This window comes from Callionymus lyra, chromosome 2 (assembly GCF_982586985.1).
Source record: "Callionymus lyra chromosome 2, fCalLyr1.hap1.1, whole genome shotgun sequence".
NCBI classification, from domain to species: Eukaryota; Metazoa; Chordata; class Actinopteri; order Syngnathiformes; family Callionymidae; genus Callionymus; species Callionymus lyra.
In genome coordinates, this window is record NC_141819.1 from 31,459,299 (window position 1) to 31,575,980 (window position 116,682).

Genomic DNA, 116,682 nt, shown 5'->3' on the forward strand with positions numbered 1-116,682 from the left:
TCAGAATGGAGCTGCACTCCTGCTGCTATTTGTCATGGAGTTTTTTTTTATTATTAGTCAAGTATTTGTTTCAGCCCTATAATCAACAATTATATCAGTAGAAACCGAGACCAAGTGTTTGTTTTATCCACCAAGTTTTGTATTTTCCCAGAGGAGGGTTCTCAGGTGTTCGCTTCGTATTAATTTTTTTTAATTTCATTCACCTCAAGTGATTTTCTGTGTTATTGGAAACCTCCTCTCATTACTTTAATATTTAGATGGTTTTATATATTTATTTACTTTCAGGAGCTTGGGTTTATATGTATGTAAACAATTGAATGTTCTTATGAGTCTATGTTGAATGACTGCATTTTAAAATCAAAATGTGTTCATGAGTCTTTTGTCTCATTTTAATGAATTGATCCTTGTTAAAAATCATTAAATATTACAGCAAACAGCAGAGCAAGAACATGTTTTGTCATACATATATTGTAATAGATTTGTTTTTAAATCTATAATCTATAAAGATTCATGTACTGTATATTGGGACTTCATTTTCTGAAAACTGTACAGTGTGACCTCGGGGTGCACTTGAATATCCCGCTATTAAAATGATCTACAGAGCGAACACCCCAGTCCATGGAGCCAAAGAGACTCAAACAGCGAAACCCATATTTCAGATCCCATGACCCACAGTTTCTAACCTTCCACTCCCCACCAGTTCCACATGGCCTAGCTTCCGCCATACCTCCTCGAGAAATGGCGGCAACTCTGGAAGGAGAGGACCGATTAGAAGCAGTAAACGGAACTTGGAGAGGGAACTTATGACCAGCTGGAACTTTGGCAGACATCTTTCAATTCAGTTGGGTTCGCAATGGTGACGTTAATGATGGTTATGTCACTCGAGCCGATGACAAGGACTGCCCCTGAGCTGTGCCAAATCAGGAGATTTAAGACCCTCTGTGTCGATGAGAAGAATCAAGGTAACATTGGATGTCCTCTCCAACCTTCAGAAAGATCATGCAGGCTCCTCTGTGCAGCGCCCACTGCTGTCAGGACACCAAATATGGTTTTCAGAAGTGCGGACTTCCCAGTACTTTGAACTCCAAACACAGTTAGCACCAACAGTCAGCTGTTCCCACCAACCTTCTGGTGGAGTTCCATCAACACATGTGTGATCCATTTCTCTGGGAGGTTGGAGGCTTCTCCATCCAGGAGCTCTAATGGATAACCATCCAGCAGCATTTTTGCAGCCACACCTGGAAGACTCTCATGGTTTCCTTAAGGCCTATTTCACTCATTTAATGTTCTAGTCCCTGTGAAATTTTGTGAATACGTATTAAAACAAGAACTTCCTCCATTTCAAAAAAATATTTCTTTCTTGTTTATCACTTGACAGTAATGTTTCAATGAACATCTTGACTACACTGCAGATTTCTTATCTTGCTTGTTCTTTCCGAAACATCTATTTTTCTTATCTTATCTCAGATTTATGATATTCGATTGCTTGATTCACCTTGACTTTAATACAAAGTACCTGTCTTTTTTTTAAATTTCTTAAATCTTCAAACAAAAAGATAACCGTCATACACATGTTAAAAGCTTTATGACATACGGACTGTTTATGGCTGTTTTGATCGCTGTTATGGGCATGATAAAATAAAGGGTCATCATCCGGTCAGGACAATGTGGGAGTGCAAAGCACAAAGAGTTTATCAGCAAATCTTAAATAGAAAGAGACATCGGAATAACTTAAGGCTGAGAGATCTACACATTATAGGGCAAAAAAGACAAGCTATATCTGCAGTTAAAATGTTCTAATGATATTTGCTCCTTTCTCTAGAGTACACACTTCTTGCAGAAAACAACTCTACATACAGATCATAAATAATATGATCTTTTACGACACTTAAGGAAGAACCGTGTCCCTTTTAATGTAGTAAAATGTTCATCGACCTGCTGATATCTTTGTTATCGTTATCAACTTCCTCAATTGTCCATTTTATTCGTCTGATCGAGTGTGTGGCCTTTATTTTCCCTTTTTTCAAAATGTACGTCTCATTTTAAAACATTTTTTATCACTGGCACTAGAGGGCAGCATCTGATGTCGCTGGGATGAATGTGGCCACTTGACAGACTTTTGAGGTGTATTTCTTTTTTCCTTGTTAACGAATGATTCCATTGCTTTTACACGGCATGTACCTCCTTCAAAATGTGGTAGATTTGAAGCCCATCAATGGTTCCAATCATGCCGAGTTCTATTTATTAATGTAGGAAACTACATTATCTCAAGTGGAGTGCCACGTTGTTCTTTCCTGAGACACCCACTGTTTTCCCATGCATTTCCTTTCTTCTGGTCCTCTTTTCCTGGAATATGAAATTTCATCAGATGCATATTATAATGGTAAGTAACTGTCTGTCTCTTTTGGCAATATCATAAAATATATGTCTCCTAATTTAAACAGTTTTAATAGTAATTAAATGTAAATTATTCTGTTTGTGTCTGATCTGATTTGTTCCTTCAGTTCTCTTCTGGTAGGTTTCAGTAACACATTCCTTTGTTCCTATGTTTTTTTTGTACATTTCTTTTGTGTTGCGATTTGGGCCTACATCGCTGCGAGGCAAATTCCTCTCATCTATATTCACGTCTCCTTTAACAAACACTGCCTCGCTGGATATTTGTCTTTATTCCGGACGTGTTTGATCTCGCTGTCCGCAGCTTTGTGGATGACCTCCACACTTGTCAGCGGCGCTCTGTTTAGTGATGAGCTCTTTCATGTTCCGGGACGTAGCAGCATCCAGACTTAATATACGATCCAGCAACTCATCCAAGTTTAACAGGCTCAGCGGTTTCTCGTCAGCTGTTTATTATGCAGGAGCAGTGCAGGAGTCTGCAGGTCAACTATGGAAGGGGGTTAAGGAAAGTCGGTCTTCAGGCTTCCTAGTACGGGTGAACATTTTACAGTCAGTTACCAGAACAACCTCCAGCACAACATTGAATGGACAATGGTGATGACCTTTGACATTTGAAGAACACCATCGATCCATCCATCCATCCATCATGCATCCATCTGTCCGTCCGCCCGTCCGTGTATCTATCTGTCTGTTCAAATGCGGTATGTTTTATAAGAGAATAAATTGATAATATAAACATTTTTTCTCTCCAGAAGAGCATTGTTCTGTTAAAAATGACAGAGATATGGACTCAAACTTAAAAATTACCCTTAAGGATTCTTTCCCAAATATTCACATCTGCTCATTTGCTTCCTGTATTTTCTCCTGACTAGATTACTGTCCTGACACTCCATAACCCGAACCCCTGTCAGCGACTTATCAGCATTAGCGCTCATTAAAGTGTTAGTGCTGTTGTCCTTTCATGGGGTTTTGAAGGCTTACGCCTCGAGAGTCTGGCTCTTATTGTGGCTCCTCATATGACAGGCTTTATATATGCCAGTGGTTCTTCAGGGATCACCCTGATGTTATTGACTATCAGGAGCTGAATTCTCCCTTGTGGGATTGAACAAGGAAAAATCTGAATAATTCGAAAGCACAAAGGTTACATCTGGCTGGAACATATTTCTAAATACATCATCTTCTGTTCTATCTTCAAACCAGCTGTTGAATAACATCATCAGTATCTGAGCTTGATGAAGAATATTAATAAAGTGCATTGCTCTGAGAGAGGACGCCTGAAGGGACCAACTCTGACTCACTTCAAACAAAAAAGAAGCACAATGGCTTTAGCCATTACAGGACCATTAAACTCAGCTTTTAGTGAGAAGCCACGGATCGATCCCCCTGAGGCTGAAGATGCTTGTGGCATCCGTTGAGCGCTCGAGTCACTTCAGCTCAGAAGTTATTGATCGGAAACTTTCATTTCATTGGTACTTTGACTGGAAGCAGCATTAGCTGCTGGTGAAAGCTGTAAACAGAGACTTGATTTGAAGGCAGATTAACTTTGAGATTAAACACACTGAAAGGTCACTGTGAGAATAAATATTGAAGCCAGACAAAATGAAACCTTTTCCCATTGTGTGCTTCCCATTCACAGTCCATGTACGTGCTAACACTCGCTTATTAAAAGTGAAAAGCACAAACATAAATAGTTTTAATGGAATTTAATTTAAAAGACTAGTACAAAGAAATAATACATGATTTAAAGTTGAATAAAAAACAGTTGTAATATTAATTCCATTTTGCCTCTGAAGTTGTTTGATAAATGTCGATCTAACGCCTAAAAAGAATCTTACATGGGAGTAATCTCATCTCAGTTCCATTGCAGCTGCTCTGTGAGGGCCTCAGGTGTGCATTAAGAACATATTGAGGACAAAACTGCATCATGAAGTCCAAGGAACACACCAGACATGTCAGGGATAAAGTTGTAGAGATCCTCTAAGCTGTTAAAGATTTTCTAAGATTTAAACGTCTCTTTAAAGAACACACTGGTGGCATGCAAGTCGTACAGCATGACTACAAACCTACCATGACACTTAAACTTTCAGTCCAAACAGAAACCATATGTAGACATAATGTTTTATAGTCACCTGAATGATCATCAAAAGTATCAACATTTCTTGTATATAGAGCCATGGTTTGATTGAAAACATGTGTTTTGAATGGTCAAGTGCAAATATGTGCCACTTTGTGTTGATCTTTCAAATAAAATTCCATAAAAAAAAAATGTAATGTTTGTACTTGATCAGAATCAGAAACTTGTATTGCCAGTGTTGTTAACACAACATGGATTTATTTGTGGTGTCAGTTTAGAATAAAAGAATGAAATAAGATAACACACAAAATAAGCATGTGGAAAACCTGTTTATTTAGGACAACTCGTATATTACATCCAAAGTTCACGACTAACTTGTTCACTTTGCTGTTCTTTTTCACAAGGAGCACAGGAGGTTTGAAACAGCTTGATGGCACATTGTCAAGTGTTCATGAGAGCTATTGACGGATGGATTGTTTTTATCTATTTGTTGTCAGTCAATCATAGTGATTTAAGACCGGAGACCAAAGCTTTCGATCCGAGATATGTAACAGCACGCTCCTCCAGAGATAGTTATGACCTCAGTCATCTGTACGAGACTCTGGTTAGACTTTTGTTGATCTTCAACATCAAAGGCCATTTGAAGACTAAGCATCTTGATACAGTGTTGAGGTACCATGACAGGGAGGAACCCAAACTCAGACTCAGGATGGGTAATGATATCATGATATCACTGTTCGATACTATAATGGAACTGTTTTTGACACAACCGCTTGTAACCAGACTTTCTTTCGGTTTAGTTAAAAAAGTTGAACTCTTTTATAAAAGATACTAATCCCTCATGAAACAAAATAAAAGATCAAAAATGATACTGGCAGAACAGAACTTAGCTTGTATCCTATAAAAGGAAGTTCAAAGATATTTTATTATTTCAAATATCAGTTTTGAGACAAATGTTACATACATTTTCTAAGCACCGGTTCGGCCAAAGATTAAGGAAGTGTTACCCATTGTTAAGATGGGACACGGACAAACTTTGTCCACTTCTGGGACTCAACAGATCCTTCTTTGGAGATGCTTTCAGAGCTGGTGACGTCTTAAAACCTCTCGGCACAGTTGTGGAGATGTTTTATCAAAATGTGTGTGAGCTGACAGATTACAAAGGTAAATTACAGAAGCAAGGTGAAGACTGCGGCTCTTTGGACAATCATGGAGATGAATGCAAAGCTCTAACCATTCAATTATGGGATGTGGTCAGAGAGAGAGCTAATTGGTTGATGTGATTAAGAAAACTGAGTAATGAGTGGGGACAACTTGATTTTTCCCAGAATTAGCAAACATGTTTTGTGGATTCTTGGAAAAGAACAGGGAGTTCCAACCAGCAAAATATATGCAGAAAGAAAAGACATGATTTAAATCCAATTTTATATAAAGTAACCATATATAATACGTTTCTCATTCATTTATATTTCCCACTTAGTCCCTCATGGGGGCTGGAGCCTAATCCAGATTTTTCAGGCGAGAGGCAGGGAACACCCTGAACAGGACACCAATCTGTCGCAGGGCACACAAAGACAGACTACCATTCACACACACACTCATTGCATGGAAACTTTCCCCAAGTTCCCAATCAACCTCTGTATGTTTTTGAATTGTGGGAGGAAACCAGAGTGCCCGGAGTAAACCCACGCAAAACGGAAGGGGATGAGAAAGAGATGTTGCACACGGGCTCACCAAAAACTATTTTCAGATCATATATACATGTCAAGTACAAAAGGTCCCAAATGCACATTTCTTTTTGTTAAAAAAAGTGAATGTGTGTTTAAATAAACTGTTGATTTTTTACCTCTTATATGTTCAAATAACTTTGGTGACTAACCGCTGCAAAGGTGTCAGGACTCTGGGCAGGAAACCCAAATGCAGAGGCAGGAAACCGGAATGATAAGCAAACTAATGAATTAACAAAAAGGCTAACAATAAGAGCAGGTAAAAGGCACAAAACATGGACCAGAACTGAATATACACTAGACTTGAACAAAAAATACCACAGAAGTTTAAGGTCACGACAGGAGACTGACAGACTAAGGAAGGTTTTAAACATACAACAATCAAGGTAAACAGGGATCAGGTGAGACGAAGACACAGGTAACAGAAATCGGGGCAATCAGGTCAAGAGCACAAGATGTATAGAAGTAAACAAGACAGGGATCAGGACTTAAAACCAGGAAGGGAGACGAAAAGGGAACATAAATGACAGGACATGACAAAAGATTCGTCATCACCGACTCGATCTTCACTCTTGCTGAAATATATTCCTTACATTTTTTTGTTTTAATGCTCTGTTTCGTTAAGGAATCTATCACTGAGAAGGCAGACAACAACACTACACAATCAAACGAGGTCGCGAGGATGAGCCAAAGAATGTGGATGTTTTTTTTGGTCTTATTCCTAAACCTTGTTGACTTGATTTTGCGAATTTGCACAGTTGGACTGGATTTTTAAAGTTATTTCCAAATCAATTTGGCACTTTACCTCATCTGAGAGTTGATTTACTTTATTTATAACTAAAATACTTCAGTATAATTGCAATAATTAGGTTTCTAGGTTTTTAATAAAACTTTTTGACGACGTTTTGTCTCATGTATTCTCGGTAGGGGAGAAAATGAAGAAGGTTGTGGGTTCACTTCTGTGTGGAGTTTGCAGGTTCTCCCCATATTGTGTAGGTTTACCCTGGAAACACAGTTTCCTTCCACAGTCCACAACCAACAGGTTAATTGGGAACTCTTAATGGTTCTTAAATGTGAGTGCATGCGTGAATGGTTGTTGTCTCTAAGATGAGAAATGAAAGCCTTCACACAGTTCCTCGTCCAGTTCATTTGGGTTGTTGTCAGACTCCAGGATGCTTTGGGACTCACAGCTGCAGACAGCGGGCGGCACAAACACACACACTGGAGAACTGATGGAATGACAACAAAAATCCATTTCCATGTAAAAAGACAAGAGGTGATCAGGCGTTGACACGGCAACAGAGTCGGAGGTCAGAGGTCACAGTTGTTTGTCTCATCATCTCGCTCGAGTATGATGCAAATGTTTTATTCATTTGTTCAGAAGCACATTTAAATTCTGGAATGGCATGAGTAGGAATATCAAACATTACTTAATGTGTGTTTAAGTCATGTTTTAATTGTCAAACTATTTTATAACCTTGAATAAATCTGTAAATTTTGTTGTGATTTCTTTTTCTTTCTCTTTATTTTTTACAATATTGTTGCTTGTTTATTGCATTTTGGGGACGTTCTTTTCGTTTTTTAATCAGCCCAACTTCAGTAATAATGTATGTGTAGATTCAATGTTTTTATGTTAAGTTTCCTTTATTATAGTCACGTTTTTTTCATTTTGATACCATTTTCAACTAAAGACAGGTTTTTAAAAACCTTTTTAACCCGTGTTGTCTCTGGCTCAATGTGAACGACCACCACCATTGAATCCATGAAAGCATGTCACCAGCATCTAAAATATTACTTGACAACAATTCCAATTATCTTGTCACAGATTCGCCTTTTTTGGTTGATAACCGTTGAATTTGTTAATGTTGGCATAAATAGCAGCATCTACCTCATAATGCTTTTTTTTCATAATAAAATCTTCACAGAAAACTACTTCTTAAGTGTACTGTTCAGTTCTTAGTATAAATCAGATCGACCTGTTGCAATGTTAAGTGACAAACACTTAAATAATAATCTTTTTTAATTATAAATATCAATAACTTACTAACTTAATTTTGCCTGATGTTTTGTTATTGCTGGAGCCCACTGGAGCAGACCTGACCCAGAAGACTCGTGTTCCCTTTAAAAACAGACTTTCTCCAAGCGAGATTCAAACCCAAGACCTTCTTGCTGTGATGCTGCAGCACTAACAGAGATACCTGGACAATATTAATGAAGAGAAAATGTTGAGTCTAGTCTCATGAATTATGAAAATATGAATCAAATTGATGCTGGTCTGTGATCCAGACATGAGTTAAATCACTGTAATCCATTCAGCTGCATGTTTCTGATTACACTGCTTAGATGAGTAAATCAAAAAACATGAGTCGCTGCTTCAGGAAGAAACTGCTGAACAGAACATACTTCTTACAGACTTTTGAGATAAGTAATGGAAAGCATCAAACATATCTTGAAGGGATCTTAAATCTAACCTTTTCTAAAGCTAAGACTAAGGAATAGAATGGATGGATGAATAAATAAAAACATAAACATGCAGATAAAATCAGGTTTTTATTATTTTTCAATAAAAAAAACCGTGTAAGTTGAGTGATCTTACATTACATCCTAGTTTTATCTTGTGCAAAGACGTTTAAATTCGATTCAACTAATGTTTCAGTTTCGTGCTGTGATGCGTATGATCGCATCCTTCTGTCCCCTTTAAAGGAGGCGCACCATGTCGTGGATCCTTCTCTTCCGTAGCGGACTGTAAAGAAGCCAAATTCTCTCACACACACTTCTGCGCTCCTCGCTCCTCGCTAAAAAAAAAACAACAACTCATTTTCTAGCGGAAACAAGGATTCAGAGAGTTCAACCATGTGTGACATTTCAAGTCTGATGATATTTCTGACGGTGATATTGAAGGTGAGTTTACCTCCAACTTTATTTCAAATATTGAACCCGATGTTTTAGAATAATAATAACCCTTTTTTATCAGGCTGAAAATATATTTTTGAGAGATGCTGTATCTTTATTTGTGTATATTATATAAATTATCTACGTTTTGTAAAATAATGTTTGTTGAAAAAACCTTCCTCTGTTCATAAAAAGAAATATGATCGAATAAAATGTTTTAAATTAATTTTAAGTCGCGGTAAATAGGATGAGGAAAATGTATTTAGATAAGAAAAAATAAGCTGTCTGGTATTAGCAGAGACACATTTCGTCTTGTTGCATTAATAAAACAAATAATTAGGAAAATATTATCAAATTGTGACATTACCAGGTAAAAATAACCAAAAAGTGTTTTGTGAACAGAACCTTCACAAATACATGATAAAACACAATCTCACTTTGTATCATTGTTGACTCCACATCCATTTTGTTGCTTCATCACATAACTATACAGCCCTTTGAACGCAACACCACTTGTGTTTCTTGATCAAACAAAAACGGTTTGCCTTTCTATATCACATTCTTAAGCTGTTGACTGTTCATAACTCTGACTGACAGTGAGTACCAGGCAGTGACGTCAGTAAAAAGCTCTCGTTGAAAAATCACCTGTAGATAGGGTTGCAACGTCCATTATAAACTATACAGTGATCCTGAGATAGAAGACAATTTCTCCATAATATATCTTGATGTATGTGTAAGAGAGGAAGATCAAATTTCCAGAGGAGGAAAAAAAAATCTTTTTTTCACAGGATCTGTTTTTATTTAATACATCTGTCAGTCAAAGTGCCTCTCTATGTCTTACATGTTAAAACGTCTCTGTAAAAATGTTCTTAAATTATATAAATAACTGCAAAATACACATACACAAGCATATACTTAATGTAAGCAACACAAGGCATTTCGACCGGTTAATATTAAGCTGAGAAGTCGGTGTACTCTGTCTTCAGTATCCTGTTCTTCAATATGGCCTCGACTCTCTGCATAATCCACCTCTACCTGCTGCAGCATCTCAGGAGATACGGAAATCCATGGTTATCATGGATAAGCTCAGGTGTGTACAGCTCCTGCAGAGGGTAGTCCACCTAAAACATAGCCAAAATACTGTTATCAATCTTAAAACATCTGTATTGTTACAAACCCAGTACATATTATTTTCATAAAGACCCTGTAAAAAAAATCTAAATGTCATTATCAATTTTCAAGTGTATATAATTTAACTATAAACTCCTCACATCCCGCTTTCTTTATACATTAAGTCCCTTGTAGACTTCCGGGATTGATGACGCACAAACAGACACATACTGATGAGAACAATAGAGTCCAACGTCTATTTAAGAGACACTTAAATCAACACATCAGTTGTCCTTTAACAATTGGTTACAAGATGAGTGACACAGCTTTTACGTTGTTTACTTGTTTAACCAATGAGAAAACATAGATACGCTTATGGCAATTATTTGTAACCTGTATTTTTTTTTCTTTACCAAAAGCACAACTGAACAGAATTATTTAAACAGGTTGTAGTGTCCAAAGATGTGCTGTAAGTGAGGCAGAAATCCACAAATGTCCTTGTAACAAAGAGTCAAAAGGCAAAAAAAACAAAAACATCTAAGAGTTGTAATACGGTGAGGGATACACCACGATCTGGCATCTTTCCTCAAGCTTAGTTGCATTAAAAGGACTTTAACCAAGTGATCAGAGGGATTTCGCCAGCTGTGGAGATCACAGTTACTTTAATCCTCTGTAGATCTTCAGAAAGCTGAATGGGTAGTTGGTGCACAAAATTAAAGCAGAAAAATGAAGAACACTAGGGTTGTATACACAAACAACTAACCTCAATCGAAGGGATGACACAATGGTTAACCAATGTCATCTTTTTAAGGGTGGAGGGAGGGAATCAGAGTGCAAAAACTGACAATTTACACCAAGAAATACCCCATGGTTGCTCTTAAAATAAAGTTTAACTTGTGCTGGATTCTAACCATTGAATGTGAGGCAGTTGCACCAACTGAATTTAGAAACATTTCCTCAGAGTAACAGTAATATACTGTGTGTATTAAGGGCCATCATGAGAAATAAAAGAAGGGATGGGGAAAAAACAGCCTCAATTTGATGCTAAAAGTTAAGTTAAAAGAAGAAAACACTTAAGAAAAGAAAAGAAAAAACATTAAAAGCTGAAAGTAGTTATCTACGATGCCATTAAATGTATTTATTTATTTCAACTTACATTTTATTGATATACAGCATGTTTTTTTTTTATTTTTGACGCGCTGAAAATATAAAAGGAAAAACCAAATCAAACCCTTCAAAAAGTTATATTTAAAAATGAACTAGTAACGAATCATCTGTCAGAATTGTTGCTGCCTCGCCGACTTAACGTCAGAAGACTTCATCATAATACTAGTATCATCCAGTACTGATGAGCAAGTTTGCGTGTTACTGTCTGCACATTGAATCTCTGTCCGGCAGAGTCTGCCTCACACACAAGCAGAAGCAGCAGCTCGACCTTAAAATCGATGTGAAAGGTTACAGGAATCCGACTGAATGAAGGAAATGAGCTTCAATTATACTGCAAGTCGATTGATTTTCCCACTGGTGAAGAGGAACACCTGATCCTGATAGAACTGGAGGACCTAAGTTTGATCAAGAAAATTATTTTATGACCCAGAAAACAGGCCAATTGGTATGATATTTGTTATTTATTTATTGTTTTTTTTATATACTTTGACATCACATCCTTTGGCAGAGTTTTTTTTGACAGAATTTATTTTTTTATTTTTAGAGCATATATATAATTCAACAGCTTCACAGAATCAAATATGTGGTTACTAGGCTTGGGCTTGAAAATGTTGAATACTGATACTGAAACCTTCACTTCCACATCAGTTCCTAAACAATGCTTTATTTTATGAGATCAATTCTGACAAAAAAATTACATTACTCCAGAAAACATTGAGAGCAAACACTTTTCAGTGCATAATAATACTTGCAAACAAATGACAAACTAATCTAACGTTTACTGCCTTTGACATTTTTCAGTTTGTTTAAGAAGATCTGGATTCAAGTACAAATCCCTATCATACAACACACCAGGATCCAAGGATAACAAATAAATGTTGAGTTTACTTAAATGCACAGATGGATCAAGTCAGAGTGGGTGGTCTTTATCACAAAGATAACACCTGTGGCGTCAGAGAGAGAATCGAAAAAAGAATGTTGTGCGTCTTTGAGCGTAAACGGCGGAGCTTCGCTAAAGGTCAGCTCCGAGCGACAGGCAAGATAACGACCTCGACAAGAACACTGATTGAATTTAAATGGCATTGCTTCCACATTAATCGTTCGCATTCGGAGGCTTGAGTGGGTTTAGAGCTACACACACGGTCTGGCCTTGATGTCTTTGTGAGGACCTCAAGTCGATGTTCTGATTCAGCAGGATATGGGTGGAGATTCTCCAAAATTTAAAGAAACATTTGAATAAAACAAATTATTAATGCATATTGAAAAATATTGTTGTGTCTGATAGCAAATCAAAAGTATTCATATATTTTATATAAAGAAATATACCGGTATACACATTGTGAGAGGCATCAGGCTTCAAATCAGTAAATACACCCCAAATATGAAACCTAATGCAAATAAAGAATAAAAAGAACAAATAACAATTTAATACAGAACTGATGGGTAAATCCTATAACAACATTGATACAGTATATAAAATAAAGGTATCAACTTGTGTGGTCCCATTCTGCAGTCTGATCCTTCAGAATGTTCTAAAGCTTCTTCAAGAATAGAATTCTCCAGATTGTATTTTGATAATATTTTCCATAAACGTGGAACATTTTGAAGCAGATATAACACAGCTCTGTTCATTTAAGGCTGTCAGAGATAACAAGCTTCAATAAACTGTTGAGGCAGAGACGAGCTCTGGACCTCCTGCCTCGAATAAACACCTGAACCGTCAGATGATCACAAAAGAGAAGGAGAGGTCTGATATGGAACTTGTTCAAGTTGATAACAAGGGCAAGAGACATACTTTTACAAAAACAATATGACTTAAAAGCATCGTTCCAAAATTAAAAAAAACAAACAAGGCATTTAGACTTTTAAAAATGTTGAGTGTTGTATAGCTCAAGCAAATAGAAACATTATTCTAGTGAAACAAACCTTTAGAGAGTAAATTATGTGTCACAACTCTTTTTTTTCTCTTAGAAAATGCTGAAGCTCTAGTAACACTCCAGGCTTGACTATATCAGTTTGTTTGTTGTGGAAGCTCATCGAAGAGCCACAAGAGTTTGTTTTTCAATTCAGTTCAAATCAATATGAGTTATAGTGTCATATCACAACAGAGTATATAGTTAAATAACACTGGCCTTAGCGAATAACGATGCTCAAGCTTTTGGTGACGGTTGCGAGGAAAAACAGCCCATAGGCAGAAACCTAGCAGAACCAGACTCGGTGTGGACTGTATTCTGCTGTGATCAGTTGAAGGGAGAAGCAGGGAAACATGATTGTGGAAAAGGAAAGACAATTAGAGAGGACAGTGTAGAGCAAGGCAGCCAAGGCCAGACATGGCTATGGAGAAGATCCTGGATCAGTTGGCACTAGCAGGTAAGCTAAAAGAGATACTAGATACAGCAACATGCCCTGGAAGTGCTGAGAAAAAAAGTTGGAGCACATATATTCACATTTAGTACTAAGTTGATGCACCTTTAGCAGAAATAAAAGCCTGAAGCTTGTTTGGGAATGATGCCACAAGCTTCGCACACTTTGGGTATTTTTCCCATTCTTCTCTGCAGATATTCTCCTGATCTCTAAGGTTGGATGGGGATGCACAGCGATTTTAGGGTCATTCCAGATGCTCAGTAGTTCAGTAGGAGTTCAAGTCAGGACCTTCAGTCAAGGACTCAAGGACTTTTACACACTTGTCCTCAAGTTATTGCTTTGTTATTTTTGCCATGTGCTCGGGGTTGTTGTCATGTTGAAAGGTTCATCGTCGGTCAAGTCGGAGGTTGTGTGCAGTATGAAACTGGTTTTCATCCAGTATGTTTCTGAACACTTCTCCATTCATCGTTCCCTATATCCTGACAAGTCATCCAGCTCCTGCCGCTGAAAAAGACTCCCACAGCAAGATGCTGCCAACACCATGCTTCATCGTAGGGATGGTATTAGACATGTGATGAGTTTTCCCTGGTTGTCTCAGGACGTGACGCTTGTGTTTCATATCAAGAGTTGTATTTTGGATTAATCAGTCCAGAGAATCTTGTTCGTCACAGAGTGAGTCTTAAGGTGTCTTATGTCAAACTCTAAGTAGGCGTTTATCTCTAATCTGCCTTTCATTCAAGTACTGCAGAGATAGTTGTCATTCTGGATGATTCTTCCGGTTCCTCAAAGTGATGCTGGAGCTCTACGAGAGTGCTCCTTGGTTTCTTGGTAACCTCCGTGACCAAGGCCCATATGGCTCATTTTGGAGGGCAGCCAGGCGGCCAGCTCGAGGAAGAAGTCATGGTGGTTTTGAACTTGATGGATGCTACTGTTCTATTCAGAACCTACAATGAATCCGACATTTTCCAGTCTCTGAGCTCTTCAGACAAGTCCTTGGACTTGGAGTTGCTTCTATAGACAGGTGTGTGCTCCTACCAATCATGTCCAATCAAGTGAATTAGCCACAGGTGAACTCAAGTTAAGTTGTAGGAACATATCAACGTCTAGCACACAGGTGTCAAACTGGTCCAGAAAAGACGAGACGTTGCAGGTTTTTGTTCCAACCAGTCAAGCACACATGAGTTAACCAATCAGGTGTCGGCTTAAACAAGCAACACCTGATTGGTTCAACCATGTGTGCTTGACTGGTTGGATCCAAAACCTGCAACGTCTCGTCTTTTCTGGACCAGTTTGACACCTGTGTGCAGTTTGACACCCCAGGAGCAGTTTTAGGGCCAAGGCAAAGAGTGTGAATACTTTAACAAAATATTGGTAATATTCTGCATCACAAACATAATGAGCATCATAATCTTATATATATCATCATCACAGTCTCACCTTAGCAGCAGGTGTTGTTGCTTGTTTCACTTCTGGCATGAATCAGCAGTAGATCTATAGGACAGAGTTCAAAGGTCAGGCCGGCCTGCAGGCCGTCCATCTGTCAGCAATTTCACTCTTACACCACAAACACACTTCCATCTGCCGCAGTATTCCTTTTTGTCATTTAGATCTGGTTGTTTGCAGAAAAGAACCATTCTCCAGAGAAACTACACTCTATGTTGGAATCATGGGTATGCAGACACATGTCAAACCCTAAGGCCTCAGTTCTCCCCGCTCTTCTGCGAGGCGGCGTGAAAATACACCCGAGCATTGACAGGTGATGTCAGCGAGTCGTTCGACTCCCACGTTTGGTTGTCGAGGAGAACAGCCACAGTAAAGAAAAGAGTCACTGTGAGATGGATCCAGCAATGTTTTTATACTTACCGTACATAAGCAGATATTAATAGATACTGAAGAAAGAACTCATTAAACCTTTGGAATGCGAGAGAAGGACAACAAACATTATCTTTTGTCACATCTGTTAACACTTCCTGTTCATGTTTTTATATATAGAATCTCTGTAAACCGTGTTCATGATCTTGTTCCCTTGACAAGACTTGCAATACCATGAAGGTTCATTCTATCCAGCAGAGAATAACATCAGAGAACTGGAGCTCTGTTATAATTGTCACAGTTTAATGTTCACATCTCAATCCCTTTTCACTCTGCAGACGAACGCCATCCACTCAGACTGTGCTCTAGTGCTCCAGCACATGAAGGACCAGGAGGATTGTACCCGGGTCCTCCATGAGGAAGAGAACAGCCTCTCCAACCAGACAGGTGTGTGGCCACTTTGTTTTGTTGTCATGTGCCAAGACATTTTGGAGCATTGATCTAAATCTGATACTGGTATTCTTTTATTCACATTTCCATATAAACTTATTAAATTTAAAGCAGACCATCTTCGTACATACTTCGTAATTGTATATGTAGTACGTTTTTCTTTTTATTAAGAGCATTACTAGTGTTACATCATAATAGAAAAGAAAGATAATATTGTAATCCTGGTATTGGATCAGTATCTGTGCATCCTTAATCCAAGCATCATTAAGTGAGGCTTGACCAGATACATTTGGTGAGCAAGCAGATGAACACACTTCCATGATAGTTACCAAACTATATAGATATTGTAAATTGAGGTCTTACGACCAAAGCTACACAAATGGTGGTTTTAAGAAAGATTTCAGGCAGGGCATACCTCTAGCTGCCTCATACTTTTTAATTCACTATCTTTTTGACAGTTAAAGTAACCAGTGCATATAGTTCACTTACAAGCAGTTCACTCAAAATTAAAATTTCACTCATTTTTTCGATCCTGTTTAAATTTCAGGCATGATGAGTGTTGAAATCAGAGAAATCTAAATAATTTATTACATAGATATATCTGGCTCCTGACCTGGACAGTGTTCAGAGTCTAGCTGAAGAGCATACTTCAGAACATCTTCAGAACATCAAATTGAGGGTCGTGCAAGACTTGAGAGAGAAATCACTCAAGTCAAACGTTTGAAAAAAAAAAAGTGAAGAAGACACACTTATTTTGAGATCATTTAATAACCTGCCTATTTTTAAGCTTAATTTATGCTACTTATTTTACTTGTAAATCAATGAAAAAGTAGGTTAAGTGAAACAACTCTGATCCTCAATCTCATGTAATGCATGTATAATATCAACACCATTCTTGTCTATGCACTTGATCATTAGGCCTCAGCATCTTATGACCTCCTGCTCCCGTAATAACAGGTTAGATGTCTGGAATTATTTTAGATGTCTGGAATTATTTTATTGAGGCTAAGGTAATGCTTGATTTTATCATTGTTGAGTAGAATATAAAAATATGTTTCAGGAATGAACTTGTTGTACTGTACAGAGAAATGAAAGGTTGAGCGCTTCCAGGCAATCTCATCAATCACAAAAGACTCATGTTTGTTCCTTTTGACGGTTCCTTCCTCCGAGTTTGAAAGTCCTTCAATGCTCTCTTATAGTCGAACTGAAAGCCTGTCCCCCAAAAAAAAAAACCCAAAAAAACGCTCTCTCTGTGACGTAGTCTGGAGGAATATTCCCATCGTGATTAAAAAAAACTCATTCACCTTGAGTCTGGGCTTGTCGGAGCTGCTGTGGCTCAACACTCATGACATTATGTGTCACATTTCCTCATCATGGCCTCGAGCAAACCCTATTACCATGAGAGGTGGCGGGTTTGAGCGGCGTGCTCATGACATGGCGACTGACCAGAGGAAGGAAACCACATCAAAGGCATCAAAACATGTGTTTTAGTGTGCTTTCATCAGTCACATGGTTAACTGCCGTGTTAATATTCCACAGATTAAAGTCATCCGTCATAATGAATCTGTCGAGAGGGTTTCATTCACAAGTGGAAACTACTTCCTTTTAGGTTCACAAATGCTTTCTAATGAGCAGGAGTGAGTCAAATTATTCAATTCAATTCAATTTTATTTTATTTAAATTGTCTTATCATAACAAAGTTATCTCAAGACACTTTACAGTTTAAGTAATACTATAGTGAAGAAAGGAAAAACCGATCCAGCAACTCAACAATGAGTAAAGAACAGTGTGGCGTTGGCGAGGAAAAACCTTAAGAAGGCAGAAACCTTGAGCAGAACCAGACTCATTGATGACGGCCTCCTGCTGGGACCGGCTCGAAAGAAGGATTGGGGAGGGTAGATAGATGGAAGAAGAGAAGAGTGAGGGAGTATACCGTGAAAGAAAAGAGGAGAGTATAGGAGAGTCCATGGAGGTGCTGGAGAGAGCTCTGGATCCTATGACGTGGTGCAGATCCTGGATCAGCACCAGCTCTGGAGGTGGAGCCCTGGGGCTCCGGGAGAGAAATAAAAGTGTGGGTTTAAACTGCACAGATGAATGTATTGCAGAAAAGAAGGATATACAGAGCTCAGTGTCTAAAACTCTTCCAGCATTCTCAGCCTATAGCACCTTAATAAAAGCAAAAAGGGCTGATTCAGGCAGAGTCCGAGTCAGTCCTAATTATAGGCTTTATAGAGAAGTAAGGTTTTAATATTGTTTTTTTAAACATAGAGAGGGTGTCTGCCCTCAAGACTGAAGCCTGTAGTTGGTTCCACAGCACAGCGGCTTGAAAACTGAGGGCCCTGGCTTCAAATCTACATTTAGAGATTTGTGGTATAACTAATAGATCAGAGTTTAAGGATCATAAGTTCCTAGAGGGTTGATAAGTTTGGATTATATCTTTAATGTATGTTGGTGCTAGACCATGTAAGGCTTTATAGGTTAGGAGAAGGATTTTAAATTGTATTCTAAATTCTACTGGAAGCCGATGTAAGGAAGACAGCACAGGGGAAATGTGTTCGCGCCTCTTTGTCAGCCATGAATGGTTGACATCTTGCCTGTGAAGTAAAGGAAGTCTAACCCGGTCAACAGAATGAGTGACTCGTGTCTGCTTTGTATCACTTGCACTATGCATCGCTTCTGTGACTCTTTTCAGTACCTACTGGTTAATACTGAACTAGTCGGTTAAGTCTGGGAAGTTCTGGAGAAGTATTTTCTCCACTTCCCAGCAAGATAAACTGACCTCCAAATTGTGTGAATTGACAAATCAACTTTTTAGGCTCACATTTTGTTCAGTTTAGTGAGTCTTATACTTCCTGACCCATGAATAGGTTTAGGCCTCTATGTAGCCAACCAAATTGCTCTTCAGTTTGAGTATTTGCTTTGGCTGATCAGACTTGGAGCACTTTTGGTTTTCAATAAAGTACTATACAATACCTTAAGAGGGCGATACAAGAAGACCCTCAAAGATTTTAGTGTAAACACAACTTGTTGTTAACACAACACAGGATTTGTTTTGTTATAGTAGAAACAGTATAGAATAACCAGAATTAATGATTAATGATTAATGAATATAGACCAAATAAAACAAGATACATTTCATTAAAGTGGTATATAAAATAAATAATTAATCTCGAATCTAATTTCGAATCATTTAAGAATGGTGGGGAATCAGAACTTAAAAACCATGAACTACACAATGCAAACGTATGGTCACTGAACTAAAAAAAAAGATTAATGTAATTTCTGCCTCCTTCCTACTTCAGTTGGCAGAGCCACCTGTTCTAGAAAGTTCAGTGGTCCTCAACCAGTTGACCACAGCCGAGTACTGGTCAATGAGCCTTTTGATACTGGACTGAAGAGAAAGGAGTTTTATTTTGAAAAGAAAGATGATTTTCTCAAAATTAACATTAGGCTTTTACTCTGGACAAGTCAAGACAATTGTTTTATATGATGTTTCCTCAAGTAATATCATGTAAAGTAGTAAAAATAAGTATCCAAAAATATAAAAATGCCTTGTTGCTCTCATGTTTCAAGTGTTATATGTGTGATTTATCAGCAACAACTTCACTTCTGGTGGACACTAATATCGGCACATATATAAAATTGCATATCCAACACAAGGCCTTTTTTAGTCTCACATTTATTGTTGAGTCATGAATGGTCCTTTAAAAGAACCACATCAGTGAAAAGCTCTTTGTACAAAGACATGAATTGTCAAAAAGGAACAAATGGTCTCAGTGGACAAGGTCAACTGCTGGGGATAAAGAAAGAGGAACAGATGGTTTAGGATGAGGTCAGAAAGAGTGATGAGACTCATTAAAACCGGAGGATGATTAGACTCCTGAGTGGAAATGTCAAAAAGGTCACACGGGGAGGCTGTAAAAAAACAACTCATTTCTTCTCACAACAGATAAAGAACTGCTAGGTTAATTACCTTCACGCCTCCACACAAAATGAAATCACCTTTAGAGAATTGACACCAGAAGAAGGATTGAGAAGTTGAAATAACACAGCAGTGAAAAGGAAGAGGAGGTCTGGCGGCTCGTCTTCAGAAAGGTCAGCTGTAATTAGACAGTAGTCGGCTTCATTAGTCAGAGCTTCAGGTTGCAGCGTTTCTCTGCTGTGAAGCCATGGATGCCATTCTGAGCTCCTGTGAAGCCCCGTTTCTATGGAAGTCAGATATATTTCACATCTGAAGGTGCGGTTTTGACTTGTTTTTGGAGGTCCTTTGTAATGATAAATTATTTTTCTGACATACAAATGTTATTTCATAATGTCGACCTGAAGTTAATTGAATGAGAAGAAGAAATTTAAAATTAATTAATTAAAAATTTTGAATGAAACAAATAACTATTTTCAATCCTTTTTTTTTTAAATTATGCAGTATATCAAATGTTTTCTGAAATAAATAGTTATATTCAAGATCCTTCTTCTGCACTAACACTTCATATTTTGAGTACACAAGTGCAGTGTGCGAAAATGTAGAGCGCAATGCGCACTTAATTGGTGCACTCAAATGGCCTGATAATTGAGTGTGGATCGATAGACACTTTCCATCATGACGTCCGCCATCTTAGTGACGTAGATGCCCCAAAACTCAAGCTACGTCACTAATGACACGTTTTTAGAGCAGATATTGGTGCAAATGTCTCGAGAAAACACTCATTTTACCACAAAACAACACAACAACAATAATAACAAAATGAAACATAACAATAATTTGTTTCAATTGACTTAAAATGCTTTCAAGTGTCAACAATAGGGTTGTAATGGATGGTTGCAATCAGCTTTAAAAAGTACTAGAAGAAGAAGCTGCTGAGTCATTTCTGGTAAGTGTGTAGTGGCAGTTTTTGATTTTAGAAAGTACTACGCTCTTGAAATCTCAAACGGAGCAAGTAAGTCTTACAGTGTATTGTAAAGCAGTACATTAGAGAAGAGCGCGATTTGAGACATAGCATTTTGTTTTTCTCTTGTTTTTTTTACTTTAACCAAACCCACTCTGCTGTGATTGGTCAAGCGTAATAAATCCCAGAAGTCTCCACCACCAAGGGACTCGTTGTATAAACAAATTGGGGAGCGATTACGGCTGGCTGGAGGAGGAGTGAAGACCATTATTATGTCTTAATGGACTCCGCTCTTGTAACCTCTCATTCACAGAGATTTCAGACGGGGGAGAACTTTATAAAGTAATAACTTCTAAACATGGTCATGATGAGGGACTGCATCTTGGAGAGGAAGATTTGAAACATGAATAAGCCAGGAGAGTTGGGTTTTCACGTTAGTGGCCCTTAATTTAAGGTGTTCAGGTTCAGCTGATCATTGAGAGTCATTGAAAAACCCTTAAAATATATAGTATTATGTCATTCATCAGCTTAGTGCCGGCTGTATGACTACAAAAAGAGATATTTTCTGAGGTCAAACAACTCAAGTCTATTTGGAGTTAATACTCTTATCCTTGTCTGCTCTTTCTTATCAGTCTCTGTTTATTAAAGGGAGGGTATTATTGCTCTGGCGCCCCATCGGAGCTGCTCATAATTCACTGGCATCAATGTACATGAGAACTGCAGTCCTGAACACAACCAGGGGAGAAGTAAAAGTATGAAATACATCCAAGCTGCAGAAGAATATTACCTTCATATGAAATTATATTGAGTTTCTGTTGCTGTAATTTTGGTTGACACACTTTAACTTGACAAATTTTTCTCATAAGTGGAAATGGGTGTTTATAGGGAAGAGCTTTAATAGTCTTCTGAAGGGAGTACAAATACATCTTCACCTTCATAATCTTACCATATGCAAAGAAACACATGTTGTTTTCCAGGATAAATGCCATGTGCCTTGTTTTTTAAATTTGTATCGCTTACATCAATCCTCGTAATCTGCTGGCAGGAAATGTGCAAAGGTTACGTTTCCGCCCAAATGGCACCCTCTGTAAATGTGGCCCTATAATTGTCAGATAAACAGACGTGCTGGGAATCTGCAGAGCTGCTACGTGTTAGAAGAAAGATGAAGTCTTTATTTTCTTCCTGCTCTTCGCCCCTCTGATCACACGGGTGCAGTACATTCACTAAGAGCCGCTCCAGGAGGCAGAACGAACAATGGGCGCTTCTTGCCGACAACCCCATCAAATTTAAATCAGTTTATATAATGCAGTGCTTCGTGTGACTTGGATCATTTTCATTACGTTGAGTGATTGTGAGAATTGTATAATTTGAAACTGAGTTGAACTTGGCAGAATTCATTTTGGTGCCGTTTTTTGGGACCAACCAGGAACTCTACTTACCAGTAGCAATAACTGATAAAATGCAAAGATGGCTTTATTTTTAAAGATAAAAAGTAATATGAAAATCCAACTCTCCTGACTTACTCACATGTTTCAAATGTTGAAGTCTTCCTCTCCAAGATGCAGTAAGTCCCTCATCATGACCATGTATTGAAGTTATTACTTTATAAAGTTCTTCACATGTCTGAAATCTCGGTCGAACAAGAGGTTACGAAAGCGGAGCCCATTATGATGTAATAATGGTCTTCAATCCTCCTCCAGCCAACTGTAATCAGACCCCATTTTGTTTATACAACGAGGCCCTTGGAGGTGGACACTTTCTGGCTTGATGACTCGTGTCTAATCACAGCAGAGTGGGTGTAGTTATGGTAAATGAGATTGTATCTCCAGAAAAACACTTTTTTCTTTAATCGGGGGGGCCTTAAACACATTTTGTAATGTAAATATTTCAATGAAAAGAGAGTTTTTTACAAACAGACACATACTGATGAGTCCAAGATCAATTTAAGGCACACTTTAATCAACACATTAGCTGGGTCCTGGGGGCAGCACCCAAAGCCAAGAGGCCCACATTTCTGTATCCCAGAATTACCCCCAGGTGTGACTATTTGACGCAAAGACAAAGCTTTTCTTATGACAAGGTAGAGTAATGAGTTTAATGACTAGTGTGAAGTTCATAGAAGCATACTAGAGAGATGAAAATAAACTATTACCGTAACAATTTTTCTCCATTTCAAAAAAAGAAAGCTTAGGAAAAGAATGGAGGATAACCTGACATACATCAATGAGACCATGTGATATCTTTAGCTGCTCATTATTTCAAAGAGAGTTATGAAAGGAGACAGAAGAAAAGGCTCATAGAAAGATGGCGCTATTGATAGCCAGTGATAATGAGTAAGAGCTCGTCACTCATTCACCGTCAGTATGGAGGCAACATCAGTCAGTTCTGGTCGGGATCTTAGCGTGGATGTCTTTTAGACTTAGACATCCTTTATTGTCATTCTAGACATACAAAGTGTACACAGAACGAGATCTGCATTCCCAGGAACTTGGTGTTTCTGACCACCACTAACGCTGTGCCGTCGATGAGAAGAGGGGCGTGGCTAGGCTGGATCTTCCTGAAGTCAACAATGCCCAGAGGTTCCAGCTTACGTACCAGGCGTTGTGGGATGATAGTGTTAAAAGCAAAACTAAAATAAAGGAACACCAATCCTCATATGGGAGTTCTTAGTCTCAGGGTGTTCAAGGCTCAGGTGTAGAGTGGAGGAGATGGAGGTGATATGGTCTTTCACCAACCTCTCAAAGCACTTCATCATGATGGGAGTCAATGCCATTTTATTTATCACAGACACGACTCCCATTAGCCTGAGAGCCATTACAGTATGAACGATCCCCAGTCGCTAATGTGACACTTCATCAATGCGCCGTGCAGAAATGTCAGTGGAAGTGGACTGTCCACGGTTGTCAATAAAACCAGAAGATCATTACATGTTGTGTTGGATGTCATTATAATCAGGAGGTGAGCCATTTCTATGCAACTTAAACAAGCCACTGAAACTCTCTGGTTAATTTAAGTTGATGTTAGAATGTATAGGTTATAATTTTGCACACGTGTAAATCACATGGTAAGGAACATGAAGGATTAAAGATGAAGAGCAGGTGTGAGCATCTGAATGGTTTTTCCAATACCGGTAGTACCCTTGGCCCCTATTTAGAGCACATCTAAAGTCAGGCCCTGGGGCCACATTGTGATTATTTAGCCCACAAACAAAAATTATATCTGGGAAAGGAAATAAATAAAGCCTTTTTAAAAACGGAAGTTTAATTAAAAAAATAGTTTTAAAAGTCTTTTTGACAAGATTGTCAAAAATGTTGAAAATATGACAAAAAAGCTTTTTCCGGATAGATTATTTTTTCTACAAATATGCATCAATGAACACAGATAATACCATACAAAAATACCAGACACATAACAACAAAAATGTTTTCATGTCACCACTCTTTCACAAGGTGATGTCTCTGGTGTCGTGTCTCAACCGCCATTTTTTTTTTCTTTTTCAACCCAATTAAGATTGAATTTGTCAGGGATTTTAAGGAGCGGATCCTAAAAGTGAATGTGAAAATCCCATGCAGACAAAGAAACAATAGAATGTATACAATTTAATATATACCAGTCAAAAAAAAATCATGGTGATGTATTAAACAACAAGTCCAATATCTCACAAAGTGTCAAGAAGCCAAAACGTCCACCGAACCGTGGAATAAAACAGAAAAGAACAGGGAACCTGGTAAACAAAAACGAAAAAAAAAAAATTCAAAACACAACAGAACAATCAATAACTAACACTCAGGAAGTGAAAATACTAAATCCTAAGAAAACAAGGAGCAACCAGAAGAAACACAGCCAATTAATGAGTAACGTGACTTTTTTCAGGCTGTCCAACAGTTTGGGATGAGGTGCGCTGCTGGTCCCGTGCTGAGGTGGGCGACGTGATCAGAGTCTCGTGTGCAAACGTCTCCCAGCTTTTCAACAACCAAGGTAACATCACATGACCTGTTCCTTAACTAAACTGAATCATATTGAGATGATTCGGATCATTGTGTTGATGAGTTATCAGAGAAGGAGCACGCATTTTGTGCTGATCCCAAGGGCATCCATCCAACACCTCCATCACTCTCGCCTTTAGCAATAAAAAAGGCGAAGCTGAAATGTTTCCATTTTTTTTCACCATAAAAAGCCAAACGAATGACACTCGATCCGAGAGGTTCCATCATTCTCTCAGTTTATATTTGGACTCAAGACGGGAAACCTAAAGGGTCACATCCCTCGAGTCCGAGCTTTGGGAGTAACTTTTCTTTCTGTTTACTCTACTCCAAATTTCTCTCCGCTGCTGATGTCTCTGCTCCTACACAGTAATATTATTTTTAAAGACATTTTTAGTTACTGATTTATTAATTCAATTCAATTCAATTCAATTCAATTTTATTTAAAGTGTCTTATCCTAACAAAGTTATCTCAAGACATCTATCTTTATCCCCTGTTTATTTGTAAAATTGCACTGGAATCCACAGAAAAAAACAGAAGAGCACACATAACTTTTCTTGTACACTTAATAGTTTTTAGTCAATGTTTTGTCTTTCTTTTATATTGCTTCATTTATTTTATTCAAAATGTTCTGGAAGGATTGAAAAACTGATATGGATCGACAAAAGCACTGAAACAGGTGGAGATGCAGAACTTTCGTTCTTAGTCACTCGTTGTAAAGTCACTTATGTGTGGTAAACGATTGCATGGATTTTTCAAACACAGAGGGAGAGGAAGATCGTTCCAAAGCTTAGGAGCAACAGTCTGGAAGGATTTCTCTCCTCTGGTCCTGAACCGTGTGCGAGGAACCATCAGTAGATTCTGATCCACAGACCTCAGAGCCCGAGCTGGGGTGTAAGGCTGGATCAGATCAGTGATGTAAGGAGGAGCCTGACCATGAATAGATCTGAAAGTAAGAAACAGAATTTTAAAGTTGATCCTGAAATAAACTGGAAGCCAGTGAAGAGTTTTAAGGATCAGAGAAATGTGAGTTCTTCTACTAGAGCGGGTCAGAATTCTCGCTGCAGAGTTTTGTATCAACTGCAGGCGAGACAGAACCTTCTTGTTAAGACATGAAAATAAACTGTTGCAATAGTCCAGACGAGAAGAAACAAACGCATAGATTACAAGCTCCAGATCATGTTGTGACAACATCTTCCTAAATTTAGAGATTTTTCTCAGTTGAAGGAAAACTGTCAGTTTCTGGTCAGTTTTCTGTAGTGTTGAACTAGAGACTGTCAAATACAAAACCCAGGTTTCTCAGGGATCCCAAGGGATAGTGCTATAGCTCTGACCTTCTTATTTATTTTTATTATTATTATTTATTTATTTTATGTCTCAAGCTTCATTAAATAATACTGTCTATGTGACTGTTGCATTTGCCACGTGGCCTCAGTGACAGTGGATATATACAATTGTTCAAATTTCAGGTTTTCCAAAACAAGACAAATATTTTTACAAATCTTCCCACTTTTAATTTGACCTACTGTAAAACAATATACAAATTGTCATTTTTGTCATCACAAAAAAATGGCCTTTTACTGCAAACATGGAAACGTCTAAACATGTCTCCAACACCAACAAAAAGAATATAAAGATTCAGTCACAGATGCTGTTTAAGAAGATTCTAGGTTTATCTTTCTTAATCTCATGAATCAATCTTAGAGCAGGACTGGTGAGCCGTGACACCGACTCGATTGTCTTTCTCTGAATGTCCCACCTGAGCCGAGTTTCTGATCACATTTAATCTCGCCCTCCACGGTCTGGGCTGACAGTCATTCCTGAAACAAGAGCCGCGGTGGAGCTTCGCTGCTCTTACATGATAGATAGAAAAAAAAGAAGAAAAAAAAAGAGCTGGATGGGAAATAAAAGAGTAAAAGTGGAGTTAGTGACGGAGAGCAAGAGGCTGCTGTTGACCTTCCTCCTCCTCGCTACACTTCCTCCTCACAGATACCTCTTTGAAAAGGTTGGATAAGAATCCAACTTTAAAGAAAAACACCCACATTAAAAAGTAATCGAATAAAACGGAAAAGAAAAGCGGTTGAATGCAACATTCTGATTGACCAATTGTAAAGAGAAATGTGTCATAAATTAATAATGAAATTGAAGTCAAAAGAAAATTATATAAGTACTAAGTAACATAGTAACGTGTTTAAAATGAATCTAGATTAAATGCTACGAAACCAAACATGAGTATATTTTAACATTTTAGGTTTAATTGTTAATAAATACTAAAATTAGGTAAGTGAAAAAAGGACGATGTCTGAAATAATAACAAACATTTTTTTATTATACAAAAGTCGCTGAAAAAAAGAAAGTAGAAAAGCTCAAGCTCACATCCTGGAACAAACGAATCACAAGCGCGTTGTTTTTCAAACAAAAACACCAATTAAGTTTACATATAAAACTTTATTTTGTAATTTAATGAAAAAAAGCAGAGGTAATTGGTGTAACAAAATATACTTTTATGACATTTAAGAAAATGGGTAGAAAACTCCACAGAAGTGAAACTATAGCTGGTGAGCAGGAGGCTGCAGTTGCCGTTGATGACCTGAGAAGTACCTCTGTTCTTGACCTCCACCCCCTTGCCGAGGTTTCTGGTAGAGATCCAGTCCGTCCTGTGGGACCGGCCGCTCCAGAATCAGTAATGAATTGGAAAATCAAAGAATCACAGTCGGCGCTGCGAGCGTGAGGAGCGATGGTTGCTGCTCGTTAGAGTCCGGGGTCCCCGGGGCCTCGAACCTTGGACGCTCGTTCACCCACCGTCTCCTGCAGGCGGTGCAGGCAGAAATCCGCCCACCACTCCAACTCCTCGTTGTTAAGACGAGTCATGAAAGTCAGATTTTGGCTTCTCTGACTCAAAAGTTGACGTGTTGTCGTCAGCTGCTGCAGAAGCTTCAGATTCTACATCTAGATGTTTCTCCTGCAGCCTCGTGACTCACCAGATCCTCCACCGTCGTCTCACCACAGCCACCAACATGTAGCCTGTGATGGTAAATAGACGTCAAGCTCAGGGAGACGATGCAGGAGTTAGTATGACATCATTTAAGTTATGAATTAGTTCTAGCAGCTGTCGAAGTAGTTAGTTTAACAAAAGAAGATTAGGGTGAGTGAATAATTTTCTTTTTTAAGAATGTATTTATTTTCCAGCTAGCCTAATGTCTTCAATACAGTTGGATGTGTTAAAGTTTTTGTCTTTTTAGTGCTTTTTTTTTACTGTCCCAGATGTATTAAGAGACAAACAAATGTATAACAAAAGTCAATGTCTTTAAGGAGATTTAAGGAAACTAACTGGTGGATTTAAGTGTCTTTTAAAATAGAACTTTGACCTCTATTGTACTCACCAGTGTGTATTTTTTTGTACAAAACTCTCTTTTCATTGAAATATTTACATTTACAAATGTGATTAAGCCCCGTCCACTGAAAAATACTATGTTTTTATGGAACTGAAATCTTGTTTATCATAACAACACCCACTCGGCTGTGATTGGTCAACCATCAAGTGTTTTATTAACTATGTTCAAAATATAACTTTGCAAGAGATTAGTTGTGGAAAATAAAGTTACTTTACATAAGACTTTCTGCATCGTAGAGAGAAAGACTTCAATAGTCTTCAATTCAATTCAATTTTATTTAAAGTGTCTTATCATAACAAAGTTATCTCAAGACACTTTACAGTTGAAGTAAGACTATAGTGGAGAAAGGAAAGGAAACTCTTGCGATTTGGGTTTTCACTTTAGTTGCCCTTAAATAAATAATATCCACAAACAAAATAAAAAATAGTAAGAGCCAAACCTTGTCGTGAGACACGATCAACTGGCGATCTCTTCCTGCCTTTGGACCATCTTAGCTGGACACCTGCTGAAAGAAATGTAACAGGAAGGGATCCGAACAAAATACGACACAAAGTAAAAGAATGAAGACATTTAGTTTTCAGCTGGAAAGTAGATTTCTGTAAGGAATTGTTATTTTTCAACTCTTCATTGTATTACAATTTAGACAGACACATAAAAAACATGATTATGTTAAGATAGGAATTACCAAACATATATTTATATCGTGTGATGATGATGATGATGAAGAGGAGGATGTGAACAATAGAGCAGCAGGTCTCTCTTTTATCTGTGGAATAAACCAGAGAGATCAGAGTTTCCACCAAAATATCTGTTCTAATGCATATACAGGAAGACTGGTGTCCTCAGAGCTCTGCTCTTCTTTCTCCGATCTACTCCAGTCCTAGACATAAGCCAGGAGTGACGTCTGGTTCCTTTCATCATCATGTGAGCAGTTGTAGTTTCCCTCAGACACGTAGAGGGTTGCAGGGAGTTCTAGGTCATTCTAGGTCCTCCACTGGTGGATGATTATCAACCGATGGATATATGAAGTACGACCTTCAAACTGATACGACCATAACAACCGTTTGCGGACAACATTTGAAAGAATGATCTTACGTCTTCTTCTTTTTTAAATTCATGCATTCAATGAACGTAGACAAATTGTGGGTACATTGCACTTTGCTCGATACTTATTAATGTACTGTATGTGTACATACATTTTAGTTACCAATATATACATCTACATATACCTATATTACATTCTTGTATATTACATATACACATGCAAACATAAAGTTTAAATCTCATTTTTAATGTTAAGTCAAGTTGCTCAATTTAATACTTTTCGCTTGAAGAACCAAATGACAAAAAAATGAGTCAGTAAAATGATCCCATTGGTCCATGATGAGTGTACTTCTAAATCTGATATATTGTAAGTGTAAAATGTTGTAATCCCCCTCCGTGCTGACTTATAACTTAAGTCCACGGATTCTGTTTTTCATCACTTTTTATTACTTCCCACAGAGTTTCCCCCTGACAATTATTCCGACACGACTTTCTTCCTGCTCTGTGATAGTTTAACTGTCACGGGTCTTCTCTCCTCACCATCTCAACTACGTGTTTCAGGTTTCATCTACAGGAACTGCAGCACTTCAGGCTGGTCCAACATTTACCCGTCGTACACGGAAGCTTGTGAGTTCGTGGACGATGAGGAGATAGAACCTGAGGTGTGTTGAAGAGTCACGTGACGGCAGAATAGTCGAGTTTGTTTCAACTTGTGTTTAATCCGATAAAACCTTTATGAATAATTTGGTCAACTCTTGAAGTTATTGTTAAAGTATACTTTTTTATTCATGTGACGGCTGAGAAATCCTGGAATTTAGTTTATGACAAAATGATTGTTTTTTTATTTCTTTCCATGTTCATTTTCTTCACTCTTCTGTCCATCAGACTACCTACTTCTCCAACGTTAGGCAGATCTACACGGCCGGATATGCCACCTCCCTCATCTCTCTTATCTCCGCCATCTTTGTTTTCACCGTCTTCAGGTAGAAGTTCCCTCCAACACCAACCAGGCTATGAACCGTACTCTACTCACATCACACATTTGAACATTTCTCTTAGCTAACATATTTTGTACCAACTAGTTTTAACTCCTAAATCGTCTCCTCGACAGGAAGTTCCACTGCACCAGGAACTACATCCACATTAACCTCTTCTTCTCCTTCATCCTGAGAGCAAGTGCCGTCTTCATCAAAGATGGAATCCTTTTCTCGGACGAAAACCTGGACCACTGCTTCATGTCCACGGTAGACTCTTTGGTTTTAGAAGGATTTGATTGAAAATATATACATGACAAAATTTGCCCTAAAAAAAAAATGATGTAAAACTATGCAATAATATGTTTTAATAAATAATTGTGTTAAGAAATGATCAAAGAACCAGACAGTAAAACAGTGGAAGGTTTCACACAACAGCAAAACTGCATTTAGAGCTTAAAGAGCTGTGATATGAAGATTAATAAATGAGGAGGTACAGAGGCGTGATATACTGGGCAGGAGACACAGGAAGCTGCAGAACTTAAAAGGATGCTCATTAAGTGGCGAGAAGTTGAACATTGGTTGTTACTGTCATCGGTGAAATGCCTAATGAGAGGAAGGACTACAAAGCTGCTCTTACTTAAAGGTCAACTAATGTGTTGATCTAAGTGTGTCTTAAATGGTTCTTGGACTCTATTGTACTCATCAGTATGTGTCCGTTTGTACAAAACGCTCTTTTCATTTACATTTACATTAGAAAATGTGCTTAAGTCCCACCCACTGAACTTGTATTGATGAAAATGAATATAAAAAAAATGTTTTCTCACGTTCACAGCCATATAAAGATTTAGTTGTGTCTGGCTCTTTTTTTTCTAGCCAGCCAAGTCATTTTATGTGGCCGCTGTATGGTTTTCTCCATATCGAAGGAGATTTTTGTACATGTTGATATGATGATCTAAAAAAATGCCGGTGTTTAAGATAAGAATATAGGTTACGGATGTTTGGTGAAGGAGGGCAAACACAGACATAATTAAGATAAATTGAGGCTCAGACAATGAAAATCATGCCTCCTACTAGGTAAATATACTTGGACTTAGACTGTCAAAGGTTGTTGGCCTTTTGTGTGATTAAGTTTAACACCTCTGGTGTAGATAAACAAGGAAGTAAAAAGTAAGAAATAGGAACAAACAAGAAAAAAATAGTACTGAAAGTAACCCAAGAGGCACCATTCTGTGGATCACTAGAAGGGTATTCTGCACATATTACCCCTCAGTGTTTTGCCCGAATGAGTTCCTTGAACGATAGTTCATGAACTAATTCATATTTTGGAAGAACATGAACTGAACGTAATTTATTTTGCCTGATGAAAGAGCAACATGCATCTGCACTGAATAAAGACTCATTTTTGCCCCTATTTGAACACTCATGTCCAGATCATGAACACTTAAGTTATTTAATATCTATATTTCATATACATTTCTCTTCATTCTTTAATGTAAGAATCTCTTATTTTATTACATTTTATTCTCATCAATTTTGATTTACATGTATTTATTTACAGTAAATGTTTTCTGATTATGATATGACACTTATATTTTTCAAAAGGTTTAATGATTGCCGTCTATGGTTATATATGGTCTGTGGTTTGAAACTGAAAGTGAACTCTCCCAACACCTGATGCCTTTAGCTTGGCCCAGGAAAGGCTGACCCTACTCTACCCCGCAGACCTCCTGTAAGACAGCGGTGGTCTTCTTCCAGTTCAGCATCCTGGCCAACTACTTTTGGCTGCTGGTGGAGGGCATGTACCTGCAGACCCTGCTGGCTCTCACCTTCGTTTTCCAGAAGAAGTTCTTCTGGTGGTACATCCTCATCGGCTGGGGTTAGTGCTTGTCGTGTGTTCCTCTCTTGCTGCACATGATATGGTCAACATGCGTGCGTGTCTTCTCCTCCACGGTGATCCCAGGTTTGCCCACGACGATCATCACAGCCTGGATCCTCACCAGGACCTTCTACGATGACAGGGGGTGAGGCAAACTTTGGGTTTGACTATTTGTTATGTAAAGATCCTCTGTTTTTTTGTGTATGTTAGTATCAGTATTTTAAACCTATTTGCTGTAATAATCAATCGACATGATCTCTAAATCGTCTTTTCTTCCTGAAATGTTATGGATTTCTTCCATCATCTCCACTGACGATTAACAATTATGGTTTGATGAACCAGACGACTTTACACTGGCGGCTTTCACACAACGGAAGAACTTATTTGGCTTAGGGAGCTGTGAAGTGAACATAAAAATGCGTGGAGATCCATTTGGGTGATATTATGGGCATGAGTCACAGGAAACAGCATAACCTATGACTCAAAATGATGTTTATAAGGTGGCGAGAGGTTTTACGTGGGTTGTTACCGTCTTTGTTGCACTGCTTAATGAGAGGAGAGACTACAAAGCTGCTCTTACTTAAGTTTATAAAGATAACTATATTGTTAATTCAAGCTTTTGTCTTTGTTTTTACTGATTAACATCTATTTGTATTCTGTTTCGCCGTCCCTTTGATCACAAATAATGGCCGCCCGATTTGTTTTTCTTGATATTCTTGCTGTTAGAACCATGACCCCTTCAATTTTGCTCAAAATCCAAACTTGAAAATGATCTCCTCTGCTTGGTTCCTCTGCCCAGATGCTGGGACGACACTGACGTCTCCTTCATCTGGTGGATCATCAAAGGTCCGATAACTGCATCACTGCTGGTGAGTTCACGTCCACTTGAGTGAGGAATCAGATCAGCAGGTCGGAAAATTAGATCAACGTCTGAACAATCAGATCAGAAGAGAAAGTATAAGCTTGAGCTCCCTGTGAAGATTGTTATGAATATATATGTTGACAGTGTGGTCGGCCACAAAGGAAAGTTGAGTGAATGAAATAAGGTGCGGCTGATCTGCTCCACTTCGCTCTGGTTTAGGTGAACTTCATCATCTTCATCAACATGATCAGAATTCTGGTGCAGAAGCTGCGATCTCCTGGCGTGGGCGGCAACGACACCAGCCACTTCAAGTCAGAATCATTTCTATAAGTAACAATTATTAAATGTGTCTGAAGACTTCCTGGTCCACCAGGGTCCAGGACTCCTTTTTAGATGATGGATTTCCTAAAACCTCTGCAGGAGACTGGCCAAGTCTACTCTTCTTCTCATCCCTCTGTTCGGGATGCACTACATGGTCTTTGCCTTTCTGCCTGAGAACACCGGAGCAGAAGCCAGAATATTCATCGAGCTGGGTTTGGGATCCTTTCAGGTAAAGTAATGACCCAGAGTTAAGCTGAGATCAACCACAAAACTCTCAGTAAAAACTTGTCTCCCTAAAGGGCTTCGTGGTCGCCCTGCTCTACTGCTTCCTCAACGGAGAGGTGAGTGAACACGTCGAAAAAAGTTATGGATAGAAAATATTGGTTTTCTTTCGAAGAAATGCTACCACCTTAAACCCAATTTTCGTGCATATACATTATATATACGACAAAGGTGTCAGATTCTCACGTGACATGGATGATAACTATTGTATTTGTATGAATACACACATGTATATACTTAAAAACAAAGTCAAATAACTTACTATAAATAATATTTTTTGAATGACGCTAAATACATTGTATAACATTACAAAGACAGTACCTAATCTCAGTAATTATAATTTTAACATGATATACATATTTTATTGATTTATTCAGTCATTTTTATCCAGATGTTTTGAAAAAAAATCGTTAACATGTATTTTCATGTTATATAATACATTTTTCGAAAGCAAGTCCCTTCTAAGGTGTTTTTCTTTTTTTCTATTTTCTTCTTATATACCATTGTCTTTGTTTTGTTTTTTTATCACTGTGTTTATTTTGTATTTATCTTGTTAAGGTTGAAGACTCGTTCTGTGCTTTAAATTCATACATATTTTTTAAACATTTTAAAATTAAGAGGTATAAAAACCAGAATTTACATTTGCATTTGTACTGCATTTATCATGTATCATTATTTATTATTATTATTATTATATATTATTATTATTTCTAATAAATCGAATTATATCAGCTTGTTATGTTCCACGTGTGTTCAGGTGCAGGCAGAGTTCAAGAAAAGGTTCTGGAAGTGGCAGACTCAGAGTTACCTGAACTACAGTTTACGCCGGAGAACCTTGTTCACTGAGAGCAGCACCATCACTCAAATCTCCGTCCTGGACAAGTCTAGTCCCAAAGACCCGGCGGGGGCCGAGGCCCAGACGCCCCTCACACCCGGCACCAACGTCTCACACGTCTGATGATCCTCTGGAGGTGTTGTCACCCAAAACAAAGATGCTTTCAAATCAGCCCGACTCATCGTCAATGTTCAAAATTCCTTAAAATCCCTCAAAATGGGGAAAAAGGATGATTTAAAATGTTATCTTCAGAGGAATAATTATCTAATTTATGAGATTTAATTTATTTGATTTGGTACTAAAATGTGCTAGAAAAACAGTTTTGCACCCACACATGTTAAAACTGCATTCTACAAGCTTTAATTTAAAATATAAATGCTAATAAACCTCTTCATTGTAACAGATGCAGTTCGATTGCACTGGAAGATTAATATTATTAGCCTGATGTTATACGTTTAAACTTAATGTTGAGAAAATTAGGTAGATAACATTTTTTAAAAAGCGCAGTGGTGACCCCCAGTGGCAGGATTCGAACACTGCATTATAACACCAGAATCATTTATTGCCAGTGTTGTAAACACAAGGTAGAAATTTTTAAGAGGGGCGTTTTAGTTTAATTCAATACTCTGAGCGACTGAAATATGAAATTTCCGTATGAAGAGAACATTACGAAAAAAAAAAAAAAATAGGGAACTCAACGGCGACCTCAGCGGGTCATATTTAATCACTGCCATTTAAACACAATTTAAAATACATCTGATTTACAATTATTAACAACACTTTTCTAATAACATGAGAATGTTTTTGGCTTTAAAACAGAAATAACGCATCACACAAAAGATGAATATATCTATAGAATACATCCTCTGTTACATAAAAGTATTTGAAAAATCAAGAAGACAACAGCGACTCTCAGTCGGGTTTATGCAGCTGCTCTATGAGATGTATGAGGTTTGATGTTTCCAGTGTGACACAGTAGTTGTTAACGTGACACATGACCTCTTGTGTCTAAACTAGCTGCTCTCATGGGATCCCAATACGACGCCTGCTGGCATCTCTGACTAGTTTGCTTGATGCTACCAGCTTCACCAAGAGCACGAGTCAGCGCCTTTCTTCTCTGGGATCTCTAGTCGATCTCCTCAGATCCACATGCGACATGTTGCACAGTGCACGAGCACCAAACTGGAGCACTCGACTGTAAACCCCCCTTGTTTTCTCCCCCAAAAGTGTGTAAATGTGACAAAGGTGTCAGAATATCATGTGACATGGATGATAACTATTGCATTTGTATGAATACACACATGTATATACTTAAAAACAACTTATAACATATTGAATTAAATCAAATGATTTACTATAAATAATATTTTTGAATGACGCTAAATACATTGTATTACATTACAAAGACTTAATCTCGATCTGTATGATATACATATTTTATTGTTTTAAAACAAATTAGTTAATACAATGTTTTTGTTCAGTGAATTTTATCCAGATGTTTTGTACGAAAATTGTATTGTATATGTATTTTCATGTTATATAACAGTTTTCAATTTTTTCTTCTTCTTCTATATATATATATATATATTATATGCAGTGTGATCACTTTGTTGTATATTTTACTTTTTTTGTTCAGGATGCGGAACTTTCTGATCACATCCTTATTGTAAAAAGTAGATAAATGTCGAGGGATATTTTTAAAATGTTCAAGACATCGATTCCAATTTCAAAAAGAAACGTCAATTACAAATTCAGCTGAAAATCAACTTAAAACTATTTAAGAAATAATGAAAATAAAACATATTCTCTTGTTACTTAATTGTCTCTACTTAAATCATGTTGTGTATTTCAGTAGATGTGATTTATATCGCATCCTTAAATGTTCTATTACCATTATGGACTAACAATTTTGTATGAATATTTTATTAGTGACCTCATTTATCCCAATTGGTAACAGTTGTGTTGTAATACTGTCTTTAGAATCTTCTAAACAAATACAGTTTTAACATTCAAATGAAAAATTCATATCAAATTGTTTTGTTTGTATTGTTGTTTTCTCATGTTTATATTTCTCATGTTCATTCTGTGCAAATGTAAATATCTGTACAAACGTGTGTTGGAAGAGTGACGCAGTGCCTTTAAACACTTTCACTTTGTGCATTGCTTTTGCAGCAACAGTTTTGCTTGGTCGTCTTTATACACATTGACTCGTGTTTGCAGAAAACCGTGTTTTGAAAGCAGCGTGTGGTTAGTTTGGTGTTTTCATAGATTTTTCATTCATTTTCTCAGTAAAGTATTTTTTACAGAAAGAGAACTTCAAGTCTGGTGTCACTTTTATGCGCTTGGATGACTGTAGTTCGTTCATCTCCCTGGTTCTGTACGTCACCAATAGTATGGCTTCTTTTCTTTTTAAATAGCATAATTTATGCATCAAATTAAGTAAGTAAGTAAGTAAGGATCAATTTTTATGGAATGATTTCATTTTCATATTAACTGAATGTATAATACATTCCCATAATTGTGTATTTAATAATTTCATCAAAGATCCTTTAAGTGTGGATGATTGATTCAAAAAAACAAAAAGGCCATTTAATATAACAAAAACAATGACAACAACAGCAATGCGGATCAAACAAGTTAAAAACATTTATTTAGATAGTTTCAACAATTACAAAAACCTTTTCATAGATAAACCATTGCAGACAAAAGCAGAAATGATTTACATTCAGCCTGAAGAGAGTGTCCAAATCTACCAAATTCTGATATTTAAAAAAAAAAATCAATAAAAAAAAATCTTACTCTGAATTCTGAATTTACCTTTTAAATAACTTTAAATCAGAATATCCGTCCTGAAAGCTCTAAACATAGAAGTTTTATATATATTTTATATATCTTATCTTGGTAATGTTCAAATGACTGAATGACGCCTTTTTTTTTCAAGAGTGAAAAATGCCATTTTGATTTGAGTTGTTTTAGCTCGGTCATAAAAAAACAAAAAACAAAACTTTTTTTCTGGGTTTTGTGTGTTATAGTCGATTTGTTTTCAAAAATGTTCTCACCCAAATAACGTAAGTTTGAACAGGATTAAAAATTGTTGCTCATATTATACATTGCTTTAATAGTTCATGTATTTTAGCAGCGATAAAGATATGGGTTTTAATCATGCTAAAGTACATTATACACAACTGTTTTCTATTGATGCGCATCAATTCAAATGCAATGGAAAGATGCAATAAATACTATGGTTCTTTCCATCTCGGAATTCGAACACAAGTCAAAAATGCTCATCAAAGTAATACAAATATTCGTAAAGCAAAGAGGATAAATACAAAAATCTGGTTGTTTGTTACATCTCTGGCTTCATATCTTCACAAACATGCATCAGAACACAGAAGCTTCAGATTATACAGCCACCAAATTCCAAAGCAACCACAGCGCAGTTTAGATCGTTTAGATATCCAACACAGAAACTTTTATTTACACCTGCAGTTAGATGTATTTACATTTGGACCGCAGTTTTCTTTTTTTTTCCACACGTCAGCGGACATATTGATTGATCTTGGAGTGGAGTGACATCTACCATGTACATAGAGGCTGGAGGAGGAGCACTGAGGTTATTAGCAGATGGAATATTGGGACGAAGGATTTAAGAAAAAATCAGATCATAATATACAAAATCATCCATTGTTTTATTTCCCATTTTCAAAGTCCACTTTTGTTTTATTTTATTATTGTAATCCTGATATTGCTGACTTCTAATCTCAGACTTTCTTAGATTAAAACATAAATACATATATTTGTGTAAAGTAATATATGAAATACATTACATCAGCTTATATAAAACGTTGAGATGATTCATAATCACTACGGTAAAAATGAGACAAAAATTGAATTTTGAGAAATACAATGTAATTTATAACTTTTAAATTATCCTTTTTTTAAGTTATTAGCCCAGATCTGACGACGTTATACTTTCTCAAGAGTGGACTCTTACATTTCCAACTGTAAAACATTTTAAAGCTCTAAATCACGCAAAAATTTCCTTCCCACTTCTGGATCAAGGCACATGTCACACTTCCAAAGAAAACAAATGTAAGTCCCGACCTCTTGAGTATGAAACACAAAATATTTGACTAAGAAACTCAGAAATCCGAACATTGTATTCCGACCTCGCAAGACATAAAATGTTTGTATCAAAAGATTCAACTTTTGGTCATTCAATTTCAAATATTCCAAAGACATTTCCGCGTATGTCCAACAGGAAAACTGAAACTTCCTTTTCCTCACTGAGACTCTCTGAAGGCCATCTGGTTAGTTTTGTCGTGAGCATCATAATCGCACTTGAGTCCAACCCTTTTGTGTTTACTTTTGCAGTGTTTGGTTGTTGGTTTCTTTTCAAGACAAACTAAAGACATCGTCTGTACTTTGTGCTTAAAGGCACTTCAGCAGTCACAGAAGAGTCAGACTGAGGAAATCAATGGGTTTTTGTTTTAAATTAGAAATGTTTTGCAGAACCATTTTGAATTTAAAAAAAAATCTTCACCATCAACATCAATGCTGAGAAGGTGAAGTCACATTTTCCAGTTAAATTGTAACAAGGTTAAAATTTTCCTTTAACCTTTAATGACATTCCCTGTACTCGCGGCTGACAAACAATTGTACAATCTCCCTTTTCCGTAACAGGTTCACACCCGTGATCTCCTTGTTTTTTGTCAGAGCTTCAACAATCATGGAGGAATGTCTCTCTCCTAACAACAACAAAAAAATCCTTTGGGGGTTCCAGGAGTTCCTGTCGTTAAGTTGGAGTTACTGAGGAATGTATCAGATCCGACACGAAAGGATCCAGAGCATTCGGAGCAGCAGGAGTCTGAATCTTCCAAGTATTCTGTCACTCACATCCATCAAGCCAGAAGGGTGTCATGAAAAAAAACATCCAGGTATTACCAAGAGCTGCTTCGGAACTGGATCAAGACGAAAAAAGCACATTCTTAATTATATTATATACTTTTATAGCTCAGATGCGTTATCAAATACAGATTATCTCTTGAGACTTAAAATATTTAAAGCAGCACTATGCAACATTTTCACATTTTCTGTAACGACTCATGTAGTAGAACTTTTATTTCAATGATGCTACTCATTACATAACTTCTTCGGAAAGAACCATGCAGAGTGCCATGTGACCCCAAAAACTGCTTTAGAGAAGTGGGTCACAATCTGTGTACTGAGATATTTTTTTAAATTGACCAGAAAGATAAATACATGTACATGCTCTATATGGAGTTTTGCTACTGCAGTTCCACTGTTCTAACTCTGGGGGGAGCCGGAAATGATATTTTTAAAGTTACATATTGCTGCTTCAACAGGCAGTTATCTCGAGCTTTATTTTATTTCTCAGAGTCATTTGTTATTCTCACATCTATTTCAAACATAATCTTGTTGAGATGAAAATCAAATCTAACATCATTGTGCCAACATTTAAAAGAGACTGAGATGAAAAGTCTGCCCACCTGAATTTCCCTAAAAAAGAAAGAGATGCCTTAACTTTTGATAGTAAACCACTTTTGTTAGTTGTGCTATTATAACCGTGATGACATCACTTTGGTCGTATGTGGGATCGATTTAGTGTGCAGGACCTCTAAGCCTGGTACTGTCGAAGGTCAGAGGTCGACTGAAACATGGACAGCGGATGATCTTTGATCGGAACCGGCTTCAGAAAACTTGTTGTTTCTTATCTTCAGAGTTATGAAGATTTCTGGATAAACATCTGACCTAACCTGTGAAGCTTTAAGAGTCAATCATTTAGTTTTTTACTGATTCTAACGCATCAGTTTGGAGAGTAGCATCACATTTTTATTTAAGGCTTAAAGACTTTCGCTGTCTTGTTTGTTTCCTCTCTAACAGGGCAACTGTAGAATATATCAGTACTGACCATGTTTGGGCTCTAAAACTGGAGATCCATGGAGACCATATGTCCATAGAAACATCCTAACTGGTCTTGTGTGGAAAGCTGATGAGGAAACATGACATGTGGCTGCTGAACGAAGTTTACTACAAGAATACGACGAGCAGCTCGTGAGTTTGTCGCTTGGATGAATCTGACCGGGAAACCGTAGATGATCCTGTTCATTGTCACGGACGACATCTTCAGCACTGGTCTGACCAAACTCAAGGTCGCGTGACAAGCTCAGACTTTCGGCAACAAGTAAAACGCAGCGTAACACACCAACGTCAACACTGAGAGAACCTTTTTTTTTTTTTTTCAGTTTTACGAAGCTCTTACGCCATTTTGATTGTATTTTTTAAATGACACGTCGAATCCCACTTTCACAAGATAAAACACTTTTTCAAGGACACGGCCGGTCCCTTCACTGAAACACCGCGGAGGAGCTGTGGCGCCGCCCCACCCTCGACTCCAGGGGCCGGTTCCTCTGAATAACACCGCGGACACTGAAGCACCAGACTGATTTTCACAAACACGATATTTACACTCGCGGTGCCGTGTGCACATGCCCTGCTGTCACCTGACGCCCAGGTGAGTTCAGGGTGAAGCGGCTCAGACTAGAGGCTGCTCCGGATCGCTGGAGTTGAGTTGGGTCTCTACGATGGTGTCGTCCGGGTATGGATTGGGGTACGGGTTGAGGTACGGGTTGCTGAGGTCGGTCATGGGGAGGATGGCGGGTTTGAGGTCATTGGACGCAGGCTGGTCGCCGGTGCGGCTCAGGTGGCTGGACTCTCGGCCTGTAGGCTGGACATGCGGATCTGCGAGCTGCTCTTGCTGAGGATGGAGAGCTGCGTCCCCCCGTTGACCCCACTGCTCGCCAGCGAAGGATGTCGGTGCTTCAGGTCCACAGCAAAGTACCTGTTCACCGTCCAGCTGCGCCATTTCCTCTTGATCTCCGACTGCACCTTGAGGGAGATACTTCACAAGGTCATTATTAATGGACCTCGCTGGAAGGAGAAGATCGTCCTCTGTCTCTCCCTGACCTCTGACCCTCATTTATGACAGCTTCTGATTAAAGGGCAACTAACGTTAAACCCAACTCTCCTGACTTACCCACATGATTCAAATGTTGAAGTCTTCCTCTCCGAGATATAGTAAGTCCTTCAAGATGACGATATTTTGAAATTATTACTTTATAAAGTTCTCCCTCGTCTGAAATCTCGGCAAAGGAGAGGTTACGAGAGTCCATTATGACGTAATAATGGTCTTCACTTCTCCTGCTGTAATCACGTCCGACTTTGTTTATACAACGAGTCCCTTGTAGGTGGAGACTTCCTGGATTAATGACGCGTGGTGACAAACCCCTGTGCTTCACCAATCACAGCAGAGTGGGCGTGGTTATGGTAAACAAGTTTAAGAATAACTTTTTCAGTGGGCGGGGCTTAAGCACATTTTCTAATGTAAATATTTAAATGAAAAGAGAGTTTTGTACAAACAGACACATACTGATGATACAATAGAGTCCAACATCTATTTAATACACACTTAAATAAACACATTAGTTGCCCTTTTAAGAAATTCTACATCTTTTCCTCATTCTGAGCAACTTGTCCAATGTCTGACCTTGTCAACGTCAAACTTGCTACTAGACAGTCACAAGTGTTTCTCGCTGCAAATATAATGTAAGAATCTGGAAAAGAAAGTTACCTCTCCGTTCAGGAAGCAGTAGAGGACAGCGACCACAAAGCCCTATAAAACAAGAATCAACAAATCATGAGAGGTAAACATTTAACTCTGATCTTATTTATCTATTTATATCCTTCAACACTAACTGAAAAACTGAAAAATGCTTGTAGGCAATCATAGATTAGCAAATATTTAGCTGGATATAAACAGTGAGCTAAAGGCTACATTTAAAATGTGTAGACTTTCATATTATCTGTTTTTCACTTGATAGAAATGTACGTATGAATTATTTTGTTCATTATTAAAGTGACATCATTGTTTGAGTTTCATCATTTTAGGAGAAAAGTTATAAAAGCTAATTTCAAAAAAATATAAGAAACTTTGTGAACTGAAATTGTACATTAATGAAGCTTTGCGAATGTGTGAAAAACAGACGAAGTTTTAAAATTGCGACAAAGACAAAAGTGGATACACACAATCAGATAGGAGTTGGTTTAGACAATGTCAAGCATCACCACCACTATTACAGTTCTAAACTGTTAAAAGAGAACCAAGAAAGCATGGTTTCTAGACGGATCTTGGTCTCAAGACTACAACACTACAACTATCTCCTCAAATGTGAATCTCAATTTGTCAATATTTTTCCAAAACCTTTTATTATTTTTAACAAACTGCATCTTAAATCACAAGCAGATTCATTTGTTGCCGTGTTCAAGATCGTTGGATTTTGCAGTGACACAATCCTGCCAGCAGATGGCGGAATTAAAAAGTTCAATTTAACTTACGACGCATTTTCAGATAATTTTCTACTCTTAGAAATACAAAAGCTGATAACATAACAATGCTAAAGTGACGCTTCAACCTCACCTGGAATGACCCGAGTCCGAGTTCAAACACGAGACGTTCTCTCTTGCTGATGTGCTCCGGAGAGAAGGCGAACACAGTGTAGTGGATCCCGAAGAGAGGGATCAGCAGCAGCGTGGATCGAGCCAGCCTCCTGTTCAACACACACACACCAGGGGTCGCTCATCTCAAAATAAACAACGTGTATGTCTTTATGACCAAGTTTGAGCCTGTTTAAAGCTGCTCACAAGTAGATGCTCGACTCGTTCCCACCGATATCCGGGGACTGGAGCTTCTGAACCAGGATGACGATGATCCCGATAAAGAGCACAAAGTTGACCTGCAAAAATGAATGAAATAAAACAAAATAAATCATTTGCTTCTTTTAAAATTGTTCCCTGCGCGGTGGATGTTTACTGACCATGATGGAAGCCAGAACCGGTCCCTTGATCACCCACCAGATGGCAGCATTGTCGTTCAAATCCCAGCATCTGCGGCCGACAATGAGTCATTCGCTCTTTAAATACATGTTGACGAGTCAAGAACACAAGGTGCTCCAGAGACTGAGGAACAGCTTATTGAAGTGTCGTTTGCTTTATGGTTTCATAAATCAAAGTACGCCTAATAAATTGCATTAGAAGAAAGGAGGAAAAAAATATATACATATTTAAATTCTTAAATTTTAGATTACGGCCTGCATTCATTGTTCTTAAATTAAGAGCAAAAGTTGAAAATGATGTTGGGAAGTCAGCAATTAATAACACTGAAGTTTACGAAATAGAAATAATAATAATAAATTTTATTTGTGAGATGCCTTTTCACAAAACCACACAGAAAAATCAGAATTAAAAAAAAAAAAAAAAATAGTTCAAAAGCTAAGAAAGACCTAAAAAAGTGAGTATGTTCATTTAATTAACTGTCATTTTAAACTAATAATACATTTCATTTGTATTTTGTCCTTGCTTTTATAATTTATTGTTATGTTTTGAACCAGTCTGAGATATTTGGTTAAGGAACTATGTTTGCATTTTTCTCATTATGTTTGTCTATCTTCTTTCACTTTCTTTTTTTCCTTTTGACCGTTCAGCCCCCACGACAGTCACAACGTATGACTCGCCCCCCTGAGGAAATCTAATTGCCTTCCTCCTGGTTTCGAAGGACACAGGAGACTTCAAGTGGCCTTCAGGTCACTAAGTAAAGAAGTGACAAATGTTTGGCTGACTGAACACTCAACCATCTCTGAGGGGTTTCAATCATCCTCTGTTGCACCGCAGTATCGTGGGCGAGAGAGAAGTTCACAAGTGTCATCCGTCACGGCCGGTCATTTATACACACTGACACGACTACGATGGAAAAGTCCTCAGTGAGGACTGTGTAGCTACAGCCATGATGAATGTAAGATACATTTTAAAAAATGAGGCCTCAATAAACACTGTGAAACAGTGTCTTCATTTAAAAAGGCCACTAGATGGCACTCTCTGCTTTATAATATTTGGCTCTAATCTATTAATTTAAGGAAACCTGTTATTGTTTTCAAAAGAACGCGCCATCTAGTGGCCTTTCAAAATGAACACACTGTATCATGATACTTGATGATAATTCCAACACCTCTGATAATTGGATTTGCTGGAAAGCACAGATGAGCTCATTCCAACTTACCCGATGTCATCATAGTGCAGCCTCAGCACCGACCACACGGTCACACACAGCGTCGGCGCTCCTGGTGGTAAGAATCAAACCGTTAAAGTTCAATCCAAACACTTGAACGCTGCAGCCTCACCCCAGCCGATGATGATGTACCAGTAGAAGTAACGTTTCTCGGGGAAGAAAGTCTCCACCAGCAGCGTGAAGAGATAAAGGCCCTCGATGAAAAGCCAGAAGTAGTTGGAAAGGACGCAGTAGTGGAAGAAAACCATCACGGCTCGACACTCCACCTGCGGAGGAGGAAAGGGGTTGAGAGCGTGGCGGGGGGTGAGGCGGGTCAGCGGGGGGGTCCTGCCACTCACAGTGTGGAGGAAGCAGTGATCACTGTCCTCCTGAGCGTACAGCACGCCGTCCTTGATGAACACGGAGATGGCTCGCAGCATGAAGGACACAAACAGGTTCATGTGGATGAAGTTCCTCGTGCAGTGAAGCTTCCTGTGTGGAGGCACAAGACGAGAGGGATTGATCACTTCAGCAGAATCAGGATCGATCAGCACGGCTTTAAATAGTTTTGGACAGAATTGATCACACAATGGCTTTTTTCATTTTCTTTGCAATGTTTTCACTTTTTGTTCGCGAACCTTATTTTTAAAGTTATTCAGAAAGAATAAAAAGCCCTGCATGCAAATAATGATGCAACTTTTTGGGGGGACTTCTACGTTTCAAAACCTTTTTTTTGCAGTTGAAATTTTTAAGAATTAAAAGGGGGGGAAATGATTTTACTCTGGTGGGAAGGAAAGCTTAAATTAAATTTATTTTAATATTTCAATGACATGTTCATTTGTTTTCGTCAGTTTTATTTAGCAATGTTAAAATAAAAACATATAAATTGCAATATACAAGAGAGCCCCTCCAGTATTGTTGCCTCTTTTCACTCTAAAAGAATGAAGAGACACAGATATAGCTCTTAATTTGTCAAACTACACAGTAGCTTAGGGTGGTCTATGTGACCAGTTCATTTTTAACTTATGTTAATCTTTACGTATCACAAAATCGAGCAACAATAATCACACTATATAAAGTAAAGAGTATTAAAGAATAAGTAGCATTTTGATATTATTATTATTTTTACATATTCTTTGTTATTATGGTTAATTTTTGCACTTTTATTTCAACAATGTTCTTCACTACGCATTATTTTAACCGTGTCATTGATCGTCCATGTGACCACCATACTGCTTTACACAGAAAAAATGTTCTTTTGGCAGATCAATCGGGGTTGCTTTATATACAAGTCAAATCTAACAGGATTATTTCATATGATATACTTGGTGATTTCATATATGTTTTAGGCTGATAAACGTACTTATCCTTCAGTGCAATTGCACTTGAGTAGAATCTGTGACTGCAGAAGTGAAGGTTCTAACGTTGAGCGACTTAATTTATTGATACCAATATGACTAAAGTAAGACACATCGGCTCACACCTGAACCTGCAGAGGATGACCATGGCAGTGGTCAGGGAGATCAGCGACGTGCTGTAGCCGACCGTGTACAGCGCTTTCACCGACACGAAGAACATGTCCTGAGCAGAGGCAAGAACTTCGATGATCAGTCCAGAAGTGAGATGGAGAGAGGGAAACAGAGGAGGACAAACCGGGTGATTTCCTTCTTCGTCAAACAGACACGCGTCCACGTAGTGAGGATATGTCTCGGACCAGCCGTACTCGGTACAATTCCGATTGACTTTGGCAAGCTCTGGAGACATATAGGCAGACAACACCGTCAACACTGGCTCGTGACATCACAGAGGATCTCAAAGTTAGTCTCTATGATAAATATAATGAAGAACGACTTTACTCACCAAAGTCTTCTTCACTCATGAACTGCGAAAAGAGTTCTGGACAGTTGACCTCCACGACCTGCCCGAACCTGGCTGGTTGCCAACATGTCAGGTTGTCCCACATCCATGTACAGCCTACAACGTAAGGTTACATTATTTCGTGTGTCTACTGTAGACAACTTTGTAGCAATAAGCACAGATTTGAAAGACAGAACATACTAAGTACCTTGATATTATACAATGTCGTCGTCTTTATAAAGTAAAGGAGACCGATTTAAGCTTTAGCAAGAAAAAGTAAAGGTTTGGTTTAACTACAATTATAATGTTCTTGTGTCATGCAAAGGATCATGGGATAGATGACACCCTTATTAAGTTCACTGCTGTAGTTCTAACTATTTTCCTTGCATTTTACAGTGGACAGCTCCTTGAACATGCTCCTTGAAAATGCCCTGGTATGTAACATATATCATAAGTACTAAGAGTTTAAAAGAAGAAAGAAAAAGGTTTTATTATTTTGTTGTTTTTTTATCATCAGATAGTGTGAATAGAAAGCTGAGCCTTGTAGAATGTAGGTACTGACTCTATATACTTTTATCTTTTTTTAATTAGCAAAAAATGAAACTTGAATAGGTTTTGCCTTTGCAATTTCTTGTCGTGTTTCATCATGATTCAACTCTCTTTCGCTGGTAATTACAAATCTTTACAAAATGTAGCTAGATGAATACAAACATGAATTTGTATTTATTAATAATTTTTAAAGACATGGTAGCTAAACATAAACTTTTCCAGATTCAGCACTATTCTTCACACTTCATAATGGTTTATTAAAAAGTTTATTATCATGTCAGCAGCAGGGCGTTAGTTTGAGTTACACTTCTTTGCTGCCCAAACTGTTTATAGAAACACTCTGCAATGGATTAGCTAAGAGTTGCGTTTATAAATAAGCGTTGGGGAAGAGATTTGACCCAAAGCTTAGGGATCTGATTTTAGTCGGCTGTCAATCAATGCCAAATTGATTAGCTTTCATTTCAAGGTTTTCAATCATAACCGGTTTCTAATTAAAGTAACGAACTGGATTCATGGGATGGGACCGCCTGTCAGAAGGCATTTACTGCCCGGACGCAGACAAATCTGCTTGCGCCGTGAATTGCGGCAACTCACACCAAAGTGAAGTGATGTTTATTTTTTCAGTGTAAAAAAGCAATTAAACATGTGCAAGTAGTGTTTCATTTGACTGCATATACTTAATTTTGATTGTTTTCAATTGACTGATTCCCTGCATGTCCGACCAGCTCGATCTTGGAACAGTTATGAGGGTAAGTATCTACTGATTTCCAGCAGTATTCTATGGTTAAATATTAGCGGTACTTCCTAGTTTTCTTTTCAAATTTTTTTTTTTGAACAACATCAATAAAAACTTAAACACAAATTAGCTGTGAAGTAAATGTGTATTTTGGTGAATAAAACGGTCTGAAAAAGGGGCAGACATAATCACTTGTTCTGCTCAATCTATAAAATCTTGAATGATTGCAGTAGAATTGTGTACAGTTATATGAAAACATCATCACGTAAAGATTAGATAGAAATATACAAATAAACAACAATAATAAAATGACATTTAGGGACAGGATGAGCAACTGATGTTGCTGGACTGTTGATGTTACACCTGGTCAAAAGTGGGAGCAAGCCATGCCCTCATCGAGGCCACATCATTTAATTAATTTATTAATTCTACTAACATGAGATCAAATGTACATGAGCTGTCATATGAAATCTGGGTAACACTTTAGAATGACGAACATATCTATATACTTATTTATATATGTATAACAGAAAATGGGTCACGAAATTACGATCATGAAGTTATAACTCACACTTTCTTTATTGGGACTATATTCTACCCTAAATATCATGATTTTAGAATATCATCATTTTGAACAACACCATAATTACTGGTTATTAATGGGGAAAAAAAGTAATGTAAGATTAACTTGGGTGAACTCCTCACCATAAAGTTTAGGTTAGAAAAGTAATAAAATAAATAAAAACATTAATAAAAGTGTCTCTTTACAAGGATAAAAAACAACTATAAAAGTATTAATAGCATCCTGATTAATCAAAAATAAATATTTGTAATTGTGTTTATATTCCATTTTCTAAAGTGGCAGCGTATTCTTACTTATATGTAAGTATTATTATAATTATTTGACAGTTATACATGTGTCAAACACATGACACATGACACTTTAATACTGGTTTTCTACAAGTATTTACAGCAACATCATTTTTGTTAATAACCAGCCCTGAGGTTTCATTCAGCTTTAACTCCTTATCGTCATCTCTCCTCAAGATATTAAGGGCAGATTATAATCCAGATGAACAAGGTGTGATTTGGTACTTTATAATGGTTAATAAGTGCTATTAATACACGTGTGAATAAATTAGTAATTAATAGTTAATATGTGTTTTTATTCTAAAGAGTTACCAAAAAAGGGCTAAAGTTAAACATGTTAAATGCTAACCCTCAGAATACCTGCTACATTAGATAGAGGATAGTCCATCGGTGCAGTGAAAACAGAAATACTAATTTCTAATCCCAAAAATACAGGCGAAAGGAACACACCTGGAAAGTCTGGATCATTGGCGGGGTGCTTGGAGGTCGCCATCTCTAGACATTTCTCCTCCTCTCTCTTGATCACGCAGTTGGCGGGAACCTGCTGAGCAGAACTCTGCAAGAGCCAAACAAGGACAGAGTCAGCACAGATGAAGGTCTTCAAAAAATGTTGTTTCTCTTTTGTGTACACTTGTTGTTGCGCACAGAAGAGGACCGGATCCAAATGAATTCAGATATATTCCGCAGTCTTACTCGTTCAGCCCATTAAAATGCTTGACCCGTCAGCGATAATGGCGTGTTTAGCACACGTGAATCTATTTCATTGAGAGAAAATCATGCTGATGTTGTGAGCTGCAGGAGGTCAAACCCGCCAGGACTCTCTCTGATTATCTCCATGATATCATCTGTGCCGTGTAATCTCCTGTGACTAATTACATCATGCCTGTCTGCTCCGGATTCTGGTTCCAATCGTAACGAGGATGAACTTTGTGCGTACATCAACACCTGCTGCAGATCGTAGGTGCACAGCTCACACAGATGTCCCTCACATTGCCAAACCAACAGTGTATAAGCCTGGCGTATAATTTGTATTATTATATCTATTCTTTTTTATGTACTATTTCTTTCTTTAGCAAAGTGCAAATGCTCAGTTTTGGGTAGAACTCTTTGTCATAGAAAGAGGCTCTCTCGCGACAAGCAAAAGATCAAGAAAATTAGCTTACATGCTAAGAAAGAAGATAGTTTTGTTCTATTTGAACGGTTGATTTGTGCATCATGGAAACAGACCCATTATGAAGGACACACGGGGAAATAGTTTAAAATGATCCGTCTTGCTGTTGAAGAAGGAAATAAAATTGTTGAACATAAGCTTAACATTGATAAGTCAATGGTGAGACGTTGGAGACGGCAGCGTAATGGGCTGACTTGACGCAAAAAGGCTTTCAAAAGAAAAAAGTACATGGCCTGAACTTGACAGTATGTTGTTTTTGGGCGTGTGTGCAGTGTTACTGTCCTTTTACAGGCTTTTATTTGTTTTTAGACAAATTGTTTATTTTGGCTCATATGAAGGAGGGAGTCTGTAATCTATATATATATAAATATATATATAAATGTGAAAGTCTTTTTTTAATTCGGGTGGTAAAACTTATTTTGGTTCTAAAAATAATTAGGGGTCTTATTTACAAAGAGTCTATAGATTGATAGAAGCCGAATAATAATTTTTGAATGGGGGCCTCAACCAGAGATTACTGCTACAACTGCACTACTATAACCGATTAAAATGAATGTAAAGTTGGGATTTTGTTTTTTCCTCTATGGAGAAATGCAAGTATATTAATCAAACTTAATAAACCTTTATTGAGGAGCTCCGACACAAATTGTGAAAATTGATTTTTGTGCCGAGCTTGACAGTAAAATCCATGTGGATCAAGGTCAATATAAGTCTGGTCGATGTTTCCTAAATTGGAAATTCATATCAGCAACTGAGACACACCCAGTTTTTCACCTTTGAAATAATCACTTTAACCATCAAATAAACATTTTTCATAATATGATTAACGTCATTTGTATACAATTGAAAATACATTCATATTAATCTTTAATTTCGGCTACATTTGACTGATAGGAGCCGATGTGTGGATTTTCTCATTCATTCTGAATGATGTTTTGCCTCCGCTGAATGAATCAGTCTCTGTTTTTGCTGCAACACACTGTTGGATGAATAATAGATGCAGACTAGGTCTCTTTAACACCTGCAGCTGAACCAAGACAACAATGGATCGTGTTCAAAGGGGACATTAGACCCTGGGATTAGTCCCTCTGCTTTCACAACCTCATTGTTTCAAACGCCTTCTTGGACCTCAGACAAATCGCTAAATAAAGGACGATAAATAAATAAATAACATGGAATATATGATTATTATCTTATAAAAACAATGTTATCTATAATAACTGTAAAGTTTAATGCAATGAAACCTCTTTTTTTTGTTTTCTGGGGTGAATATGTTTGAACCATCTTTCACCATGTTATCTCTCTCCTATCTTTTTATTGAGGTAGAAGGTGCAGGAGCCTATCCCAGCTATTCTAGGTGACAGGCAGAGGATACCCTGAACAGATCACCAGCCTTTCCCGAGTGATAGTGAATGAAAACCAAAGGGGTGATGTAATGTTTTAAAAAGTGAAGTACAAATTTCATCAGGTGTCTGCTTTATCCTGGCTCAGGGGTGAACCTGTAACCCGGCCTAAATATTTTCACGGCATTGAAAAACAAAATAACAGCCTGGTTTAAAAAACATCTTGAATCTTAAATGGTTATTGAGCTTTAAACACACTGTTGAGGGAGATTGTATTCTTCACTGGAAAGCAAGCTTTAGCTGCCATATAAATATAAATCACATAAATGGGCGTGGTTTTGTGGCCCAATCGTAAATTAACCAGCAAATCCATTCCTTGTCAGGATGCATTACCAAGATTGCTGCTCGCAACCGACAGTGACATCCTCTTATCTTGTACAATCTATGATGGTGGCGAACATGGTATGGATCTTATATAAGGTAAAGAAGATATAAAACAATTAAAAGGCTCTGTTTCGAGAGTCAGAATATTTTTGTTCTCAAAATAACGCTTCTTCTTATAGTCATTCAATTCTCCTTAGTACTGTATATTTCTACTTATGTCATCTTCAAACTGATCTGCATTCTAGACGGTGGATAGCTCAAACAATTGTGGTGCTGCTGCAGTGCAACAGAAAAATGAAAGTCTCACAGAAACCTGTTGTACTTTATCAAAAACATTTATAAACACTAAAAAATCTACCTCTTTGCTCCATTTAAGCAGTTAGAGAAATAGAAAATAATACTTTACCAGAGGCAGGACGAGGAAGGCGATGAGGAAGATGAGGTAAGATGCCATTTTGTTATTGTTAGTCAAGTGGAAGTTTCTTCTCAGCGGATGTTTTCAGAAGAAGATCACCTCAGGATCTGGAGAAGACAAGGAGCAACATTGACTGAGGAAGAAAGATTCATTTACATTTAGGCTGCAAATGTGAAGAGTGGTTGTTTTTGTTTGTTATATAATGTGTTGGCATTCAGGGATATTGTTGTTATTCAATATAATTAACTTACATTGTTAATTGGAAACTAGAAACAAGATCATTCTTCACAAAATATCCCTCAGCTTTCTGGTGTGACGAGTGGGAAACCTTATCATCTAGCTATTCCTGCATTAAACCCTGGGCCTCCTCCCAGTACACATATCCAAGAGGCTAACAGTCGCAATGGCAGTTCAAACCACTTTATTGATACTCATTTCTCCTCAGTTACATAATTGGCCGGGTGGCCGGTCCCGGGTCGGAGTGTGTCTGTGCGTGTCCACATGACTCGGCAGGCCCGCAGGCTTTTCTCGAGTGAAGCCAAGTGGCAGGACTCTGTCCCATGAGGAGAGCTCGGCGGCTTGGCATCCAAGCCCGGGTAGAACCAAGCCAAACTCCGCCTCCGGGTTGTCATGGGCAACAGCCGAGAGGGCTGCTGAGTTTTGGATCAGCACCATTTGGACCTCAGAGCCCCTTCTGTTTTCTTTGACGTAAATAAACTCTGAAGTTATTTCTGTTTAGCCGTTTCATTCTAAACTACATAAAAATCAAACGTCTGTGATCTGAATGTCTTTTTATGTGGAATGGAAAGAATCACATACGTTACGGATCAATGTTGCCACTGATCGATCACATGGTCTTTAGGCCTCATCCGTGTCAATCTTTATCTTAAGTGAAGCCTATTGTCATTGATCTTTGTAGATGATTCTAATGAAGGACAGGATGTCAACCGATCATCATCATCTGTCTCGAAAGACGAAAAGAACTTCATGAATCTGTGGTAAATTCAAAGCTACGTATTTTAGTTTTGCGAGGTAAGGTCAAATTGTGCAGTTCTATGAAGACAAAATCCATTTAAACACAAAAAGTGGGAAGGCATTTCAAGGCAGAAACATATTGAATATCTGTGGATTACAGACTGTAAGGCAACTAAAACAGTATATCAATGGTCAGCTCTGGATTTGTTTAACCAAGGTTTTTTTTTGGCAGCTGTAGCTGAGGTGAAGCCTCATCTATGAAGGTCACTGTTTGCCGCTGGTCTTCACTAAAATCATGTTTGACCCACCAGTAGCTCTTATGTCTCTACCAGTTTCTCGGCAATTCATTTAACATGACCGTCCCATTTCTGTTCAGCTTCTACCTTCTAAGTTAATGTTCCAGGACTTAAAGGGTTCATATCATGCTCATTTTACACACTATTAAAATGATATTGTACACCAGTAGATTGATTTTGAATCCTTCTTTTCACCAATTATCAGTGTATTATTAGATAAATTGTGTCTTAATGGATTAAAATAAATAACCTGATGACATATAAAGAGATAAATGTATATTTTTTGTTTTTGTAGTGTCATTAAGCTTTAGCAGACACACAATAAAACTTTCTCCAAATCATCGATCTTGTCTGGATATCACTATTTTTAGGTTGTCTATTCAATCATTTACACATCCGTGTTTTAAAAACCACACCTCACTTTTCATTTATCGTGACTTGAGGCCTGGACTTTGTGTTTTGAGCAGATAAGTGGGAGCACGCCTTCACCCCTTGAGCCTCAGCAGCTGTCAGAGCCGGACCCTGCCTGGGGGCACCCCAACTGTAAAGGGACTTTGACTGTGGGTAGAAGATCATTAAGATCTTCAATTCCTCCCTCCACTCCCGGCAGACTCAGGGAGCACTCTTCCAAAAATCATTTCTGACGATTCATAATTTCTCTCTTCGCTGCTCCTTTGTTCATTTTCCCTTTAACTGTGCGTGACCAGGCGATTGTGCGGGAACGCGCAAGTGTGTTTGCCTTTTTAATGATTGTGTGCATTTGAAAGAGTGCGCATGAAAAGTACACACATAGGAACACACACCCAGACTGACAGTGTTGAACATGAAAACCTCTGAGACTCATTACGCCACTGATTACAGCTCGGGGACGGAACAGACACACATTCATACTCTCAAGACGCACATCCTCGCACACCATTTCCTACAGTCAAACACATGTCCACAGACACACTGACACATCCACACACCGTTACCTTCCCTCACACAAATGCAGGAGTAGAAAACTGCTTTATGAAATCGCATTTATAAGGAAAACAACTTGACTAAATATCCATATTCTATCACGGAGTTGGGACTAGAAAAGGCTCCGAGCTGAAACAAAGCCCAGGTCTGATCTAACAACTTAATCTCTCGGTGGATCATCAGATTCCTATAGTAAGTCCCTCAAGTCTCAGGATCTATATTTAGCATCAGGAATGATGGGAGGAATTAACACTCACAGAGACATTGTCTTCCTTTTCATAGAGCGAGGGAGAAAAGTGTCCCGGTTTCTGTCTCGTATTATCTGACACTTTCCCGAAATCCTCCAAGGAAACAGACGAAAATATCCAAACTTAAAAAGACGTCTTTCATACGTGATGATAATAGTTTCATGTTTTTCAAAAGTCAGTAAACTTAAGGTTGGAATTCATCAATATCATTATTATAATTATATTAATAATGAGCTAAGCCTGGGAAATAAAGCCATCGCCAGCATGTGTCTGTTTGCATTTAAGTAAAAACCCCTTTCATAGTTGACTCTTTTGCGGCATGATGTTGTTTCACAAACGCAACTGTTTTTAATATTTATATAATATATTTATATTTTAAAAAATGTGTTAACATTTTTAAATGTTGTTGCTGACCTCATGACTTTCTGTCAAAATCCCTTAATTCATTTTCAATGATTTTTCCCTCATTTGGGGGATGAAGCCTGTCCCAGCTGCCCAGGGAAAGAGGCAGGGGACACCCTGAAAAGAAACCCAGCCTGTCGCAGGGTCCACAGACACTAAACAAATATTAAAACCTACTGACAATATGGAGTACTCCATCGACTTCTGTGTGTTTGGGTTTTGGGATTCAGGAGAGAAAATCCATGTTACCACTGACAATACATGTGAAAAAATGAAAAAAACGACACATTTAAAAAATGCCAGTTGCTTTAAGCTGAAGCTCAAACATCAAACTTGCAATGATAGAGATTATCCAAGTGTTTTGAATCAGAAATACAGTGAGTAAGTCTCCTGGGGAACAGACAGAACTGACAAAGGGCCATGAAGTCATTTGAATCAACTTGTTGACGCTATATCTGCGTTTCATAATACTTTGAGGATTCCTTTCATAACTCACTTAGTAGAACGTTCTAAACATTTCTTCATGATGCCCTTGACTTTTCATATCCTAGTAACAATACGACCACCAAGCGGCTGAATTTGTTTGTTACTTTCCATCGAGAGAGGACAGCTTTGCAATGTAAACAGATTCACAAGCTGGGCTGAAAAACCTTCTGTTTTATAACAATGTAATTACACTTTTCTATCAATGGAAGGATCCAAAAAGGAAATATATTCAACCTTCTGTGGTCCTGCTTTTTTATTTTGATAGATGATGTAATGTAGACCAACTTGTTCAAGTTTTATGCTCCAGCAGTATTGTCAGTGACCAAAAGAGATATGAGGGGCTGAAATAACTTTGTCCTAAGGGTGTCTGGATTCTTCCTATGTGATTCACAAGCTAAGTCCTCCAGCTTATTGACAGGAAATGCCAATTTAGATGTCCCATGTCCCACTCACGGGAGGTCTCAGTTGAAATCGTGCTACAGAAATGTGCTACAACCAAAATGTACTACAACCAAGTCCCTTGCAGTTGAGACTCTTGGTCACCGACAATACCAATTCACAGGTTAGTGTTGATAATGAGTCAGTTATTACCTCCTTAACTCCCTTCATCCGACATCTTACTTCTCACCCACTGTGACTGTCAGAATAAAAACCTCCTTTAATGTTGATTCACGTCGTCATGGTAACAACAGCTTTAAGGAATGACTCAGAATTTTGCATCAATCGCGACCTGCTTGATCCTGCCTCAGTCTTTGAGAGATTTCACTCGACCTTTCAGACGCCAAAATCTGCAGAGACAATCAAGAGCCTCAGCTCTCTGAAGACGTCCTAATAGACAAATATTTATCTGCCGACCGTCCTGTGAATCTAAACTAAAGATCGCATCGCAGGGCTCCCTTCATGGTCCAGATGGCGCTAAGAGTGTTTTCCTTCTGGATCAACTCCACATCTGAACGTGGCCCAGATGTTGAGCAGGTCCGTTTACATCCCATGACATTAACAGCAACTAAGAGTGGTGCTGACGTTCGACTCATTCATTACCTTCTATGAATGATGCTGAACAGTGCTGGGCTGGTTTAAAAAGAAAAGTTACATGTTGTAGACAACCACACATAGACATATCCATCTCTCTTCTGCTCCTGTGTTCATTATTTGAAACCACTTTCTTCCTATATTTTCCGCGTTATCCACATTATGTCATTTTATCTTAAAGTAAGTAAGTAAGTAATATTTAAAGTTTGTGAATTTAATTAACATTTTTAACACCCTGTTAAACAACTAATTTTAATTTATTTTCCTTTCTTTCTGAAGGATCATTTAATTTCGGAGAGAATTTCACCAATGACTTGGAAGTAGTTTTGACGTGTAAATCAGTTCCTAAAGAATTACCCATCAGAAATAATGTTCAGGTTTCATGTCCAATAAAGAATAACGCAAGTAGTTTACAAAAATGTGGGCGGGGTGCGGACAGCTGGCTCATGTAACGGATCTGATTCAAGCGCTGGAAGGCGTCGCCACTGTTCAGCGTCTCCGATTGGTTTGATGAGAGGATCGGTGTAAACGGTTGAATCGGAGACGATTGAGAGTTTACAAATGATGCACACTAGACGGCCGGTTGCTTTGAGACTTTAGGAAAACGATCAAGAATGGAGTTCTCTGGCAAAAGTGAGCTGGTGATCAGCCCTAATAAATCCAGGCTTCATTTCTCACAGAAACAATTTAAAAATACAACAATCATTCTGCTCATTGCATCAATCATGGGTTAAAAGAAATCAATTTCTGCAGAAAACAAGACTTTACATCCAGTCCTTTTTTCCTAACAAGAAAGCGGGACGCCTGGGCATCTTCGCTGCCCCTGCGACCCAGGCAAGCCATTGAATCCTTGAATCCATTATAACAATGTTAGTCATGTCACATATTTGGGAGGCTCAACACACAATGATTGTTGCGCATGTTGATTCTGTATTCTGACTAGAATGCATCTATAATTGCACTGACGGCATGTAGGAGTGTGTGTACATATGTTTGTGTGTCTTGACCAAAGCTCTGGGGAAGATTAAGTCTTAATTAGAGCTTAATGAGTGTTTGACACGTTTCATGGTCACCTGAACTATCTCTCAATCGGAGCATCCAAACATGTTCCTCTGCAGTGTCTTGACAATTCTGCAGAAGATGCATCAAGATTGTCTCCCCGATCCCGCCTGTCTATTTCTCACATCAGGATTTCTCTTACCATGGTATGGATTCTTCTCAGATGCAAAGTCCTGCTTTTACTCCTCCTCTGGGTGTTCCGTGTGGAGCTCTCACAAGACACTGAAGCTTGAGCACCTCGAAGGAAAACGATACAAAATTGTCAAACAAAGAAATGTCCTCCAAACGAAGCTCCTCGTCTGTGTGGGTGGAATTATCAGCGCTGAGCTGCGGAGGTCCGATCGTGTCGCGCTCCACACAAGAATGCAGTGAGCATCTCAACTACCTCCTCCCCCATTCTGTCTCTTTCTCGCACACTCTCTCTTACACACTAATGAACTCTCACACACACACAATCCAATTTCTCTTGATGGATGTGTAAACAAATGTGTTAAATGATGCAGATTCAACGCAGAAAACCATTCAGATATGTGAGTGATTTCAGCACCTCGGAGAGCAATATCGATGGATTAATCTGAATTGATGAAACATTTAATTGAATTATCCCTCATTATCTAAAGACAACACAGTGACTATATTTATGTTAATCTGATCAGTTTTGATGTAGCACAACATGAATAGTTTATTTAATAGAAAATCATCTTTTTTAGGACGAGTTAATATTGTTTCTTTTTTCCCATTTATTCTGCCTGGGACATTTTTATGATTTAAATATACCAGAGATGAACCAGAACACAAAAATCGGTATGAATAAAAAAAGAATGCCACAATCTCTCTGTTTTGTCACTACAACCACTCCTTTCGCACTGGTAAAACTTTGCAATACTTAGAACCATAGACTTCAAAGAAACAATCCAACTAATAAAAAACGTATTCCGAGAATATTTTTATTGAGGGGTGGAGAAGAAAATGTTATATTTTGGAGTTTAATCACACCTCAGTTCCTGCCGTTAATAAATAAATGCAGTCGAAAACAAAGTTGTAAAAACCTCTACAATCGTTTTGAGTGACCAGTTCCAAATGTCAGTCAAAATTCAACAGCATCCCCCCTTCATCTTTTTTACATTTTTTTATTCAAATATTCTCGTACACCCCAAATGTATTTCATCTCATTTAGTCACCTCTTTACTTGACATTCATGTGTAGCATTAGCAAGAAGGAAATGTAAGAAGGAAAATTATAAGTAAAATATAGTAAAAAAGTAACATTTTTGGAGTTCAGAGAGAAATGATACAATAATAATAATAATACAATCAGACTCAAACTTACGGTTACAGACAGTTTGGTGTATATATATATATATATATATTGTTCCGCCTGCAACCTACATTGTCTACATTGGTTGAGTTTGACACCCCTGCATTAAAGATGTTCTAGTAAGTAATGTACTTACTTTATAGATTCTGCAGACTGAACACACATTAAAACAATGTAGCTACTCTAAAGACTTGCAACCAAAATTATTCCTCAGCATAAAACTGCTATTTCCCACCTCCCAATGATCCCAATGATGATATGCCATGTAAAAAATAATTTATTTTTCGACTTTGTTGTAAAAAAAAAAAGAATTATGATCTCAAGGCTGAGACGATCTTTCTTTCCCTGTTGATGGGCGTGAATCCTCTCGAGCGCAAATACATCAATTACAGGTCTTGTTCTACCCTTAGGCTGCAACTATGTTCCTGGCAAGACCTCAATAACTTGTCAACAGCAACATCATTTTAATCACATCCTCTGATTGATTGCCTCCTGAACAGGTTTTCCTTTTTCATGCTCCACCCCCGCTTGTGTTTCCATTCATGTGTGCGTGACGATCATTTAATTGTTGGTTCTACATGCTCCATGAAGCTCGGACCCCCGTCTCTTGCTCCCTGCTCACACTTTACACAATTCCCCCCCCCCCCCTTTACATCCCCAATTACTCCCCAGATTCCAGCAGCAATCCACATGATGGAGCAGTTGCTATGGTAACCCCATACAGCAGCGTATCATCCCCCCTTCAGAATTGAAAAGAGGATCAATTAGTGATGATGTCGGGGCATCAAGCACGACTTGAGTTCTCTTCTCTACCCTTCTTTGTCTGCGTATCCTGTATGTGCCTGTGTGTGTTACGTGTGCGGCGTATAGGTTTCTCCTCTTTTGTCTGCAGCGTTATATGAAGGAAGACCGAAGACTCGAGACAACAGATCCAGAAAAACAACTCGTTGGGAGTGCAGATGACGGCGAGGAACTCTTGAGTTGCAATATCTCTTAAGTGCAAATGAAAGATGAAAATAGGTTAATATACCGTTAAAAAAAAAGACTACACAGGCCAGCCATAAAAATGATATCACAAGGTCAAAACACTGCACAAAGCCTTCTCAAGCCCAAATCCTCAAAGAGCCAATTCATACGTACAAACAATGCTTTGTTCTTCCTGAACCACATCTAACAATGTTCCGATGCCACAGGGAAGAAAATAATGTTATTAGGATAATCGTATAATTCAACATGGTAAATGAACAGCAGAATAACTGTTGCATTTACGAATGAAAACCATCCAACACGATGGAAAAGATTAAGTCCAGGGACTAGATATGGTCTTTGACTTAAAATGTGGTAACTTTCTTGATTGAGTGTTGAAATTAGACCTCTAGTGTATCATCAGTATGTGTCTGTATGTCCAAAACTATTTTTAAAATGTAATATTTACATTAGAAAATGTGTTTAAGTCCCGCTACTGAAGATTAATTCTCGTTTACAATAACCACACCCACTCTGCTGTGATTGGCCAAACCTCAAGGTTTGATATCAATCCTGGAAGTCTCTACCTCTAAGAGACTGGAGGAGGAGTAACGCCATAACGGGCTTGTTTCTTGTTTGCTGAAATTTCAGACGGGGAGAAATTTATAAAGTAATACGTTTAAAACATTGTCATGATGAGGGACTTACTGCATCTTGGAAACTTGAGATTAAATCAGGACATTTAGGATTTCACATTAGTCGCCTTAACTGATGAGACTGGCGTACTGTTTGAACTCCTTGCCTTTTCGAACACTCTTTTTTTTTTTTTTAGCCCGCTGAATGCGAATAAATTTATAGCACAGTGAAAGAATTAAACGTTTTATAGATTTATGAAAAATATAAACATGATGTGATTGGTGTAAATAGTCTCCTTTGGTGTAGTAAGTGTAGTGTAGTTTTCTGCACAAGGACTCTCAGTTGATAAAACGGGTACAATAGAAACTGCTACTCTCTTGGCCAGACGACTTATTTTTCCCAACAGACCACCCACTTTTACATGAGTGGTTTCCCTCATAAATTTCACAAAATTTGAAACCCCCTCATTCCTCATGTAAAAAATAATACAGCTTTTAACCAGAGTCCTTTCTTCCCTAAGTTGTATTTCATCTGTTAAAAGCTGACATGGTGCATCATGTGGATGCTTGTGAAGGACAATTGAAGCATAAGGAGCAGGAAACAGTCTTGAGGGGCTGACTGCAAAAATGTAAGAAATAAAAAAGTTCCAGGGATAAACTTATTGTGAAAGGCTAGAAAGGACATAATCAGAAATGACTCACCATAGGGACAACGCAGACGCAGAACGAAGTTATGGTCACATCCATGACGCATTGTTGGTCCAATAATGTTTGGCATGAAAGAGGATGAAGACAGCCAAGGATGTTCGTGGATGTGGTGAAAAGAATAGAAGACGGTGCACTCATTGCTATCAGTCACTGTTTTGTTATGTGGAAATGACCCAGTGATGTTATTGCTTCACCCCATGTTTCAGTTGACTTCATCGGATCCTCCTGCTGTCAGGATTTGTGGCTACAACAGTTTCCCTGGTCCTATAGGTAGAGCTAGATACAAGGTAGGATAGTAAGACTGTAACTTGTATACTATTTCCATTCTAGCACCTCACTATTCACATCCTCAATCACAAGCTGATGGCAGTATGCCGGCGTCATCAAAACCATCAGGAGCAATCAGTGGTTAAGTGTCTTGCTCAAGGACACAATGATACAATCACGTCATCAGATAGGTCGCCTGCAGGTGCCCCGGTGACCCGGCCACTCGCCGCATGAATCTGTGTGAGGCTACTGACCCCGTTAAAAGGGAATTCATGGTCCTCCAGGTACAAGACTGGCTTTCACGCATAACTTTCTGGGGATGTAAATACGACACGTCTCTCTCTGTCGCCCCGAAGCTTTGCTTCATCGTGCCTGAGCGGTGTCAGCGATAGGAATCACCATGGCAACAGAGTTCCTACCTGAAGCGAGGCTGCTTGCAGACGCAGGGAGAGAACAGAGGGATGAAGGCCGAGACCGCTCATGAGAGTGTGATTCATGGATTCCAGTGAACATTTATACATCCGCGTCATACTGTCGTGGAGTGTGCCAGGAAACGTTTTCCATACATTTGATACCAGATAGGGGATCTTGCTGTAGTAAAGACAAGTATGTTTGAGTCCCGTGTGGCACAGAACTGCAGTAGTAAGGCAGGTATGTTGTCGGGCTGCGCAGTAGGAAATACCAGAGTGTAAGAATTGTGACAGTGTAGATGACAGGGAGCTAAAGCTAAAGAGGAGCTGTCAAAAAAAGAAAAATTAAGTCGAGGGGTGAAGCCAAGTTTTAAAGCACAACATGGGCAGAATAAGACAGGGAGGATTAAGGTTGATCGGAAAAGCTATAGAATGGACAACAATGGGAGCAAAGATGGTGGTGAAGTTAAGGTGGCGTAGAAGGGAAGTAGACACATCCTGAGCTCAGATCGATAAACATTGTTAGGCAGGTGTAGAGCTGTAGGGTTGAGATGGGCTAATAAAGAAATGTACTATAGTCAAAATGTCGCATATGCATATGCTGTATTGTATGAATTGAAATGAGTCACTTGAGTTTCATCCGACCCTCAGCACTTGTTGCCATGTGTTTCTTTTGTTGAGTGAGTGAATCACGGTTCTTGATCAATGAAAATCTCCACATGTTCTCCTCCAACTTCCGCCGCTCTCCACCGTCACCATGGAGACTCCTGCCGGTGTCTTGTATAGATAGCAGGACTCAAGTGAGCCCCCGCAGATGTACGTGAACACATGCTCTGACGGCTCCTCAATTAAAGAGGAAGAAAAAATAGATCCCTAACAGGGTCAGTGACTCTTTTTGCGGAGTAAAGATGGAGTGTTGACGAGGCAGGCAACTATGTCAAGGCGGTAAATCCTTTTACGCATTGAGAGATAAACCTTTGCTGCAATGTTAGTTCAACTTCTACTGTAGTGATGACTTATAAAGGCTCCTGTTATTTTGTATCGTGTTGAAACTCTGATTGATTTGTCTCGGTCTGTTTAAGAGGTATCTAGAATATTGCTGGTAGATATCTTCCAATCTCTTTTGCAATGTCCTCGGGGTAGCAGATACTGTCTTGGTGATATTTTAGCCTTAAAACATTCTAAAACCTTGGTTTAGGTGTTGCCAACTTTCTGCATAAATAAGAGATAAAAACTTTAGTTTGGTCAATTTCTTGTTTTATCTACCAGGTTACTTACTTACTGTCCCTGACCCACTCCTGGATAGCAGTTTGGTGGTCACATGACAGTCATAGACTAACTGGACAGGTCGTCCAGTCTAAGTTATGTATATTTAAGATCCATTATTTATATAATGTACCAATCATAACCAAAAATATCCAAAAATAATAATATTTGTGAAGTTTTTTAGATGTTGTCTTAGATCTTTTTATAGTCTTGTAATCAGACGTGGATGGGAGGTGCACCAAAGCTCCACTGATGAAGGATGACGCCGCTACACAGACAATCATGATGTCTTGAAACAGCGAAGGAGTCTAAAAACAGCTGCTGGTCATACAAACAGCTTCAGAAAGTATGCTCTGCAATGAATGTTCTTGGCACCATTGTGAAATCAAAACTAACTAATGCGTCATCCTGTTCTGCCAAATTGTCCCTTGGCATGAGTTTTCTTTTGGACCTGCTGGACTGTTGTCAGCAGAACATTTGCAATCACAGAACAACAGAACAAATAGAGAGCGCATCCATCTGCTGTGAAATCTGTTGAAAGATGAGCAAGCCATGACTTCAGTGTGTGATAAAGAGAATTATTTTACTGCAGGACCAAGACTTCTTCTACGCGCTTCTGCTCCTCCTGCTGGTGGTTGGTTGGTGTGTACCCAACACTTGATGTCCACCACGACTCACCACAGTACCAGGAACAAGGAAATAAATGGTGTCACGTCTATCTTCCAATCATACGTCCATCTTTCATCTCACCTCCATCTTCCATCTCACCTCCATCTTCCATCTCACCTCCATCTTCCAATCTCATGTCGAATCTTCCAATCATCCATCAATCTTCCATCTCACCTCCATCTTCCATCTCACCTCCATTCTTCAATCTCATGTCGAATCTTCCAATCATCCATCCATCTTTCATCTCACCTCCATCTTCCATCTCACCTCCATCTTCCAATCTCATGTCGAATCTTCCAATCATCCATCCATTTTCCATCTCACCTCCATCTTCCATCTCACCTCCATCTTCCATCTCACCTCCATTCTTCAATCTCATGTCGAATCTTCCAATCATCTGTCCTTCTTTCATGTCACATCCATCTTCCATTCATATGTCCATCTTAAAATCATCCATCCATTTTCCATCTCACCTCCATCTTCCATCTCACCTCCTTCTTGCATCTTACGTCCATCTTCCAATCACAAGTCCTTTTTCCAATCATACGTCAATCATTCAATCATATGTACATCTTCCAATCTCACGTCCATCTGCCAATCATGCATCCATCTTCTGATAATATTTCCATCAACGTACAATCATCGTACAATCATACCTCCATCTTTTAGTGATATATCCATCTTTCTCTGTCATAAGGTCCATCTGAAAATCTTACTCTGGTTACATCCAGTCATATGTCCACAAACACAAACCATCCTATTTATGCCGTCACAACTTGATATCACATCCAGTATTTGATTTACTCATCCATCCATACAGCAGCAAGTCAGCCTAATTTTCTGTCATAACTAAAAAAAACAAACCTACGGATGTGCGGCAATAAAAAATAAAAAAACTTTAGTGTTTAAAGTTTGTTGTTTATTAAGGGAATGTGAATGTGCAGCCAATCATGTTCACTGAAACAAACCTGTCAATGTCACTCAGATCATTGTCTTCCTTCATCACTCTTCTGCTGGTTGGAACTTGGTTTGCTTCCTCATTTTCTTGCTTTGAACATCCATTATGGTTAATGGACTTTTCTTAGTCACTTTGGATAAAAGCGAAATGACCTGGAATGTTTCAGAACATACTGTAATACCTTTAGGTCATCATGCCCTGCAACAGATCAGAGAATAATTGCTTTCAGAGACGTTGTTACGACTTCACAGGGTCTTACAGCTCAGCTGTCCGGAATAATCTGTGATTTCTATTTCAGAACTGCTGGGAGACATTTATCATCAGACGGCAGCGGGAACGCGCCGCGGCACATTTGTGACACTGATATTATTCACTAGTGAAGATCCACTGCTCTGATTCCCAGTAGCAGATCAGGCCAGTGGAGGTGAACGCAATGCACAGAGTTTAAATGTAAGGGAATATGAGTTGTGACTATCAGACAAAATGAGTTCCCTGAGAATAGAGTGAGCACTTTATTGACAATAAATACTGAAGAAATAACAAATCCGATTTCGTCTGAAACAGTCCAGTGACCAACAAAGATAAATCAGAATTTCTAGCTCCGTGAGATACATCAATGATTCCTTCACGTCTTCAGACAACCCGCTCGAGCTGTCACCACAGATTCAAGCTCTGATGTCTTCGCTGCGGCTCCTCAGCGTCTCCAGCAGACGATGACGACAGACAATTGCACAGCGAGACAAAGGCCGCGGGAGGAGGACGTGTAGAACAATTACCAAGTCAAAACGCTCATGTAGTCTTCAGGGGCGTCACTTTGGATCAGCGCGGGTGTCAAAACCAAAAGACGAGCCGAACTTCACGCAATCATAAACAAGATTGTCAATCTTTGAGTACCTGTTAACAACATCAGCCCACAATGCATTGCGGTTTAGGTCATGACGATGGTGAAGTAATGCACCGAAAAAAGGGAACAGCATCTGTTTTCTGCAGAGTCACTCCGTGCTAAAGTTTCCTAAAGGTCTTCGCTTCCGGCGCTGAAGGATGAGTTCACTCCGCGAGAAGGCGAAGGGTCTTTAGGGGCGGGACGTGGGCTGCAGTTTATTTGAAATGCAGATTCCGGGCTGTGTCTTTCATCGTGTCCATGAAAAATGCATGCTGTGATCTCATTATTCTGCTCTCCTCTTGGAAGGCTACAGAAAATCAATTCTGGGCAGGAGAGAGTGGAGAGCTACAGATTCTTCTTCTTTTCAATAATGTGTGAAAGGAGGAAGCGAGTGGGAGGACGCGTGTTGATTTGAGTGTGTGTGTGGAGACCAGTGTGTGTTTGGCAGTGTGTGTATGTGTGTGTGATGAGACACTAGTGTGTGTGCATGTTCACCAAATGATAGTGATATTGTCACTAAACTGGTCAGAGGTCAACATGTCTTTTTTCAGCTCTAATACAGTTGATTTTGATACACAATGTTTTTGAGGTGTTTCCATAACTTTTGGATGGTTTGTTTTAAACCTCATAATAGAATGCATTTTTCTGTTCTGTACCTTTATGGTCTGCCTTTTTAAAATTTGTTCTCATGATTTTTTTTAAACTTATTTACAAAGTATTATTGGGCTATTTTTTTTTATGTTACATTTATTAGATATATTTCAGATAAAACACATTTTCGGAACCTCTGCAAAGATCGGAAATGAGCAAACCATCATAAATGTGTTTCTAAATTGTTTAATGTATTTCCGTTATACCAGACCTGGGCAAAGTACTGTAAGGCCCACCGCACGTGGCCCTCTGACTCCATGTATGAAGCCTTCAAAAAGTTAAAACTAATGTGTTAAAACATTTTCCTATGGCTATCTTACTAATTTTTTCTTAACCCTTGTGTTATCTCAGGGTCAATGTTCTGACATACAGTCAAATGAAGACTAAGGCTTATTTTAAAATGTCCTTTTATTTATTTAAGTTTTCCCATTGTACAAAATTCTTCATTTGTCCCTTCCTTCTTTTGGCTTGACGGCCACGTATAAGAGTCACCATATATATAAATGATATTAAAAAAAAAACTGCTTTATAAATGATATAGAACCATCTTTTATTGAACATTATTCCAAAGTTACTATTGTTAACGGTTTTATTATATAGATCTGAGTGAGTCTTCTATCAAGTCACTTCATCCAGGACCCGCGGAGGAAAATATTCGATTGCCTATGTTGCATTAAAGTCACTCAGGGATGTTAGTTGGTTCTGGATCTCCCTCTGAGTGGATCTAAATTGGCAGCAGGTGAAAAACACGCAGCTGCTATTCCACCAATTCAGGTAATGATGGGTGAGAGCTCCACCTCGTCCCCCACTGTAATGAGTTTAAGTGAACCTCCTCATCAAACGATCCCAGATCAGGATGGCAACGCAATTTTAGATGTGGTTGCCGTGGAGACGAGGAGCTGAAGGCTAAATCGAGAGATGCCCTTGGACCCTTCGACAGATTGATTGTCCGCGCAGAACTCTGTCGACATTTTTGAATACCATTACTGTAGTGGAGTCTTCAGGGTCAAGGGGCAGATTAAACGAGTTAATCATCAACAAATAGATGAATAACCTTCCGTCATATAAAAGGCCCAACTTGATGTCTTAGATGATCAGTCGCAATTTTATTTAAGACAAGGATAACACAATGGAGGGTTAAGATGGACATTCGATTAAAATAAGATGATGCCGGAAATTATTTATTTTATTTAGGGTGAATTCATTGAAAAATTGAGTCGAAAAACGTTCAAGACAATAATTATGAAATAAGAACAAGAACACAAGTTAAATCAAACACAGTCAAAATACTAATAAAAACATGTGTTTATGTGTTTATTAGTTTAGCTGTGTTCATTTTGGTAAATTCAAAATATTCATTTTAGTTTCAACTGTTTTGATATTACTCCGGTGTATTGTTTTTCAGTTTCATCTACGCTCATTTGTGTTTCTATGATATTAAAAACACCATTTAAGGCAATCAAACCTAAAATAAAAAAAATACTGCTTCATGGATATTCTTTTTTCTTTGATGAAAATGTTGTTGCTTTCATCGCCGCACAGAATAATAATTCTGCTGTAGAATCTCAGCAGAGCAGAGTGGGAGCTGGAAAATGAAGGAAAGTGCTTTGGTCAAGGTCTTGTTACTATGGCAACAATATTATCCTTCATTTTCTGCTACATTATTGACGACCAACAGCCATTTACGTTTGCGTTTGCGTCAACACAGAGCCAAAGGGGGCTCGTTATGTTCTATAAAATAAGAAAGTGACGTCATTTGGCTTCAACAATTGATGAAACTGGAGTACAGACCAGCTTTTGTTCCTCAATGACTCATCCTCATCGGGAGAGCAGTGAAAAGGTTTTTTTTTTTCAGTTTAAAATTAAGAAATTTTTAATATATTTGATAGTATCTAGCTGCAGACTCTTTTAACAGGCAAAAAGCGTTGAATTTGCTCCGTGAGTATATAGAGAAAGACAAGTATAGAAAGACGAATAAAAACACCAAATTAAGAGAATTACTGTATCTGACATTTTTCAATAATTTTAGTCAATTTCAATGAGATTCAAGAGTCACAAGTAGATTTATATTTCAAGTGAAATATTTCCTTGACCTGATCTAAATGCCATTCCCTCTAAAACCTTCACTAAGAAGTCAGAAGACCCTCCATCGTCAAAAGTAACCCTTGAATTCACTAAGCAAAATTAACAAATCCAGAGTTTACACCTTTTTTTTCAAGCAGTCTTTTAGGGAGCTTATAGTGAATGGTGAGTCTAGCTTTGGAAACGAGTTTCTCTCGTAAGTGTAGCAATTCCAGTTCCAGTATTGTGGTCATTTTCGTGAGTGAAGTGGAAATCAGTCCCTCAGTGTCTCGCCGTGAGAGAGCCGAGCCCGGATTAGATTTGAAGTGTGAAAACTGTTCAAAATTGACGACAGCTGAAAATGTTTGTATGTGTCTGATGTATACCAAACAACTTGTAGATTTACTGAAACCAATGTCAAGGACAAGCTGAGACAAGTTGAAATTAATAAATTACAGTACTTCTACAATTGCCACAGAGATTTTCATCTGGAGATACCAGTTTACCTATGCTGCTCCTCAGAACCAGAACTAGTCAGCTATATCTATGAAGGGCACTCGAGGCACCTTGGTTTCCTTCTCACAGGTGCTGAGTGAGACCTACAGAGATCTTCTTGAACTGCTCTGTGTCTGGACTAAGCATGTTTTTTTGGCATAATTTCTCCCAAAATGCCAAAAAGGCAGTTGTGTGGTAACAACTCCTTTATTATAAGTGCTACAATAGCGTTATAGACGTTTCTTTTTCCCACACGTTAAGTGATAGTAAATATTAAACCATAATAACATGGTCTTTGTATTTAAAAACGTTTTTCGTGTTCTTTTTGTAATGGGTTGATGAAGCCTCATGATGCAGCATCAGTTGTTGGAGCTGTATCATGATTCAGTTTAATCATTTTGAAAGACCACTAGATGTCACTCTCTGCCATATAATATTTACCTCTGATTCACAAACTCAATGAATCGGGCATCATTTTTAAACTGAGAGTGCCATCTAGTGGTGTTCCAAAATGATGACAGTGAATCATGATACAGCTCCAACAACTGATGCAGCATCATGAGGCCTCATCAACCCATCACTACTGTTTTGTATCTTTTAAAAATCCCTGTGCAACGCCATGTACTTCAACTGGTTGCTTATTTAAAGCTTCAGTTCCACAGCTGGATGACTGATGTTTGGATGCTGGGAGAGCAGAAGGTGATCAGAACCCGTTGTATCGAATGAGGGAGATTATCCTCATGCATCTCTGGAAACCACACTGATCTTTCTAAATATAAAGGTTGTTCTGAGAGATGAGGTGAACCATTAGCTCTGGACAGCATTCAGAATGTCTTCTGTACCAATACAAATATTTCAGCCGTCCATTCAAAACTATCATCACACCTCACACACGTGTCGGTTGAGCAGAACTTTTTTTTGTTTTTCCTAAACAGTGTTGAAAGTGGAACAGTGACTGCCTTGTGTGGAATATGAGCCTTTGTCACTGCTGACTATTCATGCATGCAGGGAAAATGTCAGGTGATGAATAAGGAGCCAAACTACCTTCTGCAGAGCCTCACGATATGTTCAAGAGAAGTGGATGAGCTTCTGCTGAGTGTATAATAATGTAATCAGTGTAATTACAGAGCAGATGATGCTTATTTTTTGTATATTATTATTAATATTCTTGTTGTTGCTGCTGTTATGATCGTTATCAACCGCATAATATACATAGTATAAATCATTGGTGAAAACCAGATGAAAACCTGGAATTAGAAAGAAATGTAAAAACAAGAAAATAATGTGACAGACTGGAAGAGTGCTGCAGCCATTAAAGAATGTTTAAAACATCTAGCGAATCAAGTTATTATTCAGTAAGGAAAGATCAAGTTAAAAAGAAGGAAAAACAACACATTCACTTTGTGGACAGTACCAGACAAACATTCTTCTGACAGCATTAGAGTCAATTTGCTTTCAGGCCGTTGACGTGCAGGTGTCTTCGCCTCCACCAGCAGCTACTCTTCATCCTCCATCACTTCCTCATGACTTCCTACTCAGGCTCTCTCATCTGGTGAACTCGGCGGTCTCACCTGACAATGCGCAGAAGAAGGTAACAGAGCTCGCTCCAACATCGTTCGGTGCAGTTGTCTTATCACTTTCAATCATAACCTGGGGCAACTAGGTTTTGGATTTAGTGGTCTCTGAACCTGAAGACTTGTTCCGTTCACGAACATCATGGTCCTGCAAATGCACTCTTCACTTGTGGTTCCTTATTAGTTTATCCTGTGCCCCTTATCGTACCATTCTTTTGACTGCCTAGCTGTAGCCTCCAATTGTCCCTTTGAACAGTCAAACGCAATATGCATCTGCCAACAATGCTCAGCCACCTAGTCGCAGGAAGATAACCAAGTAAGAAGTCAACAGATAAGTGTCGCCCGACATGAGGAATGTTTTACCAGTCGATTTACGCACTATGGTGTTGTACTTAAACAAGAACTGGGGGAGATACTCTGGCCAGTGTCTCCTCTGATCTGATCCGAACATTTGAACTTTAAAATTGACCATTTATCTGGGGATGGTAGGGTGCTGTATGAGTCTTGTGAATACTGCACAAAACACATAGGTGGGCTTTAAAACTTTACCCCTGATTAGAGTGGATGCGATCTGCCATCCCCTAATGAAAGAAGCCGTCTTTGACTTACACTTCTGCTATCGTGATTTCTCTCTGAACCAGGGAAGTATAGGTTGGGTGAATTTTGAGAAGACAACTCTCATCACCAAACCTGTTTCTTTTCCACACTGTGATGGCTCTAGCATAGTCCAGTCAATGGCATTGATTCGGTTTGACGACAACATTTAGGACAACAGCTTTAGGAACTTTATGGCAAATACTAAACGACTCAACAAAGTCCGACAGAGAAAAGACATGCGGTACCTGTGGCATGTGGACTGACCTCCTCCCTCCAAGATAAAGATATGTTGATGAGAATATTGAAAATTAATATTACAATTTTAAAAAGTAAGCAGAATTATAAGGGTATTGTATCCAGGGACTAAGACCAACATCAGGACTACCAATATATGTCTCATTGCCCCTTCAGGACTGCAACTGTATATTCTTTGTATATTGTTTATTTGTTAGAGCATCTTAATTCCACATACAGTCCTGGCATGTGTAATGCATTGTTTTATGCTTTCCTAAGAGGCTCAAAATGTTGACACAAATATTCTCGAATTGGAACTATACTGTTTAGAGTAACCAAAAATGTCTAATCGTTATTAATTGATAATTAAATCTGGACCGCAATCATTTTAATCAAGTTTAACAAGGAAACCGGGTGGATTAACCTTCCTAACTAGTGTCACTGTTACGATCTCTGTTCCAGGCACAGTCAGTTTTCTGTCCTCAACAGATTCCCCAGCTCCTCTTGACGAATTATGCTCATGGCTGTTACCGTGACGGCGGGATCATGTCCTGATCCTGTGTGATGATGCGTTCACAAGCCGAGCAGATCCTCGTGAGGAGAAGGGGAGGGAGCGTCGGCGTCCCGGGAGTGTGTTTGGGAAATGTTAAAATTCACATCACACACACTCGCCTGCTAACCAAGAAGTGAGAGAGCATAAGAGGAGGTAAATGGAGAGATAAACAAGGATTAGCCAGGAATACCTTATTTCTCCACCTTAGACGGAAATTAAAAATATTGAGTAGTTGTTTAAAATACAATAGACACTGAATGTGATCCGTTTTATGTTGTTGTCGTTTGGCTTCAGCTGTAGGTTTGAAAACCGTGAATCAGAATAGTGAGTCAGGTTTTTATGTGTAGGTTAGTACTTGCACACAGTATTCACTTTCACCGCCTCATTTAATTGACGAGGGATTCCATCCCTGTTTGGAATGAGGCCCAAACTCTTTTATCTCCTTTTGTTCTCCTTGCCCCTGTTTGTTTACTGTCATGCAACATGTGACTCTTCGTGTCCAGCCCTGAACAAGAGTCAGGGGCCCAGAATTAAGGCTGCAGCTTCAAACAGAGACTGATAAATGAGTGAACTTGAATTGTCACCGAGTCTCCCTTTTCAAGATAAATATGTCATTCCTTCAATGAGAGCTATCCTGAAATAAAAGCACATGTGAAATAGATGTAAACATACATAACACCAGTGTTGTCATGTTGACCATGTGATGCCTTTTTTTTCAGTGACAGGTGCAGGCAGATATGCGGGGTTGAGGCTGATTGATTTTCCTATTCTTAAGGAGTGTCTCGTCTCGTCTCGGAGTAATAATAGGTTTGGCTCTCGTTATTCCTTGGATCGCTCTAAGATTATTGATGGACTATTTACTGCTGACATTGTCAGCTTCCCGAGTTCTAAGGTGAGTCTTCTTTGATCTTTTTTGTTGCTGGTCAGCCGCGCCCCTGCCTCATGTCTGAGTTCCTGCTTTCCCTTTCGAGTGGTGAATATGTTTTGTTTTTTACCCCTTTTCCTGGGCACATTTTGGATTTTGGATTTTGTGATTACGATTTCTTTTTTTCCGGACTGAATCATCTGTGATTAAAACTGTTTTGATCTAACCGGAATTCTGGCTCCTTCCGCATCTGGGTCTCTCGATTCCGATCCCCTGACAAGTTTAACATTAAGCAAGATTTTTAATACAGAAAAATAACATATCTATAGAAGTAATAAGTCTTAGTAATCAGGTATTTTTTCCCCATTTATTTGCGCCCGCTAACTTTCTTTGAATTGTGTGTGACAGAAAATTGTTGCAGCTAGTTTACACAGCGCTTTCGGACGGTGTCTGACAGGACCTTTTAATGATGGTAATCTGCAATCATCCAGCCTTTCATAAACTCCAGACTTTCTATAGACCTGCGTCAGCTTGTCATACAGGTTTGCCTTCGGATCGTTTATCTTTCCTTGTCTAAACCTCCTAGTTTGTTGGTTTATTTTTGATTATTTGGTAATTGAATCAGACATCTTGCAGATATTTTTAAGATTGCTTGGTGTATCTGTCTTAGGATTGTTGTTAAGATAAGATATAACTTTTCTTTTACAACAATGGGAAAATTTGAAAAAGGAATTTCTATTTCCTGTGCCTAAAACTGCATTCTGTATCTTCCTAAGTTAAGGTGACAGTTACTCTCATTTATCATGTTCTCCCAGTTGACGAGGAGTAAATGTTTCAGAGACCACTTTTGTGTTTAATAAAAGAAGGTAAGGCAGTCCCTGAAGAGAAAAACTAGGCTATCAACAGACGGAAGGGATGACATCAGATCGCAGAGAGACTTCAGAGGTGGTAAGAAACTGTACTTGTACCTCCGCATTGCTTCATCTGTTACAAAGATTAATTCCTTCAATGTTTACACGTTCATTTCGCTTAATTTGAAAACCTCTTTTGAGTAGGAGGAGATTGTCAAAATTACTGAGGTAGAAACTGCCTCAACAGCTCATCTAGATGAGATTTCCCTGAAATACCTGGATGATGCCAAGCTGTGTCTACATGATTGAAGATCATTTTCTGATAGGTAGATCTCAGATTCAGAAGATTGATGTGGTTTTCTTTTTAAACAGTGGACCAGCAATACATCATTAACAGAATCTTTGAAGGCAATCTTTGGTTTCTCTTGTGACCGGTTAGTTCAGAAATTTAAGGACGGATCTTCTCGCAGCCAGTGTTTAGAAGGTTGTTGACTTAATCTTCCTATTGTATGCTGAAATGCTTTCTCTATCTGACCGAGATCAAAGATGAGGATCAGCTTAATCACTGTAGGTTGATAGTTTGAATCACAGGTTGAAGTGTCTTGTTTTCAAGTACTGTAATGGTATACTCCATCAAGACTCAAACTCTCTTGCTAACTGGATGCTAAAGGTTTCCAGGGACAAGGATCAACTTCTCTGAGTCGAACACAATGGTTCACAGTTAGACAGTGGTAATATTTCCTGTCCAGGTTGGAGATGAGATCTGTCCATGGATGAGGAACAAATGTTGAATCTATAGATGATCAGTATTTTGTGGAACAACATCTCTGCAGACAATTACATTTGACCATAGAACCAAGACCCCTGACAGTCCTAAAAATAGGGATAGGTAGTGATGCGTTCATGAGACTTCATGAGGCAGCATCAGCTGTTGGCTCTGATCTGCAAACATAATTCAACCGGGCATCTTTTATAAACTAAAAGTATGACACTGAATCATAATTCAGCTCCATCAGGCGATGCTGCTAGTGATGTGACTTACTGTGCTGAGGCTTTGAAGTGTCTGTCAAGTAATCCAGGACGATTTTCCTGAAGCATGTATCGAGGCAGGGGTTGGTTATGTGGTGACATCCGAGGCCTCGAGAACCTGCATACCACGTGACTGGTTTAAGAGGCACTCGTGGCTTCCTGCATACTGTGACAGGAAACACAATGATCTTCCCTCACATCTCTAGGATTTGGCGGATTATTTGCTTCTTAGCATCCGACAATATTTAGTCATGGAGCTTGGAAGAAAGAGGGGATTTTTTCTTCTGTGCAGCATTCTGAGCTGATGGCGCAGAAGAATAAATGAAGCGTCATAAAGCTTTGGTCCAGGGATGAACTATAGAATGGAAAGCTTGTGCGGTTCATGAGGCTTCATCTCCCCTTCACTAGATTCTGCACCATGAAGTTGCATTAACCCATCAATGTGGATCGGTGAACAATGTATTAATCGGTTTTCATTAAAAAAAATTACAATATTGATTATAAAGCATGAAATTTATTAATGCACGCCATTGTCACTTACAAGGCCTGCATCCATACACACCATGATGCAAACTCAGAGTCAGAATTACATACTTGCCAAAGTATGACACTGCACTAACGTTAGCTTCCAACAAATAGCCACCTTTGCGGACCGTAAGGATAACAGACGTTAAAATGACACCCGTACTTGGTATCTACAACAAAATCTTAAAACTCGTTCAGAAAGAGTTATGCAAATACAGACAGTACCGAAAGTTGCTACACTCTGACTCATTGACATCACTTCCACTTTTTGTAAACAGGATTCTCTGAACAAAGTCACAGGGCTTAACCACAGTTTTATGTTATAGTTATGGTTTGATTAATAGAAACACAAATAAAAATGTTGAGACTTGACTGTGTTTTTTCTTTGCACGTAAAAAAACGGAGTTCCACTCATAACCCTGGTTCTACTCCTGGTTCTCATCATTATGGGTCACCTCCCAAGGAAACCCATGGCGATAGCCTGTAGAGGTAAGAGCATGCATGAAGTGGAAATTGAAAAACAGATCGTAATACTGATAAGCAATATTCATAATTCAAAACCATCTGAATTGAAATCGATACAGAACTTAATCTTTCAATGATACCCCGCCCTAGTCCCAAACATTTGACATCTCACCTGGATTGATCTCTGAGATCCCTGCCCAGGGAGCTTTAACCCGTCAATTTCATTTTACCACCCTTATGTCGTCCTCCTGCCTCTTGTCTGGATCTCTGCTGACAACAAGATGGTGAAGGGAGACTATTGTGTGTTCTCAGTTTCTCAGTTTCCAGGAATGTGTGTGTTTGCATGTGTGTGTGTGTGACCGAGTGTGTGCAAACGTGTGTTTGCGCGTGTGTGCAACACGCCTTCACAGCGATAACAAGATGCAGTGCAGCCTCAGAAGAGGTTTCCATGGCAACAGTCTGACTAAAGCGATATAGCAGGACGCCCGCGCAGGAGCATTCACACCTTTATTATTTTATTAATAACTTTTTTTTTCCTTCCGTTTCACGACAACATGAGGATACATATTTGACTTTGAGAAACACATTATACGGTAGAAAATGTTTATTAAAGATTGGGAAAAAATGCTTTATATTTAACTTAACTTGTCAGGTGTGTGAATGCATGCGTATCTGTGGGTGTAAGCGGGTGTATGTAGTGTGTGTGTATGTGTGTGTGTGTGTGTGTGGGGGGGGTGTGTGTGTGTGGGGGTGTGTGTGTGTGTGTGTCAAATGGCAGATGGCCAAACCAAACAGAACTCAGATTGGATTAACACGGACATCTAATCATATTTGCAGATGAAAGCAGACAAAGAAAAATGGAACATGGCGTTCAGATAAACGACTCCCTGGTGTAGCTGCAACAGCGACATCTAAAGAATTTTGGAGGCCGTTGCAGGTGCTATGGGAACGCTCAACAGTTGGTGCTTTGAATTTTGGCACAAGAGTTATTTAATTTACACCTTTAAACAACATTAAAAATACAATCAAAACATGAAAGAAAATCGCATACATTTCGTGGGGGTGCTGGGTTGGTGCCATGGTTGTCATAGAAGGAGCTACAGCAACACTTATCTCCTTTCCTGTGCGACCCCTGATGAGGATTTCTGCAATAACACACAACCTTTGAAAAATATAATTAACAACAGAGTGAGCCATGAGTCACACTGCAGGGTCTAACAAACAACTTGTATTCATGACGCTGGTGGGTTTTTGATACACATGATGACTATTTTAAGGACTCCCAGTATCCAAATTAATTTGCTGAATGATTCATTGAAATCTACTGTTTGTACAAATCACACAATGAAATCATGAGTCAATAAAGTTCTCAGTCATTTCATGGAACACAAGTCATCTCAAACTAAAAAAAAACTAAGAAAGAGATAAACCTCCTTCTGGTTGGTTATCCACTTAAAACTTGCAGCAAAAATGTTTCCACAACATTTACCTTTTTTGTCTGATATATTCTCATTTATGTCTCTTGTTAAATTGTATGAAAAGCGGCGTGGTCCGCAATCACTTCGCGCATATTGGCTGAGCTAAATGGACGTGGTTTCATAGTCAATAACAATTCAGTTCATCATCTCTTGTGCCTTGATCTGAGCTTTTCTAAGATGGCCGCCAATTGGCTTTAAAACTGTGGTTTAGTAACAAATCTGTGACGTCACAGATACTGCTGTCCATATCTTATACCATTAATGGGAAGCTGAGACATCCGCCAGACACTTGGAGTCGCTTTTTGGGAAACTAGTCCGTTTGCGTTTTAACCTCTTAGATAACCATGACCTGGAAGAATTAGAACCTTCACGGATAAAAGCAGAATCCATTATTCTAATGTATACGTCATGTTTTATCCCCGAGCTGCTCGTCAATCATTCCTTCATCATACAGACCTAAAGCTGTGTCTCTTCCTACATGGATCTGAGAACTGATACATCTGAAACATGGCCGGCTGCATGATGCGTTGAAGCAAATTGTTACGATTGTATATACAGGTCTCTAGAAAATGCTGAGTCTGCGATTGTGCAAATCCCTGCTGCTGTTTTTTCCTTCAGTGGTGAGACATTCAAGATGAGGGGACAGAGGAGGAGTGGTCTGTAACTATCCCTCCTCGACTCTTTGGAGAGACAGGGTGGGAAAAACGACACACACGGAAGTGGTGAACAGTGACACCGTGTGGCCGTCTAGGTATAAACTCTGCACCACTAATCTGAGTGAATATTGTATTGCTGCAACAGAATCAAAGTTCTTTTGGATTTACAGGTCCCGCTAGTGTTGGTGTAGCCACAGGAAACACAAGTTATTTCACTTGGTGTGATGACACTTTAAAAAGTTGTAATAAAAATGTACTTTAGGGTTTATATATTAGAACTGGAGAGGTTTGTTAACATTTCTGACTAGTTAAAAAAAAAAGTTTGTTTGATGGTGTTTGGTTTAATACTGGTGTCGTTTTATTGTGTGTGTGGTTTTGTTTTCACTATTCTGGTTTGTATTGATTTTCAGTTGACTTATTTTGACAGCTGACAGTTTTTTTTACTGAATGTATGCATTTTGTGTATTTAAAAAAAAAAAAAGGTTTGGGGTTGTGTAGTTATTATTTAATTTACACCTGATTATTTTGTAGGTAATCATGTATATTATGTGTATTGTTATTTTTTTATTTTTCAATTTTCTACTTCCTTGTGAATATATGTATTTTTGTTTTACCAATAACTTTTTATTAAAACGCAAGTTTCTTTATTGTAATGTCAATATTTTTTATTAAAATGACTTTACTCCGTAAACTATTTTTTCAACATAAAAAAAAACAACAGGAGTTTTAACAATGTGACAAAAAAAGATAATTTGAGGCAAAGACATTTCTGTTCTTCATCTGCTGTAGGATCCTAGGGTTAACGTCCTCTCAGAGAATGTCGTTGGTAATCCTGAGGTGGAAGGATTGAAGACGGAGCAGAACTTCATGCAGCACAGCCGGTGGAACCAGAATGCAAATCCTAACAATGTGACAAACAGAGAAGCATCAACTATTTGTGGCATGTTATATTTTATATCAAAGTATACATCTAGCAGCATTTAAAGTAAATAAGTAAGTAAAGGTTATTTATAAAGAGCCTTTCTAGACCAGGGTCACAAAGCACTTGAACAATGAAAAACAATACACAGTTAAAATATATACTTTAAAAGGCCAAGACAAATAAGACAAACACAGTAGTCCCAGAAAATCAGGGATTGTGGGAGTTTACTGTTGTTTTCCTTGGCTCTAATATTGGTGTCTTCACCACTGATTGACTTTGCAAAGAATAATAATTAAGGGTTAAATAATACAGTTCCATAAAGTATTCAATAATATATTATATATTGAATAAAAACACCAACATTCAAAAATATCTTCAGACAATTCTGGTTATTCATTTGAGACTACAAACACCTATCTCACCTCAAGTGGGAACTTTTGTTGTTCTCACTTCCTGCTCCCAGACAAACTCCTTCCTCCTCCAGCAATCGTTGGCAGTAAAGTTCATCAGGTTGAGATCCACACATCTGAAATAAAGATTAAAGCAGAGCAGATTTATCAATGAAGCAAGAAAAACAACATTTTAAACAAATCTAGGAATGCAATGATGAAAATAGGGAAAGAAGGAGAGAGAGCGAGAGAGAGAGAGAGAGAGAGAGAGAGAGACAGACTTGGGCCTCATTGACGATGGATAACGGAAGGTCCACATGAGGAAACAGGAAGACTCCACTGTCCACTGACTGACAACTGAATCCTGGAATGTTGTTTAACTGCTTAAAGGCTGTTTGTGAGTTCTTCACCAGAGTTGTCAGAGTTTGCTCAACCTCCTGAAAGAAAAAAAATCGATTTATTGAAATGTTTGAGGGGTCAGTTAAAGGGGAGCTAGTGAGTTGATTTTATTGTGTATTAAAAAGATATTGTACACATCAGTATGTATCTGTTTGGACAAAACTCTCTTTTGATTGAAATATTTACATTAGAAAATGTGCCTAATACCAATTAAACGCTTGAAACCCACTCTGCTAAGCCTAGCATCAAGGTTTGTCACCGCACGTCATCAATCCCGGAAGTCTCCACCTCAAAGGGACTCGATGTATAAACAAAGCAGGGCGTGATTACAGCTGGCTTGGAGAGCAGTGAAGACCATTATTCCGTCATAATGGACTCCGCACTCATAACCTCTCGTTCGCTGAGATTTCCAACAGGGAAGAACTTTATTAAGTAATAACTTAACATTAAAATGATGAGGGACTTACTGCATCTGTTGTATTTTCACGTTAGTTGCCCTTAAGGGTGGCTTGGGCATATGTTTAGATTGCCTCCTGCGCACCTTGCTGTTGAGGTATTTAATGCATGTTCCACTGGTAGGACCCAGGACACGCTGGAGTGACTATGTCATTCAGCTGGCTTCAGAATTCTGAGAAAAAGCTGAAGTGACCCGACCCCAGATTAGAAGAAAAGATGAAAGTTTAATTGTTTTCCTGATTAAAAATAAGATTTTGCTCTCCCTTTTGTGTGTTGATTGTTGGCTATGTTGTTGAATTGGTCCATTCTATAATGATTGATGTGATTAGTTGGTTGTCACTTCGCTTGCTTGCTTTATTTTCAGACCGCTCGACCACTTCTTTATAAATATAAAGTTTTGTTTTGTATGTCTGTGTGTCTGTCTGATCAGTCGTTCATGTTACCTGTCTGTAGGTCTCATAAGAAGGTTCTCCTGGAGTGGGCGGCGTCACCATGATCTCCATTGCCAGCTGAGGTAAAATCGGCGGCGATGCTGTCGCCTGCATGGCCATTAAACATTGTTTCACTGCCGGATCCATGTTTATAACTTCCATGTAAGCTCCTCTTAGACCACACCTGAATGGATGAGAGAAACTCAGGTTATAAGAAAGCATTCTCTTCCACGTTGGTCCCCAACTACCAGTGAGGCATTTGCTACCAGGCCTCACAGAAAGAAAAATCTATTGATTTTGATTTTGAATTTATTTTGGATTTAAATAGGTCTTATTTAAAAAAGAGAATTGATTTTGTCTTTAGCAACATTAACATGTGATTAGTGACGAGAAGGTTCGGTCAAGTTTACTAAAAAATAAGTCTGTACTGTGGTGAGTGTAGAAAATGAGTAAATGAAGAATTCTATATTGGATCCATTATGTTGCAGAGAAACCAGCCTGGAGCTCACACTGGTTCAGCAATTTAGTCAGTTGTATTTTTCATGGACATTTTTGTTGCTGGTCATTATGTTTTATTTCTGTTGTTCTTGAAAATATGCAGACTTTAGACTGGTGGATTGTCTGGAAAACATGCAGAAAAGGAAAAAAAATATTTCTGAATCATAACCCATCGGTGCGTAGTGACCTCCACCACTGCAGGGAAGTTTCATCGTGGAGAGGTTTGGACAGCCTGGTACCCCCGGCCACATTGACTATAAGTTTCTTTTTCGGCTACTGTAAGCATAATTGTGTAAAGGTTTTCAACACATGGGCTATAGATACAATATACATAAATCTATAATATTTCACACAATTCTGTCAGAGTTATGCCTTCAATAAAACAGAGAAGCAACAGAATTGTCCATTGGCCAAAGAACATCACATGTTTGGGCTTCAAAACTAGATAATATGTTTTTTAATTATTTAATTCACATTTATAAGAAATTTGTATTTGTAAGAAAAATACTATTTAAAAATGACATTAAAATATAAATTTGAAAAAAATTAAGTAAATCGATCACAGACATTTCTTGGGGGTACTATGGATATTATTATAAGGAAACACCAGAAAAAAAGGTTATTCAACGAGGTGAACAAAGCTTGGAGATATGACAAATGAAAAGCTGTTATTTTATGATCGATAATTCACTACACACTAGTATGTTGCTTCATTTTTAATAAGGTGACGCCTCCCCACAAAGTAAAAATGGCAAGAATCCAACTTAGCGAAGGTCTTTGCTTGGAAAAACAAACAATATTCGACTCACTCCATTGTACAGGCGTTGGAGAGTGAGTTCAAAGAGACAATCTCCACTGAGTCTGCGTATCCATCGCCCATTTGGAACAACACCTTTCTGTAGGACAGAAACTCTTGGTCTTCTCCATATACGCTGTCCTGGTAGACCTGGATGATGTAGGAGATTGTTAAGATAAACCTCCAAGCCGGCAGAAACTTGCTGTCACCTCTTCCACCACGATGACGAGTCGCTCGGCTGCAGCAAACCTGATCACATTTTCTATTGTCTCTCTGTCCTGGACGTTGCCTGGATAAAGTGAAAGAAAAGCTAGTGTCTCTCTATGCTGAGTAAATTCTTAGCAAAAACATTGCTTAACCTGTGGGATTTCCTGGGTTACTAATGTAGATTGCTCTCGGCTCACAGCGCCCCCTAGCATCCACCAAAGCGCGGTTAAGCTCCTCCAGGTCAATGGCCCAGTTCTTGTCCTCCTTCAAGTGATACGTCTCCATGGACAAGTCACACTTTTCCAGCATCATTGGCAGAGTGTCAGGACAGGGCGAAGGCGTCATCATCCCTGTCCGTGGATTTTCCTGACCACTCGCCATCAAGTGCCCGAACAACTGAACCAGAGATATCACTTACAATTCACTCATGAACAAGCTGAGTGTTGAGTGTACCTGTAAAGCATGCTGGGCACCACAGCAGAACATGACATCATCCGGGTTGCAACTGGCCACGCCATCTCGTCGTGTGATAAACTCAGCAATACTTTTGAGAACATGTGGTGAACCTCTTGGTGTTTGAGAGTACGAACCTGAGAGACAATCAGAGGGTTCACTAAACCAGGGGTCCCTAAAGTGGGGGTCGCAACCCCCAGGGGGTTATTTCCTGCATTATAAGGGGCAAGTATTGCTGGCTTACTTAGCTAAATTTATACCCGGTACACTAGGGCGGTGACCTCGCTGCGACAGCACTGCCGCCTAAGAATTGACTAATTAAAGCGCTCAACAAAGTTTATAGATAAAAATATCAGGAAACATATCTTTCTACATTATATGTCTCTGGTAATTTCTGACTTTTCCGAGAGCTTCTGAAAGACTCTGACGTGCGGCGACAGATATTTTGTTGTCCTACTTCCGCCACTGTATTATAAATGAGCCGCATCATAGTATTAGGTGGTCAAAGCGTGGGAAAAAAGTAACGGCTTATAGTCTGGAATTTACGTTTAAATAAAATGATAGATTTTCCTCCGTAGGTGATTACGACTTTAAAATCAGATTTGAATTCCAAAACGCTGGCTGAGTTCTGGCTTTCAGTCGAGAGGGAATATCCACAGCTATAAGCTGGTCACCTCCACGTACTGATGCCGTTTGGCTCCACAAAGCTGTGCGAAAAGACTTTTTCTGAACTGACATATATTGAAAATAAATACAGATCGTATCTGAATGTGGAGAATGATCTCCACAATGAAACCACAAATGATCTTGCTGTGTTCCGAGCATAGTACGCATCCATCTCATTAGATGAGATTAACACAGAAAAAAAAAGTTGCCAAAATGTAAATTTGCGCAGCAACAATGTAAATATGTTTATGTTCGTGGATATTACACTGACTGAGATGTTCTTATTATTATATTTCTGTTCAAAGTTTGGTTTGACTCATGTTGGATATTATTTTGACTGAGGCACACATTTTATTTTATTTTTGGGGTTCGCCTGTCTCTGGCACCATTGTTTTGGGGTCGCGGGTTGAAAATTTAGGGAACCCTTGAGCTAGACATTATGTCCTTTGAACCCCTCTCTGCCTCCTAAGACATCAAAGACTTCGTTGAAGGTAGCCATGTGACACTCAACATAATCAATGATAAATAAAATGTTTGCTCGGGTGAGAATAACCTGCCAAATAGAGTTCTAGGGACTGATGCAGCCAACATTTCCCCATAAAAAAGATTACTTAAACTTACTTACTAAATGGTCTTTTTTTCTGTACTTTTTCATGATTTTGCCCACTAAGTCATATTTAAGTACTGGTTGAAATATCAAACTAACCCATGAGTGCAATTCTGTTTTACTACAGCAGTTTTCTTTCTGTAATTTAAATGAATATCCATCAGCTATTCAGACTGGTCAAATAAACAAACTCTTCAAATCAAGAAACAAATCACTGTCTTGCACTCTTTTACAGTTGTGCACATTCAACTGAAACTAGTATTCAGTAGTAGTATACTAATTCGAGCCATAAAAAAGAAACCAGACTTTCAGGATTGGCATGTAGAAAGTTGTCCTACCAATGCTGCCTCCGCTACAGACTGACAGTAGTTTCCGGGCTCTCTGGGAAATATCCTGAGGGAGAGTTTGATCCTGGAGCAGCTCAGGGTACACGCAAGCTGCCAAAACCTGACAGGGACGTGGGACGATTTCAAGCAATAAGCGTGAGCTTGCAAAGAGTAGTCAGAAACACGTACCTGGCGAAGAAGCTTGGTTGGTGACATCCCTGCTCTGTGGGAGTCTCTGCCGCTGATGTCTATGACACGGTCGAATGGCTTCTTGAGCCCCTGAAGAATAAACCATCTTTTCTTAAACAGGCACAAGTCAGACTGAGCAGATTTATAAATATTGACCTTGACATGACCAAAAAAAAAACAAACGATGTTTAGAATTTCTCTGCAAAAATTCAGAATACATTTCAACATTCTGTCCAAAAAGGTCAGTAAGCACTATTGTAATACAGAGGTGGGAAGAACTTCAACTTTTTAGTAAGAACAAGTACCAATAAGTACTTCAATAGTACACTAAAATAAAAATAAATGCCCAATAAGTTTTTATCATCCGTTTGGTGAACATGTTGAAGTCCTATTCAGCACCTAAGAAATATGTGTTTCAGGACATCCTCCTGCCAAGTTTAAAGTAACCCGGAAGTCTCACCTGCTCTGTTAGCTGCTGTGCCAACTGTGCCGCCCGATCCCTCAGACTGCTCCGCGATCGGATCCTGCGGACCACAGGGTTAATCTCCAGAGTAGAGCTCATGACGCTGCTGCCTCGAGTAGATGGTGTGGATCTTAAACATGCTGCTAAAGGACTTAAGTCTTGCGTCACTTTGCCCCAGGGCTGCAAACCTACGTTTCTTGCTTTTCAAGTTAACAAAACCGTAACCCTTTGATTCCCTATTTTGCCCTTGCAAAGAGTAAGGATAAAGTGATTATCTAATGATCTAGATTAAGACATTGCGGTCTGTTATAGACTGGGTACCGGTCCAGGGTGACTCCTTCAGCTGGTACTCTGACGACCGTTTCAGCCCTCTTTGACCTCCATTCCAAATTTGACTTAACTAAAAAAAAAAATCCAATCAGGTTAACTTGAAGCTTGAGTTTATTCACAGATTATATTTTCACAGACAGAATATCTCTTCTCCATGTTGACCAAAGTGTCGAAGGTGAAAAGATGTGAGGCGGGTCAGAACCTCCTTCAGGGTATCATTGGGCACAAGAATACAAAGTCTAGAAACAGATGGATGACAATAATGATGAAGGTTAGGTTTTGATCACATTAAATCGATCAATCCATCCACGTTATCACCTCAGATGGAAGCTGCCAGACGAGTCCTCGAGTCCACATCCAGCGCCGACCATCACACCCTCTTCTTCCTGTAGTCTTCGGCAGTACCAAACTGAGGCGAAGTTCTGTGAAACTTTTGTTTTAAGTTCTTTTGAACATATGCCAACACATAGATTCAAACATGCCTGCACATTTTTATTGATTTAAAATGTTCTTCGAGGCTTACAGTGTATATTCCTTTTTTTCCATAGTACAAGATGCAATTTTGTTTAGTTTATCACATCATCAGCATAGAGTTGCATAATCTTCCCTGGTGGGAGGATTGAGTTATAAATTTTTCGATTTGTGGGTAAAAAATCACAAACCTTGTCCAGCTCTGGAATCTCTCGTGGCAAACGCAGACAAGGGTAGAGGAAGACTCCAGCACTCGCTGGCTGACAGCTCACCCCTGGTAGTTTGTTAAGCATGTTTAGAGCTTGTTGGGCGTTATTGGAAAGAGTCGTCCGGATGTGAAGAATCTCCTTTGAGGTGAAGACAAGTTGAGTCAGTTTGAGGTACTCAGTCATATTGTTGATTTGTCCAACCTTTGTGTATCTGGGCCAAGATAGTTCTCCAGGTCTAGGCGGGTTGACCATCATATCCAGAGCCAGCTGTCCACTGACTGGTGCGCTGATGTCAGCGGTGAGCAATGTGTCAACAAACACTTTAACCCCAGGATGCATGTTGATGATCTCCATGTATCCGGCCATCAAACCGCATCTACAGTATAATATATATATATACAGAATAAACGTCTTGTTATGAACTGACAAAGTGAAGGCCTCTGAATAATTGGTAATAACCAAGAGGCCAGATCTGGATTTTTAAAATGAACCCAATGCTGAAGTGAAGAAACCCGCAGTTCATCGTGTGTCCACTTGAGGCTGGCTACAGAAAGATTGGAAGTAACATACACACCCAGCAAACTAATTACTTTTATGGAATTAAACAAACATATTTACAGCGTAGTTAAAAAAGAGTTTGGGTCTTAAACACTATACATTCACTAAAGGCCGTTTAGCCTTATCCAAATCTGCCAATTGTTTTTCAGCCTTCCCAAGCAAAATGTTGCTTCTCTGGATCAAGAATCGGCGTGTTGAAGATACTTTTAGGGAAAAGTCCTCTTTGTCACCCAAAGATCTTTCTCTGTGATAACTTATGCATCAGCATCTTTGAGAGGCAGTAAGATATAATACCAATTGAATAATAAGCTCGGCCAAAGTAACTAACGGTAGACGATCGTCATCAAACAGAGAAGCAAAAAGACACCTTATTTGATATTACTAGATGCTGCTATAGGTGTCATTATTCTGCGATGCTCTCATAAGATCCAAGTCAATTTTGTACTGGAGGCCTTAAGGGGAACACACTGATCAATTGGAACTTCTAATGATTCTTGGTTGGTTCAAGAGTCCATAAGGTTCTTGTGTGCGTGGCTGTATACAGTATGTAAGGTTCAGATCTTACTCTGTCACGCAGGGACCAGACAGGCAGTGGAAGGAGACCATCTCCACGGCGTTGAAGTACTCTTCACCCATTTCAAATAAGACTTTCTTAAAGGACAAAAATTCACGCTCCAAGCCGTACACACTGTCCTGATAGACCTGAAGTAGAGGGGGATCATTTTAAAATGGTAAAGAATTAAAGTCCAGCTGTTGTGTCACCTCGTCCACCAGCAGGACGAGTCTGTTCTGAGCCGCAAACTCAATCACATCCCGGATGGACCTCTTATCCTGCACATGACCTGCAACAGCACGGCATTATGACCACAGCTGAGTTTTGAACGGGAGAACGTGACCCTACTGACCGGTTGGGTTTCCTGGATTGCTTATGAAAATGGCTCTGAGGTTACAGTGGCCTTGGGCTGTCTTTGTAGACTTGTGTAGCTCACTCAGGTCCACGGACCAACCCTGGTCCTCCTCCAGCTGGTAGGGCACCAGTATCGCCCCAGCATTGTCCAGCAGTGTTGGAAGCGTGTGAGGACAGGGAGAGGGAACCAACACACCAGTCGGAGTCTGATCTTCAGCACCGACCAGCAGTTTGACCATCACCTTTTTTAACACGTAGAAAGTCACACAATTTGGAATCGTGAATACAAAGATCTGGTCAATTAAACAAATGATAAATCCCAAGTATAATTTAAGATAACGGTTAGAGAAATAAGAACTATGTTATACTAATAAAAAAAACAATTTAAATTGAAAACCCAAATTAAATAATTAAAAAGTAATATTTTACTTTTAAGAAAAAACAAACTACATCGAAGAGCAAAATAAATTCATAATTAAAAAAAAGTAGAACGGAATAAAAACGGAAAATAAATTAGTTTCAACATTTGTTGTGCACATTTATTCGAATGAAATTCAGGTTAATGTTATTTGTATGACAGAAATAGTATTCCAATCAAAATATATATTTTTAATTATTTAATAATAAAATGGAAAAATGCTGACATTTAAATATACCCTGTTCAATTTTTTTTTTCTTCTATTTTATTGTTAAATGGATAGATAGATATTCAAACATGAATAATTCCAAACGAAAAAACATTTGATTTGACTTATTGTCCAGTGACATATTTTTTCCAAATCAGCACAAAAGGAATGACCTGTCTTTGAGAGCAAGCTGAATACAATAGGCTACATGAAAATGTGATCTTCATTTTCCCTTCAAAGCAAACTCAGATCCATTTTATACTAAACGTTGCTGTCTTTTTTTTTTAAATATATGTTTAATGTGCTTCAGGGAGAGCCATGTGACCCTTGAAACAGACCTTTATGACAAAGCAGCATCAATGATCTTATCTTGTAGCTCCAGAGCAACAGACAGTTGAAAATCTGGTTTTGAGACACTCTGAAACACCAGTTGGGCTAAACACAAACCAGGACAAATGTGCGTTAATACCGTCATTGATCTATGAAAACCAAGCGTGATAAAGATGTCTTCGGCACGCGAAGTCACTCCTCCATCCCGTCTGGTGATGAACTCGGCGATGCTCCTCCTGACGTGGCTCAGACCAGAAGAGGGCGTGTAGGAACCTGCACATGTGGTAGCGTGAGAACAATTCCTCGGATTTCATCATACCTCATAAACCATATCAGCAGCAACTGCAACTCTATTCACAGTTTATAGAGGGATCAATAACCTACCTACCTACCTACCTACCTATCTATCCATCCATCCATCCATCCATCCATCCATCCATCCATCCATCCATCCATCCATCCATCCATCCATCCATCCATCCATCCATCCATCCATCCATCCATCCATCCATCCATCCATCCATCCATCCATCCATCCATCCATCCATCCATCCATCCATCCATCCATCCATCCATCCATCCATCCATCCATCCATCCACCTATCTATATTAAATACCTGATAAAGGACTCATAGTATTGTAGCGACTGGTGCATTATGGGTCCTCAAGTTCGGCACCATGAGTGAGAGGTGTGGGAGAATTAGTGTGACTCACCATGGTTTACATGTTTTAACAAGTCTGTACGGGCTCTGTTAAGTAAAAGGCACCTGTCTGTGGCAGTGTGGAAAAGACACCCTTGTTCTTCTTGCCTGACGCTCACTGGAGCTCGCTACATTGGTGTCAGAAGTGGGATTTCTCTTGAGCAAGCGAGCAATTGAGCTAAATCTTGGGCTCCAGCATCAACACTGCTCTCAACTGATTGAGAAGAGAGCAACACTAAAGATGAATACCAATCGCCCCCTGGTGGCTGGAGGAGCCCGGCTTCTGATGAAAGACAGACCTCCACACAAGCCAACAGTTAAGCTGCCCAAGTACAATGGACTGGTACCACTTGCGCCATACTTGGCACAGGTGCAACTAACAATGCGGCATAATGGGTGGAGCAATGCTGAAGCTGTGACCCATTTGGCTCTGGCTTTGGAAGGAAAGGCGACACAAGTGCTTCTAGACCTAGCCCCAGTGGAAACCATCGACTTCCATAACCTGACCACCGCACTTCAAAGGTTTTGGCCAGCCGTGTCATGCCGACCAGAGCAGAGAGCAGCTGACTAGTCACCATCTACGAGAAGGGGAGAATTTGGGCACCTTCGCTGCTGACGTGCAGCAGTATGCCCGGCAAGGCTATCCGCATTTCAATGCTACATCCCAAGGAGAACTAGCACTCCACGCTTTTCTACGAGGGCTGGCACCAGAAAAACTACGACAGCATGTTTGTCTCTCCATGCCGGTGTCCCTAACCGAGGCACTGAGGGTAACTGAACGAGCACAAGGGATCTTCGCTGCCTTCGGTGTGACCAGCTCGGCCACTTCGCAAGAGATTGCCCTGCTCCGACCCCTATTACCAGGGTGGTGGGAAACTGCAGTGGAGTGGCGCAATGAGGGACCGCCCACTCCAAAATCCACTTTCCCTCCAAGGCAGATGGACATTGGTTGGACGTTGTGGACATACACAAGGATTGTACCTGTACTGCCAACTGGATGGTCAGCCATGTCAAGCCTTGGTGGACACTGGGTCCACCATCTCTTTGGTCCGTCCAGGCACCCTCCTTGAGGCCAATAGCCGAGTTTCCGAAATGTGGGCCCCAACCAACACCAAATTGATGTCAGTAACTGGAGAAAAGTTTAAAATTTTAGGGAAAAAGATGGTGACAGTTCGAGCGGGAGACCAAGTGTTGGAGCATGAGTTTTGGCTTGCCAACATCCATGATCCGTGTATCATTGGGCTGGACCTTTTGAGTCGTTGGGAAGCTCAAGTCGACGTAGTAGGAAAGACCATAATCCTGGGCAAGGAAAAAGTGGAGCTCAAGTCTAGTAGGGAGGAGAAGGCACAGCCTGATCATCGGAGGATGACAGCAGCAGTTCAAAAGATGCCAAGATCTTGTGCTCCACAAACGGCATTAGCACCAACCCTTCCAGCTTCTTCCTCTGCAGAGACTGCGGAAGCCATCCACCAACTTTGGCAGCGCAGTAGTGACGGCATGGAACCTCAGCAAGGCCAGCAGTTGTAATGTCTGCTTGACGAGTATAAAGACATTTTTGCTGCCAGGGATGAGGACTGTGGGCAGACTGGACTTGTCCAGCACGCTATTGAGACTGGTAACGCTCAACCCATACGTCTACGCCCCCATCGGTTAGCCCTCTCCAAGCGGAAGGTCGCAGTTGAAAAGATCCAGGAGATGTACAATGCTGGAGTAATTGAACCATCAGATAGCCCCTGGGAAGCCCCCGTTGTCTTGGTCAAGAAGAAGAACGGTACTTGGAGGTTCTGCGTGGACTATCGGCGCCTGAATGCAGTCACCAAGAAAGACTCGTATCCTCTTCCTCGCATTGATGATGCGCTTGACAACATTGCTGGGTCCAGTTGGTTCAGCTCCCTTGACCTCCGCAGTGGATACTGGCAGGTGGAATTGGCCCCGGAGGCAAGACCAAAGACAGCCTTCACCATTGGATAAGGACTGTGGCAATTCAGGGTTATGCCTTTTGGACTCTGCAATGCACCTGCTACGTTCGAGCGACTGATGGAGAGAGTTCTGGCTAACGTGCCCCGTGACCGCTGTGTGGTGTACCTGGATGATCTGCTGGTGCATGCCGCTGACTTCGACAGAGCCCTGGCTAACCTAGGTGAGGTTTTCACGGCTATACGTCAGGCTGGGTTACGGTTGAACCCTGCAAAGTGTCATCTGCTGACCAGAGAGACTGAGTTCCTTGGCCACATTGTCAGTACTCGTGGGGTCGCCACCAACCCAGAAAAGATAGCTGCAGTTCGTGATTGGCCTTCCCCTGCAAATGTCGGCCAGTTGCGAAGCTTCTTGGGTCTGGCTTCGTACTACCGACGGTTCATCCAGGGTTTTGCCACCATTGCCAGCCCACTCCATCGTCTCACAGATTAGGGCAAAACATTCAACTGGGATGCTGACTGTTCCGCTGCCTTTACTCAGCTCAAGACTTCCCTCACTGAAGCTCCCGTCTTGGCATATTCTGATGGGCAGCAGCCCTTCATTGTGGACACGGATGCCAGTAATGTTGGCGTTGGGGCTGTCCTTTCACAGCAAGGGGAAGATGGAGAACGAGCTGTGGCCTATTTCAGCCGGGCACTTAGCAAGGTGGAGAAGAATTACTGCGTCACCCGTCGTGAGCTGCTGGCCGTGGTCCTGGCCCTGCGTCAATTCCGGCCATACTTGCAAGGTAATCACTTCCTTATTCGAACTGACCATGCTTCGCTCACCTGGCTCTTGAGTTTCAAGAACCCTGAAGGTCAAGTGGCTCGATGGCTGGAAACGCTCCAAGGTTTTGACTTTGAGATCAAGCACCGTGCAGGAAAGCTCCATGGAAATGCTGATGCCCTCTCACGTCGCCCCTGTGCTGAAGCTGAGTGTCGGTACTGTTGCCGACAGGAAGAACGGGACCATGTGGCACAAAGGGTGATATCGGTGCGCGCCAGCAGCAGGGAAGAGGATGGGTTGGAACTTACACCTCCAGAGCTGAAGCAACAACAGGCCGCTGACGCAACCTTGGCGTCGGTGAAGGGTTGGTTGGAGGCCGGACAACGTCCAAGCTGGTCGGAGGTGTCGGCTTTAGGACCCGAGGTGAAGGCATACCACTCCCAATGGGGCAACTTCGAGGTCCACACTGGTGTGATGTACCGGCGGTGGCAAGCACCAGGGGGAGGAAGAGACCTCCTGCAGCTCATGGTGCCCAAGGCTCTCCGGCCCAAAGTTATTCTGCATGTCCACGGCTCGGTGGGGGCAGGACACTATGGAAATACAAAGACCCTACATCGCCTTCGGAGCCGGTTCTACTGGCCAGGATGCAGACGAGATGTGGAGCTGTATGTCCACTGCTGTGATGCCTGCACTGCCCAGAAGGGGCCAACACAGCGGTCCCATGCCCCACTCCAACAGTACTTGGTGGGGGCTCCGATGGAGAGAGTTGGAGTGGACATTCTTGGTCCCTTTCCGGTGTCAGACTCTGGCAATCGCTATGTCTTGGTGGCCATGGATTATTTCACCAAGTGGCCAGAGGCCTACGCAGTACCAGATCAAAGTGCCATCACAACAGCAGAGAAGTTGGTTGACGAGATGTTCTCTCGGTTTGGAGTTCCTGACGAGCTCCACAGTGACCAAGGGCGAAACTTTGAGTCCCGGGTGTTCCAGGAGGTCTGCAGACGGCTGGGGGTGAGGAAGACAAGGACCACGCCGCTCCACCCACAGAGCGACGGTTTGGTGGAGCGATTTAATCGCACTCTTGCCACTCAGCTTGCCATCTTGACGAGTGAACATCAAAAGGACTGGGATCGTCACTTGCCCCTGGTTCTGTGGTCATACCGATCTGCTGTGCAGGAATCCAGCCAATGCACTCCTGCTGCTCTGATGTTCGGGAGAGAGCTGCGGACACCAGTGGATTTGGTATTTGGTGCCCCGCCAGAACCTGAGATTCCTGGAGGAAAGGAGATGGATTACCTCCGCAGACTGAAGGACCGACTACAGGTGGTACACGACTACAGTCGGCAGTCTCAAGACAGTGCTGGCGCCCGGCAAAAGAGGACCTATGATACACGCTGTCGAGGGCGTGCCTTTGAGCCGGGAGACAAGGTGTGGGTTTACTGTCCGGTCCGCAAAAAGGGAGTTTCCCCTAAGCTCCGCAGTCACTGGCAAGGACCTGGTGAAATAATTGACCGCTTGTCTGAAGTGGTGTATCGGGTGCGGCTGCCAAACAGAAGACGCATGGTGTTACTGCACCAGGACAGACTTTCACCATACCGTCCCCTGAGTCCTTCCCCAGCCGGTTGTGATGTTCCTGAAGACGGCACCTTGAGCCCCATGGACCCTTACTCTCCATCTACACCTGTCGCACCTAGACGGCCTACCCGACAGCATCGGCGACCTGGGAGGTTTAGAGACTTTGTGCTAGATGTTGGGGTTGTCTGGGACGACTGACCCCTCAGGTGGGGGCTATGTAGCGACTGGTGCATTATGGGTCCTCAAGTTCGGCACCATGAGTGAGAGGTGTGGGAGAATTAGTCTCACTCACCATGGTTTCCATGTTTAGACAAGTCTGTACGGGCTCTGTTAATTAAAAGGCACCTGTCTGTGGCAGTGTGGAAAAGACACTCTTGTACTTCTTGTTGTAAATAAAATAAGAACTAAACTGATTGAAATTGATTTACAATTTTTTAAAGAAACATTAGAAAAATATAAATATATACATTTTATATCAGATTTGTTATTTTGAAATGATTTCTTCACTGCAGTTCGTTTTTGTTTTTTATTTCTGCTGACATTATCCGTTTTTGATTCACTTGCAGTCATCTGCAGTGATTCTGTCTCCAGCGCTCACCAACACTCTGACCGTCACACGCTCCAAGAAGCGTTTGGGCTCTTATAGCGACATCTGCTGGCAGAAGGTGGGAGCGCAGCAACTCCGGGTGGATACACGCCGCCAACACCTGATAGGAACAACGACACTATGAGGACTGTGACACTATGGACTGTGACCCCACGACGAGCCCCCCGAAACGACAGACCTGCCGGATGAAGGTCAGGGGCTTCATTCCTGCTCGTTGAGAATCTCCTGACGTCACATCCAAAACATTTCCGCAGGACGGTGACGTCACCTGCAGCCGAAATTGGATCAAACACCAACATTTTCTTAATAGTTTGTCAATAACGATTTGTCATCATGACGTTTATGTGTGTTGTGACTTCAAGACCAAATAACTATTTTTAAAAGTCTCAAATAATTTAGATTCATTTTAGAAATCTGAATTCATTTCATACATACTCATTTTTTTTTCAAGTTTGCTTTGCTATGTTTTAACTAGTTCAACTCTTTCTGGTTAATGTTTTGCTGTTAATTTAATGACTGACTGATTGTGTGACTAATTGTTGAAGTGTTGACAGAATAACAACACACTCTTGACAAGGAAAACTCCCCGAGGAGAAATTTCACTTTTACTTGCATAAAGATCTAATTTATTTAAAAAACGTATTTTTGAGTTGACACTTTTTGAGTTAAACACACATGCAACACACAGCTTTTATTCGAATGAGACTATCATTTCTATGAAGGTGTATAATGCAACATAATTATATAAACAATTAAAATGCATTTTTATGGATCAAAGAAAGATGTGAAACTTTATAATCGTGATGGCAAATTACAAGTTATGTTGAATTAATGAACTGTAAATCCAGAAATCAAAACTGTTACTCAGAATTAAATGTAAAAATAAAGACAAATGTTATTTGTAGATTTGGCAGCACTGTGTTTCAAAGATTCCTCTTATATTTATAAAATATGATACAATAAATCAAAAATCATACACTGGGTGTTAAGTATATATTTAAATGTTAATATAACGATAATAATACATCGAAATATTTCCCCACTAATATTACTACTTAACCCTTGTGTTGTCTTTAGGTCAAGGTGTCCCTTGTGTATCTCACTTTTGTTTTTGGGCCTCCTGCTCACCTTAACCCAGAGACAACACAAGGGTTACTAACTTACTTACTTATTTCTTGCCATAATGTGAATAAAAATCGTTAAGTGTTCTATGAATCCTTATAAATGCTTGTAATGTCTTATAAACATGTTCAAACATAGAAACGGTTACCAAGATATTTTTGTGACACATTTCTTTTGAAAATGTATGTGCTGTTAAGTTTTTTTTTATAGATTTACGTATCATCTGAAGAAAAAACAGCAGAGAATCTAACATCTAGCAATAAACATTTGTATCAAAAGAGTAATTATTTAACACTTTACGAACTCACCGACATCATGTGATGTTTTATCTGTGACGCCAAAGAGAAGGAGATGAAAATCCTTTTTCTTCTAGAGTCTGCCGACAACTCTTATAATTCATTTGCCTCAAAGATACAAGAGAAGATACAAAGAGTTTGAGGAGGGATTCTTGGTTAACGCCTCAGTGTTTTGTTTAATAAGTAACATGTTCAACTGGTTACTTTTCAACTCGTGTTGATAACAAACTTTGGAAAAAAATAAAAATTACCATGTAACCTTTTAATGGGGTTAATTTTTATTTTTATTTTTGTTAGGACTTAAACAAACATGCTTTCACTTTATTTGTGTATGCATGTCTGTGTGTGTGTATTTTGAGGACATTCAGAACACACTTCATGCATTTATGTGAGTTTAGTGTGTGTGTGTGTGTTTGTGTGTGACCCCCTTCTCCATCTGTGTATAATGTTGAACTCTGCCTCTAGCGAAAGCGTGAAGTACTACACCCTGCAATTTCAACAATGTGATAGAAGTAATTTCTGAGAGTGTGCGATAGTAAGCTATGACTAAGATGTTTTTTTAAGATGATCAGACAGGATGCATCAATCATATATAATCATTTTTACTATAAGTGTATCATTCCCGCCATCCTGCTTTTTTCAAGATACAAAATTTGATTATAATTCAGTGGTTTTAATATCAATGTGTTTGAATAGAATACACATTATATGTGTTTGTGTGTGAGTGTGTGTGTGTGTGTGTGTGTGACAATGGCTCTCCTTTATATCCTTTGTGCAGTCATGCCTCCACTTCAGAGTGTTGCTTTGTTACAATACAGATTTATTAAGGCCAATGACAACTGCTGTCACCATGGTAACGTCAGTCATTAACAAGATCCACCAGGCCTATGAATTGTTTTATTGATGTCATACAGCATTTACATTTTGATAAGAATCTATGTTTGTAGGTCCTTGAATAGCCAATACAAACTTGCTTGTTATCTGTATTGTTCTGCTTGATCCGCCTAGAGATCGTCTAGACTCCACGGGAGGATGTTGGCGAGCCAGCCAAGCGCAGGTTACTCTCTTCACCTCCTTCACTTTACTGTCATCATGCTCACCGGCAGTGTTTCTGTCCAGACCTGTCAGCTTTCAGGCAGATCTTCTCAGAGGCAAAGAACATCGTCATCATCACGGGACCTGGTCTGAGCGCCGAAAGTGAAATCCCTTCTTTTGCTGGTTACTGGAGGAAGTGGCAGGCTCAGGTATTTGTAAAAAAAAAAAATGGGCACCACTTTGTGTAATAGGAGATTATAACCCCTTGATTTTCTCTCACAGGACCTTGCCAACCCACACGCCTTCACCAAGAACCCCTCTCGCATTTGGGAGTTCTATCACCATCGCCGACAGGCGGTTCTCTCGGCAGACCCAAACCCATGCTACCAGGCCATCGCCCAGTGTGAGGAGGTTCTACTTCAGGAGGAGCGGAAGGTCACTGTTATCACGGAGAATGTGGACGATCTGCACCGCAGGGCTGGATCCCAGAACCTTCTGGAGATGCACGGTGAGATGTGGGAAAAGTGAAGGATGATCCGGTGGTGGGAAGACCAGTTTAAAAAATGACGTTTACTAAAATAAACTCCCTGCAGTTGTTTAAGGACGGAGGATTCATAGAGTAGTTTGAATAAAAGGGTACGTGTGGACAGCAGCAAATGAAATAACAGATAGAACTTAACATAAATAATAAATACAACAAAAACCTTATGATAAGGTAAGAATAGTTTAACAAAGTTATATGGAATCTACTCTGATGCTCTAATGAGAAACAATGATTTAAATTTGGTTATGATAAAAGGTCCATCATAAAATATAAGGTGGAAACTGGAAAATGTTTTGTCTTCACAGTAGCTTTAAATGGAAGAAAAATGTCGCACAAAAAGAGTTGTTGCAAAAATAATATAAGTATAATGAATACCATTTTTGATGGTGTGAATCATCAAAATCCACAAGACCAAAGAACTCTTGTAGCATGTTACATTATCCTTCCACGACTACACATCAAAAACAGATTCAAGCATACAAAATAAACCACTTCAAAGGGACATAAAAGACATAAAATATGTTTACACATATGTCAATGAGTTCATCCAAGAAGACTCACTTTAAAAAAAATGTTTTTCTCTTTGCTTCATCAGGAAGTATGTTCAGGACGCGGTGTTCAGAGTGCTACAACGAAGAAGACAACTACGACAACCCCATCTGTCCAGCTCTGGAGGGGAAGGGGTGAGTACCAAATATTTTCAGATTTCTTAGGATAAGTCTAAAGGCACATGAACACATCATCCCTGAACTGATGCTTTCCTGAACAATTGATTCAGGATTTTTTTTGTCACACGTGGTGCATAATTGAACTCTTAACATCTTAAAGTAAACTTCTTATCTATCATGATGACATCATTTTATTTAAATGCAATTGAATGATTTAATTTTTGCAATCATTGTTTTTTATTGGCAGGCTTCCAGATCGAAACACAGAAGATGCTTTAATCCTGGAGGAAGACCTGCCCAGGTAAACCATCCTACACAAACACACACACAAATGCACCACACATACACACATAGACACAAACACTTACACACACTCTTCATTGTTGTCTGTGAACACATGATACAATCCTCCTGACTCCGGGTCTTTCAGGTGTGATCACCTGGGCTGCAGCGGACTGCTCAGGCCGGCCGTCATTTGGACGGGAGAAGCTCTGGACTATGACTTACTGAAATGTGCGGACGAAGTTCTGAACAGCTGCGACCTCTGTTTGGTGGTGAGTGAGGAGTAGTGCTGTAGTAAATCCACTGAGCATCTGTTTTCATTGCACACATCACTCATTCATATTGGCCAGTAGACTGTACCTCACCAATGACAGGAGAACATTTCTTCTTACTGTGAGAGAAGCAGTGAGGAAGGATACAGTTGTGTTCAAAATGTTTTTAGAAAACTTTATATGTATAATGATTATCACAAAGACTACATTTCCAACCATGTTTTATACAGAAATGAATGTCCTTATTGTGATATTCAACACCTAAAGTTCACTAATCTTAAGAACAGAGGCCCATTAGATGTGTTCAAAGTTTTCAAACCTGTTGATGTGAACACAACCATAAAGAGCAACAATCAAGCAGATTTAAGTGGATTATGCGATACTTAGTTCCTTCTTGGCACTTGATGGGGTCATGGCGCGGTCCAGGGAATGGTCAAAGAAGCAACAGGAAGAGGTCGTTTTTCTTAATAATTGAGGATAGGGAATAAAAAATATGGTAGACATTCCATATTTCAAAAGAGAAAGATAGATGTCTGCGACTGCTGTCTGATGCTCAAAGTGAAATAGAAGAGAAAGTGAAAAATCGCCAGGTGACTGCTGAGGAACTGCGACAGGACTTGTCAGGGGGGTGGTACTCTGGTTGTGGCCCAGAATATTAGGCAGACACTGCGATATCAGTCGCCCCCCTGCTGACTCCAAAGTTCGAGAAGAGTCGACTCATGTCCACCATGTAGACAAACCACCAAGGTTTTGGGATACTGTTCAAAATTAAAGATACAATTGGTTGGTTGGATTTCTGGGCCTATGTATCAAAGATCAAGGACAGGAAAAGGGGCCGTTTGACTTATTTCGGGCAGAGGGAATCTCGAGCGTGTGCTAGGTATCACAAATGTAATTCACTACCAGGAGGTCTTGGGTGCAAATGTCATGCAGTCACTGTCAAAGCTGGGGGAATCTTTAACAAATCTATAACAAGTAAGTGAGGCCATTGCAATTGCCAGACTTAAATTGCAAATGTTTCCACTTGAAGAAGGCGAAATTTAAACTGGAGAATTTAGGTACCTGTTAATCGCTGCAAGAAACCTAAGTCAAGCATCTGAACGATGGTATTATTGTCATAGGGAATTGTACTTAGTTGTGAGGATGTTCGTAACCAAACAATTGATTGGTATATTTCAAAGAATGCAATATCCGTTTATCTGATGTAATTATAAACAAGATCCACTGTCCACAGGCGGGAACTTCCTCCACCATGTTTCCGGTGGCCATGTTTGCACATCAGGTAGTGGACAGGGGGGTTCCTGTCGCTGAGTTTAATCCCAAACCCACGCCAGTGACCATGTCCTGCAGGTACGCCTCACTCTCTTATATATTTCTATCATTTACTTTCTCTCTACTGGGATATTTAAGGATTCCTGTCTTCATGTATGAGGAGTTGAATTGAAAGCGTGGTTAAATAACGAGTAGTGAAATAGAATGTAGATCTTCGATTTTACGTGAATAAGTTTACCACAACATTTCGTTTTTTCTTCAAAATGGTTGACTAACTTTAGGTAAAAGTCCTTGTCAAATGACCTGTAATATATTATGAACCACTGGGGGGCGCTTGAGTCTTTGGAGAAAGTCAGAGTCCATGACCTGAACTCAGTCATAAGGAAGAGACAGTCCAGATGTAAAAGGCCCTTCAGTGTTTTTCTGTCTGTATCTCCATGTTGAGTCATAGTTGTAGTTTTAAAATAGCAACATTTGTTCTATTTCAGGTTCCACTTCAAGGGCCCTTGTGCTGACATCCTGCCTTTCGCCCTCTGCTGCCACAAAAGTTAAGGACCTTCCTGAACAGATAGCTCACGTATGCCCACTCGGGCCCGTGGAAACGTCTCCTCACACTCCACGCTGATCGTAATCCGAGCCAACAGTCGTGTGTGCAAGAGGTTTCCGGCGGCTGGAACGCGTCGCCGACACCGTTGGTGTAACCAGGCCCCTGTGACTCACTTGTCGGAGTTTATCTGGGTGTTGGTGACTTGTGGTCCTTCCTCATCTGGAACAAGTGTTGAGGTTTGTGCGCTGGAGCGGCTCTACAGCGACTGGAAGGCCCTGTGAGGTTAGTTCAGGGATTTTAAATGTTAATACCTGATACAACTCTTCTTTAATATGAAATAACCTCTTAATTAAGTATATTGGTTCATACTTCTTATGTGGATAGAATACATTTTAAACTTTCTTTTTCTTCCAGATGTGACCAGCACTGGCGTCTCCCAAGAAAACAGCAACATGATTTCTACAGTAACCAAAGTGTTCAGTACTATAACGTTAATAAACACAATCCTGGTAGTGGCAAGAAAAACGCATATATTGATCGCATCATCTTTGTTCATGAGCTCTTCCGGAGCTCCGCCCACAAGATACCACAAGGATCTCAGAGGGAAAACTACATATGTAATATTGTCCTCAATCTAGACTTTTTTGTGAAAAGGTCCCATTAGGAAATTAAGGTAAACAGACTTTCAAATTGAAACTTTATCGACAATCAGGATCATGACAGTGCATAAAAACAACTGTCATTAAAAAGGGAGAAAACCTTCCAGTGATGTATGCATGAGAGCATAAGGGCAGTAGCTATATGTCTTTTAAATGCACACAGCTGAGTTCTCTGAGAGGGGTTGGTCCTCCGGAAGAACTACATCGTTTAGAGACTGTTGGTATCCTTCTACAGGTTCTGCAAAGAGTCCGTTCTGACCAAGTATATAACTCTCTGGTTCAGTAGCTGAATATCAGCCCAGAAAAATGCTCTCCAACTGGTCGTTAACACGGCCCACAGGATAGTCGGCGGCCCACTCCCCTCACTGGAGGACTTTTACAGTGCTCACTTTACTAAGAGAGCACTGTAAAAGACACTTTCCATCCCGATCACTCCTGGTTTGAATTGTTGCCATCAGGCAAACGATACAGATCAATGAAGTCCAGATCCAACAGACTTAAAAGCTGTTTTTATCCGAAAGCAATAACCATCCTCAATGCCATAAATATCTTACCACAATATTATACAGTGGGACAGTGCAATATAATATAATAATAGATATAAAGGGTGATACCCGCAGGTTTTACTGTAGTATCATGACTTTTTTTTATCTAGTTATATATTATGTAGTTTTTATCACTGATATGTGCAGTTTAATAATAATCGTTGTAGCAACATTTGTATTTCTATTTAATTCTGCACCAACTTTTTTTATATCGTTGTACTTGTTGCAATGAGAATAAAGGACTGAACTGAACAAAGAGAAAGTTGTGTGTGAGTGGAATTGTGAATTAGAAGGTGAGTTAAGAAGTTGTTTTAGGTTAGTTGGTAAGTTTCAGTTTACAGATTCAAGTCTAAACATGGAAGCTAAAAAAAAAGGATTGGACAGTGACTTGTCGACCAGGAAATAGTTAAAAGAATTAAGTTAAAACTCATCATTTTAGTTTGATCATTCGTTTCACTTGTTACAGTGCTATGAAAATAAATAAAAGTCAGAAAACCACAGTGATGTAAAGAAATATATATAACAATATCATCCCCTTTCCCTTTATCTTTAGGTCTCTCGTTTATGTAGTCAGTCAATAACAAACCAGCAGAGGGCGATGTCGTGTCGCTTGTTGTGCACTGACGCTCACGGCTGAACTTCCTCAGTCACTTCCAGTGACACACTTACAGTGCGAGTTGATAACATGAACCAACACACTTCACGTCACATCACACTCGTGGGAACCGAAGTCAGATTCATACTCAAATGTTGACGTTAACACTTCTGCGAGAGTCAGGGAGGAGATTCCACTCGACAGGCTCGACCCACAAACAACCATCTGAACCACCTCTCTTTAAAAGTAGCTACTTGAAGGCCATTTAACGTTTATTTTACATTATTGTTCTGGAACATCACATTTTTATTACTGAAAACTTTTATTATTATATATTTAATTGTTGATTTATGCTTCATTATTATTTATGTTCATTGTAAGAATAACCTCAATGTAAATGTGTTTTCTTTTAACAAATTATTTTAACTGTTTCATAGTTTTCTTCAACCACAACCCTTTTTCACATCAATCTAATCATTTTCTAGTCCGATAATTAAGTACACTATTAAAAAAAACACATTTTATTTTTAAATAATGTTTAATAAATGTTTTTACAATCTATACATTATTGCTTTTCGCCTCCTTTATGATATCTTTTCTGAGGCGTTATTGTGAATCATTTTGTTAATTTTAAACATTCAGGCATATTTTTTATTCATTTATCTTGAATTTTTTATGTCATGTCTTGTTTTCATAGTCTTTTCTCTTCCTGTTTTTTCCAGGTACAACCACTCGGGTGACTCAGGTGTCCGGCCGGTGTCAAGTTTCTACTTCCCTCAGTCTCCCCTGCTCATTACAGAGGGGATGATGGTTCTACTGTCCCTCGTGCCTCTGCTCCCAAAATAACAGAACCAATTTCCCGCCTGTTAGCCGGCGATTTCACACCAATCTCTGCGGTTCGGTCCAGATTGCCTGCTAAAAACAGAGACGATGAGCAAATGTAGGTTAGAGAGTGAATGTGTCTGTGATGGTGTGCAGTGAGGATCGTGGTTAGGGAGGGAATATGCAATTCTTAAGAGTTCAAATATATAAACAAAAAGCTTATTCAATCTGCCACTGGTTACAAACACATGAGGTATTTATAGTTTTTAAAGATAACTGGCATACTTTTCAATACATATTTTTCAAAATCAGTCGTAAATGACAATCAGTGGACAAATATTAATAATCATTTCATGTTATTATTTTAGTTTTAATGCCATGATGACTGCTAAGTTACTGTGGACTGGAGAATTGTTTCAGTAAGGCTCGAAATTTCTTGTCTTGGGTTTGAGATTTTCACAACATAAACATAAAAAAAGGAAAAAGGCCATGATGAGTGGAAGATGTTTAAATTCAGTGAGAGAGCACCGTTGTTCTAATGGCTACATTCAAAAATACTTAATTTCCAACTTATCCTGGAACACCCCGGCCAAAAGGAAAACATTTTACCATGTACCTAAAAGAGTACTGTTATTTTAAATGTACTCATTGTATTGCTGACGCATGAATACCAACGAGGGAATCAAACATACTGTAGCTTAGGTTCTTTCACTTTACGTTCACAGGTTTTTGGATAAGTCAGGTTTTTTCTGCGTAACAAAAAAATACCTAAGGTTTTTGATGACATTAATGTTTATAGAATGGTTACTACTAATTTGTCTTTGACAAATAAAACAAAATTATCCTGAAACAATGTTTTCTCCTTCCTTGGTAACATTCAAAAAGTTTCAGTACTTCATACGAAAATACTGTCTCTGAGCCACTGTTGTTAAGCAGTTTGATGGTCATGTGACACTCACAGACTCTCCTGGTTGGTCGTCCAGAAAAAAGCAACTTAGTGAAGAACATTGTTAAAATAAATTCTAGAGAGTTAAAATAAAACCCGGATAATATGGATAGTGTGAAAATATATATATATATATATATATTTCCAAGACAGTTTTGAGATTGATTTGTGAATATTTCTCTTTGTTTTCTTTTATTTAAACTTCTTTTAGCTCAACATATCTTGAAAGAGGATAAAAAAAATGTATGAAATTAAGTTTATATTACATTTAAATATTTATTTTTCCTTTAGCCATTTATGATTTACACATTTTAATAAAGTCTATTTGAAATTAACATGTGATTACATTTATTTTTGGGTAATTTGAATGTCAAATGGTAAAATCAAACTATGAACATCCTCAAGGCAGTAAAGTTCTCATAATATTAAAGCTCTTCTTCTTCATCCACGTTTTCTTCTGGCTTACCAGCCTCTGCCCATAATGCCCCTCGGGAGATTCTAATGCCAACCCCTGCTCAAGAGCGTTGCGCCTGATCTTGAAAATTGCACCAGCAGTTGCTGTGGTTGTGCACTTGTTGTGCGGCAAACATCTATCACTACACCTTCAAAGCTTCACTCTAGCATTTTCACGGAGACAGATTTCTTGGGAACAACACACACACACACACACACACCTTCACACACATGCAGATTGTGTTTACTGGCAGAGCTCATGTGTTGCTGTGGGAACAGCAAAGTGTGTATCAGCTCAGCAAAATGAGGATCGCAGCAGTAAACACACACACACGGACTCATCACATCATCACTCTCACATCGTTGAGCTCCAAGTGTGTCTGATGCACACTCTTAAGGTTTGTGCTCACAAACATCTGTACAGCTGTTGTCTAATCTTTTATAGTTTACTCAACCAAAGCTTATTGATTATAAAGCCCCTCCACTGTTTGTGTAAGCTTAAGTCCTAAGACCTGTATTGTGCTGATGATTCATTAAATATATTTTGCGGCAAATAAAATGACTTATAAATGAACCAAGGTCACTAATGGGTAAAATAACTGTGTGTTTTTCCAGTTGGAAAAAGTGCCATTAGTAAAAAAAAAAAACATAGAGATCTCTTTACCAGTCCTCAAGTATGTCGATTAAACAACAACAACACAATCTAGTAGCCAGAGCTGCTTTATTCAAGTGAGTGTGTTTCTAATTTAGTTATTTACCTCAATTTTTAATGTAAGTGCAGTGATAAAATGAAGAAGGCAATCCTTCAAAACCTTCCTGGATCCAGATTAAACCCCTGAGATGAAAAGTCTTCTGTTCCTTGAACCAAGACATTACACTGAACAAGTTAAAGTTTTAAAAAATATAATTACATTTAGAACAACAGGCCTAAAGCAATCAAAACAAAATGGTAGCAGAGTACGTTCTTAAAGTCTGAGTCCAATCCTCAAAAAAAACAAAATAATGAAAAAATTGTCAAAACAAAGGACGCGTGATCATCAAAAATAAAAAAGAGAAAGTCGATACATTTTTTTTTAACCCAAAAGCACTTACAAAAAGGGAAAATGAGAACATGCAGGAAAAATATTCAATATTGGAATGAGGAAGGGTCAGAGTTTACCAGGCAGAACAATAAGATGTACTGATGCCAGTCTATGGGAAGTCTAGCGTATAAGATAAGCTGGATGATGATAAATCTTATGACCTTAATATTGGTAACATGAAAAGGATGAAAAAGATCACATGACACACACAATATCACACGCATTACTGAACAATTGTTTGATACCAGTTGATAATTGATCGATTTTAGTTAATAAATGATTGGTTACAGTAAGAAAATTATATTATTGTAGTAAACAAAAGTATGCATGATATGAACTGAAAAATTAATTAAAAGTTTCCTTTTATACTGTAGACCGATCAGATGTTTTAGTATCTTCGTACAGAAACATGTGTGTTTGCAGTCTGTATCACACAGTTGTGTTTAACAGGCTTAGATGGATCCGGTGTTTAGTAATCTTCTGCTAATGCGGATTGTAGAGTTTTCGTTTTCTGACTTTGTGGAGGGGAAAAGCGACTCGGTGCAAATCACACATAACCAAAAGGATGTGTGGCGATATTGTTTTTAAAAAAAATGGGCCACTTTTTGGTGTGTTTGACTCTTTTTTTTTTTTTTTCGTTTTGTTTTCATTCTATTGAGGTTAATTCTGGGGTAAAAGTCTGCAAGCCTGTTGATCATCGTTGCAACAAACAGTCCTTTTGTTACACACAAGAATCTTTTTTCTATGTTCACCCCCAAAGATGTTGGGGTAGGATCCAGCCCCCAAAACACTGTTGTAACAATATAAATGTGTCATTATAATTGGAGAATAACTGTTTTCTTTGAAGCATAAAAAAATCCTTGATGGAAATCAATGCAACTGCCATCTCGCACCTACTGCTGTTAAGCAATTTGGTGGTCATTTATAAGAGGAGGAGGCTTTAAGATGTTTGTAAAGAAACTTTCTACTTTGTTCCACTGTGGTGAGCCTTTTTATTGTAGTTCAAAAACGGTTTGTTATATGAGCTACAATTTGGACAGCAGTCATTGTGTCACTCACTTGCTGACTTTGCAGCTGCTCTTGTTGACAAATTGTTGTTGTTCTTGGACGGGATCCGGGAATCCTTTATGGATTTCCATGAGAGGCTTTTTTGGAACGCTCTCTGTTAGGATGAGAATGATTGAGGCCCTCGGCATCACACAAAGAAGGAACCGTGCTCCTCTTTCTACACTTTCCAGCCTAATCTAAAGAGCTGACACGTTTTTTTTTTTCTCGACAGCTCTCATCAAAGTCAGCTGCGACTTGAGATCCTCAAATCCTGCTTTTATTTTGCCGTATGTGATTATCTGGAAATCTTGAGGTCAGGGTTAAACTGAATTAAGATGACGCAGGCTGATGCTCTTCACAATCACCCCAGATTGAGCTTTCGAACTGAAAATCCTCTGGGGAAGCACTAATCCCAGAGCGTCGGTGCAATTTTTTTTTTCCCGTCAGCAAAGCTTCCTCATTCTATCTCTCCGGTGCTCGCGCTCGATCATTCTATTTTTAGCTCCCCTAAGCTGTTCTGCGTGCCACTGTTTACATTTAGAGCCCCGTCTTTAGATTTAGAGCCCCCCTCCTCCTCCTTAGCCTTCCCTTGTTCCATCCCCCTGTTCTCCTGCAGGAGAATTAAATGGAGGAAATCTCTGTTGACCAAGGAGCTCATGAGAAGGAGGGGGTGAGATGAAGGGATGAGGAGGCAGTGGAGAACGGCGACAAAGACAAAGGAGATGTGAAGTGACAAGCACGTCCGATTGTGAACGCCAGACGGTTGGAAAATGTTGTGAGAGTCGACAGCTCGTGTTGAAGGGATGGATGGGAGGAGAAGACTGTTGGGTCGTCTGTTTAGAGGGATGAAAGGAGAAACTCTATTTCTGTGTTTACAGCATAAATTAACATCAATCCTTTCCGATGTGGCACAGCTGTGTGATCAGTCAGTCTGGAGCAGGAGGGAAGCAGCTTTGATTCCCAATAGGTTGCGTCCTAACTTGTGCAGGAGCTCCTGTTTCCTAAAAAGAGATTAACACAGGGAAAGACGCACCTTCTTAATTCCTTCTTTCTCAGGGAATTACACATTGAGGAATCCTATGTAGGATTGCAACGGAACCTCGCAAACACCCACCTTTGTGCTGACGAGCATGTTTAAGAGGAGATATTGATATTTCTATGGACAAATCTGGAAAAGTCATTGATTTAATTTCTTAGCTTGACATTAAATGTGAAAGAACATCAAAGTAAATTAAATGTAAAATTCCACAGAGAGAGTTCCACAGCAAATAAAAAATATATTCAGAATTAAAAAGGAATGACAAGTAAGAAAACCTAAATCAAATTTCTTCTCTGGCTTTTGGAGGTCGTTGTGATCAGTCTAATGGTTTCTCTCTGACTTGGTGAGGAGCAAATAAATAAAGCAAAACAAAGTGTCTCTTTCAAGACACACCTGTTTCTATTTCAGGCGGCTACTAAATGTGTGTCTCTCTCACTAGTCTGAGGCTCACTGCAGTCTCTTTCTCCGGACTTCTGCTCGTCTTTCTCTCTCTCCCTTCACACTGCCATGTAAAGTTCCTGTCTTGCCCTCCCTAGACCGCTGCTCAACTGTGCACTTCTGTCTGCATCTATGCTCGTGAGATCTTTTGGCTTCCATTAGTGTATTTCCAGTGAAACTGTCCATAAGTGTGTGTGTGTTTTGTGACACTTTTCTTGACCGTTTGTGGCCCTCCTTTGTTTTGTTGTTCAGGACAAACCACAACTGGACCCTTTTCTGACAACAAGCAGGGTCACATGCAGGCTTCACCTTGAGCTCATCTCCATGACGATTATCAGATGTCAAACGGGAAGTGAGAGACCGCAGGTCCTTCACACGATCTGCCGAGAATCATTCCATATATGCAGTGGGTGTGAGGTGATTATTGTTTTTTACTTCGGTGTGTCCTGGTGCTGAATATTTTATGAGTCCCCTAATGGATCTTCAACATGAGTTGAGTTTAAATATTAAGTAAAGAAATAAACTTGAGTAACAAATTCAATTATTTATCGAGGCTCGAACAACAATACTCCTGTCTTCATGATTAGACGCAAGAAATTTACTTTTGTCATGAATGTCATTAATAATAAATGTTTTTTTCCAGCAACACTATTGTGTACACCAACATTGTGTAATCTATGCTGGAAGTCAGTCTTGCATTCTCGTGAACAAGAACAGTGTAATTGAACGCAAGCACACACATCTTGAAGCAGAAACATGAATTTTAAATGTGTTGTAATGCAAAGCCAAAAGTGTGAAGCAGACAACAATACACACACACACACACATACACAAACTTAAACAAACCAAAGCTCGGAGAAAAGAATAGAAAAGCAGGCAAAGCTGCATCACATAAACACACACGACTTTGCAAAACACACACACTTACACAGCTTTGCAAGTTGAAATGAAACAAGCAGAGAAAATACATACATGCAAAACAAACATCAGCCAGACAGGAAAAGCAAACACATTTTCAAGCTTTAACACAAATCTGGATGCACACAATAATGAAGATGTTTATATACAAACAATGCAGCACAGATGCTAAAACACATACAAACACATACACTGAACACACACGTCCACTGCTGCCAGCGAGAAATACAACAAAGAGTCTCATGGACTTATGAATATTCACACACACACACAATGACTACGTACAGACTTTGCAAGCAAGTACACAACGTCTGGAAACACTTCATGGCAAGTCACTAAATCACACACACACACGAAGATCAAAGTCAAAATATTCCCCAAACCCTTCATCATATCAATGCAACCCTGAAGCGGACCTCATTGACTCCCCCATGCTCCTCCTCTGTTCGTGCCTTCAGAGGTCAGATGCCCCCCCGCTCGCCCCCCCCCTCTGATACACACTAGTTTCAGGCTGCAGCTAACATTTAGCTCATTATGCAGATGCTAATCAGTGGTTAGAGCAGCACAACCCCTGGGGTTCGCTGCTCAGCCACGGGCATGTGTGGCAGCTCCGGTCACGGTGGTGGTCCTGCTGCTTGGAAGGATAGCGAGGCTCTGCCGGAGGTTTTTTTTTCGATTGCGGCTCCTACTCACTCAAGGTGCGGAAGCATCTGGGAAGTCCATGGTGTGTCTTCACACTCGGACATGTTTCCACTCGTGCCCGTTGTCAAGTAATCAGAGGAGGACTCGCAGCTGATACCTCGAAGTGTGTGCGTGAAGAAGGCTGTTTGTTGAGTCTTTCTCTGTAGATCTTGTACTTCCTCGTGTTCAGAGTGCTTCAAGGTCAACTAGGATTGTTGTCTTCGGGGGCGTCCTCACCAAACACAGCGTCTGGTTTACAAGTCAATGTGAGGATGCAACACTTCTAGTATCAAACTCAAGTGAGAAGGACAATAAGAGTCAATATTTAACGGTGACTACGTTTTTTCAATTCTGCCTTTGCGATCAATTTTGACTTTCCCGTAACTTTAGACACCCCAGCAGATTGACCTTCTGTTTTAAATGGATTTTTGTGTAGTTTCACTGCTAATGCGTGGCATTTTTATCCAATGTATGAATTCTTTTACTTTATGAATCTGCTCCATCCTAACTATATAATAAAATCGACATAAATGATGATACATTTAAAGTGATGATTCTGCTTTTTTAGACTTAAGACTTTCTTAGACAAAAACGTTTGTCCATTTAATCTCCCGACTGGAGCTCAGTTGTCTTCGTCTCCATCTTCGTCCGAAAAGACACTTAGATACAGCAAAATACCTTCATGGTGTTCGCCTGCAACATTCATCTTGTATTTAAGCCTCAGCAAGAGGAACGCAAATAGGTCTATGTTTTCTCTTCATCTTTTTGGACAAAGATGAAGATGAGGAAAACATCCTCTATGCCAGTCATACATTGGGGTCTATAACTCTAAAAAGGAACAGACTACTCTAAATTAGCAATGTTGAATTTGGGTTTTTTTATGGTTTTTAGTTTGGTTTTTGAATTTTACTTTTACCATATGATGTGAAATTGAGTTCCTTGCCCTGCCAGCAAAAATAAGACAATAAACAGAGGGCCGCAAAACATCATGTCACTGGTCAAATGGCCCACTGGCCGTAAGTTTGAAACCCCTGCTGTAAATCGATGACCGCTTGGGCTCATGTTGTGTGAATCTGCACTTGGTTTTAACAGTTTGACTTCAGAGAATTTAAGTGAATTACTTGGAACACTTACTTAAATAAACCTCATCTCTACAGCAGTAGGTCCAGATGTATATTTTGGCTTCACAAATGGATGGCATTTCTTTTCTAACCACCTATGATAACATGTCCTGTGTTCGGTCCATCATTTCTGACTTCCATCCATGTCTCCTCTGTCTTCCACTCATCAGAGGTCAGGTTGCATGGATAGAGGTTAAGAGACCTAAGGTGACAAACAAGTTATTCCCAGGTCCACTGAGAGACGTAATCCCTTCATCGAGTCTCCTCCACTGCAGTTGAACACTCAAGGCGTCCTGGAAGGAAAACCTTCTCACCTGATCTCCATTTTCCTTTTGCTGCACTTTGGAGGAGGCGTCAACGTAAACATGATGCTTGGCCTGATGATTGATTCCTCCTATGATTCCCATTACCAGAGACTTAAAATCTATTTACCTGCCACATCCGATGAATCTGTTTCCACCGCGAGGCCTATAATCCTATTTCCACCCTCATGAGAAAAGCCATGCGGACCAAGTCATTAGGTCGTCTCCAGCTGCTCCAGGGTGAATCACCGTCCTCAGCAGACTGAGGTTTGAATCCCTCGGCGTGGCTTTACGATGTCAGGGGACTTAAATCCTGCTTCTGTTGTTCTCCATTAGAGAAATCAGGTTTACGTTTTTATTTGGACTTTACTTACAACAACAACAAAAAAATGATTATAGTGTTTATTAGACTTGAAAATGTTAATTGTATAATAAATCATGTGTAATTGTCACATCATTTACAATGCATACCATACCAAAAAAAAATAAGAAAAGTTGATTTTAAAGATAAATTATAAGTATTGAAAAAATGCTAAAACAAAAAAATATATATTGTCACGAGTCCAAAGCAGGGAATCGTTTTGTTGTTGAGTGTTTTTCCATCTGTAAATGTTATTGCTATTTTTTTCACTTTAAATTGATTCTGCCAAATTCATCAGGATACATCTGGTTCAGGATTTCATTCATATTTTAACGGCGCTCATTTATTATTCCCTTAAAAGAACTTTCATGAAATACGCAGGATATGAGTGTGTGTGTGTGTGTGAGAGAGAGAGAGAGAGAGAGAGAGAGAGAGCTTAAACGTTGGAAGGAATGTGATGTTTCCTTCTCTGCAGCAGTGGGAGATGAGAGGAGTTGACACACAGAATTAAAAATATCCCTCAATAACACACACACATATTTGTGTTTAAAGCTCCGCTCGGTTCCCCCTCCTACTGCGCTGCAGACATGCAGTCCTCGGCGTCTAACGGGACAATGAAGCTGCAACATAAAGGACGTTTTCAAGTGCTGAATATATATGCTTCACCCTCTGATCTCCTGCTTTTACACACACTCCACTCACAGGCAGATGATTCCCACATTAGGTTCCTGAAGGTTCTCTTTCGGCTCAACATGAGTGCGGATCATTGTGCTGCTATTAATGACAGCAGGTTCACTGGTGAATGCAGAAGATGATGCTGCTGCAGCAGCTGAGCGGCTGCTGTCGGTGTCCAATGAAACGAAACCAGAAAAGGTTCCCTACACCGTTGGAAAGCTGTCGAGTAGCATTTAGTGGCGGGAATCATAAATCTTCAATGAATTTGAATCTGGTTTTCAGTGAGACTAAATTATGACATGATTATGAATTATGAATATTCTCTTCATTTCTGGCAGCTTCAGTGAATCTTCCTGCAAATAACCATGAATAAAACTTGCTTCAGCAGCGAGAGTTGATGAATAACATCATCATTGCATTATCATTGCACAACATAGATAGATAAAAGTTGTAAAACATTGCAGTAAGTTAATCTTACAGCTTCCATTTTTTGTCTTTTCTGAATTCCCTGTTAGGATATTGGGAAGGGGTATTATCCCAGAGGCCACACAAAACTGTGTTACATCTGTAAGGGCCATCAAGCTAGAAGAAAGGAGTGAAGAACCAAAATATGATGGAAAAAAAAAAAAGATGTCAAATATGACATGTAAGTATCTCATGACAAAAATAAACCAACAAGAATATAGTTGCATTGTATTTAAGATACTGATTTATTTTTAAAGAAAATGTCTCAAAATTAAGTCAAATCATTTCGAAGACAATGAATACTCAAAATGGACAAAGGAAAACGAGACCTAAAAGTTATATAAGATTAACTAGTAATTATTATTTAAAAAAAAAGATGTAATATTAAATTTTAGGGCGTCAGAATTGTTTTATCAGTTCTAGTCTTACCTTAGAAGGGCTGCATATATATAGTCAAAGTTCTTACCTCTCCTGATGATTACACCTACTATATCCTCCTCATTTGCCCCATCATTGGTTGTGTTCCTCTTCTGTTTTACCTGACATCCTTCTTTCAACTCACGCTCTCCTCTTCGTGCGTCCAAACCATTTGGCCTCCTTAGCTCTGTTTCCAAACTTCTCTACATGTGATGTCCCTGTCATATACACATTTTAGACTTCCTTATTCACCGTCATTCCTCCAAATAAAATAAGCGTACCTTCAGCTCTATCTCTTAGTTTTTTTATCCTTGTATTCCGTCTCTTAAACATACGTCAAGGCAGGTCTTGCTGCTGTCAGTCTATGAACGTTACACTCTTGCTAAGGCACTTCAAACTTGTGGACCTTTAACCCTTATGTTATCTCAGGGTCAAGGTGATCGACCTCCACCACTACATATGTATTTATGGAAGCCAGGGAGGTCGTTCACCTTGACCCTGAGACAACACAAGGGTTGAGGGATGTTGGAGGATATTCTGTGGCCCTATATCTCATATCAATGACTGCATTATTGTTCAATGAAAAAAAAAGGGAATAATATAAAAAAGGAATAAATATAATCACTATCAGAAATCTTTTTCACTTTTTTTAGATTTGATTTTATAGTTAGGATGGAACACATAAAAATGTATTTTTGTAAATTTAAACAATTCCCAGTGGCATATTACAAAAATCCATCAAAAATAGATACAATATTGATCATTAAAATGTAAAAAAAAAACACAATTTAAAAGTATTTATCTGAGGCACCCACCAGGCCAATTTAGTTGAAGACCTCTGCTCCATCTCCTTTTTTGTCTTGAAGAAATATATTTTATATTTTTATACATATTTTTTTATAATTAAGTTCAAGTCATGATATGATCGTTTTGAGGTGATTGTGCCAGACTAGTTTTCAAAGCCAGAATTACTTGGTGGTCATAGCGGCACTCATGTTTCCATGGGAACCGCGAGGACAAGATTTCTAATCTGGTACGGGAACATCTCATGCCGCGAGAGACAACATTTCGGAAATAGATCAGATAGCAGGGTAACAGTCGACTCCTACAGACTATCATACAAGCGCATACAAACACACATGCATGGATGCGTCCGCACAGACACACACTCACACACACTCACCTGACTGTGATTGCTTGGCAGGGAAGCGCCTCACAAATCAAAGCTTTAATCGCGGGGTCACTCGCTCTCAGGGAGGTGGCTGGACTTGTGCTGACATTTTCAAAGTTTATTATTGTTTTATGAATTCACTTCTGATACACACACGCCAAACACACAGATTGTTGCTGTCGCCTGCACCGCGGCATCCTTCATGTCAGAGCCTCAATTTGGGGAAAATGTCAGCGGGTTACACAATAGGAGGGGGGGGGCGGTTTGGCTGCGTCACTGCGAGGTACAAACACTGGCTACAACTCGTCATCTCGAACCACCTGAAAGATTCAGGCACAGAGAAAAAGCAGGAGATGGAGGGCATCAGAGCGGGGGAACACCTCAGCAGGCGGATCACTCGCCACTGATACTTACTGCTCTCTGTTGCCATGACGACAGGGTGGGGGGGTTGACAATCCAAAATAAAAAAAAAAAGAAATATCCCCAAATCCTTAGCTGTCACTGAAGATGGATTGGGCTGAGATGGTTGTATTTGGTGGCTCAACTGATGGCTGTGACGTCGAGCAAAGGAATCATTTCTGACGTTAAATTCAAATATAAAGGCATCAGGATAAATAGTTAAAGTGAACCCAGTTTTTGCAACCAGGAGGTGGGAATAACGACAAGCTGGGGGTGACATCAATGTGCTTCTTACGCACTTTTCCATTGCACTGTTTAAAAACCTAATCCTCAACCCTCAACTCGTCCATCGCCCTCCTCGTGAAGTCCCTCCTGGTCTTTGAAACCCTAGGCTTTCTCCCTTCCTTTCCCCCGCATCCAAGTATGATAGGAGACTTGAGAGGTTCTCAATCAGTTTTAAATACTTCCTGTCGTGGATCTTGGACATATTGATGATGCCTAATCCAAACTCTCCATGCATTCTTCTCCAGCTGACCCAGGCATCACATCCCCTACTACTGTGTGTTCCAGGAGGGTGTTCTAAAGGTCACTGCTCTGCCTTATCTTGTCCATCCTGGCACCCTTTGTGTCGTCAGCATACATTGTTTGTTCTTACTTTTGCTGTGCTGATGACACATTAACTCACCACCTGCTGCTGCTTCCACATTAACGCCTGGTCAGGTCATCCTCTTCTTTGTTACTTAGTAGGCAAACCACCTCTTCTGAAAGACCTAATCCCACTGCCCAGGAAGATATCAAAACATTGTCAACCCCTGAATGATAGAGAGCTTGATCCTACCTTCATATCCCTGAACCTCAATATTGTGTTTGGATCTCAGTGGTTTTTGGCACGAGTTTGGATGATTTGAGTATCAGGTTTTAGTCATGATGTCACCTTTGCCTACCAGATTACTTGCTAACGTTCTCACATTTGAGGGGTTGTTGGTATCGAGTGACAAAACAACCACCTTACATCTGTAGCGTGTCCCAAATCTCGCACTTCTGCACTTACACTTAATATTTTGAATACACAAGTGCGTTCAGATTGAACAGTTTGCAAAATTTTAGTGCGCTATGCGCACTCTACTGGCCAGAAAATTGAGAGTGGATCGATGGACATTTTCCGCCCTCAACAGCAGCCATCTCAGTGACGCTACATCTTTAGCTACGTTGCTAAACCTCGATTGTCTCGAGAAGACCGTAATTTTACCACAACACAACAATAATAACACAAAGAAACACAACTTAATAACTTGTTTTTAATCGACATGTCAGCAATAGTGTTCCAACAGTGTTCCAAAGAAGAAGCTGTCAGACTGTACTACCCTGTCGTTGTTCACTGCGCAAGTAAGTGCACTTTCTTACAGGGTACTGTAAAGTGCACTTAGAGAAGTGCGTGATTTGAGACACAGCACTGGTCTGTAAAAGTAGGTTCATTTGCTGAGCTCAAAAAGGCGGATCATAGAGGCAGAATTGTAGCCATCTACCCTTCAGTGGTCCCGGCTAATAATAATAATAATAACGTACTATAAAATTCCACCCATGGCGAGGGTTGCACCTCAGGTTAGAAAGGTTTCAGTTTTCTGCCCTCAACCCAGGATGTATTGTACTTGGTCTTTCTTATTCCTACTGTGTTGTTCTCAGTATTATCTTGATCTTTAAAGTATGTACTTTTTTGAGTATTGTTTTGATTGTTTAAGCGCTTTGTGACCCTGGTCTCGAAAAGTGCTATATAAATAAATATTACTTACTTACTTACTTACTTTGTACCTCTTCATATCCACTTCAAACGCTAATCTCTAAATTGTTCACTAGTTCAAATCATCCTAGAAATACTCCTCCCTGGCCTCCAGAAATACTTATGCAGTTGTAAAGGTTGTCACCTTTGACCCTTGAGACAACACAAGGGTTAATACTATGTTAGGAAACCTATTAATAATATTGTTATTCATGTATTTCTATCCGATATTGTCCTTTACATCGGCTTCAGTATATTTACTTGTCTGTATTCAATTTAACATTTTGTTTGTTAAGTTTTTTTTTCCAATTTAATTATAAAATGTATATTAAAAACAAGTTTTCATCAATTACAAATTATTTTTTCCCATTTTCTTTTTTTAACACAAACTCCCTTCCCTCCCTCAAAAAGAAAAGAGAACTAAAAACACTGGAGTCCTAAATAGAATTCTGTGAGATGAAAAAACAAACAAAAGTTGTGAAAATAATGATCAAATGAGAAACAATGAGACAATTAAAGCCCAAACACAGAAACAATCAGTTTACATGGTAATGAAATAAGCAACATAGATAGATAAATAGATTAGACTTTATTAATCCCTCTGGTGATCTCCTCCGGGAATTTGTGTTTCCAGTTCACACTCATAGTGATATAGAGCTATTGTTGCCACTTTTCTCCAAAAACAATAATATTGGCTGCTTTATCTCATAAAAGTTGGTTTTCGTTCGCCTATATTCTTGTTACTCTAATCAAACTATTTTAAGCTGATTAATGAATTAATCATAATTTCTTACCCTTGTCCTAATTTTCCATTCCATTGAACATAATATTTACTTGATACCTTGTGGATGTTTATTTGTTTTATTTATTATTGATGTTACCGAATGCTGACTTTTTCTATGTCTGTATTGTATTGCTTCATTGATGATTCGCCTGAATTGATCTGTATTTTTGACCAGATTTTTGAGTGATCATTATACCTTATGCTTGATCGTTTATTTGAAAGGTGTTTTTTCATCTTTTTCAGCAAAGGTAATGTTTAGTAATTTGCATTTTATTGCCATCTTCTGCTTTTAAAGGGAAACTAATGTGTTGATTCAAGTGTGTCTTGAACAGATCTTAGACTATATTGTACTCATCAGTATGTGTTTGTTTGTACAAAACTCTTTTCATTTCAATATTTACATTAGAAAATTATCTTAAGCCCCGCCCACTGAAAACGTCATCCAGAGATTAAATCCTGTTTACGATAACCACGCCCACTCTGCTGTGATAGTTCGTCACGGCACGTCATAAATCCCGGAAGTCTCCACCTCCAAGGAACTCGTTGTATAAACAAAGCAGGGTGTGATTACAGCTGGCTGGAGGAGGAGCCCATTATCCACTGTCGTAACCTCTTGTTCGCTAAGAAAAAGGAATAACTTCATAACATGGACATGATAAGGATTTAGAGGATTTTGGAGAG

General features: G+C 39.3%; 4 protein-coding genes across 5 annotated transcripts; 2 read left to right on the top strand and 2 right to left on the bottom strand.

Annotated features, from left to right (window-relative positions):
- The first annotated feature begins 8,970 nt into the window (after positions 1 to 8,970).
- On the top strand, positions 8,971 to 34,644 carry LOC148086544 (pituitary adenylate cyclase-activating polypeptide type I receptor-like). Its single transcript, XM_087784688.1, has 13 exons — positions 8,971 to 9,096; positions 15,879 to 15,987; positions 24,747 to 24,851; positions 29,858 to 29,958; positions 30,182 to 30,279; positions 30,408 to 30,540; positions 31,996 to 32,149; positions 32,234 to 32,294; positions 32,949 to 33,018; positions 33,231 to 33,322; positions 33,432 to 33,561; positions 33,632 to 33,673; positions 34,372 to 34,644. Exons 1-13 carry the CDS (start codon positions 9,049 to 9,051, stop codon positions 34,570 to 34,572), a joined length of 1,344 nt encoding a protein of 447 aa, XP_087640814.1. The 5' UTR covers positions 8,971 to 9,048; the 3' UTR covers positions 34,573 to 34,644.
- A 2,427-nt stretch (positions 34,645 to 37,071) lies between these two features.
- On the bottom strand, positions 37,072 to 57,768 carry LOC148086545 (pituitary adenylate cyclase-activating polypeptide type I receptor-like). 2 transcript variants are annotated; one of them, XM_087784684.1, is made up of 14 exons: positions 57,498 to 57,768; positions 51,886 to 52,001; positions 49,032 to 49,137; positions 46,430 to 46,543; positions 46,223 to 46,323; positions 46,053 to 46,150; positions 44,929 to 45,061; positions 44,703 to 44,856; positions 44,582 to 44,642; positions 43,344 to 43,413; positions 43,171 to 43,262; positions 42,947 to 43,076; positions 42,101 to 42,142; positions 37,072 to 41,371 (listed from the first exon to the last, which is right to left on the bottom strand). In XM_087784684.1, exons 2-14 carry the CDS (start codon positions 51,931 to 51,933, stop codon positions 41,006 to 41,008), a joined length of 1,515 nt encoding a protein of 504 aa, XP_087640810.1. In that variant the 5' UTR covers positions 51,934 to 52,001; positions 57,498 to 57,768; the 3' UTR covers positions 37,072 to 41,005. The 2 variants fall into 2 exon arrangements, with proteins under 2 accessions (XP_087640810.1, XP_087640811.1); XM_087784685.1 differs by having other exon boundaries at positions 41,016 to 41,358; positions 57,498 to 57,767.
- Positions 57,769 to 77,856: 20,088 nt separating this feature from the next.
- On the bottom strand, positions 77,857 to 94,762 carry LOC148086546 (alanine aminotransferase 1-like). The gene is made up of 22 exons (XM_087784708.1): positions 94,697 to 94,762; positions 93,445 to 93,534; positions 93,258 to 93,366; positions 87,841 to 87,974; positions 86,744 to 86,987; positions 86,601 to 86,680; positions 86,404 to 86,540; positions 85,482 to 85,656; positions 85,263 to 85,418; positions 84,919 to 85,022; positions 84,739 to 84,839; positions 84,268 to 84,410; positions 83,808 to 83,897; positions 83,631 to 83,739; positions 82,020 to 82,156; positions 81,719 to 81,962; positions 81,569 to 81,648; positions 81,373 to 81,509; positions 80,078 to 80,249; positions 79,061 to 79,216; positions 78,813 to 78,916; positions 77,857 to 78,369 (listed from the first exon to the last, which is right to left on the bottom strand). The coding sequence occupies exons 1-22, from the start codon at positions 94,703 to 94,705 to the stop codon at positions 78,279 to 78,281; spliced, it is 2,802 nt and encodes a 933-aa protein (XP_087640834.1). The 5' UTR covers positions 94,706 to 94,762; the 3' UTR covers positions 77,857 to 78,278.
- Positions 94,763 to 95,611: 849 nt separating this feature from the next.
- On the top strand, positions 95,612 to 100,485 carry LOC148086547 (NAD-dependent protein deacylase sirtuin-5, mitochondrial-like). Its single transcript, XM_087784705.1, has 9 exons — positions 95,612 to 95,741; positions 95,804 to 95,928; positions 96,002 to 96,227; positions 96,859 to 96,946; positions 97,179 to 97,232; positions 97,362 to 97,485; positions 98,720 to 98,835; positions 99,246 to 99,586; positions 99,719 to 100,485. The coding sequence occupies exons 1-8, from the start codon at positions 95,717 to 95,719 to the stop codon at positions 99,307 to 99,309; spliced, it is 822 nt and encodes a 273-aa protein (XP_087640831.1). The 5' UTR covers positions 95,612 to 95,716; the 3' UTR covers positions 99,310 to 99,586; positions 99,719 to 100,485.
- Positions 100,486 to 116,682: the final 16,197 nt, after the last annotated feature.

Excerpts from the sequence above, each read along its gene's own strand:
- LOC148086545 (XM_087784684.1), bottom strand. The coding sequence starts at position 51,933 with ATGGCATCTTACCTCATCTTCCTCATCGCCTTCCTCGTCCTGCCTCTG. Across the intron at positions 46,151-46,222 it reads ACGAAGAAGGAAATCACCCG|GACATGTTCTTCGTGTCGGT; the intron begins GTTTGTCCTCCT and ends GCCTCTGCTCAG. Across the intron at positions 43,077-43,170 it reads AACGAGTCGAGCATCTACTT|GAGGCTGGCTCGATCCACGC; the intron begins GTGAGCAGCTTT and ends TGTGTTGAACAG.
- LOC148086547 (XM_087784705.1), top strand. The coding sequence starts at position 95,717 with ATGTTGGCGAGCCAGCCAAGCGCAG. Across the intron at positions 95,929-96,001 it reads GGAGGAAGTGGCAGGCTCAG|GACCTTGCCAACCCACACGC; the intron begins GTATTTGTAAAA and ends TTTCTCTCACAG. Across the intron at positions 97,233-97,361 it reads CTGGAGGAAGACCTGCCCAG|GTGTGATCACCTGGGCTGCA; the intron begins GTAAACCATCCT and ends CGGGTCTTTCAG.
- LOC148086544 (XM_087784688.1), top strand. The coding sequence starts at position 9,049 with ATGTGTGACATTTCAAGTCTGATGATATTTCTGACGGTGATATTGAAG. Across the intron at positions 29,959-30,181 it reads ATGAGGAGATAGAACCTGAG|ACTACCTACTTCTCCAACGT; the intron begins GTGTGTTGAAGA and ends TCTGTCCATCAG. Across the intron at positions 33,323-33,431 it reads AACGACACCAGCCACTTCAA|GAGACTGGCCAAGTCTACTC; the intron begins GTCAGAATCATT and ends AAACCTCTGCAG.
- LOC148086546 (XM_087784708.1), bottom strand. Across the intron at positions 86,988-87,840 it reads GTTTTCATAGATCAATGACG|GTGATGGTCAAACTGCTGGT; the intron begins GTATTAACGCAC and ends GTGTTAAAAAAG. Across the intron at positions 85,419-85,481 it reads CTTGGCCCAGATACACAAAG|GAGATTCTTCACATCCGGAC; the intron begins GTTGGACAAATC and ends TTCACCTCAAAG.